At 41.0% G+C, this 142362-nt stretch overlaps 6 protein-coding genes and 1 non-coding gene across 16 annotated transcripts in view; 4 read left to right on the forward strand and 3 right to left on the reverse strand.

Moving 5' to 3' along the window:
- Window positions 1-9072, reverse strand: part of ZDBF2 (zinc finger DBF-type containing 2) — a 15329-nt gene extending 6257 nt beyond the window's left edge. For 3 of the 4 annotated variants that reach the window (XM_068138339.1, XM_068138341.1, XM_068138342.1), the window contains exons 1-7: window positions 8994-9072; window positions 7710-7821; window positions 7148-7205; window positions 6561-6612; window positions 5916-6021; window positions 4938-5065; window positions 1-843 (exon numbers count right to left, since the gene is read on the reverse strand). The exon at window positions 1-843 is cut by the window's left edge. In XM_068138339.1, coding sequence (XP_067994440.1) covers window positions 1-843; window positions 4938-5065; window positions 5916-6021; window positions 6561-6612; window positions 7148-7205; window positions 7710-7733 — 1211 coding nt within the window. In that variant the 5' untranslated portion in view covers window positions 7734-7821; window positions 8994-9072. The remainder of the gene's footprint in view (window positions 844-4937; window positions 5066-5915; window positions 6022-6560; window positions 6613-7147; window positions 7206-7709; window positions 7822-8993) is intronic. The other variant, XM_068138340.1, reaches the window with a different exon arrangement.
- Window positions 9073-10758: 1686 nt separating this feature from the next.
- CMKLR2 (chemerin chemokine-like receptor 2) lies at window positions 10759-35777 on the forward strand. 2 transcript variants are annotated; one of them, XM_068138354.1, is made up of 4 exons: window positions 10759-11077; window positions 13541-13694; window positions 23757-23890; window positions 34630-35777. In XM_068138354.1, the coding sequence occupies exon 4, from the start codon at window positions 34646-34648 to the stop codon at window positions 35696-35698; it is 1053 nt and encodes a 350-aa protein (XP_067994455.1). In that variant the 5' UTR covers window positions 10759-11077; window positions 13541-13694; window positions 23757-23890; window positions 34630-34645; the 3' UTR covers window positions 35699-35777. The 2 variants fall into 2 exon arrangements, with proteins under 2 accessions (XP_067994455.1, XP_067994456.1); XM_068138355.1 differs by lacking the exon at window positions 23757-23890.
- LOC137441539 (probable serine/threonine-protein kinase samkC) lies at window positions 16617-17306 on the forward strand. The gene has a single exon (XM_068139205.1). It carries the CDS (start codon window positions 16617-16619, stop codon window positions 17304-17306), a length of 690 nt encoding a protein of 229 aa, XP_067995306.1.
- Window positions 35778-39982: 4205 nt separating the features above from the next.
- On the reverse strand, window positions 39983-43981 carry EEF1B2 (eukaryotic translation elongation factor 1 beta 2). The gene is made up of 6 exons (XM_068138364.1): window positions 43825-43981; window positions 43324-43446; window positions 41867-41990; window positions 41421-41487; window positions 40705-40830; window positions 39983-40173 (listed from the first exon to the last, which is right to left on the reverse strand). The coding sequence occupies exons 1-6, from the start codon at window positions 43902-43904 to the stop codon at window positions 40019-40021; spliced, it is 675 nt and encodes a 224-aa protein (XP_067994465.1). The 5' UTR covers window positions 43905-43981; the 3' UTR covers window positions 39983-40018.
- On the reverse strand, window positions 41556-41639 carry LOC137441553 (small nucleolar RNA SNORD51). Its single transcript, XR_010987432.1, has one exon. It is a non-coding gene; the product is annotated as a small nucleolar RNA SNORD51 (small nucleolar RNA).
- A 443-nt stretch (window positions 43982-44424) lies between the features above and the next one.
- On the forward strand, window positions 44425-57933 carry NDUFS1 (NADH:ubiquinone oxidoreductase core subunit S1). Its single transcript, XM_068138363.1, has 19 exons — window positions 44425-44569; window positions 45364-45431; window positions 45656-45747; window positions 46414-46521; window positions 47604-47680; window positions 47773-47854; window positions 47948-48078; window positions 48948-49133; window positions 49565-49699; window positions 50106-50220; window positions 51173-51318; window positions 51859-51987; window positions 52818-52947; window positions 53430-53590; window positions 55125-55279; window positions 55939-56114; window positions 56852-56986; window positions 57176-57248; window positions 57564-57933. Exons 2-19 carry the CDS (start codon window positions 45368-45370, stop codon window positions 57653-57655), a joined length of 2187 nt encoding a protein of 728 aa, XP_067994464.1. The 5' UTR covers window positions 44425-44569; window positions 45364-45367; the 3' UTR covers window positions 57656-57933.
- Window positions 57934-68273: 10340 nt separating this feature from the next.
- INO80D (INO80 complex subunit D) lies at window positions 68274-113268 on the forward strand. Of its 6 annotated transcripts, none has more exons than XM_068138357.1 (13): window positions 68274-68542; window positions 69929-69995; window positions 71062-71158; window positions 77550-77645; window positions 77759-78005; window positions 83861-84609; window positions 87598-87706; window positions 92785-93009; window positions 94941-95050; window positions 96924-97057; window positions 98519-98733; window positions 99142-99299; window positions 100255-113268. In XM_068138357.1, the coding sequence occupies exons 5-13, from the start codon at window positions 77788-77790 to the stop codon at window positions 101421-101423; spliced, it is 3087 nt and encodes a 1028-aa protein (XP_067994458.1). In that variant the 5' UTR covers window positions 68274-68542; window positions 69929-69995; window positions 71062-71158; window positions 77550-77645; window positions 77759-77787; the 3' UTR covers window positions 101424-113268. The 6 variants fall into 6 exon arrangements, with proteins under 6 accessions (XP_067994458.1, XP_067994462.1, XP_067994461.1 ...); XM_068138358.1 differs by lacking the exon at window positions 68274-68542 and adding an exon at window positions 69111-69480; XM_068138361.1 differs by lacking the exon at window positions 71062-71158.
- Window positions 113269-142362: the final 29094 nt, after the last annotated feature.

A 142362-nucleotide genomic window follows, 5' to 3' on the forward strand; every position in this document is an offset into this window, starting at 1 on the left:
TTTTCTTCTTTGAGATAAAGTTCTTGAGATGTAGTTCCATGGCAGTATTTCAAAATAACATTTTCAATAGTTTCATCCACTGAACTTTCACCACCTCTGCTCATCATCACATTTTTGCATCTTGCTAGTTGTGGGGATGTCCCGAGACCTAGGGAGCTGCTGACACCCACAGTATCCCTGAGATGGAAATCAGACACCAAAGTTTCATCCTGAGTTCGCAAACCATCTCGTTTTGAGAGAGATTGACCTGAGGTAATACATAAAGAATTTCTGGGGCTGCCCACAGAATTCTGATAAGAAACTGAAGGAACCAGTGTCAGAGCAGGATTCAAGCTTGGGTTCAATAACGTATCAGTATTGCATATTTCCATTCCTGGTTTATCACATCCACTATGTGGAATCAAATTTGATGTTGTCAAATTGCTATAATTTTTTCCTTTTTTAGGATTAACAGAAGGATTTTGTATTAAATTACTCACAGGAAAATGGTGAGATACATGGCTCAGAGCTGTAAACTTGCCTTCATGGCTAGGACTTACAATCTGAGCATCTTTCAGGGTATTACATTTCTCATTGCTACAAAGGCCTACAGGCTGCTGCGATATTCTTGTAACATGTTCCTGCCTTCTTTCTTGCTTTTTAAAAATTGATTGTGTTACAGTTTTCTTTGTGCCCCCACGAGACAAGCATGGAGCAGAAGAGCATATTTCACCAACAGACTCCTGGTCTTTGCTGCAAATCTGTCTGTCTCTGTTCCTCCTTTTCTCCATCTTTTCTGGGGACAGGTGAGCAATGGTAGCAACCTCTGGAGTGACAAGGAGTGGCATGTCATCATAGGTTGGTCTAAAGCAGAAGGAAAAAAAGCCACCTCACATAAGTACCATAAATATGCCTAACAGTTTTCAAGCACAATAGTGTAGTTGTTCTGGGGTTTTGTTTTGTTGTTTTTCTGTTTGTTTTTTTTAAATAATTTTATAAATACAGGAAAGGGAAAAAATCCTTTGTTTGAAGTTGAGAACTTATAAGGAGGTTATTTCATATTTAGATATGTGAACATAGTATGGCACAGTATAAAAATACTATGGAGTATAAATGCCTTTTTCCCAACAAAATGTGACTGCCTAATAGGAACCCTGCACATATTGCCAAGGAATTACTTGCTTTTGCTTCTCACAGACATACAACAGCTTCTGACTCACTTCTGTGAGAAGATGAATTATGGTTGTTCAGGCCCACTGTAACAGCAGATTTTTTGTATGTTCTGTAACTGGCAGTTCTGTCTTTAGGACTACTTCACATGCAAGTGTTTATGTCTGTCAGAATTAACAGAACAGAGACAGACTATTTCTTTTATGCAATATAGGAACCCAAAAGATTTCAACACTGTTGATCAGCTGGGAAGATCCAATGAAAATAATTTTTAAGAAAGCAAATAACTAAGAAGAATATTGTGCTTCATGTGAAAATTATAACCAGACCTTGAGACCCAAATGGATGCTTACTTTAACACATGGCAGACAGCCATGGACCTCTTATGATGCATTCATCTGCTTACAGAAGTATTATGAATAAATTCCATTGTACAGTATTCTCTTTGGTTATAATCACCCAGCTTCCACGTTTGTTGAAAATTAAGAAAAAACAATCAGGATACAGTAGCATTAACAATGCTTGATAGTCAACATCTGCAGCAAACCTTCTCCCTCCCCCTACCAATAATTGTTATTCCAAAACATCACATTTTCTGCGGCCTCTCAGAAATATTTATTAACAGATCCCAGACTGATCAGTGTATTAAATTTCCCACCGCATCAATCTGGAGAAACTGGCTGCTGATGGCTTGGACAGGTGGATGCTTCACTGGGTTAAAAACTGGATGGATGACCAAGCCCAAATAGTGATGATGAATGGAGTTAAATCCAGTTGGCAATGAGTTACAAGTTGTGTTCCCCAGGGCTCAATACTGGGGCCACTTCTGTTTAACGTCTTTTTCAATGACCTGAATGAGACAGTTGAGTACACCCTCAGTAAGTTTGCAGATGACACTAAATTGGGTGGGAGAATAAATTAACTGGAATCCTGTAAGACCTAGTCACCATAAAATCTTCGGAAAATGCAAAGCTGAATCTCAGTAATCTCTGGACCATGTGTTAGGCACTGAATAAAGAAGTAGGTAAAGAAGAAAAGATTTATTACTTTGACATGCAGAAGACTTCCATTATGGTCCCATGGAGAGTCTTTTTAAAGGCTAAACAATCATTGGGGGGAAAAAAAACCCAAAACACTGACCACAATCAAACACCAAGAACTAATATCAAAGAGTAGAGTTATAATTACTCCCCATTACAAAAGATGAGAAGCAAAATACCCTGCAGTTCAGGCTAAGTTTTATGACTTACTTGCCCCTTTCAAAAATTTTGAAGAGTAAAGTATTAAAATTTTCAGATGACAAGGAAAAGCTAAAAGGATCCTCTGAGTAATTCAAATAAAAGGAATACAATAGAGACTTCAGTCAAAATTTTCATAAACCCTAAGAAGCCAGATCAATTCACCAACAGCACTGTACAATTCCCTGCTCAAGATGTGGGGGCTTTTTAAAAAGAAAATAAAATTTTATGACACAACCTGCAATATTCCTTGTGTACTCCAAAAATACCCCATTTTCCTGTGTATCCAAGAAAAGGGGACAGAATACACTGGAGTAGAGATAAGGGTCATAGGACTGATTAAGCAAAAGGAGAAACCTCTCAATATGAAACACTTTAAAAAGAGGATTATTTCCATTATCATACAAATGCAATGTAATTAAATACATCAAATGATCAAACAATGCCTGTTAGCTGAACTGCTGTGCCCTACTGCTGCATGTATTCTTATACATCTAAGCTTTGAGATAAATCACCTTTGTTTGAAGTTCAAGATCTTATAGATCAGAATTAGACCTAAATGGAAGGCCAAAGGCAGTAGAAATAATCTTCTAACTTCCCCATTTCAGAGTTGTTCCATCTTTGCATTAAGCACCTGACATCTGGATACTGCTGGAAGACCGAATATAGGACTAACTGGATTTTTGTACGGATGAACTACAGCAAATTCCTAGACTTTTAGCTTGCTTAACAGCCTATATCCAATTTTCAAAAATTACTTATAAGCAAATGTCTCCATGGGTTGAAGGAACAGAACTACATTTCCAAACAGTTAGGAACTTCTGACAATCTCAGTACAAATTACCCCCAAAAGCAGAGCGAAGATTTACGCTCTTAAACATACAATATTATTTCTGTACATTAAAAAACAAACAAACAAAATTCAAAAAAACCTTCTAAACCAAGAGTTTGGAGGAAGCAATGATTTGTTGGTTTGTGGTTTATTTTACTGGGGGGAGAGGCAGAACACCAATATCTTTTGAAATTCAGCATAAGGCAAAACTATGATGAATTTTTCCCTTTTTCCACGTCATTACTAGGTATACTGTGCTCTGCAGAACTAATGAAGTCTCACAAGTGTTTGTATAATCCTCAGAAATTACAGACTTAAGATCCATGTACAAATTCAGCTAAATAATAAAAACAGATATTTAAGAAACGAGAGAAACTGTGTATCACTCCAAGTGTTTTTATACAAGGAAGGAGAAAATCCAATTCTTACTTCAGATGTTCATTAAGGAGGTGACTTGTTTTTCCTGTGACTTTTCAGAGCAGAATCACAATACAAATCCATCCACACTTTCTTTTCCATATTTGCTTTTCTTCCCCTAAATTGTGTCAATTTGGGATTACACCTCCCCTTTCTCCCTTCAACTTCACTTACATTTTTATATTAATTTTCTTATTCCATTCCTTCTTCTAAAAATTAGAACAGTACAGGTGGCTTGTTTTACCTAGTTAGTAAGTTCTGTTCAAAGGAATAACCCTGTATTAGCAACACCTCAGGGGAGCTTTTTTCATTTGGGTGTTGCCTTAAAAGTCAACGCTGTATTTTCTCCAGGTAAAAAAATTGTGGTTGTTCTTAAGATAAAAGGATTACATTTATTTAAGACAGAAGGATTCATTAATTTATTTGTAGTCATGTGTACATATCCTAGGCTAATTTCTCATATATAGGCCTGTGAGCTTTTTCTGTCACATCCCTGATAATACCGATATGATTGCCTTCAGACAAGATAGAACACTTCTACTTGTCTGTAAGATCTATAGCAGAGTTGCATATCAAGACACATTGTGTCAGGTTCAGGCTGGGAACTTTGTCTGCCTTAAGGAGCATACTAAACGGGACGTGATTAAATTGACTTCCCTTCAAAGAAAAACTTTCATGCTGACCCTCTTATCACTCTTAAACATGCACATGACAAATAAAGAGAACACTTTTCAAAATCTGAGCATTAATGAATTGGCCATTTAACATAATTCACATAAGTATTAACTGACTATATGAACTGCAAGGATAGCGAAAACAATAAAAATTCACCTGATATTACCCACAAACAAACTAAAATTATGAACTTGCAAAAAATCATCATAAAAGATACTACTAAGTATATACGAAGCCCAAAGTTATAAGAATTGTAATAGTATACATTAAAAAAACTCAAATCCTAAGAATATGTAAAAGTATGTCAGGATGTATAACCTTGCATTATACCTGCTGATGCATATATTCCTTCTTTTGTCAGGTCTTCACATTTAATTGCTATCAATATCAAATCCTTAAGTAGTGGAAGAAAGTTTAAAAGTGCAGAGATAATACAAAAGAAATATACTCATGCAATGTTTATATAAATACTCTAAATTGTCTTCAATGTGAGAATTCCACTGCAAATGAGCAAAACTTACTGCTTAGCAGTGGAACAGAAATAAAAACTCTTTGTACATGCATTCTACCAACATGTTAGGAAAAAAATAAAGAAAAGAAAAGAAAAAGAAGCAGTCAGCTTATACCTGTTGTCATGGTATCTGTGGGGATGATGCTGTAAAACATCTTGCAGGAAACGTTCCATCAAGCTACTGGTACCCGTACGATTCCTACTGTAAGTGGTAAAATGTCTGTGCTGGGAGCTGAAAACATGCTGGTGAAACATAAAACAGATGACTAGTTCACTACTACTGTTAACAGACTGGCCTGCTCCTAAAAATTATTTCCCAGATAATTTTTCCAGTGATGTCCCAGTTAAATATTGCTGCTATGATAACACTTAAATAAAATCTTCAGCCTTTTCTACTTTTAGGCCTTGAGCCAGTGAGACTCTTCGGGAGTCTCAAATACTGCTAAAACATTTTGAAACATCTTTCTGATTTGGAACCTGATTTAGCAGCTCTGCAAGATCCTCACAAATGTTTTGTAACTGGTACAAATGTTGTCACAAATATCACAGCTGCTTGCAAATCTCCTGTAACTGGTATGAATACTCTAAATGTTATCTATAAATGACTATTACAATATTCTTGAACTTCATGAATAAACTTCCTGTAACTTACTTAAGGAGAATTTTCATAAGCATAGAAGATTAAATTGGCTTCTACTTTACAATTTAAAACCAGAAATTTTAATTATTTAATTTAAAGAACAGAAAATAGTTATCAAATGTCTTCAAGCCTTGAAATCTAACATATTAAACCTGATACTTCACAAAATATACAGATCTCAAGGTTAAAGCTACAGAAATATATCTGCAGTGCACTGCAATGTGCCACTTAGAAAAGCACACTGCAGTAGCCATACCTCTTAAAAAGATGCTGGTGGAGTGGCAACAGATAAGGAAGGCATCTTTTTCTCAGTGTGTACATTGTGTGATTCACAAATTTAGGGTTTTTTATTTAGCAGTGGTTATTCAGTGTATAGACTGACACTTCATAAGCTGATAAAGGCATTTGGTACTCCTTCCTATCTGTTGCTGAACTATGCAGGAGCTGTCTCACCTGTTCCAGATTGCTGTAGTGTACATGGCAACAGTTACAGTATCCTTGTTTGTTTTGCCCAGTGGATACTCCAGGTTGAGGATCCTCTTGCCCTCTTGTGTGTAAACTGAAAGAAGCAGGTAATATTGAGTTGTTTAATTCCTGTTCTTAGCATGGAAATGCTGAATATCTACCTTACTAAAGAGCTAGAACAAACATGCAAGATGAAAGTTTCTGTTTCGGAACTGTAAAGGCAAGTAAGACTATGTATTTTAATGTATACTCAAGCAAATTTCATTAAAGTTTTCTTAAATGCAGATCAAAGGACAACAGATTGAAGACACACTTAATACAAATACTCACTTCAGTTGACTGTAGAGAACTGCCTCCTTAGAAGAAGTCAGAGTCATCTTTACATTTTTTTGGGTTTTAGTATTTTTACATTTAAAAAGAATATCAAAGAAATCTTGACACCCACACATTAGTTTTGGGCACTACAATGCAGCTTCCCCAGAGCTATTAATAGTATGTGGGTGCAAGACACAAAGCACACTTGGTCTACATTGCATTATTGTCATCCATTACATAAGGTAACAAATAAGGTTGAATAAAACAATTCCTGTTTCACTTTGTGCAAGCAACAAACCAGATCATGACCCAACTTACCTTCTACTGCTGTCCTGTCTTAGAGAGCCTTCAACATCATGTCTTCCAATTCCTACAGGAAAAATATTTCAAAATTTAAAAACCAGAATATCAAAGGGAAGAAATGCAGTTCTACCTGCAATTAGTTACTTCCCTTATATTGATTGCATCTGCTAAAACTACCATTTTAAAGGGAGATAAAGAGTTTACTAAGTTCAAGAAAGCATATACAGAGATCCTTTTGCCCTCAATTCCTAGAAGAGTGTCATAAAATAAGCTCAAAACCTTTCATGGTTGAGGTTAGCGGGAATTTTTCTACTGATGTCTCTGGGATCAGAACTTGGCGCCTACATTTAAACTGCTACATTGTCAGCCACCAAGATAAAATGCAGAACATCTTAAACAGCTTATTATAGGGCAAGAAAATTACATGTACAAGGAAACACTGTGGATGATTCAAAAGTCACTTCTTCCATTTAAGTTCTACAATGCAATTTAGGAAATCAAAGTATGCAATTGAAACTACAAGGTGAACTGAAAAGTTTCTACTGTTAATTATAATTACATTTTGAAAAAAGCAATAGAAACATCTACTTTAAACTTATCACCTTTTGCTGAAGAAGCAGAAGCTGAAGCTTCCTCAGATGGTTTGATCCTGTCAAACATCTGTCAGTAAAATATAAAATAACTTAAAAAACAAGCAAAACCAAAATCCACCAAAAGCTTGCTGTATTGTAAAAATAAATTTCTGCTGTACTAGGCTACCTTAATGCATGTTAGCTTTGATAGAAGGGGCTAATTTCTGATCTAATAATTAATGAGGTTAAATATTATACATATGAATACTGCTTAGACTGTCAGATTATTGCTTAATAACCTTGACAAATTAATTTAATTTCCTACATTGACTTTACAACAAATAGTAAATATACATGCTAAATAAAAATACAAGACCTAGACCACACAAAGTAACTATCCAGACTGGAAAAGTAATCCTTACTACTCAAAGGACCTGCAAACCAATACTGAATCCCACAATATTTAATTAAAATATGACTGCAGCAACATGTAGTTACAAGCTTTGGGGTTCCCAAGCACAAAGAACTTTTGCGTTTCACACAGTCCTTTCACATTATGAAACAAGCACAAAATCAGCTTCTTGGTACAAACCTTATAGTTGTCTATCTTCTTCATCCACCAAAGCTGACTCCAGATTAGCAAACAACAAATGTTGAACAGAAGGACATTTGCAGTGCAGGACACTTATCTTTTCTCATCCTGTCTGGCAACAATGAGCCTTTTAAAATAGAGTAAATAATGCATATTTCCCCCGCCCCATGTCATGTAAATTTTTCAGCACCACTTTGCAAACATGTCAGTTAAAACCAGAGTGGCTACCCCACTAGCAGGGAGGTCAGACAGCCAGCAGAGGTCACCACAAACCCTCTGCCCGTCCACCGCCCCAAAACTGGACCAAATCACCTCGACAGACAAGTAAATAGTTCACCTCAGAGAAGCAGGCAGCGGCGACTGCTAAATGCTGAAGAGAACAACTTCAAAAGTTCGTTACTTCCTTATTTCAAGGAATAATTTAAATTGTGATGTATTACTGCGAGTTCACTCATCTGGAAGTACAACTGTTTAAGCTACGCTCCTAGGTCAAGACAGACTTGCACACACTTAAACTGAATTTTAAATAGATCAGGATTATGACAGAGGCGGGGACGGGGAGAGAAAGGTACATTCTGGGAAGGGAGGGAACATTCTGAGAGCATATAAAAGCGACCAAAAAAAAAAAAAAAAAAAAAAAACCCCAAACCTCAGAGAAACTCTCCAGGTAGTGTCACCCTCGCACTGCAACAGGTAAAATATAAATAAAATGGGGGGGGTGGAAAGCCAATCAAATCCACTCCTCCACAAACACCTCACGAATATCTTTACTGCCTCTCCTCCTGAGCAAGTCTACGACAGAAGGAAGAGATGAGAAAAACCCTCCCTCAGTTACAGGTCTTTCAACGGCATTAGCACAACACAGGGAGGCGGTAACTTATTTCAGGAGCCGCTTTTACCCTATCGCCGCACCAGCTCGGCCCCCGGTCCTGTCCCTGCCGTGCCACGGCCACCTTTGCCCGTCGTCCCATCGCATCGCCCAGCCGCCGCCCGGGGCGGGCCCCCAGGGCCCACCGCCAGCCGGGAATGGGCACAGGGCCATTCTGTTTTGAGGGAACTCCACCACGCAGAGCCGAGGAGTCTGCCCGTGCTGTAGCGGCTCCCCAGTGCGGAGGGGACCGAGGGGATGCTGCGACACCCACACACGTTAACGACCGCGCAGGGGGCTGGCCAAACAGGGCGCGGACACCGCCTCAACAGCCGCTCCCGCTCCCAAGCATCCCCTTCTCCCGGCACAGCGGAACGCGTTCCCGACGCCCAGCTCCGTCCTGGGGAGTGCCTTACCTCCATTATTTTCTCGTGAGCTCTTCCGTGCTGCACTGAGGTCAAGGGACGCCATTGCCTGCTTCCTGCTCCGGGTCGGGTCTGCGCGGCGGAGGGCGGAGCAGAGGCGAGGGCTAAACTGGGCGAGGGGAGGAGTCTTCTGTTTCCGACCCGGGTGGGCGTGGCTGTGCCGCCGCTCCTTGCCCGCCTTCGGCTCTTCCCTTCAGCGTCTGCTTGACAGGACCTGCTCGGGTTGCCTTGTTTCTGCCGAAGCCTAGACACGCTTGCGCTGCAGAAGGGAGCTCGAACCACCACCCCCATAGAGCCTTCTGCCCCGTGTTGTAGTGTCCCTGCTCCCGGCGCGGCCGGTGGCTGCCACGACCTACCGCCGTGGTGTTTGTTCTGTTTTGGTTTTGCCGTGAGGCTCCAACACAGATTGAACAGAGCCCGAAAAGCCTTGGCTTCACCAGACAAGGCGCTGAAAAGCTGCTCCGACAAGTTTGGGGGTTGCGTCTTTTTGTCGGATTTTTTGTGGTTTGAGATGTGGTGTCTTTGATGAGTTTTGTTTCAACAGCTGTGATAGTTACTTGCTCGAGGTCTGGCTATAGAGTTTATACTTCCTCCTCTCTCCACTCTTACACCCCCACTCCCCCCCCCCCCTTTCAGTCATTAAAAACAACTTGATTTTCATGGTGTACCTTGTTTGTAAAAATGTTATCAGAAAGTCAAGGGTCTTAGTTTGACTTTTTGTTTGAGTTAAGATCTGCTTCTCTTTTTCTCAGAAAAGGGTTTAAGAACACGACCTTAGTTCAGGTCCTCTTTTGTTTTCATTTGTAAAGTTATTAACGTTTATCTAATCTCCCATGGGAAACCAGCTATTGCATAGTTCTCATTATGCTGAAGCAGCAGGATTTTTTTAAAGCAATCTGGGCAGACACAAAATCAACACCCTTAGGTATGAAGACAGGTGCAGATAGAAGCTTGGATTGCGCAATGAAAGCGGGGTGGGGGGGAGGGAGAAGTGCTGCAAAATACATAAAATTTAAACAGAGGCTGCTGTGAAAAAAGCTGTTGTGTGATTATGAAACCATAGCTTAGAAATGTCCACCCACACTGAACAAATCTCAAGTTGGCAGAACGTCAGGTAAAGGCTTTTCTTTAGGAGGGGACTACCACAGTTGCTGAGTTCTTTCAGTACATGCATAGATATATTAATACGGTTCTATTGCAAAAAAAATCAAGTACTTACTACAAAACTAAAAGTTACCTGGTGATATTTTGTTGCCTAGTATAATATAGTACTTGGCAAAACTGAAAAACATTAAAAACGTTTAAATTATTTTTATATATATGTATAAAGTTTCTGCCTTTTATGGCTGACAGGATCCCCTAATCATTCTATACTCATTTTAGCTACATTTATCATGTTGGAAAGAATTGAATCAGATGATGGCTTAGCTGAGGTGTCATGGTAGACATAAGATGTCAATACAAGTACATGTGAGGGACTCAATTACTTTGATAACATGGAGAGGACTTTTAAATTCAGTGTTGGGCAAGTGAAACCTAGTTTTGGATGGAATCTTACAGGTAGAAGTGGAGATTTGTAAGAGTCAATCACAGAATTTTGCAGATGCAGTATTTCTGTGGAGATTTACATGAGTGAAAACTCGGGCATATGCCCAGATTACTGCATGTCAGCAGGACTGCACTGCTTAAATATGTGGTAAGCACACTTTGAAACATGCTCTGAGGCTAAAATAGTCTACCTTTATGACAATTTATAGCAGGCTTAGCAAGTTAGTGTGGCTTAGCTAACTCTTCCTAACTTGTTCAAACAAAGTAAGCTTGGTTACTTCACTGAGCTACTGACATTTCTTTTCCAGAATGACTCAGTCCTGTTTAGCAAAGAGAAGGCTGTAGAGTCTGTCTTAGAATGCCGTATGATATGTCCTTGGAATGTTCCTGAATATTTTTGCAGGGATGGAATGTAATTTTATCTTTTGGGCCGTCATAAAAGATACCAGAACTTAAGCCAAGTATTTATTGATTTTCAACTCCTCCTGTATTTAGGAGCTTGATGTTGCACCTTGATTCAATCTCAGGTAAGGTATTGACACTGCTTTCTCCCAGTCTCTTCTTCCCCACAAGGAAATTACTTCTCATGTATGTGCATGAACACTGAGCAGAGCTGACAAACTTTCTTTGCCTTTTAAAAAATTCTCTCTCCTGCATCAAACTTTTTTCTTTTTGCTTTGTACTCATAGATTTAATTTCCATAAAGTGTCTCTTGTACCTTTCACTGCTTTGCTTTGTACTTGTGTTTTGATTTGCTATGTTTTTGCGCTTCCATTAGCCAAATATATGACAAGGTTATATCTATGAAAAACATTAAGAAAAACTAACAAAGATGCACAGCAGCTATTTTTCTTAAAAGAGTCTCAGATTTCGTCCACAGATAGGTGATGACTGTGAAAGAGACAAAGTCACACACACACCAAAAAAAAAAAACCCAAAAAAAACCAACAAAAAAAATCAAAGTTGGTAAAATTAGCTGGCAGGAAACTCTTGTCTAGATTTTTAGTTTGATGCACGTATGTTTTGTACGTTCCAATCTTAAAATTGCTTATCCTTAAATTGTTGTTTTGGTTAAATTCTTCAAAGGATCTGAGCTAAGCGTTGACTGACTGACAGTAATTGAGGGCTGAGGTTTGAGCCACACAGAGAGCTGTTTTGCTAAATGTCCATAAATATAAATTGCTAGATCTAGTCTGGATTTTAACAAGCACTGGAACTTTCAAGACAATTTGAGTATGTGCATAGATTTTAGAGCATTTCACACTCTGAGTAAGCTTGAAAAGAAGGATCAATTTTATAGCAGAATGGAAGTTCCATAATGCCTGACACCACATGAAAACCTTTAATTACTAAGAAATGTAAGATTCTCCAAAAAGAAAGAGTCCTATCTTAAAGAAGGCCAACTTATAGGCATTCTGCTCACTTCTTTGTTATCTCAATCTGAGCTTTCTTTTTTTGTGTTGCACTCCAAGGTTTTGTAAATTTTGTAATAGCTTTGTCCAAGTTAAGGACAAAAACATCCTCAATATATGGGATATTAGCTTAACTTCAAAAACTTAAGGGGTAGTCTAATGGTTGTTCTTTCTGTTTTTCATTCTCTTACCAGAACTACCTTCTTAAGATTGCAACTTAAATTATCATCTTAATTGTTTAATCATTTAACCAAAAAGCTTAGCAGTTCTGTTGTAATTGAAACACGATTGGATGATGACCGAGGAAGTTTAAAATACCTTTTAAAATTGTGAGGGTTATAAAAGAATTTCCTACTTTTTTTTTTCCCCACCCGCTTACGTGTAATCAGGCCTTTCATTTTTAAAAGATTACATGAAGTACTTCACATTTTTAATTTCTTTGCGTATCTCATTAGAAACAGATCCTCCCTAAGTCTTTTTTGACTACGTGAACACCAGGCCACCACTTTCACAGGCTTGTGTTTTCAAAGTTTGAGGGTTTCACACTTCTTTTGTTTGCAATGAAATTACTCGTAGTGATATATTTCTGTATACATGTACTTTGGAGAATACAGAGATTTTTATTATAATAGTGCTGAGCAAAATTCTGAGTGTTTTATTATTGTTGTTACAGCTGCTGTTGCCGTTTACTGGCAGGTCATCCAGAAAGAACAGCTCATGAGATGATGCTAAATGTTTGCTTTAAACAGTATGGCTACAAAATTTATCCAAATTCAGTGTTTTCAGAAAGCTTCTGCATGATGGGCTGCTAATGTTCATTTCAAATCCATGCTTCCTATTGCTGCAATTGTGTTGAATGTGTCCATTAGCGTAAATTAACATGCTTTTAGGACTTCCTGTTCTAAAAGAAAATGCAGATTAAATCAGCATTTGCAAGGTTTGTATGCCAGGGCTCTAACACTGCATTTCTTTACTTAACCAAGACTAATCACACTGTGTAGTGCCCCTTGCCAGTGCCAAAGGGTCCTTTAACTGGTGTGCAAAGCCAGTTGACACAAAGTCAAGATATTTGCTTTACGTCAGTTCTGCGGATGTGTGGTAGGCAATAAATAGTAAACCCAGCACACTGTTAGTTCAATCAGCAGCAGTTTATATACAGTAAAAATAACAGATTATATACAATTGGTTACATGATTTTACATCACAGTATGTCTGCTCCATCAATTAACTAATTTATTATATTATTATTTCATTTGTTATACTAAGGTGGTTTTGCATTTACATTTTCACACTAGAGTTACGATTTTTAGCATTAAAATCATCATAGGTTAGGGGACACCTCAGTGTTTTCATCTTTGTCCAAATCTGTCTTTAATTTATGTGAAGAGGCTGTAACAAGGTATCACCTACAAAGGCTGATGGGATTTTATTGTCTTGGGATACTGCTCTTCACTACAAAGTCTTGTTTCTGATTGTTTTTAACCTTAGACGTCATTCCATCCTTTAGTATTACCTTGATTTCATGCCAGTTTGTTATATATTTATTCAGCTTAAAAGTTTTTAATTCTGTCCTTCCAGTATCAGCTGTTGATGTCCCAGCAGACCTCCTGTGGAGCACAAGAAAATCTGCTTGAGTTAAAAGCAAAGGGGAAACTTGTCTCCAGATCTTTTTCCCATTTGTAACCTGAAAGTGAATTTTTGCTTCCAGAGAACGCATCTTGATCATTAAATGGTAATTTCTAATTTCTGTTAATCATCATTCAGTCAGTTCATCTCTGTGAAACAGCTAAATCTGTTTTCGTAGGAAAGTGACATTAAGAGAAGTATACAATGGAACAGAACAGAATTTTTCTCTTCTGCATGGCAAAGTGTTTTGATTAGCTTGGTTTAGACCATCCTTTTACTATTATAAAGCACAAAGTGAAGGTTGATTTTTGAATCAGATGCTAATGTGAAAGTCTTGCAGTACTTTAAAAAAGTATAGTAGATGACTTATTACTCCCTCCTAGCCTACCTCACATTATCTCCTAGTAGGAATTCCAAAACATTTTTTCTAAAGTAGATATTAATTCTCATTACTTAAGCAGGGAATAATGTATTTCTGATACAGAGAGGTAAATTTCTCAAAGTTTCTTGAAGGGTTATTAATTCTATTTATTAAGAATTTTCAAGCTTACAGAAGTGGATAACCTGCCTTGATCCCTGAGAATATTCTGAATTAAATGTTTATAGCCATCAGTTTCAATGGAACTGTTCTATTTTTAAATAGGCACAAATGAATGAAAGGTGATCCTGAGTGCTAAATACCTCTGCAACTTCCTTGTCTGTAGTGTAATTTGTAGGAGTCAGGGAATTCCTAATATATGTACTGCTATTTGAGTCCGTGGATATTCTGCAGTCAATTTAAGGTGGAGTCAAAATGCATTCCCGTGGTGGTTAAGTGTTACTTTCCTCAGCACTAGTTGTTCCAAATCCTGTTAATTTTGTTTTAATGTTCCCACAATAAACTGTGGAAGATATTTTCTTCTATCTGAGAGCAAGCAGACTCCCTACCTTGCTTTACTCGGGGCCGTGGCGGGGGGGAAGGCAGACAGTTAAACAAGATAAGTTCTGGATTTTTTTCCAAGGACAGAATGCTGGGAATGCTGATAAGCAAAAACCATCAGCCTTTGAAAATATAGAGACTATTTTAATGGAAAAATTCAAAAGCGATAAAAAGAACTTTTGAGCAAAAACCTTTTGATTTCTGTTTCTTCAGCATTTCACATACTGTTACTGAAACTGTGGTAGTTCTTTGGATCAATGATTAGTCTCTCTCTTTTCTGATACATCAGTAAAACCAGTAGTTTTCCACGTGGTTAGATGTTCTGTGCTTCTAATACTGAAGTATCAAAGCTCAGTTTCTAATTTGCACCCAAGCCACATAAAATTTGTGTAAGTCCCCTTTGCCTAGTTTCTCTTCTTAAGAAGTGCTTGATCCCTTATGGAGATAAGTTCCTTTTTAATCTCTGCTCTTGAAAAGAAGGGATCCTGTACAGAAAATGCTACAATTCTAGTATCTACACTCATGTGAATTCCATAGTCAAATTCATGCTAAATGCTGAATTTGGGATATATAGTTTTGCTAATTTTTTTTTACATTACAAAGTAAGAAAGATTTACAATTAACCTGTATGGCTTGATACAGCTTAAGGAATAGAACTAGAGTGAATAAATAAATATTGTGGGGTTTGGCTGCCTTCTCACTTAGTCTGATTTCCTATGCTTCCTTCAAAGTCACTGTTGATTTATTAGAGATAGGGCTAGATTTTGCTTTTATTGGAGGCAAGGGAAGAGTCAATATTGACTCTATTGACTGAGCCCTTAACTAGCAAAGTGTTTTTCAGAGCCTGTAATAATTTGCTTTGCTTATATAACAAACATCAGGTTTATTGGCATTTATCAACTCCTATCTCATTATAAAGGCAGAGGGCTTAAGAGGTTTTGGAAGCAGAACTACCTTCTCTTCCCCTGAGAATGATCAGAGGTGAAGGCAAATTCAGAGTAGCAGGCAGAAACTTCCATCAGTTCTCCCTGTATCACATTCATTTCTATGGATAAATAACCAAAATCCCTGTGGAGTTCAGGTTGCCTGACACCTTTCACAAATGTTTAGTCACATGGATATTTTGGATGTCTGCCTTTGAAACAAGGTGGGGGAAACATTAACAGCTGGGTGGAAAAGTCCGGCCAAAACCAGAAAGAACTGGCCCAAAACAGGAAAAACCGGCCGAAACCGGAAAAAAAGGCCAAAACCGGGAAAAAACGGCCCGAACCAGAAAAAAACAGCCAGAACCGGCCCAAACTGGAAAAAAAGGGCCAAAACTGGAAAAAAACTGTCAAAACCAGAAAAAAATGGATAAAACTGGAAAAAACAGGAAAAAACCGGAAAAAAAACAGCCCAAACCGGAAAAAAACAGCCCGAACCAGAAAAAAATGGCCAGAACCGGCCCAAACCGGAAAAAAAAGGCCAAAACCGAAAAAAAATGGTCAAAACTGGCCCAAACTGGAAAAAAACGGCCAGAACCAGAAAAAAACTGCCAAAACTGGCCAAGAGCCAACCAAAAGTGGAAAAAAAAACGGCCCAAACTGGAAAAAAAACAGTCAAAACCGTCCAGAACCGGAAAAAAATGGCCAGAACCGGAAAAAAACAGTCAAAACCAGCCAGAACCGGAAAAAAAACAGAAAAAAATGGTCAAAACGGGCCCAAAATGGAAAAAAATGGCCAGAACTGGAAAAAAACGGTCAAAACTGGCCAAAACCGGAAAAAAAACGGCCAGAACCAGAAAAAAAGGGTCAAAACTGGCCAGAACCGGCCAGAACTGGAAAAAACCGACCAGAACCAGCCAAAACCGGAAAAAAACTGAAAAAAACGGTCAAAACCGGTCAAAACCGGTCAAAACCGGTCAGAACCGGAAAAAAACTGGTCAGAACCAGAAAAAAAGGGTCAAAACCAGCCAGAACCGTTTAAAACTGGAAAAAAAACGGCCCAAACCGGAAAGAACCGGCCAAAACCGGAAAAAAACTGTCAAAACGCGTCAGAACCGGGAAAAAACCGACCAGAACTGGCCAAAATCGGAAAAAAACGGTCAAAACCGGCCCAAACCGGAATAAAATGGCCCAAACCGGAAAAAAACATCCAGCACCAGAAAAAAACAGTCAAAACCGGCCCAAACCGGAAAAAAAACGGCCAGAACCGGGAAAAACCGGTCAAAACCAGCCAAAACCAGAAAAAAACCAGCCAGAACCAGAAAAAAAACCGTCAAAACCGGCCAAAACTGGCCAGAACCAGAAAAAACCGACCAGAACCAGCCCAAACTGGTCAAAACCGGCCAGAACCGGAAAAAACAGCCCAAACCAGAAAAAAACGGTCAAAACCGGCCAGAACCGGAAAGAACCGGCCAGAACAGGCCCAAACCGGAAAAAAAGGTCAAAACCTGCCAGAACCGGCCCAAACCAGAAAAAAACGGCCAGAACTGGAAAAAAATGGCCAGAACTGGCCCAAACCGGAAAAAAAACGGCCAGAACCGGCCCAGACCAGATAAAAGCGGCCAGAACTGGAAAAAAACGGCCCAAACCGGAAAAAAATGGCCCAAACCGGAGAAAAGCGGCCCAAACCGGAAAAAGACGGCCCAAACCGGAAAAAAACGGCCAGAACCGGAAGAAAACAGGAAAAAACGGCCAGAACCAGAAAAAATCAGCCCAAACCGGAAAAAACGTCCAAAACCAGAAAAAACGGGAAAAAAAGTCCAAAACCAGAAAAAACGGAAAAAAACGGCCAGAACCGGAAAAAATAAGGCTTTAAACTAGATTTGAAGGGGGAAGGGGTTAATAGTCTCCTGCTGGCCGGTGACAAACAGAGGGGCAGCTCACCAGCAGTGGAGAGAAGGAGAGCTGGTAAGGGCTATCAACTTTCGGCCCTGAGGCAAGCCATGAATGATCCACCAGGACATTCTGTGGAAACCGAGGGGATTTGGCACAAGAGGAGGACAGGGCCAGCCCAGCTGAAGTGCTTCTATGCGAATGCGCGCAGCTTGGGCAACAAACAGGATGAGTTAAGGGCCACTGTGCTGCTGGGATGCCACGACATAGTGGCTGTTACTGAAACTTGGTGGGATGAATCCCATGACTGGGATGTAGGGATAGATGGATATAAACTCTTTAGGAAGGATAGGCAGGGAAGGAGAGGAGGAGATGTTGCCCTCTATGTCAATAGCCAGTTGGAATCAGTGGAGCTCCACCTGGGGAGGGATGATGAGCTGGTTGAGAGTGCATGGGTTAAAAATAAAGGCAGGACAGGGGAAGGAGATATTACTGTGGGGGTCTCCTACAGGCCACCTGACCAGCAGATCCAAGCAGATGAGGCCCTCCACAGGCAAATAGAAGCGGCTTCCAGGTCACAAGCCCTGGTCCTCATGGGTGATTTCAACCACCTGGACATCTGCTGGAGGGACAACACAGCAAGGCACCAGCAATCCAGGATGTTCCTGGACTGCATAGAAGACAACTTACTCCTCCAAATGGTAGAGGAACCAACAAGAAATGGTGCTATGCTGGACCTTGTTCTCACCAGCAGGGAAGGGCTGGTAAGCAATGTATCTGAAGGGGGCCTACAGGAAGGCTGGGGAAGGACTTCTCAGGATCTCGGGTAGTGATAGGACTAGGGGGAATGGAATGAAGTTGGAGGTGGGGAGATTCAGGCTGGATGTGGAGAGGAAGTTCTTCACCATGAGAGTGGTGAAACCCTGGAATGGGTTGTCCAGGGAAGTGGTCGAGGCCCCATCCCTGGAGGTGTTTAAGACCAGGCTGGATGAGGCTCTGGCCAGCCTGATGTAGTGTGGGGTGTCCCTGCCCATGGCAGGGGGGTTGGAACTAGCTGATCCTTGTGGTCCCTTCCAACCCTGAATGATACTATACTATGATACTAAACAGAAAAACAATCTGTCAAATGTAGCTACCTAGAAAAAGCAACTTTAAAAACAACAATACAGATGAGTATGTCTTGAAACCACTGATTACAGCTTCTCAGAAGATGCATAGCTGAATGAGTTTGATTCGGTTTGATTAGCACCAGCTTTGCACTGACGTTCTGGAACCATTCTTCATTTCAAGAAGCCACTGTCCAATTTAAAACCAGTCAGTGGCTGGTCAGTATTACAGAAAGTAAACAGCAGGCTCCATGATCTCATATATGCATGGTGTTTCTCTTAGTTAAGTAATATTTTTGAGTGACAATGCTGCAAAAGCAACAATTTTAATTGCCCATGAGTCACACATATAGACACCCTGCTTATTAACATCTGTTTTAAGGGAGTTGTCCTCAGTTTTGTATCAACCCTCAGTTTTGCTCTTGTCTTCTGCAGTGACTTAGACCTCCTTTTTTGCTTTCCCTGTATGCAATAGTTTAGTGCTTAGGACTGGCTCTGTCACAGTGAGCAAAGTAGCTGAAAGCAATAGCTGAATTAGAATCATATAATCATAGAATTGTTGGGGTTGCAAGGGACCTCAAGGATCGTCTAGTTCCAACCTTTCTGCCATATGATTTGAGGGATTGGACTTGTAGTCATCTCCTCCCTGCAGATCTGCTTGTTTTGCATTATTCATCATGACAGGCTTCAACAATTTAACTGTGAATTGTTAATAGATGAGTGCAGAATACAAAACTTAAATACCTCGAGTCACTGAGTCATGTCCATTATATGTAACACCATAATATAATCCCATTCAAAATGTGGATTTGGGGTTTTAATCAAAGTACTCATTCCATAAAAGATGGATGATGGAATCTCTGGAATTTATACTTTAAACTTGAATTAACATCTAAGTTCTTTGAAAGAATAGGTGTAGGCAGCTGTTGTGGTTATTTGGATCCTGAGTGGATAGAGGCAACCAAAATCCTGAAGAGGTATCACTCAGGTTCATCTTTGTACTTTGGCTTTCTGTGGACCTAGGCAGATTAGACTTTAGTCAATTTTTGAGACATTTGACACTCAATCCATATGTTGTAAGTTAGATGCATGACAGTAATTTCTGGTTTCTGTTTGAGGTCTTCAGAGATTCCTCAAAGCAACTCTTTAGTTCCTGGCAATTTATGTGAGGCAAAGAAATGCAAGTCTGAAAAATCCCTCTAGCATTAGTAAAAAAAAAAGTGTAGTGAAACAACTATAGTTTTTGCATCCTTATTTTCCTTTCTGTAATCTCTGTAGTTCTCTTTGAAATTATTTTTCAAAATGCTGGCATTCCTTTGTGTGGGAGGAGGCAGCACTTTTGCTAAAGTGGAAAAATACTGTTGTCAGGTTGGCTGCTTAGCTAGTTGGTGACTAGGGTCTTTAGCACTCAAAGACATATGGTATGGGAAGTTTCATTATTGAGGCACCCTCTGAGAATTCCATGGACTTCCAAGTGTTATCTAGGTGGCAAATATAATTTTTTAATTTGTTGTGGTATTAATACAGAATTTCAATACCTATGGTCTGAAAGTTATGCACAGAATAATTGCAACTTATTTGTGGAAAATAAGAGGAAAAAAATGTGATTATAAAAGCAAAATCTATGGGGAGGAGAACAAACAAGCAAGCAAATAAACCAAAAAAACAAACCAACAGCTATTCCTAAATTTTTTTTCCAAGTATAATTCTTCATAATAAAAAATACTTTTCTCTTCCTTGTAAATTATTCTGCAATATTCATTTCATAGAATATAACACCCTGCTGACTGCAGGGGTTACATGAAATGGTGCTTGTAAAGTTGCTGCTCAGACTTGTGTGTATATACATATGCATGTGTATATATATATGGCATTTGACCTGACTAAAGTCATAGATAGACGAAGGATTCTGCCTTCTGCAGAATTACCAGATTTCTTCAACATACAATGCATGAAAATTTTCAGATATCTTATATCAGCATAGACAGAGGATGTAGACCTGCAAAATGAGCCAAACCTGCCTTCAGGTGGTTCGGTTTAAATGTGTTGCTAGAGAATTTTGCCATAGTTGCCAACTGTGTGCAATTAAGACACAAGTAAACATTACAGTTTTACCAAAAGGGTAGGCCTGAGTAGTCATTCATTTCACAGGAAGGGAGGAAATTACCCTTTTCCTGATTGTCAGGTAGTTAAACTCTGCTTTTCCAGAGTGGTTTTTAATCCACGAGGTGTTAATTCAGGCAGTGAAGACAAAGGAACAGTGAAGTGTTCTTTTAATTATTTTTTAAAAATAACAGAACTGTGAACAGCTGAATCCTTAAAAGTTAAGTAATTTCTTTCTTGTGTTGAATTAACATGAGAAAAATGAATATTTTTTAACCTAATTTGCAAATTCATGGTTAGCACAACTTAACTGAATTAGTGTGCGCTGAATTTAGTTTGGGGTGTTCATTAGGGCAGCTTGGTAAAATCTGGTGCTCCCAGCAGTGGGAAGCGCAGTGGAAACCACAGACTTACCTGACTGTTGGTGGTTATCTGAATAAATTAAAAATACTTTGGTCTTGTTTATTGCTTTGTAATTCAAGCTTTGCTTAATACTGATAAAATATTTCTGAATGTTTTCCCTTCTATCTTCCCCCCCTGCCCCATACATCGTCTACCTTTGTTTTGTTTGATAGGGCTAAAAAAACCCACAAATGATCACAAGTGCTTTTAAAATACATTTGCTTTCAAGTGAACTTTGTTCACTGCTGGACAATCCATTATCTATTATTTGTGTGTACAAGTTCTTCTTTGTTTTTTTCTCCCCCATCAGGTATATACTAGTATTTCTCTGCTCTGCAAGTTCCACATGCACTGTATTTTCAGGAATGTGTGTGCCTCTTCAGTATAACTCTGGCATACTGCCATACTTAATGTGGAGAAAAAGCTCCAAGATGTCATTAACTTACCTGTTGAAAAAGCATGAATGACATGGCAAAATAAAATAAAACTTCCAAGTAGAAAAAGGACAGGATATGAATGCAAACAAGGTACTTTTTGTTATTGTTAGTAATTTTCTTCAAAGCATATAACTGATAAAATTATCTGAAATGATCACACTCATTGTGTTAGTGATTAATGGATTGCATGAAAGTGCATACTAAAAAGACATGTAATTTGGGACTCACCTTTCCAGTTCTGTTTTATCTGAACATAGAAAAAGCTAATAGAAGGAAAGGTTTAGGGCCCAAGCTTACATTCTTCAAGGATTTAACATTTCCCACTTGCGCTAATCAAAAGTAGAAGATTAAAATGCTGTATTTAGCTCTAAACAGAAAACAAGCAGAACAAAATCCTTTCAGATTAAATGCAATTTTGCCAGTAAAATTCTGTTCTGATTTTTGTCCCAGGAATGTTACGTATCCTGGTTGTACTGTACAAGTTGGATAATCATTGGAGCAAAAGTTCCTTGCAATTGAAAAGGAGCAAATATAGGTAGGACAGATTGGTGGAAAAATTGTTTTAAATGCAGGAATCTGCTGTTTTGTGATTTCATGTTTGGTACAGCAATAAGAAGGGTGAAGAAAATAGCTGTGTGAAGTTTAATCATCCCTTGGTTCTGAAGCATGAAGCCACTAACTATCATGCTTAGTGCACGTTAGAGTAGTCCCAAGTCTGCTTTAGTTTACAGTGAAGGAAATCACCCCCTAATGACAATTCCTTGCTACCCCAAAACTGCTAGCATCCATTGCGCTCTTCAGAATGTTCCCTTCACTGAGAAGGTGAGGCGCATTTGGCAAGCATGACTCTGTTTTGCTCACTGAATTTTTTTCTTTTGCTGTATACCATGTGAGGGTTGTATCTACCCAATCATTTTGTCTTTTGGCCTGCTGAAATAATACTGGGCAAGCCCTTAATTAAACTGTCTTACAATAACTGGATTTGGCAAAGTGCCTAGGGACTCACAGACTCATGTAATGACAAAAACCCTCAGCAGATCTGCTGTTAAACAGTGCCTATATTTACCCTATCCCAATATTTACAAAAGCAGAATACTACTATTGAGACAGCTTTTATCCGTGAAGGTTCACCAATCAGTTACCTAGAGAAAACAGGAATATGCCAAATTGGGAGATCCATGTGTCTTTCAATACTCTTTTCTTGGACAACTCCCCTGTTAAGTCTTTTATGTTACGTTTTCACAGGAAACATGACTCCCTGTCCTTTCCTTGTGGTCCAGAGACTGTGTCCCACCATACCATAATGTCCTTTTTCCTTTCATAGCTTCCCCTCCTCATGTATAAGCTATCAGCATTTTAAGTTATATTGGCAGAACAGGAAGAGCTGTCATAGAGGAAAGACAGAGCAGGGAAGTTTTGGTGGAAGGATTTTTTGGTTTCTGTTAAGAGAATCTGTGATGTGTAGAATGTAAGAGAGGTGCTTAAAACTGATAGCCTTGCTAACCAGATGCTGAAATTTCAGTTTTCTTGCAGAGTACTTCCCACTTCTGTTTTTGTGTGTGTGTTTGTTTTGAATTTTCATTGGTATCAACAGAGTAGATATCTGGGGAATTTGGAATTTACTAGGTTAAATCAGTGTTACACGTTTTGCATTAATGACAAGGAGTACCACTGTAGGCTTATTGCTTCCACTAGAAGATTTGATTTTTGGTAAGGGTAGACTGACAGATGCTGGGCTGATTTAAAATTACATGATGAGTGTGGTACTGTCAGAGTCAGGTGAAGCTGTGGTACATAGATACTAGTGGAATAATATTCCCATTTTACTAAGAAACTGAGCAATATGGAGATCATGAGGCTTGGCCACGAAAACTCAGCAGGCTCTTTGCAGAGCACACAATCAAGCCAAGTCTTCAGATTTCTGCCCAGTATTGCACTGACAGACAGAGGCACTAATTAGTAATGTTTTCAGGAGTTTACTTCACTCTTATACACAAAAGGAGATTAATTTATTAATCATAAATACAACATGAACATACAGTTATGAAATAATGCTTTCAGTGTGACTTTTAAAGCATCCTTCTGCTCATTCAACATTATTTTCTATAAACCAGAGTGCTTACAAAGAAATACTGTTTAACCTCTTCTCTGCATAACAAAAAGCAGCCTAGAAGTGTAAGGTCTCTTTCCATTCATCAGCCACCACATCTGTTGCTTGCTTGGACACTGACCAAAATGATTCATTCACATGTCTAACATTTATTTTTGGTGAAATACTGGGATTATACAGAAAGGCAATATTTCAAAACTGGGTCTAGGAAACCAAGGGAAGTTGGAAACAACTTCCTCAGTTGAAAACAAACACGGCGTTATATCATTCTGCAGCTTTATTAGAACGAAGGCAGTAGCCAAGTGAAGCAGCTGGATTCACACTGAAGTCACTCTGAACTCTGCAGATCATTCTGCTACGGAGCTCAAATCCCTGATCTATTGTGTTTTATTCCAAAGAACTGAACAAGGTAGGTCAATCTGTCATATTTTAAATCTAAATAATGTGTTTCTACAGCTTCAAACCTTTGCATGCAAATCCTGTGGGGTAGTGTAGAATATACTAACTAAAAGAGCTTCTTGGAAGAAAGAATGTGATATTCCTTTATTTAAAATCTTACTATTTTGAACCACCCCTGCAGCAAGAAAAGATATTAAAGTATGCATTAATTTAATTTGTAGACTTTCTCTCTCTTCCCTCTCCCCATGTCCTCTTGTGTAGGGTTTTTTTTATTTATTTACTTAGAGATAGCATGTCTCCTATAGCTATAGCAATTCCTAGTGTTAGTAGACGTAAGTACATCAGTTTTGATCTAGACAGATTTCAGAACTGCAGCTGGAAATAATTTCACTTTATGTATCAGATTAACAAAATCATTCTCATGAGTTGTAGACATGCAGGATTAAAAGGCTTCTATGATTGGAGCCAGATGGTCTGTTTCCCCTAACCATTCTGGAATAAGTAGGATGTGAATTTAGCTGTCACTAAGTGTATGTGAGCTTGTTTCCTAGGAGGTGTCAAGAAGCCTTTTATAGTACTGCACAATGAGACAGGGCAAGATTTCACCTCCTATTCAGACTTAGTGACAGCCCTGTTGTTGTCACCTGTAGCCTTTCTAAATCTAACCTGGCAAAGCCAAACTATGTCCCAAACCTGGTTTTGTAGATTTACAGAAGATGTGTAGATTCTCTATGAATTGAAACACATTTGCTTTCTATCTGAATAAAATTGTATTACTGAATTATTTTAAATATTTATTAATTCACAGCTAAGGCAAAAAGAGTGAGTGAGGGTACTTCAAAGTAATAGCATTTGTCAGGCCAGCTTTGTGGAAACTGATTCAGGATTAACTTGCTTATGATGTCTTACTTTCACGATCATCATATTATTGTTTTGCCTCAGCTGAACTAGAACTATTTTATGTACCATCACTGCAGCTTCTGCCCAAATTTAAAACATCAGCCACTTACACCAGTCAGGCAGGATGGAGGTCCCACCAAGTTTACTTTTATCCTGGGGACTTTATATGTGCTTTATATGTGCCTTTGTAGAAAAGGATCACAAGTCAGGGAAATGATATAAGGATTCCTGGGCAGGGGCAGAGGAAGTCTGTTAATGACAGTAATGCGATTTGTGTGTACTATACATGATAAATTCTTCCTTTTAATTTTAAAAATTCTCTGCTGACAACCTAATGAGCAACTTCTGGAATGCTACTAGATTTGTATGTATCTCTGGCAGATTGATTCAAGGGGAAAATTTATATCTGTTTTTAAATAAAGCTGGTTGCCTTAAAGATTTCTCTTCTCCTTATGTTTCTTGAAAGCTGCTTGAAGTTTGTGATTTGGTTTTAGACATTAATATTTTAATAATTCTGCTGTTCCAAGCCCTAAGCAGCTAGTATTGCAGAGGATTATAGTCTGTTGAATGGTCTTGTTATTTGCTAATTTATTCATTTTGTCAAATAGAATGTGCCAGTGGTTTGGCTAATTTTCACTCATTATTTCTGTTAATGGATTGATTTGTGTTCATCTGGTCTGAAGACAGCAGTTTCATGAGAGTGCAGGGCTCTGTTGTTGCTGGCTTTGAAAAGAGAGCTGAGTGGGAGGAACAGATTCTCATGGTCTGTTACCAGGAGAAGGGGTTTCTGTGACTGGGGTGGGCAGTGTCCAAGAGAAAATTGGTCTTAGAAAGGAAGATGCTGTCATTCACAGATCAACTCCCCCACACTTAGACAGTGCACTTGAGAATCTTGAGAGAAAGCGAAAAAAATGTGTTACTAAGCATATGGTTATTTCAGGGGAGCTCAAATAATTCTGTGCTCTTTGTATCTTTAATATGTTCCAGAGGTTACAGGCTTAGAGACAGGAGCAAAAAGCCCTGTATCAGCCCACGTCTGCTGTTTGCCAGAGATAATTTTTGCTGAATTGTTGCAGCTCTCTTATACCCAGCCCACCATTTTTCTGCAGTACAATTCTTTAGATGAACTGAACAGAGCTGCTACAGGCATAATAGTTATTAGTGGGCTCAAAGGGAAACTGAATTGCTACAAGCCACGTTTGTTCTCAAGGATTATCTGAAAAACCTGCCTCTCCAAAAGTCCCCAGTCCTCATCAGGGATATTAGCTAGCAAAGAATTTGCATCCTTCTCCTACTTCTCTTATGCAGCCCAAGCTCTCTTGTCCCTTTTTATACTTCTTGAAGGATGTATTTGAAAGAATGACAAGGCACAAGTATGAAGAGCCAGCACCTTTTCCCTCTATCCACCTCTTCATTCTTTTGGCATGGTCTAAATTCTGCCTCCAACTTTGAATCTATTGTTTGGCTTTGGGCAAGACACTTCTGTTCCTTTCCCAACTTTAATCTGTGTTTATTCTGTTTAATTATAAACAAGGCAGGAATTATCTCTCATGTGCTTCTAGTGCCTAGATCCAGTGAGGCTTTGATCTTAAAGGCTGAGGCCTTTGGGTACTTTCCCAACATAAATATGTGTTTCTTTCAGCAAGTGTGAGCCTGGTGCAGAAGTTTTATTTTCTTCTGAAGCTTCCTATATGAGAGAAAGTGGAGAGTAGCAAGTCCTGTACAATGTAATACCACTTTCTGCTCTCCTATTTCTTCTTTCTAGTATCCTCTTGTAATCAGCTCAGCCCCACATCATTTTAATGAGATGTTTCAGACCTGTTAAGAACCATCAGCTATTTAAGAATACTGAGTAATTTATTGTTGAAGTCCTAAACTCTTAACTGAGGGTGTTGTACCAGATGTGGTGCCATCAGGTGAGAAGTGATTTGCAAAGGTAAAACCTGTAAAACTAGAATTTCCAAGTTCCTAATTTAACGTCTCAATCAAAGACTCCATCTATTCTTATCAGTGCTAGGGAGTGTTTGCAGTGCCATGTTAGGGAGACAATTATCCAGCCCTCCTGAAACTGTATTAACAATTTGAATTTTCCCCTTTTCAGGAATACAGGCAGTGCTTATTTTAGACTTGATCTTAAAGTAAATAAAAGAGTTATCTTTGTATGAATAGACATATTGGAGTAACAGTAATAGAGAAGTAGATACCCTTAATCTACTGTACATAGTGACTCTAGTATATTGACTGTGATGACAAAATGAAGTGCGTTATCAGCTGGAATATTTTGGTTATATACTAACCATATTTTGGAACTGGATGTTCTTATAGACCCAGGAAAAATTATGGCAAGAGTAAAATACCCATAGCAGTATTACAATCATGCTAGAAGAAACTGCTGATGTAGATTTAGTGAGTAGAAGAAACCTAGAAGAACAGAGACTGATAGAGAGTGCAGTACCTAACCAAGCATACTGTTAGAATCTGTGAAATAGAGTAAGATGTAGGAAAGTGTATTTGAGGAAAAAGTTGTATTGCTGATATTTTCTGGACTTAGCTCTTAATTCTTCTTGTTAAAATGACTTAAGTGTAACAGGTTGTTAACAGGTTGTAACAGGTTATTAACAGAGATTTTATATCTTTTTGGAGAAGGTTATTTCTTTTTTTTCTGCAGTGACTTGTTATGCTGCAGCAACTTTAGTATGATTGTTGTCTTGTATAATTTGCCTTAATCAGTCTGCTGAGACAACAGTTCATAGTGTGAAAGAAATCTCTGTATTCACTCCTCTGTTCTTGCTTGGCTACTTCCTGTTAGGAGGGAGTTGTGCTTAAAGCATGTGTACAGCTGTTCAAAAATCAGCCGGAGCTATGTGATCATGTAATGATCGTGTAATGATCATGTAATGATCGTATGAATGCTAGGCAAAACATATGGAACAGTTACAAAGTAAAAAATCCAAATATCTTTTTTGCAAGAAGAACTTTTATGTTCTAGTAAAGCACGGCTTTACTAGAAATGCAAGCATTCATTATCTTGTCAATCTAGCCATTGGGAAGCTGAGGCACTTAACAATTTTGTATCAGGTATCTCCATTACTCTAAGTAATGTAGTAACTATGGTGGCTTGTAGCCAAAGAAAATACTGATGGTGTTCGTGGAGGAATAGAAAACATATCAAACTTCCTTGGAAAGATACTTCATTGGTGTGCATACCTCACATGCTGAAGACACAGACAGTATGATATACAGTGAACCTGCTGGCCTTTGTCATCTGAGAGGTGTGCTTAATGGTGCTGTGATATGTACTGGGTGGCCTCTAGAAATGGAGTAATAGATATGGCAAGAAAATGATGGAAATCCAGGTTCTTTGTCTCTTCATTGTGGAGAAAACAGACCAGAATCTGCAAGGGCTGCTTGGGTAGGTGATGGCTCCTACAAGGTGGTTCAGGGGAGAACCTTTCTTCAGAAAGTAGAAGGTCTTTCAGAGGTGAAGCTGTGGTTTCTCTGCTCCATCACGAGTGAGGTGATGGTGTTATGTCCAAGAAAGGAGAATAGGATTGTAGTTCAGCCACTAGGCAGGGATTCCAGATTTAGCACTTTGTTTGATCAGAGATTTCCTGTAGGTCATTCTAAGTCTTGTTGTCTGTAAGCTAAACTGATGATACTTCTCACTGGAGCTTGCTTTCATTAATAGTTGTGAATACTGAGGTGTTATGGCTGGTTATGTAAATACTACAGCAATGCTGACACATGAAGTATAAGACCATATTTTAAATTTCAAGGGTCACTGTTTACCTAAACTTCTGGTTTTACCTACTTGTAAGAATGCTAGATTGTCTGGGTTTTTTAACCATCTTATTTATTTTTAATTTTCTTTCTTTTTTTCCTTTTTTTTTTTTTCCACTGAATGGGGCCAATTAAGTGTTTCACAGGTACAATCTGTCATTTTCTTGACTCTGATATATGTTTGTAGTCACATAGTAGACTTTTGGTGGTTACTGCAACTCATTATGTTAAAAAAGAATATAAAAAAGGTATTTTAACCTTTAGCTGTATTAAGGAAACAAGAGCCAGAGTAAGTGCTGACTACACAGTGACTGATTGCCCCTGCCCCAGTGTATATCCCAAGGGCATCTGGGTTTCTTTGTCTTCTTTAGGGGTTGGAAGTCTTGGTGCTTGGAATCAGCATGAAAATAAATCACATTTGATGATACACAGTTGCTGTTTGCAGGCATTTATGAGTTAGCTGATTGTGGAACTGGTATACTGCTCAGTTGTAGTAGTTGTCTGGATGATTTGTTATACTCAGCCTAGACCTACTGTAGATACTTTTCATGTTACACCAGCATTATTTAGATATAAAGTTGAGGTTTTCATTTGTCGTTTAACATTTCTGTGGTGACAACAGTGCTGATCAGGCATCATTGCTTTACCAGTATTAACTGCGTCTGCTCTGTAAAGGTTTGTTAATCCTGCATTGAGAAAAAATGTTCTGAAGCTGTTAGCTGGTCAAATGACTTCAATACCACAGATTAAGTGGTGTGTTATGACTATCAGGGTCATGTTTGGCCTTGCTCACAGAAAGTTGGTTTTGGCATAAATCTGAGATGTGTAGCTAGTACATGGTGTATGCATTTCTAACACTGCTTCACTGAGAGATGTAATAGAGAATGATGGGGGTTTGCATTCTTGTCTTGTCTGCTAGAACAAATATATCTATATTATGTCTTGCAAATATTTCCAGACAGATAAAATATGTATTATGACCCATTCTAGCTGTTGAATTCAGGGAATCTAACAAAGTCAGTTTGTTATCATGTGTCTAATGACCATTAAAATAATAATCAAGACATAGGCATTTGTGTATGTGTCTGAGAAAGAGAAAACTTACATACAAGCCTTGGTTCTGCTTTTGTGTGTAATAGCTCAAAATGCTGCTTCTTAGTAGTTTTGTCTACAGGTCCAGCTTTAGGCTTAAATTATAGCATAGCTATGATTTAATTTTGTAGATGGGTGTATCCTGCTATGGGAATGTTTCTACATGGAGGTATGCGGTCAGCTTAGTTTTGTTCTTTTGAGGGAGACATACAAGTCCATGACAGTTTGTAATCTCATCAGTATTCTTGGTGAATTTTAGGATCTATGTCTTTGTAAAATACTTGCCAGAAATATATGTACCCCTAGCAAAATTGTTCAGCCTTCTGTGTTTTGAACTTCACAGATAAACTAACAGGTGAATTTCATGTTTATGTTTTTGAAGCTAGATAAACTCAAAATTTAGCACTTCACATTATTGGATTTTTTTTTTTTTCCTCTCAGATGAATTCAATATCCAGAAAATCTTGCTGAGATACAGTATGACAAGCAGACTTTAGATGACCTTTTGAGAAACTAATTTGTCTTGGTCTCTCACATTTGACTTTTTCATATTACAAAAGTTGAAGTGAGTCAATTGGTTAAGCTTTCCTTTAGCTGTAGATCATACTCATGGAATGTAATACACTCAGAATTATTCATAAAGGAAGGTTTGTGTTATATATTCCACTATGAAGTTAACTGCTGAGACAGCCAACTCCATAAACTATAGTTTTCCCATTGTCGGACCCCTGTTGTGACCTCTGAAAGCAATTTTGCTGGCCAGAGGCTCTGAGCACTGTTTATCACAATGAACAAATAGATTTTGGGACTACCACTCAAATATTTAACTAACATAGACAGTGAATAAGCTCTTCCCTGGACCTCTCTGTAAATTTCGTAAGTAATGAGGACCAAATGTGAGACAGAGTTTGTGTGGGCTGTAGCCCAAACATGTGGCCTAAACTACCAGTGTAATTAAGTGGGATAGTAATTTGCATGTTGTCCAGAGAACTTTGAAGCCCCAAGAAGAGTGGAGTGAGTGGAAATGACAACTGTTTTGTTTGTTTTCTCCTATTTTAGACTGAAAACCCAATATAATTTAATTCCAAAACCATTCTACTGACCTCAGGGCTGAGGCATGGAGAGGTCAAACAGGATGCATGTGTCACAGCCATGAATAGAGTCCAAAGTACTGGTCCAATGTCATAACTGTAAGGCTATTATTAGCATAACAAAAGCTGTTTTCTTTTAAGCATATCCAATAATTTGTCCAAGTTGTCATTATGGCTCAACTTTATGAAGTATGGTAATTGTGACAGAGAAAAAAAAATTTATATTTGTAGTACAAAACTATGCATGTGTCAACTGACATCTGATTATTTAATTCCCTGCTGAAATTCAGAGAAAGGCAGTTCATGTAGCACATGGTGAAGGCTCTTCCCAATGGTTCTGTGGCTTTGTATTTTAGAAATACTTCCTAATGATCTGTGTTTCTTGGTAATCGTGGGTTTTGTCCCAGGATCTAAAAGGTACTAGCACCAAGTGCCAGCCTGTGATATTCCTAGGAGCTCACTTAGTAATTAACTTCTGTTTTACAGAAGGGTAATGAAACATCCTGGTCAAATATTCTGAAACCTATTTCCTTAAAATTAAGCAGCTATAGTCATAATTATGCAACTGTATCAAGGAGGCTGAGTTTTCAGAGCTGCTTGTGACCTTAAACTGGAACAGGCTCCAGTGAAACAATGATAAGTGTATCCTGTGCACAGTCTCTTTACTATTTAATAAAAACCCAACAGGATGAAGCCTAAACTTGGTTGTATTCATCCACATGCAACACAACTCTGTTCTGTAACCTGTGGCTGCTCCCAAATTCTACCACCAGGCCTCTAACCACACTTTCCTGTTTAATGAAAAATATTTGCCTTCCTCTGGCTCTTTTTTGCAACCCTGGAGCAGCAGGAACTGAGCCTATGAACTGCACCAAACCTTCCTTGCCCTTTCTATCAGCTGTCCTGAAAGCCCTGCAGGAACTTCTGGCAAAAGTCTTGTTTTCTCTGCTGCGTCTCTGCAGACAGGTTCATGGGACCCTGGAAATTAGGGCATCTGTCAAAGATCATACAGGAAACCAGTGACAGAATAATGAATTCTCTTTCAAGAACTGCAAGACAGTTCTAACTCTGAAGGTATGTTAAAAAATAAATCCCAAATTTATGTATTGAAGACCATGTGTGTTTCAAAAACACAAAGAAACATCCGTGCTTGAATGCTGGTTAACAGTTATCCCAGATGAAAAAAAATCCAGATCCTTCCTGATGTAAACCAACATAGCTCCACTGACATCCTGTATTGCTTGTCTCTTTTACGGCAGGGCTTAACACCATGAATCCTGTTGTAGAAGGGCTTCATATATGTGGATGTCACAGGGTAAAGTTTCTGGGCTTTGCAGATGTAACTGTCAGGCTTTGCTAAGCCCTAGCCATAGAATCTAGTTTCAGCATCTCTGCTCTGCAAGCAATAGTGCAGAATATTCCTTCTGCCTTTTTGCCCCCACTGCTAAAGACTTAGCAGTGGAAGAGTAGGAGTCAGAGATCAGGAGAAATACAGGCTTGGAAAAGTAATTGCCTTCAAAAGGTGTGCTAGTGCAGTGATGGAGTTTTAAACCATTGGAGGCTTGATAAATATTTAGTATTTATTTAAGTATGTTTGCTTTCTCTACTATACATAATCTTTGAAATTCTAAATATAAAATTAACATTGTTGGACCGTAGGCAAATGTCTGCTATTGTCATTATGTTTGGGGTTGTTGGTTGGGTTGGGTTTTTTTGTGTGTTGCGTTTTTTTTTCTTTAGCATAATTAGGGAGGAAAAAAGAGTTGAGAGAAAATGTTTGAATCCAAGTATTGTTGTGTTGTGCTAACTCTTCAGAAACCTAAAAGCAAAACTGATGAATGACTGGAATGCAGGATGTTGATTAGCAAGAGCCTGAAAAAATAGGTAGTTTTGGTTTGTACTTTTTTTTTTTTTTAATTGCATACATTTGATTTGTACTATAGGCGAAGACCCTTAAAAATCCAATTATTAATGTGACTGTCCTCTGAAACTGTCTAAATGTAATGTTATTCCAGATGTTAGTGGTACTGCTCCTTGTTTATAATGTTTCTCAGCAGCTGTTAAGCTATCTGAAAAAAAATTACTCAGATGGGTGGTACTGGTATTTGATGCAGTCTGCCCCCACGGGGCATGCAATTATATGAATTCAGCCCAGTAAGTATAATTTTATCAGGACAGCAAACCAAATAACATTCCTTCAGCCTGATGTAAATTATGAAGGGCACATGTTATCATAGCTTCTTGACAGAACAGGCTGTTTTCACTCATTACATATTTTTTTTATCAAGAGATGTAAAATTACATAACTTTTTTTTTTCTTCTTACCCCTACCCCCTTCCTCTTACTTATCCACCTACAAATGAGAAATGTAATCCTGCTAAAGCATGTGCGCTCCCATAGCTTCACTTGTGTGAGTAATCCTAATCATTTCAAAATAAGCAAGCTACTTTTTTTGGAGGAAAGGTCTGTACAGCACCTTTCCTCCACCACCTTTCCTCCAAAAATACAAACTTGCAGATGTGGTTCTGCAGCAGTGGACTATGGAGACCACTCTCCTGTTGTCCTTAGCATTAATGGAATGGCAGGAATGCAGGGCTGAGTTACAAAAGTGAGTGCTGGTTTAGAGTTTCTGAATGGAGCTATTGCTCAGAACTGTACCAGTGAGCTCCTCCATAACACAGCTAATGGGCTCTCAGGGACGGGTTTTCAGGGCAGTTGAGTCCAGCCAAAACAATATAGCTTTAAATGATGACAGAATTTAGCAAAATAATTGTTTTGACCATGGCAGATACTGTTGTCAGTCTGGGGCCATCTGTGCCTTCCTGCAGCTTTGTCCATACTGCAGAACAACCACACAACTTTGCTTTTTCCTGTTCGATCCCTGTTTGCTATCTGTTTTCCATTCATTTCTTTCATTATGGGTTTTTCTTTTTGATTTAGATTTTCCTTTCCTTCCCCCCTTCTCTTACTCCCACACTTTTCCGCTGGAGTTTGGGAAGAAAATTGCTATATGAAAAATCATCATGTAGTTTTAAGTTCCAGAAGCTTTTGCAATGGAAGAAAATGGAGACTGTCATTCTGGCTTAAGAAAAAGGGGACACATATATTCTTCTGTTACTCTTGTAGTGTTTTGTTCTCCTGAGAAACTGGATTATCTTTCATCTATTACCTGTTTCTCAGCTGACTAATGGAAGAATAACCACAATTGTATGTATTATCCCTGTATGTTTCCTTCTCTACATCCTTTGCAGCATTAAGTAAATCTAATGCAATGATTGTGTCTGAAAATCAGCATTCCTAGATACAGAGATAGATACATGATAGAGAGGAATAGACCCATGAATTTTCAGTTGGTGAAGAAATCACTGTCTATGATTTTGTTAACTATAATTAAGAGAGGTGTCTGTGTGTGTATATAGGAATTTTGTAAAAAGTGGCTTCCTTGCATTTTAACTGCACTTTTTTGGCCTATGTAGATGCCTCTTGCTTCTCTGAGTTTGGACATATACAATCCATAAAACTTGATTCAAATAGGAACAGAACAGTAAAATATGAAACCCAACTAGAACAGAAAAATCATGCTTCAGTAAAATTTCAGTAAATTCAGTAAATTTCTCCCAGAAATTTATCAGTGATAACATGCTCAGTGCTCTCTTAAGAAATAATTGCAAATAAAGCAGTTCTGAGGATTTCAAATGTTGCCTTGAGCATTTCTTGAAATGCTCCTGACCGAAATACTACACAAGCTTTGTACTAGCAATTGACAGATAAAGTGACTGGTATGTGAAACTGGTATGTGACCAAGAACTTAAAGGAATTGCAAGTTACTATGTGCAGTGCTGTAAAACATTTCTTCTTTGACTGTTCCATTTCTTTTCTTCCCCAGAAAGCAGCTGTGCAACATGACATTTGAAGATTTTGAGAACTACTCTTATTTCTATGACCTGCCTGAGGAAGACGAATCACCCCAGTCCTCCCTCAGCATTGCCCATATAATTTCCCTGTCCTTTTACAGTGTGGCATTTCTGCTGGGAGTGCCAGGCAATGCCATTGTGATCTGGTTTATGGGTTTTAAGTGGGATAAATCTGTTTCTACACTCTGGTTCCTCAATCTGGCTGTTGCAGATTTCATTTTTGTTCTCTTCCTGCCTCTCTATATTACATATGTTGCCATGGGCTTCCACTGGCCTTTTGGGAAGTGGCTCTGCAAAATGAACTCATTCATTGCACTACTTAATATGTTTGCCAGTGTTTTCTTCCTGACATTTATCAGCCTTGATCGCTATATCCGCCTGGTCCACCCAGTCTTTTCCTACAAGTACCGGACTGTAAGGAACACTCTCATTCTTAGTGGGATCATTTGGATATCAGCTGCAATTATTGGTGGCCCTGCCTTGTACTTCAGAGACACAGCTACAGTTCTCAACAATGTCACCATTTGCTACAACAACTTCCATGTGCATGATAGAGAACTTATTTTGCTGACACATCACATTCTCATTTGGGTGAGGCTTGCGTTTGGTTACCTCTTTCCTCTAGTGACCATGGTCATCTGCTACTCATTGCTGATTGTCAAAGTGAAGAGGAGAACTGTATTGACTTCCAGCAGGCTTTTCTGGACCATCATTGCTGTAGTCGTAGCTTTTTTTGTTTGCTGGACACCATATCACATATTCAGCATTGTGGAGCTGTCTGCTCACCACGATGAAAATCTGCATGACTTACTGCAGGATGGCATTCCCCTCTCTACTGGCCTTGGTTTCATCAACAGTTGTCTCAATCCCATCCTCTATGTTCTGATTAGCAAAAAGTTCCAGGCCCAGGTCAAGACAACAGTCTCTGAGGTGCTAAAATTGGCTCTGTGGGAGGTGAGCTGCTCAGGAACTGTCAGCGAGCAGCTCTGGAGCTCGGACAACACCCATGCACCCATGCACTATTGTGAAACTGCTCAGTGAGGGCTCGTTGATATCCCTCTCCAAAACAGCTGACAGGAGATCTGGAGATGTTCTTGACTTTTTATCTGCCAGTCAGATATGCATTGTTGCATGTACAATTGTATGTAAACAGCTGGCTTACTTGCACTTGCTGCTTTCCTTGAAAGGTTTTTAAAGGACACATCATTTGGGTGTGGTGTATTTGCAGTGTGCACACAGCCTGAACTGAAAGCCATCATTTTAAGTCAGAATTCCTCTAACTGGAGTTTTGATTAGGAATATTATTGTAATGCTGTTGTTCTGTTGTGATTCTGTACTTCACTGATAGTAAAAGAGGACATAAATATATTCCTCCTTGCTATCACTGATAACATTCACGATTGAGGCATTCTCATCCAAGAAGTTATAGCCATACATCAATGGGTTATGAATCTGATTGTCTAGGATTGCCTCAAGAAGGAATCATCTGGCTACATCCCAGCTAAGTGAAGCTATTGGTGGCTCCATTCTGCAGCTGGAGAAGAATCCCAAGAGAGAGCACACTGAATTGCTGATTTCTCTTGTCAAAGAAGAAAATTATGGAAAGCAAATCTGTTTTTTCCAACTGTTCTTTATCTCACACTAAAAGGTAGGACAGAAGTTGCTGTTTTCTGGATGCTTATTCCTGTGCTTTTAGCACCACTTGGGTGCAAAATACTCTGCAGACGTTTCATACAGGTCTTAGGCTCATTAGAAATGTGCAAAGAATGACTGGAAATATTTCATATAGAAGCTGAGATTCAAGGCTCCCTGCCACACTTGTTCTTTTTCTGTGTTTAAATTTTCAAGCTGCAAGAGATTTACAACTATTGGTTGCTCTGTCAAACAATGGTAAACAAAAAAAGGTATAATTTTGTTTGCCTTAATGCTAATTTTCAAAAAAATAAAGAGAGTGAAACCAACAATATTCTGCTACAAGTCTACAGCCAAATTTGAACTTTGCCAAATGAGAGGCAAGACAGTGCATCCAGGAATTAGTGTCCACTCCCAGAAGAAACATTAAGTAGTTCCAGTTGTGCTTTATTCTGTTCCAGCTTGTTGCTTGCTGTAGAATCACATACACAAACTGCAAATATGTTAAGTGGAGTAGACAAATTTCTGATGCAATACCACTCAAGAAGTTGAATGTGGGACAAAACTCCAGTAAAACCATAAAGCTTTGAGTAAATTTGAAACATTTTTCTTTGTTATTAGCACAGGTATATAGAATAAAACTGCCTTTCAGATGATCTAGTTTCCATGGCTTGCTTTTGTATAATATATGCATATACCCAGGCATAAGCACATCCACTATTTGTAGCTGTACAAATAGAAAATCTGTGGTCTGTAACCATTTCCTTGGGCTCTGGTTTCAAGGCCTGGGAGTGTCAAACAGAATCAGTGGAATTTCAGTGTATTTCACTTTGGCAATGTTGGTAAGCAGCACTCATCCAGTCATTTGGTGCCTGCTGCATCATATTTTGGCACTGTGCTGATCAACGTGCCTAAACCAAACATATTGCAGGTTTTCTTCATGTGTTTCTTGGCATCCTTTTAAGTAAGAATGATGTATTAGAACTGCTCTCCTGACAGTAGGCCCAGTGAAGTAGTAAAATTTTGTTGTTTCTAAAGAGTGTGTTCATTTGCTTTTCCCTGTAATAGGCAGCAACTGTCCCTTTTTTAGAACAGCTCTTTCCCAAAGATTTTGGAAAGTGAAAGCAATCCCTGACTCCCCCTACTGCAGGAATGAAGGTTTATGTAGGCCACCTTGCACATGATCTCTGTGAGCAAAGATATTACTGTATATAGTAAAGAGACTGGTGTTTCAAATGGGGGAACATACATATGCTCTCTTGCATGTATTATCAGAAAGCTTCCCCAGAAGCAGACAACAAAATGGAACCCAATAAGGAGAAAGTCGCCCCTGGTTGGATTAAGTATTTTGCAATGTAACTCCTACTTCTTTCACACCAAGATCCCTTACAGAATTACCTCCAAGAGTAATGAAAGTCACCCAAACAAAAGGTAACTCAAGTTTCTTTTCCCCAAGTGTTTAAAACATTTCTAGACTACTTTGAGAAATTTTTGTTCCACTCGCCACCATGGGGAAAAAGGCCAGATAAAGGGGTTTTATCGTGCCATTAAGAACAAAACTAAACACACACCAAAAACCAACCCAAACCAAACACTTCGTGGTAAACAGTTCCATGATCAGCCACCAACTCAAGAGTAGCTATTGACACTTTATTTCTCTTATCTACTTCCTGAACAGTTTGCACTTCTGGAGATGGCAATGTAGATCAGTTTGTAATCAACACTTCCACTGAATCCCTTTCCTATGTATCAACATATTTACAGAACAGCTCTGCTGCTCTTTCACTTATGGGGTAGACTTGTGATGGAAGAGTGTCATTTATACTAACATCTTGGGTTTTTCAGACAATACAGCAGTATGCCAGCAGATACCCAGACACTCCCAGCAAAGTGGATTCTGTGGACTTCTCCTGCCCCCATACCCATCCATTTTTTAACTGGGTAGACTACTCTCCATAGTTCTGTTTCTGTGCAGCAAGTTTCCTTTTAACATTAAGGGGGGACGGGGGGACAACAGAAGAAATCCCAGCCACTCAAGTTTGTACATGCATGCTTAGCATAAATTAAACACACAGAAATCCAGTTTGTCAGGCCAAATGGGTGGGCTCACACCACTGTTAGCCATGTTACAAGTCTATAAATCAGTCTATTACACCATTTAATCCACTCAGAGCCTTAATTTCTACATCAGGAAGAGTTTAAAGGCAAGAAACACATTCAACAGGAAGTCAGAAATAGTGACAGCCAAAGATAATAAAAAAATACATTTTTGTATTTCATTTTTTCTGATGCATTTTAATGCACAAGATCACTAAAACTAACCTATGATTTAGCAGAAGTCACAGCTAGAAAACTGACACAGAAAGGGTATTGTGCATTTACTACACATAGAATGGATCTAGTCCTTTAAAAGTTTATGGAAGATAAGAATGAAGCCTATAAAATTACTTTGAATTCTTTAATCACATTTTAAACTTCTGTCAGGCAAGCGTTTTGTTTTTTCCTTGAGAAAAATTATGAAACAAAAGCTCTTACATAATCTGAAAGCGGCAGTCCTTTGAACAAAAAAAGAGCAGAATCTGCTGTGCCAGGTAACTGCACACATGCTCTGTGACAGAAATTATTTTAGCTGCTGCTGTCAGGCTTCAGGACTACACATTAGTTCCAGTGACCAACACAGCACAAAAAAGGGTTCCATTTCATGGTCACAATTCTCAGTTGAACAGAAGTCCTAGAAACGTTTGCCTAAAAGCTTCACAACTTTTGACAGTTTTTGTATTTCTATCAGTTCTATAGATAGATTTTTAGAGACCAATTTATTTATGATAGGTTCTTCAATCTTTACAGAAATATCTCAAGCAAGAAACGAAACTGGAGCCACATAAACTGCTCAAACTGGTGTTAATTATGCTACTTAATATTTGAATTTTTTTTGGTTTTAGCCTGGAGCCTATTTCAAGTAGATGACCCATATGCAGTAGCTGAAGCCTGCAGTCTCTGCACTAGCCAATGCTCGGTCAGTGCCTTACAGCCCGCGTGGAAGGTGTCTGCTGCCCCCTGGTCGCCTCTGTCTTCATAGCACCTTTCGTAACACCTGCCTGCCCAGGCTAGTAAAGGCACAGGACCCACACACACTTTGGAATAAAAAAGCAGTTTTTATCAACACTATTATTTAGTGTACTAAGCAAGAAGCCCCAGAAAAGGTATGTTTGAAGTAATGTCATTGCAAATGTTTTCATCTCACAGAAAAATCACTCCAAATACACATATGAGAGTACCATGGTAGACTCGGGTCCAATAAAAACTGTTTCACTATCCTGTCACCTCCAGTGCACTGCACTTACCTTCATCTCCACTCCCTCTATGAAGCAAAGTTTTAGCTTTTGACAAAAGCCATAATGTATTTGTGCAGTCACCACCCTTAACTTGTAGTTTGCCTTTCTTTTCCCTTAAAACCATGCCTCCCTTCCAGAGGGATTACAGATTTCCAGAGTAGCAACTTATCCAATAAATGGAGCAAACAACATTTCAGATCAGCCTTCTATTTCCTTTGCTTGTGCTCTTGGATACTATGGTGGGGTGCTAGAGCAAGCCTGACATTCAGGTTTAGCTTCTACTTTACCCATCAACCAAGTTTCACATTTATGAGTCAGAATAAACCCTGGGTTTAAATTGCCCACAGACACAGCCCAATTTTTGCAATTGCATTTATTCTAGATGTATTAAGACTTAAATCTTATTGAAAGCAGCTACATCCATTGATTGTACATAATCTTCAAAAGCTGTTATTCTCTCTTCCAGCATGTCTGTTCCAACTTTATCATCTTCAACAACACACTGGATCTGAAGCTTTTTGATACCATAGCCAACTGGTACTAACTTGGCTGGAGGGGAAAAAAAAAAAAAAAAAAAAGCAAAGCATTTAGTACTGCTTGATTGGTGGAATCTCTTCAAAACACAGATCTAAGACTGAACTGACCAAAATTCATCTGCAGTCTTGTTTTATGAACAAATGTAGTATGTTCCACATCACAGACTGCTTAATCAACATCAGAGCATTCATTACAAGGTGGTCAAAAGGTATGGGGGTTTTTTGTGTGTGGTCCCTCCCCCAACCCATTGCTGTGTGTATATGGGTGTTTGTTTACTGCATCAAGAAATGCTTAGGGATCATGCAGGACAGCAGAGCCCAAGTTCTAAGACCTGTACTTGAATCTTCACCTGGCTGCTGCACCACTACACCTTTCTGAGTATGTCAAGATACTGAAGTCCCATAGTGTTGCAGTTTCTGCACCTGTTTTATCTACCAACATTTTCACAGATCAGCAAACATTGACTGCAAGTCTGCCCATTTATACACTATCTTAAGAGACTGTATTACCTCCTTCTTCCCTGCTTTCAAATGTTTTACTTACATGATCCCCAGACCAAGCCATCTGCTTGAATGCTTCGAACGCATTCCTCCAGCTTGGCCATGTCTGTCTCATCATCCCAAGGCTTTACATCAAGCAAGATTGATGACTTGGCAATAACAGCTGGTTCTGGGGAAAGAAAACCACCATTAAAAGCTAGAAATATTCAAAACCTCATGAACTTCCTCACATAGCTGTGACAGGCCCCTTGTACCTACATGCACTGCATTAAGTATAAGCTATGCATGTACCCAACATTCAAGATTTAGATAGATGTTATTGTGAAAGAGACTCATAAAGGAAACACTAAGATAGAATTGTTTGTTACATAGGAAGTCCTTGTCAGAGGATCCGAGTAGGAGCTTAATGCTGTGTAACAATTTATTTTTCCACAGGGGGAATACTGCAACTGTTAAGTTCTGAACAGTTCCAGACCAGTACCTGTGGAGAGACTTGAAAACTGCAGCCTTTTCTCTAAAGCTTCAACAAAAATCTTAGGGTTATCTTCATTTATATGGAAAACTCAGCTGCAAAAATTTTGTTAAGGTTCCCATCTGCTATGGGAAAGGCTAAGCTCAGAGGGAATTCAAACGAAGCCAATTACTCACGTTTCATTCCAGTCAATTGTATCAATGGCAGTTAATTAGTATTTCTAGATATCCTGTTCAAATGCATGAACATTAACCCAAGCATAAAAGACAAGCTCTTGGTAGACATACTTTTGGACTTCTTTGATTCGTATTGGGCCAGGCGTTCTTCCCTCAGCTTCTTTGCTTCTTCACTTTCCTAAGAGAGAAATCTGAAGTTACGAAAAAGCACCAAATCTCCACATCTTTAAAGCATTACCAAACTGACTGGTGTCTGCTCAGGCAAAAACAAATCATCACAACCATCAGCCGAAAGATGGTGATTTTTTGTTTTATTCATCATGGAACCAGTCAAAATTAAACAAGACAGTTCATTGCAACATGTGCCTTTCTATCTCAGAGTTTTTACATGTCAAGCTTTTCTGCTCTACAAAGACAGCTGAATTGAGAGTTCAAAGCAGGATCTGGTATCAAGATCATCAACTTAAGTAATTGATACCTATTAAGGCAAAAAATTTGCATAGCTGGGTATTTATAAAAAAACCCACCCAACTATAATACAGAAAGGTCACAAGTACCTCCTCATCATCAGATCCAAAAAGATCAATGTCATCATCATTTTTGCTATCTGTGGCTGCATCTGTTGTGTCCTCAACGTCAGCAGGGCCATACTTTGCCAAAGCCTTCTTTACTCCTGGCAAGCTGAAAGGAAACAGCAGATTTTAGGGACCTACCCAAACGTCAATATAAATACTGGCAATTTTCAATGACTCTACAAGTGCACTCAAAGTAAAACTGCTGTGCTAAACAAACAAAAGTATCTAATTCCCACTACTTGAAAACAGAACCTCCCCAAAGACAATCCCCAATGTTCCTGACATACTAGTTGAGACTAGAGCAAATCCCACATTCCAAGATTGTTCACCTAAGCTGACATGATCCTGCCCAACACTGCTGCTCCACCTGAGTATATGGCTAGAAAAAGCTTTCTTGAAAGCATGTATCTGCATTACATTATGTGCAGGAAGAGTCATCAACTTCTTGTTCACATTTCCTTACAAATATTTTCATTTAAAAACTAACAAGTGATAGGAAACAGGTTGTTGCAACATAACTGATCCTGTGACTTTTAAGAGTCAGTGAATGCCCTACTCTGAAAAGCTAGCTTTCAACAGCACACAGAGACCAGAATTCCCTGAGTTAATTCTCCTACAGCTCATACAGTTCTGCAATCTTAGAACAACCCTGTAGCTCTATTGCTACTGTGTACTGCTGTTAGAAGCGTCACAAAACTATCTTCAGTGTTCAGGAACCGTTTTCTGTAGTTTCCAGAGAGTGACTTTGTGTAGCAGCTTTGTCATCTCAGCCCCATTTAGCATTTTAAGAGTTTTGGAAACAGACTGGTGACTGAGCCACCCAACTTTGCAAGAGTTCCTTCCAAATAGGACTGAGGCACATAGAGGTGGCAGCGTAGACACCACCTATGCTCCTATGCTGTACCTTTTTAGAGAGGCCTGCAGTCTCCATGGATGTCAATACAGCACCTTTCATGAACACTAATATCACTAAAAAAGAAAAAAGATAAAGTTCTTTCATATTTCCTCACCTTCATATGTGCTTCTACACTGCAAACCACAGATTTTATCTTCCATGACTAAAAGCCTAAACCAGTAATTTTCCTTATTTAACATCTACATACCGTATAGTTATCTTTAAAGACTCCTGTAGCAATTTCTAATCTACTTTCCTGATGTCTTTATTGGGTTAATTACAAAAAAAACCCAAGCTTTTCCTATAAACATTAGCAGAAATGTTAGCAACTGACAAAACGCAAAATTAAGTTGCTTAAACTCTAAGTGAAAAGCTTGACGTACTGACAGTAGAGGCTGTGCTTCTACAGCTCCTCGTGTTTCAACAACACAAAAAGCAACATAGCATCACTGAAAAACAGTGGTGGTTCAAACTCGAAGGAGCAAATGTAGTACTTCATAAGCCAGTTTGTACACAATATTCCAGCTTCGCAGTTCAACCATACCTTGCCTTTTGCTTTTCGTACGACTTAATATGATTGTACCACCGAAGAGCATGATACAAGTCTGCAGGAGGTGGGGCAGCGATTGCTTCAAAGACTGCTATATCAGCCTGAGAAGGGACGTACCTGCGGAGAACAAGCCGAAGTTAACCCCCTCGGTGCACGAAGGAACAAGTGCTGCTGCCACAGCAGCAACTCAGGTGTGCCCGCCGCAAGGCCTGTTGCAAGGCCTGCCGGCGAGCGCCACGTTAAGCGCGCGAAGGCCGCCAGGCTGGGCACCGCGGGCACGCTGTGGCGGCCCAGGAACTCGGCCAACTCCGTGCTGCGCCGCCTACAGCGGCTCGGTGGCAGCAGCTGCTGGGGACCGAAGCACACGCGCCCCTCAAGCCCCCCGCGACAGCACGGTTCCCGCCCGCGCTGGGTCTCGCCAGGCCAGCGGGCCACACCACGGCCTGGCCAGGCTCGTCTCTCCCGGACACCAGTACTCCCCCAGCCGCATCTCACCCCTCGATATAGCTCTTGTCCGCCAGGAAATCATTGAGGACCCGGAGGCCAGCGGCGGACTTAAGGTCCCCGAAGCCCATGATGGCAGCAGCGCGACACAAACGCTACAGCCTCCAAGCCTGGCCCAAACGCCGCGCAAAGAGACCCGGCAGCTTCTGCGTTCCCCTTATATAGCATTCGGTTTCCTCTCTGACGTGAACGTCCTCGTATCCATCCGCAAAAACCTGCAAAGTAGTTCCCCAGGTTTGCTAGGGTTTAGCGCAAGCCGCGCAGAGGACTGGATATTAGAAGAGTGGGGAAAGCTCAGAGTTATAAATATGAAGTTACCGATAAAGAGCAGGAAGCTTTACAGTGTAAAAGGGTACCGCAACATTCCTTGTCCTTCGTCCCCTCCCCCCCCAACATTCGAATTTGAGAGAAGAAAGAGCGGAGGAAGACGGAAATTGCTGATGGTGACGTGTCTGACGGTGGCCGCAAAGGCGGCAGGAGAACAGCGGAAATTGCCGAATGCTATCGGTCGCCGATAATCTGACGGAAATACCCGAAGCCCTTAGTTCCGAAGGTTACCGAACTCATACGTCAGAAAGCGACAGGCGTCGCTGAGGCTGCTGCCTCCGGAGATTGCCGAAGGAGTCTCTGGGGCTGACGGAAAAGCCCGAGGCTGCCGCCATAGAGGCCAAGGCGGACGGTATCCTGTGCAGCGGTGCAGAAGGTTGTGGTACTTCCACCGCCCGTCTCGCGCCAGGTAACGGTAGCGGCCGCGGCAGGGCCGGCGGCGGTGTCTCGGTAGCCCGGGATCGGAGAGATGTGGGGGAGGCGCCTCCAAGGTGACCCCCCGCGCCGGGTGGCGCTGCCGCGGGCTGTGCCTTCGGCTCCGGCGCTGTGGCGGAGCGCCCCGGGACTCGCCTGGTAGCTCCGCCGGCAGGGACAGGGACGCGGACGCGGGGCTTTACGCCGAGTTGTGCTGTCTGGCAAGACCCCGGCTCCGACCCTAAGGGTGCGGAACTGGGGAGAACGGGCGGGCGGGGCCCCGCGCCTTGGCCCGCTGCAGGTGGACGGCCTGCTTGATACCTGCCCGCAGCCGCCCCTCGCGACGGCAGCGGCGGAGCTCCCGTCGTGTGCTTTTGCCCTGTTTGTAAACACGATCCTATTGCAGTGAAGCTGCCGCCTGTTCTCGATGGCTGTGCGGCCTTCCTACTCCCTACTCCTGGCAGCTCCTGCAGAGTTAGTGGCTGGAGCTGGGCCGCCTGCTGTTCATCATCATGACGTTCAGCGTCTTTTCCCAAGAAGGCTGGACCAGGTGATCCCTGAGGTCCCTTCCAACCTGTTATTCTATGATTTTATGATAATGTAAGGTGACATATATATAAAGAATAGGTAGTTACATGAAGTTATCTTTGTCTTGCAATTTAGGAAAGCAGCACAGCTCGACACACTTTTTTGTAACTGCTGTAGAAACTTTTACTCTGCCTCTTAGAAATCTTATCAGCAAACATTTGAACTGATGAAAACTTAGTGCTGTTTTCTTTCTTGCCAAAGGACCATGCTTCGCCTACCTGCTGTCCGCAGGACCTTAGCTGGGGTTGCCCAGTCCTCCAAAGTGTGTGGTAAGGGTCTCTAGTTTATGCATGTGTGTATTGATAGTGATAAAATTCAGGTGTGTTTGACTTATTGAAGGGTCTGTATGTGTACTTTGCAGTTCTTGAGTTCTATGTTGCACTGTTTCTAGAACTGGAATTGTATCAGTACTGTAAGATAAGGAGCATGGGATCTGATGGTTTGTATTTAGCTGTAACTGAAAACTTTTCCTTTCTTTCTCCATGTCTCTTAGGACGTACAACAGCAACAGAAGCCAGCAACCAAATAGAGGTGTTTGTAGATGGCCATCCTGTGTTGGTGAACCCAGGAACCACAGTACTTCAGGTGTGAGGGCTGGCATGCTGAATTTTATTTGGACTCTGACTCATGTCTTGTCAGCATCTTATCTTCTATATAGCAAACAACCCAAAAGCCTTCATGTTGTTTCTTGCAATTCTCTAAAGGGTATTTTCCCTCACTGTGATGTGATTTCATGTGCCAGAAATTCTTTTGAGGAGTCACTGGAAAAGAAGCATCTGCCATGGTTGGCTGAAAGAAGATGCATGCAACATGAACTTCAGCTGCAAAAATTAATGTGATGCAATAACACACTTGGATAACTTCTGGTTGAATTTCTAGCTCTGAACTGTGTCATCTGGTAGTCTTTCAGAACCTTTTAACTTTGTATCTTACTAAAGTGGTGTCTCAGGTAAATGAGGGATTGCCTCCTTGTGGTTATTAGTTCTTATGATTCAGAGTGCTGGTCCTTTGCTGCCTTTGTTCTTGGTGTGGGAAGAAATGTAATCTGGATCTCCCAGCCCAAGTAGATCTCTTTTCTAATCTTCTTTTAAGAAGTCATTAAGGGGGGATGTGGTATAATGAGTTATAATGTGAAAGTACATGCTGTTTATTTAAAAAACGTATCTCTCATGCTTTGGATATTTAGGAATTAGAGTACTCTCAGTAGGGGTCTAAAGTAATTTTTTTACTTTCATTTCTTATTCCTTCTAGGCTTGTGAAAAGGCTGGAGTTCAGATTCCTCGTTTTTGTTACCATGATCGTCTCTCTGTTGCTGGAAACTGTAGGATGTGTCTTGTGGAAATAGAGAAAGCTCCAAAGGTATTCTGTGTGTTTCACAGGAATTGTGATTCTCTGCTGCACTTAAAGCCTACTTTAAATCTTGCAAGTAATCATACTATCATTGGTACACAAATTGTTTTCACTTAGTGGCTCAGAGCAGTTTTTTTCCCTTTTCCCCACTGGACCACAGCAATTGCCTCTGGATCAAAGTCAGTTCTCAGATTCTTACAGATTACTCGCATTTGATAGCTGTGCATTTTCAGGTAGATAGGTTTTTATGTTCTGTAATGTAGGCTTCAACAGCACATTTTCCACTGATACTACACAAACGAATACCTTATGAATGCAGCTGTAGGTTTAGTGTCTGCAGGTTTGTTCTAGTGAAGTAGACATTGTATTTACTCACTAGTTTATATCAGTGCATTATTGATTTCTGTTGTAAGATAGTAGTTGACTTCAGGACTGATCGCTGTCTTCAGCACTATTAAGAAATATGGGCATATAGCTGAGGCTTTCTTTCGGTATTCAGTCTTGAATTACACATTTATATACACATAAAACTCTAGCTCACCTCAACGTGAATTCCACAGCTTGAGCTTTGCCTCCCTGGAAACTTTGGGTTGTGATCTATCTCACAGTGTGACTGTAAAGTAGGAGGGGATTCACTTTCAAGCAGGAGCTTTTGTTAAATCTTTCAGTAACCTTGTGAACAATTTTATACCAAAACTCTTTACACAGCTTTTGTCCAAATATATGGCTTGTAAATTATGCACTCTCTGAGCTTCAGTTCTAGAAGTTCTACAGACCTCTGCTGAATCTTTTTGCTTTGTCTTGTGTCTATTAAAACTTTCTTCTTGCTACTACTTGAAACAGAATCTAAAACTAAATTTTTCAGCTTTAAAAATTGCAACTAATTTAACCTTTTTATGTAGCAGATATTTATAAATACGGTTTCTAGTTACTGTTATTGGTGAGATTTTCTATTTTTTTTTCCTTGCAGAGACTTTTTTATTTCTACATGTTAAATTAATAACAGAATTTGGAGGGAGGGGAAGATTTGGGTTTGTGCCTATATTGAGAAGAAATATGTTATGTTTGTGCTTGCTTTTTTATGATTGCAGCCAGTTGCTGCTTGTGCCATGCCAGTTATGAAGGGCTGGAACATACTGACAAATTCTGAGAAGTCCAGGAAAGCAAGGTACCTTTCTTTTAGCTTTGTATAGCTGATTACTTATACTGTTTGCTAAATGATACCATGCTGATGTTCACTTTAATTCCTGAACCCAACAGAGAGGGTGTAATGGAGTTCCTGCTGGCAAATCACCCATTGGACTGTCCTATCTGTGATCAGGGTGGAGAATGTGACCTACAGGTACAATATCCAATTAAGTTGTGTAGACTTACATATTAGTACTCTTTTCTTTCCAACAGCCTGAATATGTTTGTTTTCCATTGTCTGTTTTAGGATCAATCAATGATGTTTGGCAGTGATAGGAGTAGATTTAGAGAGGGAAAACGTGCGGTGGAGGACAAGAACATTGGCCCGTTAGTCAAGACAATCATGACTCGGTGTATACAGTGCACTCGATGTATCAGGTAACACCCTTGCTTTTTTAGTAGAGAGTGTACTGGACAGGCATATTTGTATCAGGTGCTACTGTCATACACTTTTAAACTTCTTTTCTAGCTGTAATTAAGAAATTTATTTCTGCTGGGGACTGACAGGCTGGGGACTGTACTGGAGGCGTTCAAGGGGAGATTGGACGTGGCACTTGGTGCCATGGTCTAGGCATGGGGTCTGTGTTGATAGGTTGGACTCGATGATCCTCGAGGTCCTTTCCAACCTAAGTGATACTGTGATACTGTGACAGCAGGTTTCCCAGAGCTATCAGACAGCTGTCATGCAGGAAATAGAGACAGGGAGAGTAAAAACCTGAAAATGAAATCTGAATTCTATAGGGCAGAATTGGTCCCATGGTGTTAGTGACAGAACAGATTTTTAAAACAGTAAGTGACTTTCTCATCTGTGGTTGCAAGATTTATTTATTTACTCTTGACAGCCTCTGGTAGCTATATTTGTGCTGTCCTGTAGTCTTGAGATTCAATACCAGCTAATCTGAGCCAGATGAAAAAACCACAAGGTACCTGCCTAGTTCTAGAAAGAATTTGTTAGTCAGGTCTAACCTTGGACTCAGACTGTGAAATTGAATGAGCACTAAGCAGCTCTGTCTTTTGATTTAACTCCACCTAATTTTTGTAGCCCTGCCTGAATGAAAATTCTGCAGACGTACAGTCCTGCGTATGTTGGCACTGACTGATACATCTAAATTATTATTTTTTTCTTAATGGTATATTTCAAGTGTAAGGTTAATATTTTATCTTAGGAAAATGAGAAGGGTTAAAGCTGTGCTGTGGTGATGGTATACATTCCAGATTTGTTTTTCATTCTTTTTCACCTCAACCAGGTTCGCTAGTGAGGTTGCAGGGGTAGATGACTTGGGAACAACTGGCAGAGGAAATGATATGCAAGTTGGTACTTATGTTGAAAAGATGTTCATGTCTGAGTTATCAGGAAATATTATTGACATCTGCCCAGTTGGTGCTCTTACCTCAAAGCCATATGCCTTTACTGCACGTCCATGGGAGACAAGGTATGTATCTTGACTCATACTGCAGATGCAGCTCTGTTTCTGCCATACACTTTATCTTTGAATACGTTCATCTGTGATACTGAGGGGTTTTATTCTCTGTGGTTTTGTTGTATAGTTTTCCACAGACTGAATCTAACACCAATTCTGTTATTGACTCACAACTCATTCAAGAAAAGGAAGAATGTTACAGTTTGTAGCGTGTGCCCTGATTTTTGCCCTAAATCTTGTAGATTGTGCTGATTGCTCGGTAAAAAAATGTGTATGAAGGAAAATTCAAATTCATTAACTCAGTAATTGTTGGGATATTGTTTAAAATACCTTGTCAAACTAAACTCTTACATGCATATTATGTGAAGCTAAACATCGTTTGTTATGCAGTCAGTTGCTGCTTGTATATAGGAAACTGCAAATGGGTTATTTGTTTTAAACAGGAAGGTAGAGTCAGTTGATGTTCTTGATGCCCTTGGAAGCAACATTGTAGTGAGCACAAGAACTGGAGAAGTGATGAGAATTTTGCCAAGGCTGCATGAAGATATCAACGAGGAATGGATTTCTGACAAAACAAGGTGTGTGAGAGGTGTTTGTAGCTGTATCTGTGTTTATGCATACATTAGAAGCACACTTTGCAGAACCAAAAACGTGCACAGTAGCACTGACTTCTGCATCCCACTGCTAACATTGTGAAATTACAGTGAAGAATAATTGGTAAAATATGTTTTTAATACTATAAGTGAAGTTTCTGAGTTTTCTAATTTCTGTTTGTAGCCTCCCCCCCCAGGGACTTTTTTTATTTGTATCACATATTTTTGCCTTTTTTTTTGAGAAGGAAAAGTTCAGATTTCAGGGGAAATATTTCTTGTGTTTCTCTTCTATGTTCATTAAAGCTGTTAGAAAACTCAATCTTAGAAAATATTTAGTATACCAAATTATCTTTGTCTCTGATCTTTAATAATATTAGTGGTGTTTGCTTAGGTTTGCTTATGATGGTCTGAAGCGCCAGAGGCTTACTCAGCCAATGATGAAAAATGAGAAAGGACTGTTTGTTTATGTCTCATGGGAGGATGTATTAACTCGTGTTGCTGGTGTGGTAAGAACAATTTTCAATATATGTAGCATAAAATTAATTTCTAAAGCTGGACATACTATAGTGGTTAATATGAAAATGGTTACATAGAAAAGGGCTTTTTATTTTAAGGTTAGAAGGGAGCATTTGACTTCAAATCCACTGTATTTCTACTTAAATTTATTTTTTTGAGTATTATTTCTGGTTTCATGGATTAGACTGTCTGAAGAACTTTGCCCTCTTGTGATTTCATCTGGGCATTGCTAGAGGAATTACCTTCATTTAAATAGGAAACTAAACTGTTCCTTCAGAAATTTAGGAGGAAGCAATTTTGATCTATCTGAAGAAGTTTTAAATTTATTTAAACCACGCTATCACCACTTCTGTTTATTCTGTATTACTTGCATTTAAACTGTGCTTGCCTCAATGCTTTCCCTGTGTGGTGATTGCTGCTTAAATGAAGTGCTGCATCACTGCACTGGATGTTGATAAAATTTTTGTGGGATGAAGTAGAATTAAAATAACTGCAATTGAACTTTCCTCACAGAAGTTTTTGTCCATGCTACAGTAGCAGGGTTTGTAACAAAAGCTACTGCCTCTTGGATAATAACTTTGAGTTGAATTTACTACCTGACCTCGTTTTATGGAAGTTTGTGTTCTGCCTGCACTGTAGCTTCTTTAAAGTGAAAGCATTCACCAGTCCTTCTCTCCTCACCCCATTAAGTGGGAATTAGACACATCTAAGCATTAACTCAAATGAGAGAGAAATGCATAGAATACAGAGAGCTATTCATTGCTTACCATGAATTCTGAAGGGCCTAGAGTTGCTGCCTTGCAGAAGGCAGACACTGTTATCAGACCAGTGGTTGCACTTCTAGCTTTGGCACAGCCTAATGTAACAAACGTTTACTTGGGCCAAATGGGAATTCATTGCAGTGGTTTCTTTAGCTCATGTTGTTATACTTTCTCTCTACAGCTACAGGCTGTTGAAGGTAAAGAAGTAGCAGCAATTGTGGGAGGACTGGTGGACGCAGAAGCGCTAATAGCTCTGAAAGACTTATTGAATAGAGTAAATTGTGATACACTCTGCACTGAAGAGGTCTTCCCTACTGCTGGGGCTGGGTAAGAGTTCAAACAAAATTAGTATGTAATTAGTATGTTAATCAACTCTCCAGTCTGCAAATCACCTCGTTGTCAGAGTCTGAAATGACGAAGGATAGCATTTTCCCAAGCATCAGCAGGCTTTGTTTGAATTTGCAGTATTGATTTATAGAGAGCATTTATGGACAGTCTCTATTACAGCAAAGGTTGTACACTTTACTACACGTTGAGGCTGCTGCGGTTTAACAGTAGGCTACTAAAAGCTGGTTGAACTGTTGTACATTGAGTAATTTAGTCTGTTGCTATTTGTTCTGTGACAACTACAGTAGAATTACGATCTTGTAAACTGTGCAACAGCAGATGAAGTTTGTGAAGGCTGACAATTACAGTGAATGTAGGAAATACTTACATTGTAATCCCATTAATATTTTACTGGGGTAGTAATTCAGATCGAGAAATGACTTCTTCCTCTTCCTGAGATGAAAAAACATTTACCATATATTCATTCCTTCCACATAATGAATTCCCATCCGCTTTCTTTCTTTTATCTTTTTGATATAGCACAGATTTACGCTCTAACTACCTGCTTAATACCAAGATTGCTGGAGTGGAGGAGGCAGATGTCCTGCTTCTGGTTGGCACCAATCCACGCTTTGAGGCACCGCTTTTTAATGCTAGAATTCGAAAGAGGTTTGTAGTTGTTGGTAGTGAATAAACATGTGAATCCATCTGGATTTTATACAGAGGCTCTCAAATGGAGCTTCACGCAGTAAGTTGAGAGCTTTCATCTAGATGGACTCACTGGATTTAGTTCACCTTTTAGCAAAGGGACTGGTGATATATGTGTAGAAAAAGGGTGTGTCTTCTCTCCGTAGTGTTTTGTTCATTCTTACTTGAACATTTCACATAAGTTCATATATTCAGACATTTAATCCTTTGTTACAAGTAGTCATTCAATTTTAACATTTTTCTTTGGCAAGTAATGAACATAACTAATGCAACTTCAAGATATGTTAGCAGGAGACAAATGAGATTTATATAAGGCCTGACCTTCATAATGCTGAGATCTTCCAAAATACATAATTTTAAACAATAGTGGCCTTAATGTTTTGAGAGTAAAAAATGCAATTAAACTTATGAATGATTCATGTGTTTTTATAAGTCTGCACTAAGAGAAACTATAAGGGGTTTTTTTTTCCTAACTAGCTACATGTTTCTCTGTTTATCCAAAAATCAGTGGATATCTAAAACTGAATGCTGTAAAATTTAGAATTCTTTCCTCATACAAATGACTTAACATGAATTTTGAAGTAGCTTAGAGTTACGACAGGCTAAATAAACTTAATAGTAGCTGTGTGGTGGTTTATTCTCTTTGGTTTGGTTTTGCCTAACTCTGGAAAATATGTCTTAAATTTGTAGTGTCTCATTTTGTGAAAACTTTTTTTTTGCTGAATTGGCAGAAGTTTGAGTAAAAACACTGTGTTCTAAAATTTGTTATAAAATGTTTGCTCTGTTTTTAGCTGGCTTCACAATGACTTGCAAGTGGCCCTTGTTGGGTCTCCTGTAAATTTAACGTACACATATGATCATCTAGGAGAGTCCCCACAGATACTTGAGGACATTGCTTCTGGGAAACATGCATTCTCTAAGGTACACACAACTTAAGAGCGTGACTGTTAAAATTTCATCTTCATGGAGTAATAATAAGCTCCCCGCAGAGATAGATCTGAAGAGAAGTACCATGTTGCATATGGGGTTATTTGCTTTTAATCAAATGCAGAAATGAGGTAGTGATCAGTGTGCACCAAGTATGTGAACTGTTTAATATACTCAAAAGTGTAAAACTTTGCAGCACAGGAAACTCCTGAAATATTTCCTTACATAAAGCAGGTTGTTCAGCTGCTGCTGAACTGAAATGACTGTTTAGCAAGGGTACAGCTATGTACTGACAGGGTAGTGTACTCCTTGTAATAGTTGCTCTTGCCTTTATCTCTAAATGTGACCATGACCGTTTCAGAACTGTAGCTTTGCATGGGAGAATTGTGTAGTTGTAATGGGATTTATTACGTTATCTGTACCAAGAACTGTTTTCAGAGCTATGGAATGAATTTCTTGATTCTTTACTTGCACAGGTCCTTGACCAGGCCAAAAAGCCAGTGGTGGTGGTGGGTAGTGCAGCGCTGCAGCGCAGTGATGGAGCAGCTATTCATGCTGCCGTTTCCACCATTGCACAAAATGCCAGGACTAAGAGCGGTGTTGGTTCTGATTGGAAAGTCATGAACATCCTCCACAGGTTTGCTTTAGTTCTTTTTGGGAGCCACTTTCCCTCAAGCTGGGCTTACACAAGTTACCAGAATGTGTGCACATTTCTTTGAGTACGCACAAGCAGTTTACACAGTTAGAACCTGCAGGGAATACAAAAAAATGCAGGTACAAACTATCAGAAACTTTTTAATAGAAATGGGTTCCATAAGGGTTCCATAACCTAGCAAACTTTTCTCCATGAGATTTTATTAATCTATTATTTTTAAATGTAGAATTTAAGAGGGACAGAACACAAGAGAGCTTAATAAAATTGCCCTAGTGCTCAGTAGAATGCACAGCAGACCCATGTTACTTACTAAAATGATTGGTTTTTATCTAGTGGAAGAAAACCAAACAAAATGGCAAGTGTATTTCAATAATACGGTTTCTCATAATATTCCTTTTACTGTGCAGTTTCATAACTGAATATTTAATAGAAGAGCTTCAAATCTTTTAATTTCAGGGGTTTTGATCTTAAGTTATTTGATTTATTGGGATATTACTGCTTTTAATAGGCAAGCTTCTCTTTCCTCATTCTAAAGCTCCATCTGTCAAACTGATAACCTCTGTAAGGGAAAAAGTATTTCAGCAAATGTCATAGCATGCAGATTTATAGACTCAAAAGTCCTGCCAAAAGCAGCTTCAAAGACATTAAACTAGTATGGCAAGAGCAGGGCTTAGTCTTCTGAAGGAAATTTCAATAGAAAATCCTGCTGTTGAAACTGAAACATTTAATACCAAAACACTGATGATTTAAAGAACACTGACAATACTTTTTTTACATGTGTCTTTCATATTACTGACTTTCATGTTTTTGGTGCACCATCCTCTCTACCTTAAGTGTAAGAAGCAATGTACTTACTGTAACTTACTGTAATGTACATGTCTGACTATGTCAGGCAAATGTGAGTAACAGTGAAGGATCTATAGAGAGGCTTTTACTTTTTTTTTTAATATAATTGTAAGTCTGGCACCTGATTATGCAGAATTATGCAAAGCTTCCTTTGAAAATGAAAAAGACTGCAAAAAAAATATTACTTCATTCTTTAAAAGTATTTTATGTGTGATTAAATGAAAGGATAAAATGGGGGTCTTAAGTCTTAAATCCTTCAGAGTAGCTGGTATTTCATCTTCTTCATGAGTACCCTAAATTAAAGGCCTGTTGAGTTCAATTCATGCTGAAATGTAAACCTTGCTGTTCCAGATGACAAGTGAGCGGCCTGCCACTAGGCCTTGAGTTGGAACGTCTGCCTTTATTCTTCTATTTCATCTTAAATAGGCAAGATTTCTTCAAATGGCATCGGTTTGTCCAAATGCAAAACCAACATGATATTCTGTCAAATACTCCTGTCAAAATCTTCAGCTGATTATGCTTCCTTCTTGTTCTGTTACTATTGGAGACCTCTTAATCTCCCTCTGTAATATTTAGTTAAAAAAAAAAAAAAAAAAGAACTTAAGTCTGTTCTGATGGAAGAGAGGGCATTCTGAACTAACTTAAAGTCATTATACATTTATTTTTACAGGGTTGCAAGCCAGGTAGCTGCTTTGGATCTGGGCTTCAAACCAGGAGTAGAGACAATTAGGAAGAATCCTCCCAAAGTGTTGTATCTCTTGGGAGCAGATTCAGGTTGTATAACCCGCCAGGATTTGCCAAAGGATTGTTTTATCATCTATCAAGGTAATCAGGAGCTGTAACTTAAGAAATGTTGCTGTGTCATAGCTGGAGAGAAAGCTCAAACACTGGCATATTTTACAAATATATTTGACCCTTCAATGAATGCTAGTCTTTTATTCTGCTCTACTCTATCAAAGTGATGCATCACCCAACTTAGGAGTCTTGTCCATAAAGTTGTGGTGTTTTTTTTTTTTTTTTTTTAATTCAACACATAACTGAGATACTGGTTACATATTTGGTAACCTGTTTCTGTTGTTGATAAGTAGTAAAGCACTGTAAGCTAGTTAGGTCTTCTGGAGCACAGATTCAAAGGTGGCAGACAAAATGGCATTGATTCCCCAACTGTTCTGTTACACCAAAACATGGTTTTAATTCACTAAGCATCCTTGTTTGAGGAGTACGCCCACAGCTGAGTGGCTATAGAAACTGAACAGCCATTTACTACTGCTTCTAGTTCATTTGTTGTCCCTAAAGTATTAGACAAGTGAGACCTCAGAGTAGTCAGCCTAACAGGCTTTATGTTACTGGTTAAGAAGACCTTAGAAACGTTTGGGTTTTTTTTCTGGGGAAACAGGAATTCTTTATTGTGTTAGCAAAGTGTTTATTTTGATTTATTTCCATCTTATAAAATTGTGTGTTGTTTCCTCTTTCCATCTATTTAGGACATCATGGGGATGTGGGAGCTCCGATGGCTGATGTTATTCTCCCAGGAGCAGCATATACAGAGAAGGCAGCCACATATGTGAATACTGAAGGTAGGGCCCAGCAGACAAGAGTAGCAGTAACACCACCTGGGATGGCAAGGGAAGACTGGAGAATTATTAGAGCTGTCTCTGAGGTACTGTTGCTGTTATAAATTGCTTCTAATAAAAGTATACCCAGAGGTTAAATTCCTTTTATATTGAAATGTGTTTTCACAAGGGAGTTCCATTTTCAGGGAAATAGCTGACTGTAGTCCTAAAAAGTAATGTTTTATATTGAATCCTTTGTTAATTCTGTTACGTTAAATCAAATTGTTTCCTTTTTGAGGATTGCACTAATATTGTAGCTGCTGTATGGTACTGGAATATGTAAGGGGTGAAGCTTTGTGTGCAAATTCAGAAAATCTTCATGAAGTGCTGTACAGGAAACTGGTGGGAGGATACAGTTTCTTTTTAGAAAGCAAGCAACATGAACTCTGAAGACAAGATCTAGTATCATTAGATAAGGTCAGATACGTGCTTACGAATCACTGGGAACAGGATGCATTGATAATTGCATCAATTTTGATCTCATTTGATGGTAGACTAAGGAAAAAGTATGATATTTGTATGTAAGGAGAAGAGTACTTCTTGTTTTCCTTTGTATAGCAAACAGGACAGCCTAGTATTTTGATGTTGGGAAGTCTTAACTGTGGGCATGAGAAGTCCATCAGAATTCTGTGGATGCTTGAGTTTGTACATTATTATAATTGCCTGTGTTTTCAGGAGCAGATTTTTCCTGATTGTGCTTTAGGTATGTTGATGCATTGGTCATCTAAAACAGTAAGTATTAAATGCCTAAACTTGATGGCATTTCTTTCTGTCCATCAATTAGATGGCTGGGTTGACCTTGCCTTATGAGAACCTTGATCAAATACGGAAACGTTTAGAGGAAGTATCTCCTAATCTGGTTCGATACGATGATGTGGAAGAAGCTAACTACTTCACCCAGGCAAATGAATTGTCAAAGGTAATCAAAGCTGAAGCATCTAGGCATGATTTAGTGCTCTTACATAGCTTGATGCTCTTTTTAAAAATGGGTCTTCTTCATATGCAGTACTACAAGTATCTTTTGACCTGCATTAAGTGCAGAATTCAATAAACAAATGCTTTATAATGAGTTCCTATTGTAAACCTGACTTCTTTTTTTTTCTGCCAGTTAGTGAAGCAACAGCTTCTTGCTGAACCACTTGTTCCACCTCAGCTCACAATAAAAGACTTCTATATGACAGGTATGTACAGTATGGCCTTTCCACTCAGAAATCAACAATACATTCTATTTAGTTTTACAGTAAGATTCTTATGAGGCATGTAAAGCTTTCCACTAGGAGGATATGCAGGATTTGAGTCTTCTGAAGAAACAAAATTTTTCAGTAAACTGATGTGGAATATACATAAAGCTCAGACTATTTGTCTGTATTTTCAACTAAGCAGTTTTCTTTATCCTTTTTAAACACAGCCCTGTACTAAATCTCTTTGTGCCTGTTTATGATTTTGAAAAGGAACAGTTCTAACACACTGACATGTTTGACTTTTTTTTTTTTCAGATTCAATCAGTAGAGCATCCCAGACAATGGCCAAGTGTGTGAAAGCTGTTGTTGAAGGTGCTCATGCAGTAGACGAGCCAGCCAGCTGCTAGAGACTAACCAGACTGCTCCCACCTCCATCCAAGTATTTGTTGCAGTTAACTGCTGTGACTGTTTGGTCTTTCCCTGTCCCCCACCCCAAATATATTTGCCAGGTCATTGTATTTTTCTTTTCTTCCTTCACATTGTCATCAGTTCAAACAGTCCCATAATATTATAGGATGGTTGCTTTGTCTGAGGGATCATGCAGCACTCAACTCACTGTACCCACAGGCAGAGTACACAATGATTGTATACAAATAAATTATAATACCAAACAATCCATTACCTATGTAATTTGTATAGCTCACACTTCTTCTATGAAAAGAACTCAGTGAGCAACTCAGTAAGTCTTGATTTGATAGGAACAAGTCTACATGGCAAAAATACTAGATTGTAACCCTCTTTCACAGTATCCAGGTATGTGAAATTTCAGGGCTAGTGAGTGTGAACGTGCTATTTTGGTAATGTTTTTTCAGAGCAGCTTGTCCCTCTTTTGATTTGAGTCAAACATACCTGATTTACATCAGTGTTCAGACGTACAGCTGCTCTAGATATCTGTGTATTTTCCCTCCCCTCTTTTTTTTTTTTCCAGTTGAGAAACAACTCATGGAGGAAATAAAAAATAATTTTGATGTTTCCAAAACAACCTCCTCATACCAAACTGCTTAAAAGTTTAAGACAAAGAGGTAAGGCTTTTGGCTACACCAGTTGAAACACAGAAAAGACCTCAGAATAGTTTCTCTCTGCACTAATCTTTTTATAGCAAAGTGGAGAAAGGGGTTGTGTGGGATGGTTTTTAGTTGGTTGGGTTTTTTTAAGCTTTATAATTACTTCAGGGCAGACACTCTCCTCATTTATGCTGGTTAATTTAAGTTTGGAAGAAGTGTATTCTCTTCTTCAACAGGTTACTAGGGTAATAAGGTTTAGAGTAATCCAGGAATAATGTGAATAAAAAAAGTATCATAAAGTCATCACTTCCAACTTTATTAAAAAAATCTTAACTTTGCTTGAGGAACAGATACATGTTTCAATGCAGAACAATAGTGCATGGGATTGCTGCTGTGGAAGCATTAGTTTGATACAATTCCTTTTTTCTTCCATCCTTAAAATGTTTCAGTAACAAAAATTTAGATGTTTTCCTTCTGCCCAGGAAGAAAACTCTTCCTACTTATCCTGTCCTTGCAATAGCTGACTAAGTCTAAGTATTGGACATTGACTCAACTTACCAATCTTCCAGTCACTTACAGGGTCAGTTTTCTTGGTGATATAAAATAAAGACAACTATTTATTTTATTCAGAGATACCGCTATGGCTGGTAAGAAGACATCTAGAAATACCATAGTCTTATTTTTCATGTGGCAGTTCACAAGACCCCATGGTGTGTGATACCCACATGTGTGACCAAGTACAGCATAAAACCATGCTGTCCTTTCTTCTGGAGGAAGAGGGATTTATGGTAGGGAAGTAGCAAGAGAAAATGTATGTGAGAACATACGCCAAAAGCAAGGCAGTTGACTTTTAGCACAGGTGGTCAATTTTAAGAGGAAAGGGTATAACTATGTATCTTGTATTCAGTACAACAGTTGGTTCTCAGGTTCCTAGAATGAAAACTTTTTTCCTGAAAATCCATGTTGTCCAGTCACAGGAATAATTTCAGCTGTGCAAGAACTTAGTTATCACTTCTTCACTTCAAATTTGTAAATATTCAAAAGCTTTAGAGATTCCCCCCCAAATGTCACAGCATTATTCAGTTCTGGGAGCTCTGGCACACTCCTTTAATCCTTCAGTTAGTGTGTAGAGGAAATCCTTATTTCTATTTAAATAAACATCCACCCATTATCTTGAAAGACAAAAAGGAAAAGAAGTACATGTGGTACTGTCTTTCCTGCTTATTTTCCCACCTCAGTAGTCACAGGGTATAAAACTTCTCAACCAAACTTGGTATCAATAAGGTTTTCTAGAAATCTGACTTTTGAAAACTAGATAGTAAAAAGAGAAATCTAAGTTAGAATTCTTACTGAATGAGCTTACATTGCACCCCTTCCCTTGTCTTCTGTTTGCTCTGGTGACAGGACAGCCAGTGCACATGAAGATTTCTGCCCAGCAAGCAATAAAGAGTAGGCACCTGCAAAGTAAGGAAGGTGATGTAGGCTGGGCAAAGTATTTGAACAAAAATTACACAAACGAGGCTGTTCTTGCAACTTAGTTCAAACAATGCTACTACTTGGTGGTTCTGAAGCTGCAACCTCAGATTAAAACAAAACATTATGATAAAGTGCCAGTGAAGAGCTAGGGTGATGGGAGATGAACACACTCAAGTGTTGTTCTTGACTGTTAAAATAAGGGCTTATTAGCTAGATGATAGTGTCTGATGCAGCTAATCTCCAGTGTTGGTGGGTGCATTTATCCAGACACTTCTGGGGGGGTGGACTAGGGGTTTATTGTACTTTACCTTAAAACCCAAGACCAGAACCTAGGGAGATTTATTAATTCCATCAATATAGCCCTAGGTCCACCTGGTGGCCAACTGGCAGAATTTCTCTAGGGTTGCATTACCAGTTACAGTCCAGTGACCTTTGTGTCACTTCCCCCTGTACGCTCCCTCCTACAGAGCATGACAAAGAAAAGGTATGTGTCTGGGAGAGAGATGGATGGGCTTAGTCATTAAGTAACTTCTTCTCTCAAAGCAGCAAAGTCTAAACCTATATATTGTGTGCAAGCAATTAACCCTAAACATGGTTTAGATTAAACCTTGCCTTTATGTAGCCTTGTCTCCAGGAGAAGGTTTGTGAGGAGCAGAGAAGGAAAAGTTTTTCTTAATTTAAGGTAAACCTCTGCTAGGTACTTGTTTCAAATTAAGCTTAGGTCAGGTTACCACTATTGGTCAGATTAAAGAGAAACAAGCTTTGTCAGAATACTGCTTGCAGATTTAAGCATCTACATCTAAAGCTGTGATTTTTAAAACAAAAAAAAACAACCTTGTTCCACCTTCCTGGAAGCACCACCTATAGGTACATCGCTACAGCTCCAGGAGACTGCTTTAAATCAAGGGCAACTCAGTGAACTTTTTCAAGAAAAAGAAAACAATGTGTTCTCAAATGGAATTCAAGTCAACCTGAAGTATGTATTTTGAAGCAGAGTTCAAACCAGAAAAGGAAGCATTTGTAGCATTTCCTCAGGAAGTAAAAGATTTGGAATCAATGCTTCTTCTGAGGCTGACAGATTCTTGCAAGACTGTCTGCTGTCTGCTTAGCTGTGGGGATGTGCTGTTTATTACTGTTGAAGAAAATAGAAAGCAGCTCAGATTCATAGAGCTAAAGAAAAAGCAAAGTAGCAGCCAGACATCAGTCTTAATTTCTGCCCACATGCACCTGCATCTCAAAAAATACATAGAGCAATGGCTAAGCCAAAACATCCTCTCAAAAAATAAGAGTCTTTTAATAATGATTTGTTGTTATTCAAATATGCAGTTAGATGAAGTAATTTTCAGAGATGAAGCACTGAAAGACTGACTGTCAAGGCACTGACAGGACATGAACAGAGAAAGTGCTAACAAGCAAATTCACAGAAGAGGACTTAATACCATCATCGAAAAAAAAATAGCAGAAAGGTAAATGGGGAATTATGGAGAGCAACCTCCAGTACACTGACAACTGAAGTAAGCTGTTTATCAGGATATACAAGAAATTGTCTTAGGGGGTAAGTTCTTCCAGAGTTACCTGAGAAGTTGCTTTGCTCAGTAAGTTTCATAATTTAAAAAAATTCAACTAGCTAGTATAAATTTATTAATAGATATTACCAGATAATAATTATTCATAAAATGTCATATAGGCACAAATATGTTTGGAAATGAAACACTGAAGTGTACAGAGTCATAAGGAAAACTTTGTTCAGAACGAAACACTGAGTCCTTCACTCTGTGTGTGGTCTTATACAAGTCATGGTGCTCTATGACTCTGTTGTTTAAGGTTTTATCAAGAAGACACTTTACAATAACATGTATTAGCTGATGGAATGATGTCAGCAATGTGTCCCAAGTACCTGGCTATCCCCAGCTTCCCACAGCTGACCGCAACAGAGGCCAAAGCGATCTATAGAAATCTTTGCGATGCAAACTGAGTGACTCCGTTATCAGCAAAGGCTGCTACGCTAAACAGTAAATCACAGAATGGCTTGAATTGGAAGGGACCTTAAAGATCATCTAGTTTCCTCCTGCTAGACCACGCTGCTCAAAGCCTCATCCGGCCTGGTCTTAAGCACTTTGAGGGAGGAGGCATCCACAACTCTTCTGGGGAACGCATTCTAGTGTCTCACCATTCTCATAGTAAAGGCCTTTTTTCTAATGTCCAATCTAAATCTACCCTGCTCTAGTTTAAAAACATTGCCCCTTGGTCAGATCACCATATGCCCTTAGAAGAAGTCCATCTCCAGCTTCTTTGTAGGCCCCCTTCAGGTATTCAAGAAGTATTGTCTCCTGCTGTATGCAAACATCTATTCACAGTGGATAATGCTGAGAAGTCTAGTGAGATTTAAATGCCTCTTTGCATAGTAAGATATAACAGCTGATAGCATCAGAGTTAGGAGATGCCTCTAATATTTAACTTAGAATATTCTTAACTAGTATTTTTTATAAACATTTTCTTCTTCTTGTGACCTTCTGTACACAAGTGTCTATGTTTGAAATGGATCAGAGATGAGACCCCTGCATCACAAGAGCAAGACGCTTCATACATAACAAGTAACTTTCAAAATCCACTGGGATCTTACAACCTTAGACACTAATTAAGCCTTATGCTTTGATGTTAGTTCAGCTCCAGCTGTTTTTTTAAGAATCCTGTCCTGCATGCCCTTAATTTCTGATTTTTCCATCACAGCACATTCCACACCTTTCTTTGAAGTATCTCATACTGGCTACTATCAGAAGACTAGGAGATAACTGATTTGGCCCAGGACACTCTAGCATGAATATAAACAAATAACTGAACTAATAGCAGGAAGGACTGGTGATACAAGTGTGTACCTTCTTAACCACTACAATAACAGTTAATGAAATCTCAATAGACAGAAGCAGACAGTAAAACCACAACACTATGCTTTGAATTAACAGGGGGCTTCCCAATGAAATGGGACCACATTAGAGCATTCTGCTGGGACAGTTTGTTTCATTTATTTGTCTTCTGTTTAAAGAAGTCTTCACAGATGCCCATGATGTACTCTGGGCAACCATCCCACAATTAACAGTCTTATTATTTTGCCTTTGCTGAGCTTTAGGAAGATGGTATCATTTATTTAATACAGGTGAAAGCACATTGATAATGAAGAACAGATTAGTTAAGTCTTAGTTAATTACTATTTCCAGTCCAGATCACTATCACTATCACATTAATCATGCAGCTAACCTATGTCTGCTCCCAACTGGCTAAGTATTTCTGCAACCATACCTACTGAAACCCACAGCAAAATTCCTGTTGCTCCAGTAAGCTTTAATGAAGCCCCTTGGAAGCCAGAGCCTGTCATCTGTACTTTGTGTTGCTTTGCTAGGGTTTATGACTTTAAAAATGAAGTAAAGCAAAGTTACTTTAGGTGGTGTTCTGGAGGAGACTTGATAGGGTGCTTGGTTGCATGGGTTAGTATATTAGGTGGGTTGGATGATAGGTTGGATTCAGTAATCTTGAAGGTCTCTTCCAACCTGGTTTATTCTATTCTGTTGTACTTTATTCTACATGTGGTTTGTCCTATACTTTCAGCTGTGCTACTGCCACGTGGGAGTGCACTAAAACATGGGTTTGAAGGAGTTTAGCAGCTGTATTAAGAAGCTGAATTTGTGCCATAACTTGGGTGCATTTCCTAGAGAAAAATCCTCACACCACAGGCAATGTTTTTAGTATAAGGGCTCATGTTTGGAAAAGTGACAAAAAGCATGCTGGTTATCAAATACTTATTACTGCAGCAGACAGGGCAACAAATTCAGGTATGCCAATCACTACAATAAAATTTGAATTTTAAAGAAAAGTTGAAAAACCAGCATTTTACAATCAGACTGATATGCTTTAATGGCTAGCCAGACCCCAGAGCTTACCACAGTTAATAAACCAATACCACGTAAAACTCAAGACTGTTAGAAGAATGTATCTGAACATACTTTCTGGTTTAATGTGTCACTCTTTTTCAGTGTTTAAACACCTAAAGACAAGGTCACAGGATGTTAGAGGTTGGAAGGGACCTCTGGAGATCCTGAAGTCCAACCCTCCTGCCAGAGCAGGACCATAGAATCTAGCACACGTCACACAGGAATGCATCCAGACATGTCTTGAAAGTCTCCAGACAAGGAGACTCTACAACCTCCCTGGGCAGCCTGTTCTAGTGCTCCATGACCCTTACAGTAAAGATCTTCCTCATGTTAAGGTGGAGCTTCCTGTGCTGTAGTTTACATCCATTGCCCTTGTCCTGTCACAGGGTGCAAGTGACAAGAGGCTGTCCCTCCTGACACCTGGCCCTCAGATATTTATAATAGATCCTCTCTCAGTCTTCTCTGCAGACTAAAACGCCCCAGGTTTCTCAGCCTCTCCTGAGGCAGTGCTCCAGGCCCTTAATCATCTTTGTAGCCCTCATTTGGACTCTCTCAAGTAGATTTCTGTCCATCTTGAATGGGGGAGCCCAGAACGGGATGTAATGTTCTAGGTGGGGCCTCACGAGGGCAGAGTAAAGGGGGAAAGAGAACCTCCCTTGATCTGCTAGACACACTCTTCCTAATGCCCCCCAGGATACTAAGATGGTCTTCTATACAAGTGCAACTGTATGTATGAAAGTCTCTAAGGAGTCTTAAGAGTTGTTCCCTTCACAATATTCACCCGCATGTAAAATAAATTGCTAATCTCTTCCACAAGCATTTCAAGACATTGGAACTGTTTCCTCAAAATGTATGCATCATTCAAAGACTAATACAGACACACTATCAGCTGAAAACCCCAGACTCTTCATCAGATGTACAGTCTAAGCTATGCTCCAGACTTTTTTGACATCTGCCCTTGGGGTGCATATGACCTTGGAAGAGAGTCAAGGTTCATTTAGGGAACACTGATGTTCCCTGACCACTCTGTTCTCAAACTTAACAATATGTCTAAGTGGCTGAAGTGGTTGGTTTAGGGATATGGCCATGTTAAAGTCAAGGCAGGCAGATCTTTCTGTTCTGTTCATTTCTGAAGAAATGAAATTTCCCTAAGTCAGTTCTTCATGTTGTACTGGGAATGTTTCTTGCTTTGAGTTTACACACTATCCTTGTACAGGAGTCTGAGAGTCCAGTTTGTTCTCCAACAATTTCACAGCACAGCTCTACTCTGTCATAGAATGGCTTAGGTTAGAAGGGGCCTTAGAGATCATCTACTCCAACCTCCCCCGCCATGGGCAGGGATGCCTTTCCACTAGGCTTGGATGCTCAACGCCTCATCCAACCTGGCCTTGAACACTCCCAGGGAAGAGGTAGCCACAACCTCCCCAGACAACCTATTCCAGAGTCCCACCACCCTGGTACTGAAGAACTTCTTCCAAGATCCAATCTAAACCTACTCTTCTGAATAAAATCATCCCCCTTATTGCTAGACACACTTAGGGAAGTGCCTCTCCAGCCAGCTTCAGGTATTGGAAGGCTTCAATGACTCTTGTCCATAATGATGTATTTTTTTTAATCTTCTTTTACTTCTGCATTACTAAACCTTGCAGACTTTGCTTCTTTAGGGTGTTACTGTATAACATTTTGTCGTCAGCAAAACACTTAGTATTTGCAAATTTTCCTAAGTCACTGAAAAGCAAATGGTTTTAATCCTCTCAAGTAAATGAAGTTTAAATAATTATTCCATCCACATTGTAAAGATGATATAATTATACAATAGGCCGTGTAACTAAGATCTAGTGAATTTTTTTCCTCTTTGTCCTCCTTAAAAGAATTTTCTTTTGAAGACACTCAAAAATATCCTATTTCAGTTTTCCTATTCCAAACTAGATTAAAAATGTTTCTCCTTTCTTTTCTCCAAAGTTTCTGGCTTTGCAATTAACACAGATCAAAGAGATCTCAGGATGTCACCAAAACGTGTAATGCTACTATGATGTATGTTTAAATTTAGGCAAGTAATCTGATTAAAGTTGGTATCTGTAAGTTGAGCACATAAGCCAAATGAAGGGTTTAAGATGGTTTCTGTGTTCAGGTTCTCAAGTGTTTCCATGGCCATTTCTCTAACATGTTTTATCATCTGCATCCGATTAAAAAAAACCCACACAGACACCATTCAGCATTCTGTATGGACATGCTCAAGAGTATCACAGTAAGCCTCAGCATAGAACCATGAACCACTGTTCATGGTACGCCTCTCTTCTGAAACACTAAATATTTCTTAGTAGGGCAATAAAGAGAACTTGGATTACAGTACATTACTGAATTACCATTAAAAACAGCAATTAACTTGTTCATAATCATTGTGCTAGATACAAGACATCACAGCGCAGAAACTTGAATTCACCACTCTAGCAAAACTCTACTGATATGGTAAAAGTTTTACACAAGTAAGTATTGAATGATTCTTCAAACACTTCTGAATTATTAATCAGGCCTGCAGCCACTTGCAAAACTGGGGTCTGAGAATGTAGTCCTTTATTTATTTAAAATAAATGCAGTATGAACTAGTATTTTACTTTTGTTGAATTTCCCATACATGATCAACATAGTAATCCTTGTAATTCCTGTAAGGAATTTCAGATATAGAATATAAAAGTACTTTTTGCTTGAGTATCTTACAAAAAGAATCATTACAGTTCATGTCCCAAGCATGGTAAGATTATTAAGTACCCTAATTATCAAATTAGTTCTATACAAAACAAAAAAAATACAACATAGGAGCAATATATTTGAGTTTTTGCATTTGTAATGTCAGCAGAATAATGCATTTAATGGATTAATAACCTGATATGGAAAAAACACTTCCCATTCCATGACTCCATAGAACACAACACTCTGGATTATTAACATGTGCTAGGCAGACTGTGATTAAAAAAAAAAATAATCTTGCCGAACGAAAAATACACACTTTGACACAATGACTAGATGACTTACAATTGTACTTTAATTAAAACCACTTTATCTAAATGAAAACACCACTATAGATACACAAATTAGGCTCACTATACTAGCTAGGCAAACTGGTATGTCTTGAAAAGGGAATGTATCTAATTATTTTGGTTTTTTTTGAGATTACATTAACAGATAAAACACAATTCAGGTTAGACAGAGGGAGGGGAGAGGTTGATAACATACTAAGTGATTCAATACTTTCATTCTGACTGCAGTTCAATTAGTCTATACTACCTGAATAATTTTTACAATGGAAAAAACTTAAATAAATTTTTTATGTATAGCTCGTTAATTTCTTAATTATTCCTCTTCCTTCAGGACAAATGAAAAGGCATCTTCGTAGTTCATCTCTGAACAGGGCTGTGCATAATCTGTATTGCCAGAAACATTATCATGGGTCTACTGAATACAGTAATCAGTGTCTTCACCTATAGATACACCATAGCATCCCACATTGTTTTGACAGCATTTCATATATTTTTTACAATCTCGTAGAAACAGCTCCATAAGGAAAAACAACTACTATTTTGTATTACAAGATATTGTAGTGTAAATTCTCATCTTTGTAAAGAAGTCAGGAACAACAGCATATTCATAAATATCGGGAATAAACCCCCCAAATCAAAACAGTAACGTAAAAAGAACCAACACAGATTTTAGAAGACTGCAAAGTGCTTTGAAAACAGTAAAACAACAACTCAACTACTGCCTCAAATTTTTTGCTATGAGTTATTTCATCACATCCCATTTTGAAGGGCAGACAATGCTACATTTAGGACATATTAGCAGAATTTCTCAGATTATTTATCACAGATTCCCCTCACATTAAATCCCCCATAGCGTCTCTACATGGCCTACGCCAGAGGAAAAAAAAAAAATTAAAATACAGGTTGGTGGGTTTTTTTTTCTCCTACCTGTACATTGCTTTATTTACAACGCCTTGGTAACGAGAAAGACATAACGCTACTGTTACACCAAGCTAACCCACATCAATCTCAGCTAGTCTACTGAGAGTAGGAGTACCAAAAAAGTTATATTAACTTTCAGAATAGTAGATTATTTTTCAGAGCTATCACACAACAAGAAAGTTAGCAACTTTATAAGCGACAGGAAAAAAATACAGATTTTATTTTAAAGAATTCCCAAAGCTACTAAAAAATATTTTTACCATACCTTTTTTTTTTCCCAGAAAGCTGATCTTTACAGGTTATAAATAAAATTATTTCTTCAGCCACATGCCTCTGTAGTTTATTTAAAATAAGAAGTCAAATAAATTATTTAAAAAATGCTTTTGGCCATTTGGCTGCCTCCCCCAAATTCACACTTTATAAAAACCTTCTGTACTTTTTTCCCCCTCCCTCTATCCCTCTTTACTACCTCCAAGATGGTAGGAAAGTTGTTGTTTTGGAGGGCAGAGGATCCGCTCTCTGATGTTATGTCCTCTCAGTGCCTGTAGTGGTGCTATAGGAAGCTGCTGGCTCTCTTCTCGAGCAGCCCCAGCAGCCCTGCCTTCTTTGCTGGAGAATATATTCAGGGATTCCCCTTAATAATCACCTACCCTCTGAGCACTTTGTAGTTTTAAAATAATAAAGAGCCCCCAAAGCTTCCTCCCCACAAAAAGCAGGATCTTCTCAGAGCCACGGGGGCAGCAGCTCCACAGCACAGCGCCCGAGTCCATTCCCAGTCCCTCTGCTGGGGAGGAAACTCTGATCTGTCAGCCCAACAGAGGGAAAGGGGGGAGAGGAGAGAGAGGAGGAAAAAAAAAGCAGCTGGAAAGGTAAGCCAGGCCCGGCCTGCATCCCCGGGCTCGCATAGCGCGGCAGGCGGTGCGAAGGGTGCAGGGCGGGCGGGGAGGCGGGCTACGCGAGGCCGGGGATCGGCCGGGGCCGTGTAGGCCGCAGCAGGGGGTGAGGGGGTCCGGGGGAGGTTTTGAGGCTTCCGGGCGCCGAGAGAAGCGCCAAAGGGGGGGTGAGACGATCGCCGGGGCCCAGCGGGAGGGTCAGGGTGCGGCACCTCGGCGCCTTTGCCCGGGAGGTGAAGGGCGGCAGGGGAGAACGGGGGCGGGGGGGGCGCTAGGCCGCGGCGCGGCCCGGCAGCTCCTCTCCCCGCCCCGCCGGGCCCCCCGCGCCGGGCCCCGGGCCCAAAGCGGGCCGAGCCCCGCCGCCGCCAGAGCTTGGCGGCTGGGGTTGGGGGGGAGGCGGCAGGGGCGCCTCGGCCGGGGCTGCTCCCCCCACCCCCACCCCCCCCGCGCCAGGCTGTGGGGCGAGGGGGGGCCGCGGGACGGGGTGGGGGATGGGGGCGGCATTAATTTGCCAAAATGACTTTTAATGAGCGGCGGTGGAGGTGCCCAGGGGGGCTGGGGGTGAGGGGGCGGAGGGGGGTGGGGGGGGGTGCGCGCTGCGCCCCCTCCCCCTGCCCGGTCTTGGGCCGCCGCGGCGGAGGCGGTGCCGGTCCCGCGGGGCGTGCGGTGCCGCGCCGGCCGCGGCCTGGAAAGTTTCGCGACGATTTTAGGGTGCTTCCCCATCTCACCACAGTCGCCCACTTTGTGCCCGCAGGAGTGGGGACGGGGCCGGCGGGCGAGTGCGCCTCAGTGGGCGAGTGCGCCTCAGTACGCGGCCGCGGCCCACCCCATCCCGTTCTCCGCTTCCCCCTCCGCCAATGTCCCCCTCGACCGGCCCGGCGGCAAGCTGATTCGCCTCACAACTTTTTGGGAGGGTATGGCGGGCGGTTTTGGGGATGTGGGGAAGCCATTGAAGTCACCCCTGCCCCCCATCACACATTGGCACATAGGCGTCTCGGTCCGGTCCCCGAGGCTGTGAGTCGGGGGCAGACTCGGCGTCGCCTTAGTGCCCCATTACATTCTGGGTCTGGTAGCCACCTCGGTCCCTCCGGGGCCCGGGCCGGGATCCCATAGGTGTCCTTGCTGCCCCACACCAGTTGGCATCAGTGGGAAGTGGCATCAGCTCACTCGTCCCGCAGCCAGGGGACCACCTCTGGGGGCCTTACACAGCAAGGGAGCAAGGGCCGTGTTTGGACTTGGGCTCTGACCCCATGTCATGTCCCTACTGGGGGACCTCATGGGCCAGAGCCCCGCTGGGGCAAGGGGTTTGTGTGAGGTGCCTCTGCCCCCCAGGACCGAAAATGAAAGGATCGTTTTTTTCAGGAAAAAGACCATCTGATAGTTGTGAAGTGAGTCCACTGGAAAAGCCAGCACGCTTCACCCTGCACAGGTGAAACAGCTCTCGCTTCCAATGTGAGAGGTGTCTAGTTTTGGTCAAATGTTCCTTAGGTCAAAATGCTGATAATTTTTGTACAGGTAACCTCAAATGAATTTTGGAAATTAAAGTAGCACTTAGCTTAAAGCCTGTTACGCAGTCTGATGAAAATACGTAGATCTATAGTTAGATCTATAGTTCTAACTTTGTTACTTAACAGCATACGCTGAAGGTTTATTTTAAGACTGTTCTCAATTTTTAAGGATTGGTAGACTTAAAAAGAAAACTGGCAAATTTAGGGCAACACATCTTCCCCTGGAGTTGAGTGCCTTCTCCTATGGGCAGTGTTTCTGTACGGGCAATATTTCACACTAAGGCCATTCTCACCCTGCTGCTGATTGCTGAACCGGAGCACTCACGTTCTGTGTGAACCACCACTTACAACATGGTGACATTTTTGTAGCCATCCTCAGTATTTTGTGTAATTTGTTCGTAATACGTATGTACATCAGACAAATTTTATTAATTGCAAAGCTAAATTATCTACAGGAAGCAACCTGGAATCAATGAAAGTTGCTTTAATGTTTCAGTATTTTTATGATGAATGAATGAATGAATTTATATGTAGGGCCTAGTCCTACAGAGTTGCATGTACTGTGTTCTTGCACTATGGTAAGTCCTCAGAAGGTACAAATTTATAATACCATGATAAAACTTCAGTGGCCTGTAACTGCTAAAAGGCTCTGTGAGCTTTATTTTATTTGTTGAGTATTCCTACTGAAGCAAGAATTACATTCTTGTGTGAAAATAGACTTTTTTTTTCAGTACTGGGACTAAAAATACGGCTATATTATTTTGTTTAACCTCATATGCAAGTGTAGGTTATCTGTTTGAATAAATAAAAGACTTGGACTTGCAGCCGTTCTTGGTTCAAAAAATACATCAAGTGCAGATGCAAGCTACACTGTGCTGTTTTGTCTCTGCTGTCTCCAAATTTGTGGTTTTGATATTTTGAGATGTTATAAAGTGCATTTCTGTGATGTTGCAGTGGCCTAAATGTTCCATTTTGCTCTATCTGTAGGCCACCTTTCTACACCCCCACTTGGCTTGGCAAAACTTGAGTCTGTTTGTAATCACCTTGAAAAAGTGCGCTTCTGTGCAGGCATGAGAATCTACCTGTGAGTATGCTATTGCAGGATTAGGGCCTGGGACCTTCTGTTCAAATAGAGAAATCCTTGTTCAAAAGACCTTCAAAGATACAGAGCCTGTCTTGACCTTTAGGTCAGGAGTAGTTAGTTGTCGGTAATTCTTGTATTGAAGTCTGTAGGAATGTGCTCTTAGTGACAGTTATGAATCTTCCTACCTAACATCTTTTCTCTTTAGAAATCCTTTGAAATGTCTAAAATTTGTAGAATCTTAAATTGTTTGTTGTTTTTTAGGCTTGGGCCGTCCTTGTCATATGTTCTTTAAGGTGCTGTTTGTCAGATGACTGGCTCAGCTGAAATTAAGATCCCTGCTTAAGTTAATTTTGTGTAGGAAAACAAAAAGAAGAACCCATTCAGTTTTGAAACAAAAAGTGTTATTTTCTCTCCTCTTAGTTAATGTTTTTTTCCTCTGTTGACTGAAACTTGTCATAATTCTTTAATTTCTCTAGCCATTATTATTATTTGGAATAATACTTACATTAAATTCTATATTTATTGCATTATATTCTGAAGCATAACCTATATTACCAGTATTGGCCAAAACATTGCTGCTTTTCTGTTAATGTATCGAACATGCTTAGGCAATATGAACTACCTGCCTAAAAAGGCAGATTGAGGACAACTTTGCTGCTTCTATCTTCCTGGGTAGATTTTGACATATGAAAAATATATGGAACATATGAAAGTGTGATTCCAGGTGGTAACCAAAAATGTCTTAATAAGATCTTAATATGATAAGTGCCTTGATCTGTCAGTATACTTGCATGTGTGTGCAGTTCCTTGACTTGCAGGGCTCTTCAGAGGCCCTTTTGAGTAGGGAATTGTACTCTAATAAAACTTCCCTACAGGAACTGTAGTAGTTGATTCTGGTTGCTTCCTCCTGTTTTCTGTCTTGGTTTGGATTCTTTTACTAACAAAAGACTCTTATTTCCAGAATTGCAGCAGTCTTGATTTGGTAGATGAATGTAGTGGAGAATTGAGTTGTTAAGTGACCAGAATTAAGCCAAAGTTATGGTTAGATCACAGAACAGGGGCAGAAGTCACAGCTTTGTGGTGTTCAAGTCAACCACAATTAGATGTGGTGCAGCTTCTCTTGATAGAACAGAGCACTTCACAGAGAGGTAATAGTTGTCTAAAGTTTCTTAGTATGAAATTGAAGAAAAGCATGGTTTTGTTTTCCTCTAATACTATTGTTTTTAGTAGTAGTGAATGAAAGGTTTTACTGGGAGATAGCTTTAAAAGCATGTCCTTTTGTAGTGACTTTTCTGGTCTCTCTACATCTTTCGAGTGTGTGAAATCCCATGTTGCCCAAACATTTTAGGATATATGTATTTGCTGTCAGTCTCAGCAAAAGGGTCAGACAGTGAAAATGCAGGGAATTGTTCTTTCTTGGTAAAGCTGAGGAATCAGCAAAACTACTATTTGTGGGAAAGCTGAGGTTTTTGGAGATCTGTGTTCTACTTCTGACCCCAGGCTGATGGTTTTGAAAGCATACGTATGCTGATTGTACCTTGTCTGTGAGATGTCATGAACAAAAATTTAACATGAGATCTGCCCTAGTATTACCACATGCAAAACAATAAAGACCTCTTTAATCATGGATTTTGTTTGGATTCAATGTGTGAAGCTCTGAGCTCAGTCCTCTTAATTATACATCTTTTAACCACTGATGTGAAATTGCCTTGCAATTTATGTTGCATTTGGGGATTCCATTGCCTAAAAGGGTCTTACATATATTGCATGTCAAGTTATGGCATACAGTTAAGAATGTATCCAACTCGCATGATTTAAAATATTCTAATATTTTCAGCACAGTGTTTTCTCAAAATTACCAATTGATTTTTGAGACTGTAATGGTTTGGGCTTTCTTTTAGTGACTAGGCCATTAACTTCTCTGTAGACTACAGATGATGTCAGGTACCAGACTTCTGCGTGACGTTACGTGGATATTCAGTATGGTCTTATGGAGCTTGCCCCCTAAAGTTTGCTGCTACATTGCTTCCCAGCCTCTCTGCAGAACAGTTTAACTGGTTTGGGAGAGGGTATGTGGAGTGAACAGCTACAGCTTCGCTGTTGCAGAGCTGATGGGTGCTTTGAGGGAACTGTTCACATCTGGTTGCTTGTACTAAAAGGAGATGGGAGCTGGCTTCTTTCTTACAGCGGGCACTGATGGTTGTGCAGGTGTGTACCTGTGTGTATTTAAGTCTTTTCTTTTTCCTTTTTACTGGCACTTTGTAAAGCACTTTCTGATGTCTTATGGACCACTATTGGCAGCACTCAGCAGGACAAATAGCTCAGCTCAAAGTGATGGTGTCACTTTACTCTGCCTCCTGCCAGTCCATGCTATCCCTTATTGGGATGCTAAGTTTGTTCCTCTTTACATATCCAGACAGGGCTTTCACCAGTTAACTGCTCGGGAATAATGATGTTACCATTAACATTTGCAACATGATAACACATTCATTTAAGAACATAAGAAATACTCTTCTGGGTCAGACCAGGGGTCAGTCCAACCTAGTGTTCTGTTTTGAGCAGTAAAGTGCTGCTATCTACAGCAGCATGAAAGCCTTTTAGTGTTTTCTTCTCTTACTCCTCCACCATCCATAACTTAGGTATGCTGGCAGGTACCTCATGTCCCCACCGTTTATGACTTTTTCTGTTACCTTTTTGAATCTGATGATACTGCCTGCTTCCATAGCCCCCCATAACATCAAGTTCCAGCAGTTCACTGTTTGAGCAGTAGCAAAGGAAATTCTTCTTTAATATATTTTGAGTTGATCTCTTACTAGCTTCATTAACTACCCCTAGTTCTAACACTGCGATACAGTATACACCCATTCTATATTCACTTTATCCCTTACCATGATTTTTTTAAACACCCCTCCTGTCTTACATCATGTGACAATGGCACATATTTTTATGTTATCTTCTGTTTTTTTTTTGCCCTGTTACTTCTGAGTAGCTCAAAATCTTTTATTTAGAAGCGGTTTTTAAGGCAAATCTAGGTTCCTCAAGAAGCAGTCTCTGATTTCTCATTTATGGTTGGACGCTAATGATGGTTTGAGCTTATGCAGGGATGAATTATGTTTTTGTTGAACTATTCTATAGCTTCAATGTAAGGTATCAATACAAAACCCAAAACAGCTTCCAGAAAGTTTTGTACCCTGATATTTTTGCAGTGAAGTACAGCTGCTTAAGCATTTTGTTTTTCCAGGGGAAGTCCATGTTTCCGTCATCTCTTACTGAATCCTCTGGGACAAAAATAATTTCTCCCCCACCCACTATTTAGCTAAGTGTAGTTTCAGTTCTTTTCAGTTAAGTGACGTGCCTATTCTGTGCATGTGCTGCTTTTTAAAATAGTATACTCCATCAGATTAAGTCAGAATCAATAGATTGAAAAGTCTTTGTTATTCTATCTGTCTATCCATCTATCTGTCTGGTATGCTATGATTGTGAAAAGAAAAACGCTATTTTTAGTTTGAGTATAACTTCAGTGTCTGATCTTGGCAGTATATCCACATAGTGCCACTGAACTTGGGGAGTCTGTGTAGGAATCTGCCAATAAAGATGTAATTGCTAGTTTGAGAGAGTTACTGTAGTGTTTATTTTATGTAACGTTGGCTGTTATATATAAAAATATATATTAACTTCGGTTTTGGGTTTTTTTTTCATTCTATTGTAGTTGTACTATTTATTCCTATGAGAATTTTTAATATTGTTGTATTTGCATTAGCTTCTCTTAGTGTGTATATATAGACTCAAAAATTCATGTGGTTTCCCCGAGGATTTAATTTCCCTGAGGATTTTTGTTAGTATTTTTGCTTAAATGTTTCATATAGCATTGTACTTGTGCCCTGTTTCTTTCAGACAAGTGAGAAGTAAAATACTTTGCCAGCTTTGACATAGTCAATTTAAATGCAAAAATAAGACTTTATTAATAGTTAAATCAAAACACAGCAATCAAACAAACAAACAAAAGTCTGGGGGCACAAGAATAAATCCAGGATTATAGGGCCTGGAAACTGTGGAGCAGTTTCTTTGCAGAAACTTAATAGAGACACACTGGGTTTTCATTTCTCACTGTTTACTTTGGAACTGTTCTGAGGACCTCTTTTTCTGTTTGTTTGATAACCTTCAGGGGTTGTGCAAAAGAGGTCATTGATTTGTAAAAAATTCTGCAAAACATCATAGTAGTAGCTTAAAAGAAGTTTGTAAATAAACCAGAAAGAAATAGAGTGTAGCGTGTGAGTCATCTCAAATGCAAGATAAAGTTTTTCCATCTGTCCAGTATACTACCAAATAGAAGCTTTGATTAACTGTAGGGACACAAACTTCAGAACAAAAGGCTTTCTGGCAGCTTTGTTGTGTGTATCAGATGCAATTAAGACTTACTGGATTACTTCTTCTGCCATAATAATGGAGGAGGATGTCTCTCAAATGTTTGGGATCCAAACCTAGATCATGACTCCTGTATTGGGAATGTCACCAGGGGATTTATGTTTTTCTTTAACATTCTTGCTGAATAATCATGGAATCATAGGATGGCTCATGTTGGAAGGGATCTTGGAGATCATCTGCTCCACCCCTGGCTGCCATGGGCATGGATGCCTCTCAACTAGAATTGGTTGCCCAAGGCCTCATCCAATCTGGCCTTTAACACCTCCAGGGAAGGGGCATCCACATCCACAGAGCCTGTTTCAGTCTCATCACCCTCATACTGAAGAACTTTTTCCTAAGATCTAGTCTAAATCTGACTAGATACTGAATTATGTGTCAGTATCTGCCCTAACAAAGGTGTCTGAAAAGATTATTTGGTTCTCAACATGCTAAAGAAGGGACAGTACCCTCATTGCATTCTGTGGTTTTTGAGGGCACAGTCAACAATGAACTGTTTTTGTTCTTAAGGCTGATGTGTTGAGAACCAATGATTAGTTTCAAACATACATAAAATGTGCTCCATACTCTCATGTTCTTCCATGCATTGAGAGAAGTTGGGAAAGGTGATTGGAACTGGATTAAATGTCCATACTTGTGTTGTGGCTATCTGGTGTAAACAAAGCACAAGGCCCATGCCTCTGGGGGTGTGTGCTTGCCTGTGTGCATGGAAAGGGGACTGTGTGTAAAGAGGAAATAAAAATTATCCTTATTATTGTCAATGATTATTAAGGTCACTTGTGCTAGTTACATTTTGTTATGCGTCTCTGTTCTGTATGCTACACCTGTGCCTATACAGCTGTTTAAAAATTTCAAGTGTGTTTTAAAAAGTTTAGGTGTCTTCTGTCCTTCTGTTTCTACAGATAGAGATATGCAAATGAAAGGCCTGGTTTATATACTTTATTATTAGAGGGAGGTGTGTGATAGGGTGTTTTGTTTTTCCCTAGTGACTTAAAGTTGCTTTTCTAGGTCCCCTAGTGCCTTAGTGCTTGTCATTTTCTCAAGGTGATTTTGTAGTGTGGAAAGTGAAAACTTTTACCTCTATGAAAGGCAGCTGCATTTTTGTCCAGCAGAGTCTGTATAAGCTTCCTCTTTGCAATCCTTTTCTTGTCGTTTTGGGCCTTGGGAGCAAGTAAGTTGGTTGAGGCTGTAATCTATACATTTGTCACATGCCTCTAATTTAGTACCTATTTCCTGAACACCAGCTCTATGTACATTTTTTTGCTTGGTATGTAACACATAGGAAACTGAACTGAGTGTTGAATATACCGTGTCTCTCCTGGCTTTTATTGGAAGTACTGCTTCTGACGTTAAAGGGCACATTTACCTAAAATTAAGTAGAATAAGGTAGGAAGAGTTCTGAAGAACTGTGGTGACTTCAGGAAGGACTGCATATTCATGCTTGCAAAAGCTGTGGACAGCTACAAGGTCTGAAGGCTGTTTGTCAGTTGCGATAAAGCGTTTTTTATAAAAAGAAATCTGTTTTCTTGCAACGCCTGATGAAACTAAAACTTGGCAGAGCAAGAATAGCCACCAGTGTTTTGTAAGCAAAGATGCTAGCAGTAAAACCTCTGCAATCAGATGAGTTAATCATCATTCAACTTGATTCCTGAAAGCAAGTGATCTAATCTGACACTTTTCAACCTTTTTCAACTTGTAGCTCCTAGTCACTTTCTGGTAGAGGAGTGGAGTTTTGTTTAACAGCTTTAAGTGCGGTGTCAGCAGAATTTACACCCCCCCACACAATGATTTCCTTCCAAAATTTGCAAAGATCTCTGCTTACTTACTGAAAACTAGTGCTAGTGGATTTAGCTTATTAGATGCTAGCTGAACCACAAGTTTAGTGACTACATCTGACCAGTTACTTAGTAAGCAGTTACCATACTTATTTTGTTCTGACTGACTTTGATCTTTTTGATATTTTCCTTAGACAATCTGCTTCATCGTGATTCATCACCATTCCAGGATAGTGGTGTCCTTGGGTCTCTCTCTTGACACTGATATGGTACAGAAGATTTAAAATCAGGTATTGTTTTGGGTCCCTCTTTCCGGCTAAAGTGAAACCCACGATCTGGAACTGAAAGCATTATTTTTTCCCTTTTTTTTACATGATTTGTCTTTATATTTTGGTTCTTTCAGCTGATGTTCACAAGGAATAGAGTCACGTGATGTATGAAGGCAAACACATACACTTCTCTGAGGTTGACAATAAGCCCTTGTGCTCATATAGCCCCAAACTGTGCAAGCAGAGGCGACTTAACGGCTACGCCTTCTGTATCAGACACGTTCTGGAGGATAAGACTGCCCCCTTCAAGCAATGTGAATATGTGGCCAAGTATAACAGCCAACGCTGCACCAACCCCATCCCCAAATCTGAGGACCGTAGGTGAGTTGTGGTTGCCCATCTGCAAAGTGGGAAGTTACGGGGATATAGGCATGAGTTTTCTTTTAAGATGCTGTGTGGTCCCAGGGTGAGGGAGGAACTGGACTGTGTGGATTGAATTCCAGGATGTTCCTTTGAGGGTTTTGTTTTAAGACCAGTAAAATCTATTTCCTATGGGAGTGAAGTACACAGAACGGGGCAGTTTTTGGGAGAGTTCCTTGCTTTTCTCAAATTAACTGTAAACTGTGCATCAAACTTGCTACACAATACCTGCTGTTTTATTTGCTTTGTCAACTCACTGTACATGCTCTTAAAAAGGCCTGCTTGTTTGGACAAAAGCACATTTCTGTCTGATTTTTCAGGACAAACAGTTGAAAATGCTGCCTTCTGGGCTGAGGAAGCAGTGACACATAGGGATGAATCCAGAATTACAATTCAGCATTTCTGATTTGGTACTGATCTGTGGTGTTTTATTACTGGCATAAAATAACGATTAATTGACAACAGATGAACCAGCTGGGAAGGTGCTGTCCACTCCCTTTCTTCTTTGCTTTCCTTCCTTCCTCTTGCCCAAACAAGGTTGCTCAAGGTATCCAGATATTAAATGCCTTACAAGAGCTAGTGCTTGAAGTTGCTGAAGTGCTGGGAATTCCAATCAGGCTTCCTGAATTGCAGTCCATCCTTTAATGAGAAAGACATTTTTCCTTGCTCTTCAAGACTTTGTGAACACCAGTCTCATTGGTGTTGCATTGTTTGTCTAACCTTAGTTGCCAGGTATATATGACTTACATGTTTTAGAAACATTGTTGCAGATTTTGCCTGCACACAGCATTTAATTCATGTGTGTTAACTATCCAAGGCTTGTTCTGTAAGGAAAGACTTTTTTTTTTTTTTACCTAAAATACAAAGAGAATATGCCAAAAAATAATCAAACCACTATTCATTGACCTTTCATGTTATTAGCTACCATTCACTAACCTTTTGCATTATTAGCAATGTTCCCACTGTGCCCTACATATAACTTCTTTCCCAGCTCACAGCTCTTGCTTGTCTGAAACAACAGTTGGACTGTGCTCTAAATTAACTTGCAGTTCACCTGCCATTTCAGTTGAGGAGACTGATGAAGTGAGAAAAAAACACCATGAATGTTTGTCAAAAGCTGTAGGGCAAATGCTCAAATGGCACAAGATGAATAACTATAAGCTGTAATTTGACAGTCAGTGACTGTTTCTTTTCTACTGAACAATCCAGCCTCTTTGGAAATAAGCTTACAGAAATGATCATAGAAATTGCTAGTGCAAGTGGTATGCTGTAATTTCAGATGCAAGAGCTGACTGAGCCAGAGTTGTTGTTTACCAGGGGTCAGACTTAAAAACAATAGAAATAATAGTACTTAATGACACATTTTTAGGTCTCATATGTTCCCATGGAATTTGAGATTTTACTTTACACCTTGAATTGAGTTCACACTTTGTTCTTTTTGATTTTTCTCAAGTCTAAGTGAAGTGTGGTCATGACATCTGGTGTATGTTATATTAGAATAATTCAGTTTCATGTCGGGTGTCATATTACAGTACTTGAAGAGGACAGCAGGTGTCTGAAGGAGAAAATAAACTTTTAATTTCAAATGAGAGGATGTGATAGTTTGAAAGAATATTTTAAAAGGCTTCTCAGGGCAGAGTTTAACAGTAAAATTTAACGAGTGCTAGTGATAAGACTATGCCTGCTCTAAACTTTTGGGGGTTTTGGCAGGCAAACCTGTATCTCTTCGGAGACTTTTTTTCACACTCTGTTCAATATAAAGATGTTTGCTATGTCTGAGTTCTTCACTTGTAGGTTTTAATTTTTTCTGCACAAAATTACTGTCAGATGGTCATTTTGTCACAGCGTTACACATGTAATTATACATGATCAGAAGCAGGCTGTATCATGCTCTGACAGCTATCTTCTTAATATGGTTTTAAGGATCATAAAAAACAAAATGTCTTAACTGAATGCATACAGTATATGCCAAAGGCTTTGTAGTCTGCCTACAGATAATTTATAAAAGATTACCACTTGACCTCAGACAAGCGAGATGCTACCAGCCACAAAGATGTTTAATATGCTGCCACATTATTAGATTTCTTATTAACCATTAGCATTCTACAAATGAAATCTATTAATAGTGCGTGACTTCACTGTTTTATTTGAAGTCTAGTTTCTCTATTCACTGTCTTGTTTTTGCAAACAGTGTAGATGGGATGATACAGACAGGGAACCCCTGTCTATATTTGCTTTGAATGCATCTCCTAATTTTTTCTTATCCAAATATCCATATAGGCAATGAAGCTAAACTTACTTTTTAAGTATAGGGTTATTGCAGTTTAGCTGGGTTAAACACCATTTTATCTAATTCTTCTCTTTCTAAAGAATCTTAAAAAATTTTGTTGATATGTGTGATGCTCTCCAGTTTATTTGCATCTTCCTTTAAATGACAGAGCCTGATACAAGTCTGGGATGTACTGGGAAACAGAATGCAGTTGAAGGTGGAAAACCTCACTATCTGGATTGTTGCCCTACAAATGATATGGGAAACTGTCCACTTGAAGCCTTCATAACTCATCACCTTTTGTGTGCTTCATGTTATGATAGTTTTAATGACTGTCAACCTAGTGCTCTCACATATATGTCCTGACTGCATTCAGCTTTGCTTGCACAAAATAAGTGTCTTTGGCACTAAGGGAGGGGGAGAAAAACCCTATATTAAATACTTAATGTGATACTGTCAGCTGAGAATAACTCAGAGTGATAAACAAAGCCACTAAGACAGGCGCATTAGAATTGGCTCTTCAAGGGCCAGATTGACCCCAAGTGGTTTTCATGCTCAGAGCTATGCGAAAGGGACTGTGCTACTTGCAGGTGCTATTCCCATCTTCCTAGTAATCTGTCTTCCATGGAACGTGAACTATGAATGATTTCTCTGGCATTACATTTGATCCAAAGATTGTAATGCCTTTACTCAAGTAGTTATGAACTTGTTCCAGCAGAGTTAGCCTCTGCACCAGGTGCTGCAGCACCATGTAAAGTCAGAGCCAGCCTGGGCCATGGCCAACTAAAAAGCCATCCTGGTACCTGAAGGCTAGGGAAATGGGTGTGCATGCCTACCTCACCCCACATGGGACTGGCTAGATTATGACAAGGGCAAGGTTGAGTTGATGCTTATATTATAAATTATGCCTAGCCAAAACTGACTGCACGTAGTCGTCTCTATCCAGAGAAGACCTAAGTGTGCTGTTCATTTTATTCCAAAGTGTATCAGCTTCAGTTGTGCTGAAAGACAGAAAATTTATAGAGAAAGCTTACAGTACAGAGCCAAGTCTGCAAGTTCCTGTGATCTTTATTTTCATTATGTTGTAGCCTAGCATCTACAGTTTTGTGTTCAGAGGGGATGCCTGTGTAAGATAGAGTTGGCTTTCAGTGGAGCATTATGGTCAGTTGTAAGAGCTAAACCTTTATTCTCTACCATATGAAAACTATTCTGTTAGAGTTAAATGAACAAGCAAAACCCTTAATAGCCTAAACCTCAAATAATGTTAGCAAGCTTTTATGTTTTTATAGATTTGTTCACCTTTTAAAATTTTTCTTTCTCGTTGTTTTTCCCAATGAAAACAGTCTTACCTCCTCACATTGGCAGAAGCACAAGGTAGCAATATTTAAATTCTGACAATATAAAGGGAGCATTCACATTGAGTAAACCTCTCTTTATATAGAAATAAGAGGGAAGAAATATCCCTTGCTCTTTATTTTAGTTATAGGAATAGTATCCTTTGCTTTAAGGGAAGCCTTACTGAGCATTGTATAATTCTATTTTTAGAATTACATCCCAGTATGAATTTACATTATTCCAGTGAATTCTACTAAGCATTTGCATCGTCTGGATTTATTACTTACAACTTAATGTAATAAATTATTTAGACAATAATGACTAGAAGTACTTTTCAGCCTTTTCTGAGTCGTGAATTGTTATGGATGTGGTTCCCTTGACAAACTACATATATGGAGATCATCAAGGATCATATAATACAAAGTTGCCTTTTTTTTACCTTTTATGGACCCTCTAGAATCAGTTCACAGTGTGTCTTTAGGAGTAGGTCACCAAGTTAAAAGTCAGTGAACTGCAGTGGTAAGCTGGAACGTGCCCAGAGAAGGGCAACAAAAGTTGGTGAGGGGTTTGGAACACAAGCCCTGTGAGGAGAGACTGAGTGAGCTGGGGTTGCTTAGGCTGGAGAAGAGGAGGCTCACGGGAGACCTTCTTTCTCTCTACAACTACCTGAAGGGAGGTTGTAGCCAGGTGGGGGCTGGTCTCTTCTTCCAGGCAACCAGCACCAGAACAAGAGGACACAGACTCAAGCTGCGCCAGGGGACGTTTAGGCTGGAGGTTAGGAAGAAATTCTACAGAGAGAGTGATTGCCCATTGGAATGGGCTGCCTGGGGAGGTGGTGGAGTCACCGTCATTGGAGGTGTTTAGGAGGAGACTTGATAGGGTGCTTGGTTGCATGGTTTAGTTGATTAGGTGGTGTTGGATGATAGGTTGGACACGATGATCTCAAAGGTCTCTTCCAACCTGGTCTGGTCTATTCTATTCTATTCTATTCTATTCTATTCTATTCACCTTTTGGGGGGTTTGGTTTGGGCATTTTTGCCTTTCTGCCCCCGCCACCCCAAAAGACCAGAACTAATTTAATTTTAACCTATTTGTTCAACAAAACTTAGTTTTCTCAGAATATCTTGTCCATAGTTGATGTAGGTGTTGCTATTTCTTTGTATGGTGGCTTTCTTCTATGAATTACAGGTTCTAGACGGATCCTGCAAGGGCTGGTGTCCGGCTGCTAGTGGCGTTCTACAGAGGCAGGAAGGCCTGCCTGTGTGGAACAGGATCAGATCATAGTTCCTACATTTCTATCATCTGCTTGTTTTAATCAAAGAAAAGTTGTTTACTTCATAGTATGTTGTCTGTAAGCATAAATAATAACTCCTCTTTTAATTTTCAAATACTTTTTCCATTTTTTCTTACAAATTTATTATTGTGGCATGACTTTAAAAGCTTTTTTATATTAGTAAAGCTTAAATTCTGTGTTTGTGGATTTTATGTAATGCATATTCCTGGCATTGTGTAAACATTTTCTAGCAGTAGAGAATTTTTTAAACTAGATTTTTGTTTGAAGACCACTCAGCTAATCCTTTGGCTTCAAAATTCATCATCTTAAACTACTAAACCAGATTTTAAATATTTATGCTTATTCTTTAAGTGCAAATAACAACCCTTCTCAGTAGGTGTCTCTAGTGAGTTTGTCCATATAAGAAACTTCCCCCTACTACAGTAAAATTCATAATAGTAATGTGTACGTTGATGAAAATGTTAACTACTTCCTATGAAAGGACAGCCAAATGAAGGGAAGTAATCTTCAGTGTACTTTTTCTTGGGAACTTTTGAAATAATTGGACTTAATGGCTTGAATTCTTACGGTTCATTTATCAGTCCCATTTGTTTTGGTTTGCTTGATTTTGTGAGTATTGACCCTATTAGATAGTAAATATTTTGCATATTTGCATGTGAATCTCCTATGAGTAATGAAGACTATCTTCAAATTACAGATTGTCACATGTAATGGTTTTTGTTTTCTGCTGTAGTTGTGAACACCACAGTTACCTGTTGTATTAGAAGCAGTTGTGCACACTTCTTGTAAAACCTCTTGTGTGTTGATCTATATTCCCATGAGATGGGTGTCTCTGGGTTTCCCTTTAGTGACGTCTGTTTTATTGAGGTTTGACTTAAAGGTGTTAAGTTAGTAACTGGCTGCGTTTACTTTTCAAAGGTACTGCAACAGCCACCTGCAGGTACTTGGCTTTATACCGAAAAAGGAGAGGAAGAAAAAGAATGATCCCATAGAGGATGCAAAGGTCAGGCATCAGATGGATGCTATGGCCTTCAGTCTGACCGTGCCCACCCTGGCCTTGAAGATGCCCAATGGGCTGGATGGGATGTCCCTCTCCCCTCCAGGGGCTAGGCTTCCTCTCCACTACCTGGAGGCAGAATTAGAAGACCCCTTTGCTTTCAACGAGGAGGATGATGATCTAAAAAAAGGGGCAACGGTGAGGAAAAAGTTGCAGAGCAAGTTGGCTCAAAACCGGCAGCGCCAGAGAGAGACAGAGATTTTAAAAGTTCGCCAAGAGCACTTTAGCCCTCTTCCTGCACCTTTGCAGCAGCAGCCTCTGCAGCAGCAGCACTCCCATCTGCCACCTTCATCAGCTTCGTTAAAGCCGACAGGGCTACCGCAAGGCATAGTCTGCAAGTCACCTCAACCTCCAAACACCAGCCTACCAATGCAGGGAGTGGCACCCACCACACACACTATAGCACAAGCCCGGCAGTTGTCTAACAAGAGACCTCTGCCTCTCCTGCCACCCACTAGGGCACCTGTCACGGACCCTCCAAGGACTGATCGGGTCCTCATGAAAGCCACAGCCTTTTATCCACACTCGTCTTGCATGAGCCGGCTACAGAGACTGGTGAAACTGTGCACTCGAAAACAGCAGCTGGACACTGATCTGTTTCCACATTTAGGTGGGTAGAGAATAGATGCACTGCAACCTTACTTTTTTAACCTGAAACCAAAAGTGGAATGTCTTCCTAAGCCTGTCCTCCATTTGTGTGTGGTCCTTGCAAAATAACCTTGAACTAGGTAATCTCTAGCCCTGTTCTCTATGAAGGAAATGCCTGAAGCCATCATATGTATTTTGTGGCATTTTGGTTGTTTGTTCTTGTTAATGTTCCCTTAACCATTTGAGAAATCAAACTGAAGCATAGAAATCATTGCTTGGGTGATGCAGACATCATACAGAAGGTTTGCAACTTGATTATTGAGAGTGGCATCAGCTGTACCTATGTGAGTGGACAGGTTTAGGTTGTATGTTAGATATGTAACAAATGCACATTACAAAATTGGCACAAGCAAAATTGTGGAGATTGGGCCCATTGTTCTCTGCAGGTCCAAATTTCCAGTTGACTTGTCTGGGAAAATTGGAGCACAAGAGAATTTTTGACTGGGTCTGTTTGTGTACAGAATGTACAAGCACAAGTCTACTGCAGTGGGAAGCAACTTGGAGGGGTGGAGGCTTGTCCACATACCAGTGCAGTAATAGTGTCCTTCTTACTTGTTACTAGAAACTGTAATCAATTTCTGCCTGAGGAAATGTAAGGAAATAGAACCCAACTTCCTGCTATGGTAGTAGTAGTGCTTTGTAAAGCTTAAAAAACGTAGCTGACATTGTGGCATGGGTCTGATTATGAATGCAGACCTAGGTAGACCTATCTGCCCTTGTTGCCTCCTTCACCCTCCAAAATTACTTTTCTACTTAGTTTTAGGTTGTACTTTCCTAACAAATAAAATACTAGTAGGGAAAAGTGAAACAGGAATCAGTGTGTGATATTAGAGCAGGAATGTCATTTATGATGTTAAAAAAAAAAAGGACTTCAAATAAATCTGATTGCTCTGATTGCTCTTCATATAACATTTGATTGCAAGCATCTGTATTTTTTGCTATTTCAATTAACCTTTTTTAATTTGCTGTTAAGATCTGCCCTTTGGAGCTCATGGGATAGTTTGCCTATTTGTTCAAAAGATAATTGGCATCCCATAGCATGTCTCCAAGGGATGTTGTTCTTCAGAAAATTGCTTTGATAGTCCTATATATAATGCAAGTCTTTTGAGAAATGCCAGCTCCAGAGGCACTTCTGAGTGTCACAGGCCTCAACAGCTTAGAAAATGACCTGCAGTTGGGAAGACTGTAGAAAGATAACTGTGTTTAATGTTTGCATTCTTAAATGGTGGAGAGAATACATTTTCATAAAAAAAGAGGCATAGTAAAAAACTGATTAGACCTGTAAATGTACAGTTACGCAGATGCATAAATGTGTATGGAATCAGAGCGTTTTGTATTGCCAAAGTAACAGAATTCACACATGAATCATGTGAGAGTAGAACATGTATTTGTTGCTTGTTATTTATTCATAATATGCCTTAATGTTAAAAGCTAGCTGTGCCAGTTCAGAGAATTTCGGGATATCTGATAGGGTAACACTAGAGGTGACTGCAGGGAATCAAAGATGCAACCAGTTTTATGTGTACCTACAGCACAGCCATATAATTGGATCCCATTTTAAGTGGGAGTATAGCTATAATCTGGGTTAGATTTTAATTCCTTTTTTTCTGCAGTAAACAGTAGAAGCAAAAAAAAGGCAACCTCAGATTTTATGTTTAAACTTTGGATAAATAATTGGTTACAGGCTATCAATTGTGGACATCTTTATCCATTGCTGAAATTGTTTTTCCATTCTGTTACGGAAGAGATGACAGTAAAAAAAGAAATTAATTTGAAAGTATAATTCTGGCATCTTATCTAATGTCCTAAGACATCTTAGTGTAGTCCAAACACGTATCTTAAAAATAGGAATGCTGAAAAAATAAGCAGTATGATATTTCTGGTTCATGTTAAAATACTACTTCTAAATGTACTTGGGACAATCATATTCCAAGTGTGTCTGTGTGTCTATAATTGTGGAAGTAGGTGACCAGTTACATTTTCCAAATTAAAAGCATCTAACTTCAGAATCATCTCAGATATAGTTGGTTAGTATATTTTTAGCAAAAAATAAAATGTTCCTTAACTCACTCTCAACTGCTGCTCCATTTTCAAGGAGCACACAAGAAAGTAGAAAAGTAATAATGCTGGCTTGTAAATACAGCTACTGGATTTTATCTGCCTACTGCAAGAAATGGACAAGAATTCCACTGCATGTGGGAGAGAGAGAGTAGGAAAAACTGCAAAAGATGAAGCCCCAGATTAAATGTTCCACTTGAGATTTTACTGGACTGTTTCTGGCTCTCCTGTTTAATAGTTGTGACTAACTGAGGCTTCTGCTTCATACAATAAGTTGATTCTATTGCACCATCATTAAGCAAAAGCTGCTCAATAAAAGTTTGGGAGTATTTACATGTGTCCCTTTAGCTCTCTTTTCATGCTAATATGCATTTGGCAGACAATTACAGAGACTAAGCAGAGGAACATCCTGTGTTAGCTGTGTACCTGTCTCTGTCCGTGCTGCTCTAACTTACAGTTTCTCTATTCTTCCTGTGTTCTGGCACAGAGCAGGGGTCAGAATATAAACAGAAATGAAAGTGGTCTATTTAGATCATATACTATTACAACTTAGCAGGTAGTCAGTTCTTCATGGCAGGGACTTCTTTCTAAAGATTCCATGTGCTTGGTATGAAAGCTGTAATCTTTTTCTGGGTCTAAGAACGATGGTGATGGTGACCCACTGCTTATGGGTCAAGAAGCCAATCGTGTTTTTGAAAAAAAACTTAAATCTAACAAAAATCGGTGCATGCCATTTGCACACTGCACTGGAGCTGCTGTAAGTGATACTACTACATGATTTAATCATGCTTGTGCTATACTACACATTCATCTTTTGTGCCATAGGCTGCTCAGACACTTGTATGAAATGGATGCACTTTTCATTCAGATTTCATGTTTTCTATTCCATTAGGGCTGGATTGGTCTGAAGACAGTGGAGAAGAGTTGGAAGATTCAGAGCAAACCTCCCCCTACCAGGTTGCATGGTCTATCCGAGAAACCCTCGGCTATGAGAGACATGAGTGAGTATGAGTCCTTTAGTATTCGTGCTAGCCTTGAGGGAATAAACAATGTAAATATGAGCTTCACTTCAAGTGGAGTAACTGGAACCTAGGCATTTGTTGGAGTGCTTTGATGAAACAAAGAATTGTTTGAACTCATTTCCTTGTAAGAGCTTTGAAACAGTTTGGCACTTTCTGTCCCAGTTTCTGCCTAACTTAGCAGACTGCATAAAGGTCTCTATCAGAATGATGCATCAGGAAAGAATTTGAGTTTATTTACCTAAATTTAATTGAGTTTAATGTGATTTATTCATGAACTTGTAGGCCTCACTAAGTAGAGTTATTTCCAGAATCAGATCCAGTAGGGAGTTACCATTGGCTTCTTGTTCCTACTATGTGTGAATAACTTTGCTAGTAAATGTGCTACATTCTACTCATTAATCTTTATGTTAGTTGTGTAGGATGTTGTTTTGATGTGGTTTTTTATGTTGTTTCTTTTCATAATTGTGTTGAATAAACCTCTGTCAAGTAACTGGGAGTGTTGAAAGGAAGTGATGTGATTGAAGGGATAAACAGAAGAGGTATTAGCTGCTGATGCAGAAAGCCTTATGGTATTCTCCATATGCTGCTAAGTCATGAATCTGAACTTGCAGCAGGATATGATATTATATGTCTATTAAGGTAAATTTTAAGGTGCAAAGTTGAAGCAAAGCATTCCAAGCATACTATTGTTATGAACCTGAAGCACATTGCTAACAAAAGGAAATTGAGGCCTCAGTAGCACTTGATTGTAGCTTCTTACATGAATCTCTTTTCTTATGCAGCTGCACACTTTGGTGATACTACAACTCTTTCCCATTTGTTTAATTTTTGGATATCACGGTTAGAGTAGTGGTCTTAATGAAATGTTATTTTGTTGTTACAAAACTTACCAGGACTTCTTACTGTCTTGAAAGATTGCCCACAAGGTGAACAACAAAGTTGCGTGTCAGTCATCACGGCAGACACCAGGATACTAAATACCGAGAGCCTTCAGTGAATTAAAGCTCATTGATTTCTGTTATGAATGACAATCATTTTTTTAGGGCATCAGAAGTCCAAGAGAACATGAGCTTTCACAAACAGTAGTTTTAACTTAAAAGGCAGTTTTAAAATAAACTGGTTTGGGAAAATATGAACAGCCTTTCAGTCATCATGTATAGTTCTTGAAGCAGATATGCCCATTAAATAATTTCCCTTACACTTTTCTCTCTTCAACATCTGATCTGGTTCTTCCATAGATCCCTGGGGTTTTTTGTCTTCTATTTGTCCTAACTTTCTTTGGATTCTTCCTCCTCTTTTCATATAGTGAGAGAAAGTAATACCTTGTCTTCACAGTTTCTGTTTCATTCTAGCATTTTATGCACTTCAATTAAACACTGTCTTAACTAACTCATGATGGATAAATTTTAGTATGGTACTGCATGCTTTTGTACTTCCATCATCCTGCCCTGCTAGCTCTTCAACAACTTCCTTAATTTTGTTGATGGATAAACATCGATGCATTCACTTGACGTCAGTCTTTGAAAACATTTAATTCCTATTCTGCAAACTTCTTTAGAGGCTTTTGTTATCTGAACTGTTTCCTACTGATACTTTTGCAACATGGTCTGTGTGCTGATGAAGATTAATCAGTTCAGACTATTTCTTGTGTGATTTGTCAAAAGACTGTTTTGCTAATATGGTTGTGCAGACTGGTAGCTACCTACTTACTTAGTCAGCCAATAACTTGTTGTGACTTTGAATTTTGGAGGCTACTTTTACCAGGAAACCAATGAAGATTATCTGCCCAGACCTTTAGTTTTTGAAATAACTTACCTAAACCTATGGAAATTTACTTACTGTTTTTCCCAGTAAAATTAAAGCTAATGTTTTTCTGATCATTTGTATCTGGGCTTGTGGTCCCTGTGTGAAAGGGGTAACTCCACCAGCTACCTCCATTCTGTCCTTTTTCATGTGACTCTGTGGAAGGCAGTGGGAGGGATGCTTCTTGGAGCACATTAGTAAAAGCAAATAGTTAACTTCTGCATTACTGGACAACTTGTTCTCAGTATTTCTGGTTGTGTGATTGTGGGAGTAATCTGTCTTTCTGATCATGCTCTTCTGTGATGCTCTAGCTGATTCTTAAACTCTGAAAAATTCAGCAGATTGGTTTAGCATTAATGTCTAAACAGTAATACATTTTTGTCTTCAAGCTTTTTAATCTGTAAAATTCATGCTGTTGTAATCACCTATGGAAACACAAGCCAGATGTTTGCTTTTATTCTCTGCTTTAGTTTTGAGTGATTGAGTTCCAGTGCTCACAGCATTTCAGGAAGCAGCGCTTTAAGGCAGGCACAATTGTTTGAGTTCAAGTAATAGGGCAGGAGTTGGCACTGGGCACAGTGCAGGCAGGGCAGCTGGCAGGGAAGGCTGCTAGAAGCAGAAGTTCTGAGGGAAAGCAGGGATTGTTCCCTGCTGTAGATTAGTGAAGCTTCCCCCCTAGATGACTCAGTTACTGGGTCTTGTAGGTTAGAAAGATAAACAAATTACTTTAAAACAAAGCTGGTTTTCTTTTCCTACACTGGAATACAGATAGTGTTTCAGGTTGTTTGAAAAGGGAGGGTAAGGATTGGAGTCCCTCCTCATAGTAGCTCACTCAAGGAGCAGATACCAGTGCTGTATTGTTAGAGTTGAATTTAGTAACACTAAAGAACTAGAAGAACTAAAAGGAAAAAAGGAACATTCTTCAAATCCCTCCTTACTGAAGGTTTTGAAGTACAATTGCTGTGGTGTCCCAGAGTAGAGAGCACGTTCTGCTGTTGCCCTCATGGTGCCTGGCTGCTTGTGCTACCCTTTTGCTTTTCCTTTCTGCTGCTCCGTGCTCCCTTTGTTTTCTTCATGAACACTCAACAAAATTTCCCCTGATATTTACACATGATGATCTTAAAGGGAGGAAGCATTTTGGATTATCAGATGGTTTGTGTGCTTTTCCAAACATCTTACAAAAAATGAAATGCCATGTATTGAGTTAAACTTCAGAAGTTAGTTATGTATGCTGCTTAAGAAAATGAACTAGACAGATACTGGTAAACTTGTCTATGAAGGGAAGACAAAAGTGCCTTTTCAGTTCTCGCCTAGTGGGAAAGAAAAAATGAAGAAAAAGCTAGGATGTGTTACTGTTATTTTTCAGGCATTTTTGGACATAAAAATAGGATTAATCTTACTAGCCTGGAAAAGAACTTCTGAATAGAATTTTAAAAACTCTTTGCCTCAAAATAAGCTCTTGTCCACTGCAGTTATGATTCTTTGTCTTGGATATATGCCTTCCTCTACTTTTAAAAAAAAGTCTCAAACTGCAATTAAAACATTTTACATACCATGACATCCTTCTGTTTATTTCAGTAGGGACGGAAGTTAAAAGTCTCAAATATAAAGACATTTGCATTAGAAAATATTCATTCCACCTAACATGAACACTTGGGGTTTTTTCCCCTAAGAAATACTCTTTATTTGTAACTGTATTTAAAATTAAATCAGTATGTCTGCAGCTTTGTTTAAAAATCGTGGCCCAGAGCAGTAACGAAATACCTAAGACCTTAAACTTACCTGTATTTACCTCATCCCCCATGCATTTCCCTGTTCTATTAATACATCAGAAAAAGAAAAAGCTCTATTAAATAGCACAAAATTAATTTTTTCTAAATGGTTTGCTTTTCCCAGTAGGTATTCTTTCCTAAGAGATCTTTTTAAGATCTTTTCCTTTTCAATATGGCAACATCTATACATTGCATATGTTGACTGTTTTTAACAAGTTATATTTGTTACTAAGCATTTAATTGCAGAGGTTAATTACATCTTAATTACATGCTACTGTTTTAACAAACAAAGTACATATTATGGTTTGTTTTGCATAATACTTTATAAAAAATGGGCATTTGTGTCAAGACAGTGTTTGCTTCTGTGGAATTTTTGTGGACAGCCTTAGTGGGCATGGATGCAATCTTGTAAATTTGGCCTGTGTGTGAATGGAATAAGAGTTTCCAGAAAGAAAAACAGGTCTTAGTTATATTGCCTTTCAGGGACAGCTATTGTGCCAGCATTTCTGGATCTTGCTTTATTTAGTAAATGTCATGGCTCATTTCTTGCATCCCTTCTGTCATGAGCTGTTTCAGCTCTCCTTTGCACAGGTCTGGATATCAACTCATTCCAATCTCACTGGCCAAGCTCTACAGTCTGAATCCTGGGAGCTTTTGTCTTGCTTCATTTATTTAGACAAGCAAACAGAGAATTGAATCAGTCCTTCATCTGGTCTTTGCTTCGCCCTGGTCTGATTTTTCCCTTCATAACTTGAAGTTAAATGTGAATTTCTTCCCCATGGCTGTATAGCAGCTCAACTTTAACTCTGCAAACAAGTGGAAAGCAGTATCAACTGCCCATTGTAAGAGTGCATGTTTTGGTTTAAGAAGAAATACACCGCCTGGCAGAGTGAAAAGAACCGGAAAAAGTCAGCAGTTTTGGTACCTGTTAGAATTTGACCATCTTCTCCAGTGTGACCTGTCTGCAATAAATTTCCACTACATAGTTCCCCACTCTTGTCCTCTCTGTTTATTGCACTTTGGTCTAAGAGTTTATCTCATTTGCTGAGGCATTTACACTAAAGTTTAACGTTAAATAGTTTATTTTCTTCTGAGTAGCAGACTCCAGGCATTTAAATGTGTTAGACTTGATAAATTGATGTAACCTCTAATAATGACATAATAAGGAGGGAAAGTACCTTTAGAATTCAAAAGGTATCCCTCTTCTACCATTTCTCAAAGATCCCTGCTTGATCACAGTCTTTGGACGTTTGTGGGACTAGAAGATGGATGCCAACTTAACAATTCTTTTAAAGTAACAAATTAGCTTCCTTAGAGAAAAAACAAACAAACAAAACTCACAAGAAGACAAGCAAAACCCCCAAAAGACACAAACAACTGAACAAAAACCCAACCCCAGACCAGACAAGTAAACCAAAACAAAGGCAGAAAAACCCCAACCAAAAAAACCAATGTGTGTCTGATTTATTTTCTGTCCTTCAGGTCTGATGATGACAATGAAGATGACAGGAGTTCCAGGGTGACCAGACTTTGCACTTACTTCCGGCAGAAATACAAGCACCTCTGCCGCCTGGAGCGGGCAGAATCTCGTCAGAAGAAATGCCGACACACACTCCGGAAAGCCTTGCTGCAGGCGGCCAGTAGAGAGCCGGAGCGTGCTGGGCAACTGATACAAGAGCTTCGAAGAGCTACTTGTGCTCATACCAGGTTAGACCTTCCTCTCTAACTGCAGTACTAACTTGGGGTCCAGACAGGGTGGAATACTAAGATCTGAAGCTGGTAGGCATGTGCAAGGCAGAAAACTCATGACCTGCAAATGCCTATCAGTAGAATAAAATAAAGATGGCACACACTGTTTTCCATGAAGGTAGGCATTCTCCATCTTGGCTTTTCAAGATGTGAATTGTTTGTTTAATACTATCTGGGCCTAATCCTCAAATGTCACAAAAGAAGTTAGTGGACTACTGCAAGTTTTCCTTAATAGTTTGTCTGTGTATTTTGGCTGCCTTCAAATACCTGATGCTTTACTAAGCCCAGTTCTTTAGAAGGTGTGCAGTCTAGTCTGCAGTTCTCTGCTTCAATTCAGATTTCAGTTTTCAGACAGCTTTTTCTGAAAAGTCCATACTTCCTCTTAATTATCTTCCAAGCAAATAAAACTTAAGCTCATGCTTTTTATTAGATTTAACTCAATCTAACATGAAATGAAACTTGGCAACAAAATAAATATCTTCTAACAACTCTGAAGGTTACCTTCTGTGGGAATTCTTTCTAGATAATGTCAACATCCCTCCAGCTCTTGGCATACTGAGAGTTGGTTGATTCATATTTGTGCAGAAACAGAGTAAGCCTGAATTGTGGCATTGTCTGGGGTATCAGCAGCACCCTTTTGCTCTTGTGGTTTTGCTTTACAGGATGTATGACTGTGGGGGTAAGAGGGGTTAACATGAGAGGCTGGATCAGGACACTGAGTGTATTCTGGTTTGTGGGATGCTTTTGTTCACATACAGTGGGCTGTGGTTGGGGGGTTTGTTGTTGGGGAGGTGGAGAGAAGCTGAACAGCTGCTCAGTGGTGTTATGCAGAGGTACATTACTCATTTATGTGTAATGTGTTAATGTGTCCGTGTTTAAACCACACCAAACCTTGCCTTTTATTAAGCAAAAAATACTATGTTGTTTTGGGTAGACCAGCAAAGCCAGGTGTGCCCATTGTCGGTGCTCTGGTTAATTTAAGTAACTACAGGGTCTTTTCAGTTATGAAGTTTGTCACAAGGGTAATATTGCTAACTAAACCTTTGCTCAGTCAAAGTGCAGTTGATGACAAAAATGGCTGAAGGAAAACAGTCAGGCTACAGACAGCTTATTGTCAACCTAGAAAACAACGTGTACAGAGGTGAAAGCCCTGGAATCACCAGCTTTATCTCCATGAAGGTGACAAATGCCTCAAGAGCAGGCTAACACCAAGCGAGCTGTGTAATGCTTGCAGTACTCATCCACATTGCTGTCTGGTCGCCTGCTTGCAGCTCAGGCTCAAAGCATTGAGGCTGTGCTGAGGGAGCACTCAGCTCTGGGCACCTGCTGGTGGATTGGGCTGTAGCACGTTGATGAAAGAGAGCTTTTACTCATGTTGAGCACGCTCAGGTTCTGCCACTCCAGAGCTCAGTCTAAGTTTGTCTGAACACATGCTTGCATGTAAGCTCTGGGGATGCTCGGCGTGTGTTGATTTATGAACAGGCTTGAACATGCACTTGATTGCCCATGTAGCCATACCCAATACATTGTATTCTAAAGACTGACCTCATTTTAAGGGTCACCTGTGTTGACACTCACATCATGCTGTCCTTGGCTCTGTTGCAGGGCATTTTAATATTTACATGGTAGTATCACACAGCACCTCTCATTACAATTAAGGCCCTGTGAAATAAACGACCTGTTACGGCAGCCACACTTTCACCTGTCATTGACATCTATTCTGTATCCCTGTGTAGAGTCTGGTAGTAGTGTGCACCCATCTGGATCATGACACACACACGTGTGTTATTATTTTTCATACTACTGTGCAATATTCAGTGCAATAATTGTGCTAATAACCACTTGAGACAGGGATTTTGTCTCTTAACCCTTCTATGTTTTTTTTCCAGCTCAAGCCAAGTGAGGCAGAGAAATGCAGAGCCAACAACCTGTAGTGGGACTTCAAAGGGAGAACAGTGCACTAACAAGGCCCTCCCATTCACCAGGCATTGTCTTCAGCGTATCCTCTTAATTCTGTTGCATTCAGGCATAGAAGCTGTTCTGTTGCAGGGTTTTCCACTTGTTTGTTAGGTTTTGCATTGGCAAGTCGGTTTTCAACAAAGAAATACATATTTGTTAGTGTCTCATCAACTACTTGCTTTTAATTCATCTGTGTGATTTGTGTCTATAGACAGTAAAGATACATAGTTTTCCAGTGGCATCTGTCATAGTTACATCATTTTACCCTGTAAGCTGTATTTAGTGGATGCAAGAAGCATTTACAAATGTTATTATCTTTCACTAATGACTTGGTCCAAATCATGTGGCTTTCAGCCTTAAGGCTTTCATAGGGTTCTTGGTAGGTTCCAATAGACCAACTACTATGTGTGGTTTATGGGAACAAGTTTTTACATGTAGTGTGAAAAGATGGCTTACACCAACTAGAAAGATGAAAATCTGATACTTTGCATTCTTTGAAGAAGCAAAATAGAAGTAGTTACAGAATCCATATTCTAGATGAGGAAGAATTCCTAGTGCTTGGGATTTCAAGCAAAGCCTGAAAAGGATGGTAAGAGTCAATGAAGACCACAGAAAGGAGGGAGCATAATATGTGTGAAGTTTGATTCTGAAGACTATGTACAGGCAGAATTATGACCTGGAATACTTAAGAACTCTGCAGATTTTGTCTTTTTGGGTTTTAGCTGAGGAGTTATTGGCATGTTTGTTAGAGTGACTCCTTTTGTTGAAGCTTTTGGTTTAGAAATTTTAAGTGACTAGTACCGATCTATTACAGCTGCTATCAAACTGCAGCCCCTTTCCCAACTTTTTGGTTTGCAGGTGCTTTGTTTTTTGTGGTTGATTTTTGCAGGACCCTTAAAAATAGAATAGAATAAACCAGGTTGGAAGAGACCTTCGAAGTAGCCTGAAAACCTTTCTGAGAGAGCATGGCAGTGTGCAGCTGCGTTTGGATTTGATTCATGATTATGATTTTTTAATTTTTTTATAGAGTTCAAGTAGCATAGCAGAGAAGCCAAGACTAGTGATTTTGCATTTGAGCCCATTTTTAGCCTCTGCACTTTCTCCTCAATGGAAAAAGTCTCTCCTAAGATGAACAGATTCTTGGTTCTGACCTATGTGTCCAGGTCTGCCATCTGGACTATTCTGTAGGTTTTCCATTTTCTTTGACCTTTCTTTTGCATTTTATGAACATACATAGTGATGTTGAGGTCTGCAAACTGTTCAGGATGGAAGGAGTGCTTCTTAATGTTGCTTGAGAAAACACAGTGAAATATCTGTTTGATTTGCTGTAAGTCTGGAAACATTTTCACTCCTGCAGGGAATTTTTCTGAAGGAAATCTCAGCAAGCTTACGTTTGGATTTACTTGACCTTTCTGTCTGATTACACATCTTTTTTTTTTCAGAGAAGCAGGAAGGATCTTGAAAATTCTTTGTGCTCTAAAGATAAATGCCAAGAATGTACCTTAAAAGATTGAATTAAGAAATACTCTCTTTAATGTTTCAGTGTGGATTGTCATTAGTCTGTAAGGAAATAGTCCTGTTGACTACACTGTTCCAACTGCTACTATTGATCTATTGATTAGGACTCCAGGAAAAGGCTTCTTTTTGCTAAGAACTCATTAGTGAAATGGCTGCTTCTATGAAACTATCTCAAAATATAATAAAGTCATTAAAGATTCTGCATGAATGCAGTTTTTCACTTTAAAAGTTGAATTTGAGCCATACCTAGATTTGAACTTGAGTAACAAAGGTGCTCATTAAAAATAGCATCTATGGACAGGTAGAGTTCAAAGCTTTGATCTTAATCAGGTTGATAAATCAAAGGGCCTTCCTCCATCTTTGCCTTGTGTTATTCCTGATGCAGAAATGTGCAGATATCTTATTGAACCGTTCTCAGCAGCTCTTCTCAAGTTGCACAGCCAAGTTTGCAGATGGTCAACAGTGCTCTGTGCCAGTTTTTGACGTTACACATCAGACACCTCTTTGTGAAGAACATGCCAAAAAAATGGTAAGTACAAAGCCGAAACTATAATTATTTGTCTGTTGGGATGATCAGGAGTTTTAACCCCAGTCTTTATAGGAACTCTTGAGTTGACAACTAGCAAGTTTATGAACTTAAAACCTTGTATCTTTTTATTTTTCTTAAGAGGGTAAAACATGCCAAACATTCCCAACTAGTATGTTGTGAAAATCTTCAATATACTTTTGAGTGCATGAGAGTATCCTTCATGGGAAGAAATTTGATTCCTCTCTTGAATCAAGAAACAGGAAATCATAGTGAGAAATTTTGTGGTCATTTTATTTGGGTTCAGTCCTGGCCCTTGAATCTGAATGTAGTGTGAGTGTGGTATGGTAAGAACACTGCATCTCAAGCACCTTCTGTTCATGGACACCAAAATAGTTTCTAGAGGACCTGTACATAGCAATTAAGAGCATAAAAATAATGGGTTTGCCATTTTATTTACCTGTTGGTGACTAGCAGAATTTAAACTCCTTCAGGGATCTGTGGATCCCAGAGGAAAAGCAGTGGTCTGCTACAAATTTAGAGAATACAGAAATTAAGATTATATCCTCTGCTTGTATTCCCCTGATTATATTTCCCCCCTCTTCCAGAACAAAACTGATAGGATAATTTTCAAACCTATTTCTGTCTTGCCTTTCCTTCGAGGGATTAGGCATAAAACTGCCTTAATTTTTGTTATGTTGTTGGATTGTTGTGGGGTTTTTATTACTATTTTTATGCAGCTTCTCCGATGCTTGTGAATTACAGAGTTTTCTGGATTAAAATGTGAGGGTCTGCACTACACAGATTTGTATGGGATTTTCCCCCTGTCCCAGACAATCTTCAGTGTGTCTCTCAAAGTTTACTTCTGTATCACAAAATCCTTTGCTCTTCCCAGTATGATGATAACTGAAAACTGATGATGGTCTGATTCATTTTTTAATTGGTTAATGATTGCTGCTCAAGAGTAATGAGGTCTTAGTTGTTTACCCACATCCTTACCCTAGCCATACAATATTAATTCTGTTTCCTCAATGCTGTCACACTTTTATGGCAGTGGGCACTTGAGGATGCTGGCTTCAGCTGCTGTGTGCTATTCCCATTGTTGCCACCTCACAAAAGTGTTTTATCTTTTATACTTACAGGGATTCTGTCAAAGGTTATAGTTTTAAACTGATTTAATTAGGGTTTGCTATATTAATTTTTAAAGTGACACTGCATGACCTCCTGTTTAGCATACCTCATCATTTGGTCTGTGTGATTTTTGCCATTGGGATCAGTGAGAGATGAAAGAGATTACACTTTGTAATTTAAGTTTTTTACTTTTTTACACTGTTGCCTGGCTCTAAGTTATCAGTCTGTCTTTCATTACATGTCAGTATGTGTGGAATGACCAGCGGGGAAAAAAGCAAGGAAAGTAATTGTCATTGTTAGCATGCTCCCATTGCTATTGTTTTATTCCCAAAGGACAATTTCTTGAGAGGGGACAGCTCCCGTAAAGTTCAGCACCAGCAGAGGAAGCCCAGGAAAAAAACGAAGCCACCTGCACTTACCAAAAAACACAAGAAAAAGAGAAGGCGAGGCCCACGCCGGCCCCAGAAACCCATTCCTCCTGCAGTGCCCCAAGGGAACCTCACCATGCCTGCTAGTGTCTCACTGCCAGTAGAAATGCCTCACATACGGTCAGTGGTAGCCCTGCCTCAGTTTCCCACTGCTAACTTCAATGTTGTCAATGAGCACCATAGAAAGGTCTGATAATTGCTGTGCTGATAAGCACCTAGAGTGGGGCTAGAAGTTGCATCTCCGTATGACTGTTGAAAAAATACCTTAGAATGGGTTGTTTCAGATTTGAGCAGCTACTGGGTTCGATGGGTAAAATGTCTTGCTTCTGATGCCACATCTTATGCATTTAATCAATAAGTTAAGTGTAAGCTTCCTAAAGAAACTTTTGAGATTTTTTTCTCTTTTTTTTCCTGGATGATGGGAAAAAACATGTGGGGAAAGATCCATTATGGATGGATATTCATTTGGAGTTGTCATTTGGAGGATCCAGGGTTATACATCAGTGACTAATGGTACTTTCTGTCCAGGAGCCCCTCCACGCCAGAGCTGAGTGCTGATGAGCTGCCTGATGATATCGCCAATGAAATCACAGACATTCCACATGACTTGGAATTGAATCAGGAGGACTTCTCTGATGTCCTGCCACGGCTGCCCGATGACTTGCAAGATTTTGATTTCTTTGAAGGTACCATTTTATTTTATTTTACGCTGATGTGAACATCGTGAGTGAACTGGAGAAGTGACTGTTTTGAAAATGCTTTTTGAGGGCTTGGCTGCTTTCCTGCAGAGGTAATAAACTCTAGACAAAGAAGCGTGCATTAGCTCTATTGTTTGTTTGTGAGCTCTAAAGTAAAGCAGACTTTAACAAGACTAGTGTATGTAGTTCTCCGCTTGTCTTATAATTACTGCTCTGAAAATCCTAATTGGTTTAGTATTTTAATAATTCATTTTCCTGCCTGTCAGTGTTGAAGCTTAATCAAGAGTATTCTCAGTAATGGCATCTTTCTGCTATTGAGTGGGGCTGGAATCACAGTCAATCTTGGCCTTTGATAAAAGGAGAAGAGCATGAGAATAAAATCTTTAAATATGTTTTTGAAATTAGCTTTTGATCACAACTGTGCTGAATTTCTTGATTCTAAAGCTCAGTAGCTATCACATATAACAAAGAAATGAGAACAGCCTGGAGTTGGGGTATGTGATTTCTTTGGTCATTTTCTGATATGACGTGACATCAGACTGTGTTTGAGTTGAAATTAACCTAAATGATACTGACTGTAGATTTTTAGGTCCAAACTGTAGTGTCATGATAATAAGAGTATTTGTGGTCTATTTATATTATTACAGCATTGAAGAAAATTTATTGAAGCATTTTTACTTTAGGTCTAGCAAGTTTAGGAGGCATTTTGTATTTATTATGTGGAAGAGGGATGGAGAGAGGGAATTCCGTTGAAGAGGAATTGGTTTTCTTACTTTGCTTACCTGGCAAATGCTGGTGAATGATGTTTTCTGTAAGCCAGTCTGGAAGGTTATGATAGAGTGCAGCTCTGTACTGAGCTGTCTGTACATCAGCATCCTTAGAGTGCCAGTGCCAGGCTCTCCTGAGAGGAGTGTGCTAACTTCTGGTGTCCCTTTTTCTGCAGGTAAAAATGGAGATCTCCTCCCGACTACAGAAGAGGCTGAAGAATTGGAACGGGCCCTGCAGGCTGTAACTTCTCTTGAGTGCCTGAGTACCATTGGAGTACTTACACAGACAGATGGTGTGCCAGTTCAGGAGCTGTCAGATAGAGGGATAGGGGTGTTCTCTACAGGTGCTGGAGCTCCAGGAATGCAGTCCTTGAGTCGAGAGGTTAACACGGATCTGGGGGAGCTGTTGAATGGGCGTATAGTACATGATAATTTCTCCGGTCTGGAGCTGGATGAGAACTTGCTCCGTTCTGCTACCTTGTCCAACCCACCCACGCCCCTGGCAGGGCAGATCCAGGGGCAGTTTTCAGCCCCAGCCAACGTCGGCCTTACTTCTGCCACTCTGATAAGCCAGAGTGGTCTTGGGGAGAGAGCCTTCCCAGGACAGTTTCATGGACTTCATGATGGCAGCCATGCCTCCCAGAGGCCCCACCCTGCCCAGCTGCTGAGCAAGGCAGATGACCTGATCACCTCACGACAGCAATACAGCAGTGACCATTCACACTCCTCACCCCATGGAAGCCATTATGATAGTGAGCATGTGCCGTCTCCCTACAGTGACCATATCACATCCCCTCACACCGCATCCTTTTCTGGTGATAACTTGGCAGCTACCTTCTCAGCAGAGATGCCCATGATGGCACAGCACTTGCTCCCAACTCAGCTGGATGTGCCACTTAGTGGGGTGGTCAATCCCAGAACTCACTGGGGAAATCTTCCTGTCAATCTTGGGGACCCCTCTCCGTTTAGCAACCTTCTTGGTGCAGATGGACACCTCCTGTCCACTTCCCTGTCCACACCACCTACCACCTCGCACTCAGAGACCACACAGCCTGCCTTCGCCACTGTGACCCCCAACAGCTCCAGTGTGCTTCCGGGGTTACCGCAGACCAGTTTTAGTGGCATGGGTCCTGCCTCCGCTGAACTCATGGCCTCCAACTCCCCTAAACAACAGCTCCCTCAGTTCAGCGCAGCCTTTGGGCACCAGCTGAGCTCCCACAGTGGCATCCCCAAGGACCTGCAGCCCAGCCACAGCTCCATAGCTCCTCCCACGGGCTTCGCAGTGACTGGTGCCACCGCTACCAGTACCAATAATGCATCTGCGCCCTTCACCACCTCCAACTGAGCTTGTCTGCCTGGCTCTCTGCGGATAGATGGGGGACCTGTGTTTTCTATCTTTCCTTTTTTTTTCCTTTTTCTTTATTTTTTTTCTGTCCTCCTTCCCTTTTTTTTTTTTTTCTTCAGGAAGGGGTTCAGAAAAAAGCCCCGCTTCAGTACTGAGCAGGGTTAGCCCTCTGTGAACCTTGCTGTAGTGTTCACATGTGCTTGTTACGCACCGGTGCTCATTTATTGCAGGCAGGTTCACTGTTCCCCAATAATTTCTTAAGGATACAGCACAGTTACTGGATGTTGTTGATCTTCGCAGTAAGACCTAGAAATGGGAAGATACCTCAGATTACTGATGCATGTTACTGTTTCTTAGGGTTTGGATCAGTGCTTGCCATCCTGTTAGCATCTGCTAGAAAGTTTTCAGTGGGCAGAAATCTCTTGATCTTTTTTTTTTTTTAAATATATATATGTTGGTGTTTTTTTTTCCAAAGGTAGCATCTGGCATGGAAAAATTGACTGCACACATTGATTTGAGAATGGTGCACTGAAGTCCTAAATCAAGATCATGGTTCAAGGATGAGTCTGACAGTTCTTAAAATGGTCTCGACCTCCTCTGTGTGCATTTGTGTGTTCAGGGTGCAGGGAGCAGCAGTTCCTTTTCTTCTTTTGTTGAAGAAGTGGGAGTCATCCCTTTCCAGAACTGGTCGCTGATTTTTGTTTTGCTATTGCTTCTTTTCTCTTTTCTTTCTTTCTTTCTTTCTTTTTTTTTTTTTTAATTATGATGTTTTCTAATTCATTGAGCAGTAAGGGGATCAGTTGACTGGTTGCCTGGAAATCTGAAGGCTGATACAATGTTAGCCCTGGGGAAAAAGAAAGCAAAAAAAAAAAAGATGAACACCTTCCCCCTGCCCTAAATAAATCCAGAAGGATTGCAGTAGATTATGGATTAGTGAAGAACCCCATGCAGAAATTCCCTTCCTTAATGAATTACTGTGGCCTTGTAGCATTGGTGATTTGCCTTTTTGAATGTGGCTTTGTCCAGAACAACTTGCCTGACAGGCTGACAGGTATTTCTGAGCTGAAACCGCAAGAATTTGCTTGATATTCTGCCCATCCACACATGTCTAGGTCAGCCCCTTTGGTAAGTTTCAAATGGATGCTTTCCTTAAATTAGCTAGTGAGACTTTCTTGGATATTTTTCCCCCCGATGGGAGCCATATAGCCTTTTCGATGTTGCTTGGGGTTTGACGCTCTGTATGGGAAGCTGAATGTGTGTCAGACAGGTACCTATCAGCAGTCATGGCTAAACAAAAGAGAAATCGCTAAAGCAAACTACATAAGAATTCTTTCCATCTGCAGGACATTTTTACATTTACTGCCCACCTGTGAAATACAGTATTCAGATTCTTTGGCAGTAATTTCAGTTCTTAAAGAAATTACTCTGCTAGCTTTCATTTTAAAAACTAATTTTGGGGTTTTTGTTTTAAATCCAGCAGCAGAAATTGTGATGTGTTTACTTGCATCTCTTTATCAGGAAGGGAAGAAAGGAATTTGCTCATGACTTCATAGGGCTCAAACTTGCTACTGTACTCTGTCTGTAAAAGTAGCTCCTAATTAATTAAGTCTCTGCTCTTCTTGATTTGTTTCTGAGGGAGAATAGAAAATCCCACATTTCAGTCTCTTACTGTACAAGACAGATTTCATTCTATCTTATGGTAAAATGTCCTACCTGCATGTATTCTAGTCTAATTCAGGAAATTAAGAGATACCAAGCACATATAATAGAGAGGCCTAATGAATTGTTTGAGCAAGGGATCATTGAACAAAGTTTAGTTGTTACAGAAACTCATTTTCTTAGTAATCAGGCCCACTCTAACCCAAACCTCTCCTTCATCTTGCTAAGGAACAGAACTTAAACAGGATAGGTCTTTTGTCTTTTTTACTATCATAGCAATCATACTATCCCTCTTTTCTTGAATGATTTGTCCTCCTTCAATAAAAAGGAGTATGGATGATGTGTATGTCCTTTTCCGAAATAGCAAATGTATGTGGGTGGAGGAAACAAAAATTATTTTCATGCTTCTGTTGTTATGAAGTCCTTATTTCATACTTGGTAAAATAGATCTTGATAATATAAACCGAATATTTTTAAGTGGTGATTTAAATATGTTTGTAACATTTAAGTGTTTTTAAATCATGTAAAAAGTTGAACTGAAACCTATGAAATCCTGCTTGTGATTGTCCTGCTGATTGAAGAATGCCCAGTGGTATTTTGAAATGAGGCAAATCTGACAAGGCATTTATTTATTTTTGTATTACGTTCCCCATACTTTGTTGAGGAGACAACTGTTTGATTTGCAAATTATTTTCTTTGTGTCCACATACCTCCTTCAATGTGTTTGGATGACTGACTGAAAAAAAGTGGAGAACTAGTATACCAAATGGTTAATTCTTCAATCTACTTGTGTGTTCATGTCATTTTAGAGGATGTTAATTTCTATAAATTGGCTTCAGGAGTTTGGTCTTGGAATTATTCTTGTGCCCATCAGACTTTTTAATGAAGCTGCAGCTAGTGGCGAGTCTATTTGCCCCATATTACAATTTCTCTTTCTTAGCAAATGCCAGAGAGGAAGGGAGGAGAGGACCTGAGAGCGAAGTTCTGCTTGGTTGCATTGACATACATTGTGAAGAAGCTTTTTGTTCTTGTGGTCACTGTGAGCTTGTACTGATCTAACTCGAACATAATTTAGCTCCTAATCTGAACACTGATTTAGACAGGGAATTTCAAAAGCTGTCAAAGCTATGCAGGTCCATAATTCCTGTTTGAAATCAATGACCTTTATGTATCTGCATTCCTTTAAGGCAGCCTAGAATATCAACTCTCTTCCCCTGCTTAGACTTCAATTTTTCTGTGTCCCTTGGTGACTCTTCCCTGAAAAGTGACTACATAACATTTTTCAGTGAAGAAACTAAGTCTGCAATAAAGCTGCACTTTTAAAAATAAGATTTGCATACGTTTGAAACAGGAATCCCCATGTCCTGTCTGACACAAAGTTCTGAAACAGGCCACTACTCTTGCCTTTTGCTGGTTCACCTCCTGTTTTTCACTGCCACTGATTTTGTGATAGCAGCCTACCAAGCAGTTACGGGTCTTGATCTTAGCTTTACAAGGTGGATCATTCCAGGTGGGCTTGTACAGCCACAGAACTTGTTGACTTCAGTGAATCAGTGTCTTACTCTTGGATGTGAGAGATCCAGTCTGAGAAGCATGTACAGCCAGAGATGTTTCATGCCTCTTCCTCTGGGAAATACTGCAGATCTTCCTTAGGTACCCCTTGAGGCTGTTATTTATGTGGTTCCTAAGTAGAATCCATGCTCTCTCACAAAGGTTTTTGAGTATCATCTCTTAATATACCAATTAGCACTCTAATCACCCTTTCACCAAAGAGCCACTGTAGCAATTTCGGTCCATTGATTTTAGACGATCGATACCTGTTGTGCCCTTTATGTGTTAACAAATGGAATAAAGCTAGTTGAACCTAAAAGTTAATTTCTTTACATAAGGTCTGATTTTTAAAGAATTGATAAAAAAAAAAATATAAAATACCAGTACCATAATTTTTGGTAATGATAGCACCTCTTTTAGTCTTTGTATGAAAGTACTTAAGATGAACTTTGGCAGTGTGCAGAGGCTCATCAGAAGCAGCCTCGTGCTGATCTGGTGCATAAGGCATTCTGTGAGACTCACTTCAGTAGTTCCTTTTGCTTAGGAAAACTTTATGCTAGCTTTGAGGAGAGCCATATGCACTTATACCTCAAAGTTGATTTGTTCTTTGGCCTCATAGTTGCATACAAGAAGATGTATGCATGATGCAAAAGTTGCATCATTTTGTCTCTTCCTGCCTTGCAGTTCCTCCAGGTTCTTAGTTTCCTTCTTATTTGAAGCATGCTTCGCTCTTTGATTTGGCATAAAGGCTTTAGATTCATAATCCTGAGGTACCAGTTGTAGGTCTGCTTCAGACACACTGGAGAAGATGGCAAGAGCTAGATTCCCCTCTTCGTTCAGCAGATTAGTGAAACAGAGATGCCAAGGGAAGTTGCAATTTGTTTATTTTAGAGGCAGATGGGTATTGAAAATTAGGGCATTTTGAGTGTGAGATTTGAGGCACAGTGGGATTCTACTGGCATCAGGGGTGCAGCCAAGGTGAAGAACCTAGGACTGAAACTGCAAGTCAGTAGCCAAATTCAATTTGAAGATTCATCTTGTTATAACCACATCTAAATACAGCCTGGGATTAAATCTGCTTGCCAGGAAAGAAAAGTCTCGTGAAGAAGTACAATAACCAGTGGACAGATCTCTTCCCTGCCAAGCCTGGCTATTGTGATTACATACTTATGTTCTTAGTTTGCTAAACTCCACTTCCTTCCTCAGCTCCTGCAAATATATGCCACTTTACTTTGCAGGCATTGGTAAGGCTTCAGGGGTATTTCTCCCTGTCTCTGCCTTAGCAAGCTCAATCTGTTGGTGATTTCTCCAACAGTATGAGCTTTTGGTCAGGGAGGAAGAGAAAGTTTTTAGAGGAGCCAACTACCTGCAGTTAAATCTTGCAACACTTGTAGGATGTGGGGACAGTGGCAGGAGGTGCTTTCACCAGCTGAAATTACCTGCAGTGATCATCTGGAGTGAGGCAAATGGTGTCTGGGCAGCTTCCCTAGTGGGATGTTTATTTTTGCCTTTGCATTTTTAGAATTACATTTAAAGGAGTCTCCTGTGCAGTCCTGTAGCAAAGTCTAGTGGTGGTGGAAATTGTTTTGGGCTAATGTGCTGCTTAGATCTTCAGGGCTTTTTGATCTTTTGGGTAACATTTAATGATAAGCTGTTGTTGGTTGCCATTTATTTCCTTCCTTTATTCCCTTCCTCTCTGTATTCTTTATCATTGTTTCTTTCTTTCTCCCATTCTAAGATCTTCAATTTAATGCCAACTGGGAAGTCTTCCATGGTCCTGAGTGAATCTGACTGTAAAATGAAAATGAAAATATATACCTGCAGACCATAACATACATTTTGGATGCTAGAACAGTGAGTAAGATGCTCAGATCAAGTGAGTAAGATGAGGTTTCACAGCATGCTAATACGTCATGACTAGATGCTGAGGGTACAACATCATGGGAGTGCACACATTAGTGGTGAATGTGCAGGCAACTCTTAGAAGGAGTTTACCCTCTCACAAGTTCATTTTCTTTCGAGAAGTGCATCAGTAGAAAGTCAAAAAAAGAAAAATTTCTTCTTAATACCCACAGGCCCGAGTCAAAAAAGTCTACATTTGTGTTTGCTAAACTTAAATATGGACTTTAGCAGAGGTCTGGTCATGTGAGACCTTAGCTCTATCAGGTAAAGTTTTTATTTTATCTTTAAAACTTTGCAAGAACACTGTTGCTGGGAAAGAAAAGCTTGGTGTAGGAGGAGAAGTTACAATAGATGTATTAGAACAATTTTCTCACTCATGTCTTTAGTCTTTTCAAATAAAAAAACCCACCAAAACCACAACAATAGTGACTGTTTTGGAAGCTTTTTCCTTTGCAACTCTGCTGCTTCTCATGGTTACTGGGTTCTTTGCTTTCCCCTGTTGTATTCAGCTTTCATGTACTCCTCCTCTGGCTACTATGGAATAAGGTAGTGGAGCATGAAAGGAGAAAGTGGGCTTGGCCGTAGATTGACAGCAACAGTTGTAGAAGGCTTTCTTTTCCTGTTTCCTTGAAGTGAGTGTTGGCACCTTTTCTGTCTATTCTGGCTCATAGAATTTGATTTGGAAGTGAACAGGATGAAACTTGGCCTTTTTGACCTCAAAACTGTACTTAACTCAGTGTAAAAAAATGCATTCTTCTCACTCCTCCATGCTATTCCCCCAAACACACACAGCGTGAGGTGTCCAGAGTAGCCATGTATTGACCGCCTGCACGTATTGAACTTGGTCCAGTAACGCTAATGTTTTACCTGCTTTCTGTCATTGTCTGCTGGTGCCCATGGAGGTGAACTCTGGATAGGTAACGTTCCCAGATATCCTCTGGAAAACTTTAACTACAGTGCAGAGTGCTCTGATGTAGCTAACTATAATGGCTTCTACCTTGGAGTGGACTGATTTACCCTGAATAACCTGCATCTTAAACAGTGTAGTTGGCTTTGGTGCAAACAAATTCATTCTGAAGTGAAGGACAGTTTGATTCTCATACAAAATAGCTACATCCTACCAGGAGGATTTGAATCAGTTTCTCTGAACAGTGGTGACCTTCACTGTACAGTTTTGGGTATGTCTCAGGGATTCCTTGTGGAAATAAGGGCAGTTAACACACACACACACACAAACACACACACACACAAAGTAAATAATAATTAAAGGTAGAGCATCACCTAAATGAGAGCTCCACCAAAATGAGAGCGCAAGAAGGAGAAATCTTTGTTCAGTTTTATAGTCTATGGTGTCTGGATTAAGGACTCTTTCTCTTCTCGGGGCTCTCAACTTCAAAATACCGAACCTTTTTCATCACGCTCAGCTTTAAACTTTTTATTTAAAGATACCCTTCCCCAATGAGCTTTCAGAATACTTAGTGTAGATTTTAAGAGAAATGGTATATTAATTTATGCTATTAACATCACCTCATAAATTATGTTTTATACTAAAGCTGTATTGAGTGTAATGAATTATGTTGCATATGTGTTTTTAATAGCTATAAAATTATATACAAGCTTTTTTTGAAAAACAAACTAGTGAAGCACCTTTTTACACTGGATCTTTGCCGTGTCAAGGTGTACAGCTATTCTTTGCTACCTTGCAGATATCTATATCAATATATAGATATATATATATATAAATAAAATGATAACCTGTATCAACAAGCATAGAACTCTTTTTAACCCTTGTATTACTGTTCCTATAACTCTTTTTAAATTTTATTTTTGAGTGTTACATTCTGCAATAATTTATCCATGGTTTGTACTTATGATTAGAAATTTAGTTACAGGGTAAATAGATCAAATTAAAATAACCCAACTACTGTAGCTGGAAGTTGTGAACCAAGTTGGTAAGACCTTTTTTTTGTTGTTGTTGGTTTTTTTTTTTTAAAGTATTTATTTCCACTTAGCTCTGTGAGTTGGAATTTGAGAAGTCAGAACATTAGGAATCTACAGTGTCTTATTCAGGAATTTTCCCCCTCCTTCCCTCACAAAGGAATTCCCACTGTGACTTATAAATAGAATTAGACTGCTTGTGTGCATGTATGTATTATATATACACACAAAAAAATATGCATTGGGGGGGACGTATGTGTGATACGGATGTGTATATTGTATGTAGGTCATAGTTTTGTAAGGAGAAAAGTAGTTGAGAGGTGATGGAATGTATTGTAGAAATGTGATTATTTAGTAGGGGGTTGTTATGTCCTCACTGTTCTATAAATAACTGAAACTCTCTACTACATAATCTTCTGTTATGAGGCTAACTCTGATATCATGTCAGTTTTACTGTTTTTCAAATGAGTCACATAGGGCCCTGTTTAAAATGCCATGAAAATACCAAGCTCCCAAAGACAGCCTTTAAATAAAACAAATGGGGGAGGAGGAGAGATGGGAGAAATGAGTGATGTTTTTCAGGTGAAATTGAAGGTTTGCATTCAGTGGGATGGGAAGACATGGGAATTGCTGTATCTTTGCAAATTAATACCCAAATCTCCAGCGGTCTGACTTGGAAAATGTTGTCAATCAGTGGACTTGTGTTTTCAAATTAGGTTGTAAAGGGCACTGTTTGCAGAGTGATCTCCGATCTGTAAAAGCATCCTGTCTTGAAAGTAGATTCTTTTCTTTCCTGAGGGTCTTTGTGTGTATCTGTGTTGCCTCAAAATTGGTGTCGTGGGATTGCAGAACAAAATATGCTTTTGGTCAATGGAGTTTCACTTGTGCTGTGAAATTCTAAATTTAATTATGGCCACTTAACTCTTTGTACCACCATCCCCCACCACCCCCCATAGTTGGAGAAGGAAGATTTATCACTTGAAATTGTGAGAAGTCAGAAACATTCTTACATACTGGCTTACTCTTCATACTGTTCTATTTAGGCTGGTGAAAGTAACCTACTTGTTATTTATTCATGCAGTATCACTTTTGATGGTGATGATCCTAGTGACTTTAAAAATCTGTTTAGAAAAACAGAGCTTCCAGTGTTGCTCAGACATTTGAAATTTTGAGGGCTTTTTAAGGCAGTTGCAAATCAAGTTTTAATTTTCAAAGCAATTTTTTTTTTTTTGTATCCCACTCTGTCAATGTTGATAGCCCCCCAGGCATCCCTCGCCCTTTCCCCCTCCCTCCAATTAATTTCTGGCACATACGCATACAAGTGAAAGGGCAGGGAGGTGGAAGTTGTCAGAGGCCTTTCCTTCTGCTTATTTGGTGATAATGGGAGTTAGCAGCATAAATCTTTATGCCATTTTTGTGTATACTACCTGTACAGAGAGATATATCTGTATATGAGATGTTGGTAGCACTTTGCTGAATGTGGACTTGCCCTGATGATGTACAATAAATACGTATGAATGCAATCAATCTAAATCTATATATACCTGCGTACAGATGGAATATGCATTGCAACACACACATGTACATTAGTTGTAACATGAGTAAGTGTGTGAGCTAAAGAGAAAGACTGTCCATGTAACATATGGGTAACAGGTAAGCACTTGTGCCAAACCAGGTTGTTTTAATTCTGCTGGTGGATTTCGATGAGATCAGTCAGTGATCTGAGCTTGGTCACTATTAATTTGTGTTATGTCAGCCCTCAGAGTGGAGTTTCCTTGGTACATTTCTGCTTCTGTTTATTATATATTAGTACTCCTTGAGGCCTCTTGCAATGCCAACCTCTTCTGCTTCTCTGCTCCATTGCCTCCATTCCAGCTCCTCCTTCTCCTGCATCTCTACAGTTTCTCTTGCTAGCAGCAATCAGCTTTAATGACCCAATCCAGCTCTGCTTAAGCATTAGGGAAATTCTCTTAGTGACTGTACCGGCAGCTAAATTGGGCCCTGAGCACTTGCTTGAACTTGTAGATTTTCTCAACTATTCAATTGTGCTTAAGAACGACTGTGATAGGTTTGCAGATGAGCACGAACTTTTCTTAGAACCTGACCCAAAACTTCCTAGCGTATTAAAAGATGAACCCATCGTTGTATTTTAGAGTAAATGTTCAAATGAGAAAAATGCACCCGTTGAAAATATCTTACATTTTCAGACCCAGGGAGAAAAAGAGTTTGGTTTGCTTTTTCCATAATGCAGGCAGGAAGCAGAAGGCAGCCCTGTGCTGTGTTCTGAGCAGCAGGCTTGTCATCAAACATAGCAAGAGAAACAGCTCATTACGTTTTACCGTTAAACAGATTTTAAAACAAGCTGCAGAGTGGACAAGTAACACTTTGCACCTAATTGTCTATTGAATAATCTTACTTAAGCAAGTAAATTGTGTTTTTATTTTCTGTTTTCCGGCTAAGCGGTGTTTCTGTATCCTTTTAGCAGAAAGCAGCCATCAGAAACCTGCTCAGTCACACTTAAGCACTGTTGGAACTCCTGGCTAACTTAAGCTTCAGTTTGAATGGAGAATACTGTTCCCATTCTGTCATCGAGTCATACTGCATTCCACGTTTTCAGTATGGATATGGCACGATTTTTCTTGGCCACGAGTCAGCCATGGAATTTTGTCTTCCTTGCATTTCTATTAGAAAAGGGTAGCTGGTGCACTGTTCCATCTGAGCTCTCATGCAATCATACATGACAGTTTCTATAATACATATATTTGGGCGTGTGTATGGGTATGTCTGTGTACAGTGTGCGTATAACAGGGATTTATACACGCACATATATTACGCTATTTCAGTTTATGTATGTGGAGAACGTACCTGCTGGTTCTCTCCTGATATATACTCATGCATACGTATATTAAATATGTATATAGAGTGTAGATGTCCTGCATATACATGTGTATATGTTATGAACCTTGGTTGGCAATTTCCCCCCCCCACTTCTTGCAAATTGCTGTCCGTTTATGACATTTTCACTGAAGCTGCATTATATAGAAGAAATGGAGAAATGTGTTATCAGAGTTTTATTTTAAAAAGGAGACTCTTGATTGTCTAAAGCCATTTGTAATTGTCTTTTGAATTGTTACTAGAAAGGTTGTTAAAAAAATAAAAAAAGGTAAAAAAAAAGAAAAGGAGAAAAAAAAAAGGCAAGCAGACAAGCCCTTACTCCCACTGTTGCTTAGAGGGACATAAGAAAAGAAATGGAAACACAAGTTCCTAGGTATTTATTTCCTTCAGAGGGTTCTGAGGCATACTGTAATTACATTCTGCCCCACTCCTGCTGTTGTCCAATTGTAATTAATGGTTCATGGTTTCTTTTACACCGCTTTTTCCTTCATTGCTTTCGTAAATCATTGTTCATCTCCTACATTCGGTAGTACTGATATCACTGAGGAGATTTTGTATCCTGCTGTCTCCTTTCCAGCAGAAATACCAGTGCATCACTGTTGTGTTACATTTTAACATGCTTTGTGGAGGATGGGCGTTTTTATCCAAGATGTCTGTAGCAAGTATTTAACTTAGCGTGAGAAGCTTTCAGTGGAATCTATCGTTTATTGTTTCCCACGAGTTTCTGCAGCTGGTTTTTCACCAACATATTAAGTAGTTACTTTTGTATTTGATGCCCGAGGTTACAGGGTTAGATTTATTGTTGTGGGTTTGGGTTTTGTTTTGTTTTCCCTCCAGTCCCCCAAAATGTTTATTTGCAAGTGAAGAAAACAGATGTCAGAATCTGAACCAATATCCCTTTTTTTAGTTAAGGGCAAATATCTTTATCCTAGATTTAATAAAAGAAAAGGTGGCAAATGGACAATCCAAAATGCTTAGAGGGAATGCCTACTCTTTTTAAGGATGTCTCAGAGAAATTTGTGTTTGGCATCATTTTAAAGGTATCTTGATCACACTTTGATATCAGAAACAGCCTTGTAATAAAGAGCCTCGAATAGTTGTTTGGCCACTAGAGTTTAAAATGTCAAGAAGTTGCAGTGGGAAAGCAAAGGTGAGGCAGTGTATTTTGAACCAGTAAATTGTAGCTTGCAAATGTACCTGATTTTGAAGTAACTGCATGGTAGCAAGGATTAGCAGTCTCTTACACCCCTTCCTTTTTCCCTCTCATACCTGACACGTGTTCAGCATACTGTACATTTGGAAAAATAACTTAGTCCAGCAAAGCTAAATCCACTTAATGACTGCTTAAAGGGAACATACAAACTTGTATTGCCACATCCTGTCTCATGATATTAGCTGGAAGACGAGCTAATGCGCACAAAAAGCCCAGTCCAGGTGGCTTCTGCAGATCTGTCATTTTCAGAGGGTGTGGTGCATGGGGATGCCTGAGAAGAAGGGTCCCTGGCAGCAATAGTAACTCACACTACTGCTTCTGGTGCTGGAGGCTCATGGACAGCATTCCAAAGGCGGGTAGGAAAACTCATTTTTGTACTTTCCCTTTAAATAGGAAAGGTTGGCTCACATGCTCCTCATACTTCTCAATGAATGTACTGTACTACCATTGAAAAAAAGAAAGAAAAAAAAATCAAATGATAATAGGTTGGTCTCCTTTTGTTATCTGGTCCTTGTTTAATTTGTTTAAGGGTTTTTGTATACAAAAGTTTACATTTTTATGTATATTTTTCTTGTGTAAAAACTGATGTAATATGTGTATAAAACACTGTATGTATTATCTGTATATAGTGTGACAAAATGATTTTCTTTCTTTCTTTTGGATGTATTAATAAATCTTGCTGTGAAATAGCTGTGTTTACTAGGATGAAAGTCTTCTCCAAGCCATTTTGCTATCTCTGAGGTGTTTGAATATTACCCAGGCTGAAATCTCTTCCATCAAAGTGATTTCTTTCTTTTAAAGCATATTCGAAGTGCAGTTATTAAACTGTACTTTGTTTAGATAGCTGCAGAGTCTGATTCTGCTCTTGCTTATTCTCTATTAGTTTCTAATGACACTAGCTAATCAGTTTTGCAAACAAACTGGAGTCTTTAAATCATGATTCTAATTATAGTGATTTCTAGCTCTGAATCAGTGGCCTCTTCATCTTGTTTTCTGGTTTGAGTTTGCAGCACTGTACTTGAAATATAATTAAAGGGGTATAGAATAGAATGTTGTCTTATATGGCAGTGGTGAGGGGTGAGATTAAAAAAACATATACCAGTTTTATCACTGGAACTGGTAAGCTGGGAGTTGTTTTGAGGTTTAGCATGTGCATCAAAAGTGATGGTTGCTTTCAGTTGGTTCAGGCAGAATTGTGAGGCAAAGGCATATATGTAGTGACTACCTGGATTGGTCAGACCCTGGGAATCACCACTGCCGTGATGGGACCCAAAGCTGTGCACCTGGGAAAATCTGCTATTCCTGCCACCTTGCTGCATGCAGCTGGTGTGAACTAGACTGCCATGGCTGGCACCACAGCCTTATGGTGCTGGGTTTTCTCTCTGAGAGCAGCATGTCCACTGCAGCTGGAAGGATGTCCTCTTGTTATATAGAGGTATGCCTTGGAGACTTTGCAGTAAGTAGATGGCTGACGCATGTTCCTCTCACCGTTTGTTTTGTGAAGTCCTTCCTTTTACTTTCCAACATGAGGGTACATGCTTCAACTGATGTTTGCTTTGCTAGTCTCCATCTCCGATGTATTTGAGGCTGAGACTTGCAAGGGAAAAGTACGTGTCCTAGGTGAGACCATCTTCCAGGTTGTTTTTCATAAGCAGGCTCGCTTAATGCTGCCCTGATCATGAGAATATCAGCAGACATCAATGAGAAGGGGACTCAGTAATCTGACTTTTCATTTTAATGAACAGTGGCCCATCCATTCTAGGCAGTAATTGGAGCAGCATTTTGCAGTGCCTGGGGGTAATTCAGGCTGAGAGGTAAGCAGTGTCAGTGAATGATGTAGGCTTCCACATGCTGCAAAGGTTTTATGGCAAAGGATGAAACTCATTTGTACTGCAATACCTTACCTTCTTGAGAGATGGGAGTACACTGATAAGTGCTGCATCCAGACATTAGTCAAGACAGGGTGAGGACAGAAAAGATCAGACACTTAAAAGGATGGTTTACGGGCCTAACGCATTTGGACACTAGGATAATCGTAACGAGGCAGTTATGGGCTGTTATTGATGCAATTCTGGTTGTGCATATGGTGGTTGCAGAGCTGATCTTTCTTACTAGCACTGAAAGTCAAAATGGCAAAAGATTTATTTATTCGCATGGAGAAGAGTTGTTAAAAATCTGGTTTTAACAAAACAGAAAAGGTAAGCTGCTGTTTGGTGTAAGATTTGTGACCACAATGAGGAGTAAGAAGGTGGAAGCTGGGAAAATAGGAGCTCTTCCCTGGTGATGAATCCCTGGAAGAAGCAGAATTGCCTGCACTGGTCCTGAGCTAGGTGGTCTCCAGCATGGCCCTGAGGAGAGATGGGCTGAGACTCCTCTGCCGAATAAGGCAGAAACTGATTGATTTTTCCAGAATTTCCAGGAACAATGAAGAAATGCTGCTCTTAGAAAATCATTGCATGGCTCTGGATCTGAATTGTTACAAAAACAAACAGTCATTTTTCTAGTGCTACATTTCAAAAAACAAATAGGCTTTGTTTGTAGTATCAGTTCAGGAAAAAGGTGGCACATCTTCCCTTGTATTTTTACAGTCCTCTCTAGCTCCTAACAATAGCTTTTTAATAGCTGGCAATTATTTTCTCAGGAAAGTTCATTTAGTTTGTACTGTAAAAGCAAGTAACATTGTGGTACAAGAGCAAGTGTTGCTCTCATATATGGAGAAGGAGAAACCTTTATTAAATTTGTGAGCTGGTTTCTTGTGAAGACAACCTTTCTCATTCCCTTCATAGTCACAGGCAATTGTCCCATCTGCAGGAAATACTGGTAGCCATCTTCCATATTCCTCCCTGAACCCTACACCCCAAGTACAAGGCTGGTATGCTGCAGCTGGCAGGTCTGAATTTGAAATGCAAGATGCTTGTTTTAAGTGGCTAAGAGGTGAGTGTTGTGTTTACTGACCTGATGTTCAGCCCAGGAATGACTGCCTTGTTTTACTGCTATAGCTAGTTCATGACTTGTGGAAGGTGCTGGCGAAGAGTCTTGGTGCCACTACATCTAGTAAGAAAACTGAAGTGTTGTGCTAAAATTGGCCCTGAAAGCAAAGTAGCTTTGATGTTCAGACACGTTCTTATGCTTCTGTAGGGGAGTGGCAAAGCAGCTTTCTATGCTTGCATCCAGTAACTCCCTTGACAGATGTCCTTAGGACCGAGAGGTTTGCATGTCCTTTCATGTGTAACATGAACTCAATCTGACTCTGATGCCTATTTCTACTCAGCTCAGGCACAGCTTTAGTTTCTTACATATTTAAATTTTAAAATTAAAGCCTTTACTTTCATACTGTTCAACTTTTGATGGAAGAACACACCTGTAACCAGCCAGCAACTGTCCCAGGGGCTTTTCCAAATCTGATCTGCAGGGCCCTCTGGGCCACCAGGTAGTTGATGCTGGTTAGGCTGCTGATACTGATGTAAATGCTGTCATGCTGACCAATATTTTCTCACAGCTCCCTTGTGTTCTGCAAGCTCACATTTCCTGGGAGGGTGTCAAGAGCTTCATCCACTTCCAGCTTCCCCATTGCAGCCATGTTGGATGCAGTGGTGGCCCTTTGCAGCAGGAAAGTCCTGTGGTGAGAGGTAGTGGGGAGGGTCTTCTCAGCCACAGACTAGTACTGTGAGCCTGTACTGTGACCCCAGAGAGGGCAGCAAGACTTGCAGAAAGCACAGCTGACATCTGATGTGGCATCCTTTCTAGTTCGCATAGCCCTTCATCAGAACATCTGTCTGGTACCTGGTACAAAGTATGGCTCATGCTAAAAATATCTTCACAAATGCAAAGATAATTAAAAAAATATAATCTTAATTTCTCTTGAGTTTAAATATGTTGGAGAATTTATCTTCAAGATGTGGCTTTCTTGCACCAAAGCTTTGCATGTGCTGGGAGTGGGCAGTGCTCATGAAAAATATATATCAGGCCAAAACTCCATCTGAAGGGGTAGCAGCAACCTTACCTCAGCCAGCTGGTGCCAAAGCAGCAGCAAGAGTAGAAGCTGATTTATGTCCAATTTGGGCTAGTACTCTGCCAAAGTTTGACTTTGAGCTGTGAGTCTTGGTTACAATACTGTCACACTGGCAGAGCCGATCCATGTTTGTCCAGTGCAGATGTGTACCCTGGAGGTATTGCCACCATTTCTATGTGGGGCACATGGTATCCGGTTGCCGTGTCTCTTCAAGGTGGTGCTGATCATTTTCAGTACTGGGAGAGATGCCTGAATCCAGAGGCCTTGAAGTTCTTACAACCATTTTTGGGCAGGTTTTCTAAATAGTGCCTTAATTGGAGTTAATTTTCCATTCACTAATGAAAAATGTTCATTGCCATCACCCCACTAGGATGAAACTAATTGGGACTGGGAGAGAGGTTTGAAGGGTGATTCGCTAAATGCCTAGAAGGATACAGATGGGTTACACTTGACATATATGAGAGCACTTGTTTGGTTTTTTTTTGTTGTTGCTGTTCTGTTGTTTTTTTATTATTTGGTTTGGGGGTTTTCCTAACTAGGTTAATGCCTTGTTTAATGCTGTGGAATTTAATTTTTCTGTTAACCAGCATTTGCTCAGTGGAACCAGACAGTTTCCCCTTCTACTAATCTCATTTTTCTTCTGCACTGCCTTGGGTCCTATTGTTTGCGGTTTTCTTCCTCCTCTCCCCGCCCCCCCCCCCCGCCTTCCATATGATGTTTTTGTCTTCTCCATCTATTTTCCCCTTAGACTGCAACTAAAGTCATCACTGAAGAGATTCTGGTAAGCAAAATTAAATTCCTAGAACTCAGAACTGTTCCTTGTCAGACCTTGAACTCTTCTCTCAGTTCCTCTGTCTCTACCCAGGTGTCTGCCCAGGTATCTCTGCCCAGGTACAAAGCTTTGCTTGGCAGAACTACACCTAATACCTCTAATTAAGAAATTCAAATGAGTCAAGGTCTGAAGTAGTCCTTTTCAAAGATGATGGAGATAAGGATCTTGACAAATAATTTGTCTTAGAAAAATTCAGCAAAGCTGTTGTAATATTTTGCATGCCCTGTAGCAAATATTTCACTGCCTGTAGCAAATTTCCTGTGCTGATACACCAGAAAGATGATGCCTTTATCAGACACCATTTTGCATTAAAAATGCTAGCAGTGATGCTCCTGTCAGTTCCCCAGTTGTTGTGATGTCAGGGGCCTGCACACAGCCCTGTGCTATGGGGAGCAAAGTGTTTCACAACACCCAAGCTATGTCTCTGAGAATGTCCCTTCTTTTGGGCAGATTTTGCCCACAACAGCACTGCTGCCAGCTGCTTTTGCCAGGTGACAGAGAGCAGAGCTGGTAGGTGGCACTTTGACTCTTAATTAATTGAATACTTGCAGACACTCTTTTTCCTTACTTCCCCCCACTCCTCCCCCTCCCCATAATATGGGACACATATCTGCAAGCTTTCCACCTGTCTCTTCCTGCTTTTTCCTGGATTTTATGACTGGCACTCTTAAGCAATGCCAAAATCTGTATTTGGCTGCTCTAAGCTCAGTCTAAAGGTAATCTAAAGTACACAGAAAATGATGGAGGATACCAGCAGAAAAGTGCAAGTGATATTATGTGATTGAATGTGCTCAGCATCAGTGGGTCACACCAAAAGACACTGTCCTTGTCTTTCAGTTCTGGTGCCTATATGCATTTTGGAAGCCCATCTCACAGGCTCTCCATTGTTCCATGCAGCTCACTTTCCCTGTGCCACTTGGCATCATAGGTGGCTTTACCTTCACTTTATATACTCATCCTCCACATCCTCCTCCTTGTCGGCATGCTGCTCAGTGGCTGTCTGCGGGTAGGTACCCTGCAAATGCTCTTGCTAGTAGTTCTCTCTGGTCTGCTTTCATCTCTTATCCAAACTTCAGTCTACAGTCTGTGGAGCTATGACAGACAGTTTTTTTAATATTTCCTTTCATGGCATGCAAGTGGTCAGCAGAGACCCAGTTTCTTAAAGGGAATGAGCTGCCATTTATGCTGCAAAAGTCTGTTTGTCCCGGCTGTAGAGCAGGAAATAGGTGGATGTCGGCTGAGTGGCTCTGAAGGTGGAAGAAACCTGCTTGTGCATACACATGTGCAGAGGTTGGAAGAGCATTACCATTGCATCTGCAAGTATGGCTAAGGAGGACTGCAGTATATGCTTGCTTGAGATTCACGCTATTTTCTGCAAAGCAAGACTGGGACCTGAAAGCCATGGGTTTTAATAATTTTTACTTTACAGCTGTAAGTGTCAGACAGCTTTGAGTCTCAGACAGCACCAGAATACAACAGCTGCCTATCAAAATCACTTCCTGTTGGATCAGAAAGCTTCAAATCAGAAGGTTTGCATTTTCTCTTTTCTTCACTAAAGAACACTTGCTGTCAGTGCAACATAGCTCTCCGGTTCAGTCCCCACCATGTCTGAGCTATGCCAGTATTGGTGTTGACACTATCCCAAATCTGTGCCAGGCTGACAGGGCTGTTTGAAGGGACCTCTGTCAGAAATGTAGTTCCCAGTAAGCATGTGGGAACTGCTTGAACATGGTGTCAGGCCCTGGGAAGAATCAAGCAGTGAGAATCCAGGCAGTGGCCAAGGGCAGGGCAAAGGTGTTACAGCTTGCCACATGGGATGATTTGACCTATTTGGTCTACCAGCTTTAGTTTTGCATTCCTGGCTTTATTTCATTGCCTAAAATCTGCAAGGAGCAGCAGGCCATTGAAAAAGGTTTTTATAATGTAAGTATTGCCTGAATTTTTAATAGTCAGCTCAAAGTTGTTCCTGCCTTGCACAAGGTGGTCATAGCAATGCTACCAGCAAGCACTCACAAGAAATGACATTGACAGCTTATGAGCTGCAGGCTGGGACTGTGCAGGGAAAGCTGAGAAGCAGGATAGGACCCTCAGTTCCAGTTGTTCTATTCAAACCCAGAAATTACATCCTGCAATATGTGGTATAGTCCATGCAGCAGCTCACGTGTGCAGAACTGATGCTTCCCAAGCGAGCGTGAGATAAGGGAAAGCTTGGGGAAGCTGAATATCTTTATTACTTTTTTCAGGGGGAGATTCTCTTTCACTTTTCATTTCCTCTTGTGTTTCCTTTCTGTATTTGTGTTTTAACATTAGGTTTGATTCTGGCTTGATACCATTCAAGTGAAGGCTTACATATTTCATCAGGATTGTCCCTTTTGTTTTCAGAGCTGAAAGCCCCAAAAATATGAAGCAGTCACAGCTGTGTACACATCTGGAGTCCTTTCATCTGCTCCAAACAGGCACTTTCCTTTATTCCTATTCACCCTCATTACTTAATTTCCTAAAAAGGCTGCAGCTTTTTAATGTCTGAATGACGTATGTCAAGATGTCTCACTAGGTTCTTCCACTATGTGATAATTCAGTATATTGCCTTTCCAGAGCTGAGGAAATACATTTCCTTCACTTTACCTCATTACTCTTTAGGAAATTGCTTTTCTTCAATTATCCTGACAACCTGGATTTTGACAGCTCCAGACTCACTGGGTGAAGATCCTGCAGTTTCTGCAAACAATGTTTTTTTTCCTTGAGACTTCTCTGTCATCTATCATGTCCTGCCTAGAGAGGACCTTTAATCTGGGACTTTTCTTACCTCTGCCAATGGAGGCTGGGTGTCAGGATATAATTTACAATGCTGATCCGGAAGATTTACAAAAAATACTGTCCCTCTCTGACAAGGTAATGTGTTGCTTTGCAGGCTCACAGAGATCTCCACAGGTGACTTTGTATTACCCATTCCTGTGCTAATAGAATTTCTATGGCCAAGTGTTATAAAAAGAGCCATTGCTTGCATTGTCTGGAACAGGATCATAAGGAAAAAGTTAGCAAAAATAAACTACAGGGAGGACTCCTCAGTGCTTTCTAATCTAAGAGCCACTTAACCTATCTGGAGGAAAAGATACAGATTATCTTGCAGAGAGCTGTCACAAGAGCTTTCAGTTATGACCAAACACAGATGAACCCAAACTTTGATGGTCTGAACATTGCTGTTGCTTGTGCATGTAGGAAGAGGAGTGTCCCCTTTCTGACACCTCGTGGTCCCTGAGCTCCCTTCCTGGTGGCATCTAGGAGAGCTGGCACAGTTCTCACTGTGCTGGTTTACTCAGTAACTCCCGCAACTTCTGGCTGTGTTTTTTTCCCAGTGCTTTGTGGTGTCCACTAATGTTGTCTCAGGAGACTTGGGTGCAGAATGGGAGGTGTCTCCCATGCTGAGATGCCTGATTATATCATGTGGCTAAACCAGAAATGTTCTGTGCTTTTGCACGTGCTTCTTGATGCTGTAGGCTGCTAATAGCAACCTTCCTACCTCTCAGGGACATAATGCAGAGAAAATATGTGACTGTGAGGAGTTCCCATGCCATGTGAGGTAGGGAGTTAGCACAGATGGAAATCTGGACCAGTTCACAAGAAGAAAACACTACACCAACACATGGGACTATTTATACTTAATGACAATCTTGCATTTGAATTCTAGACCTTAGTGAGCCTATTTTTTTCTTCAGAATTGCTTCACTTCATCCACATGAGGGTCATGACTGCAAACCACCCTACCTATCCTAGGGGCTGTCCTGACCAGGTCAGTCATCTGTCTGCTTCAGAAATCCCATTTACAAGAAGAATGATTTTCCTTGGGTTTGTTTGCCATCAAGCTGGAGAATGGCAGTCTGTGGCTCTCTCCAGCCCCTCTTGGGAAGTGAAAGGCTCCTAGCTCTTCCTTTTCATTATACCCCACTGAGAATGGGGTATGGCGGAGTTATCCCTCCTTCAACCAGTACTTTGCTGGTGACACTGGGTAAGAGATGTTTGTTTGCTGGGAATCTGCAGACACATGTTGACATTGCTCCCTTCCTAACTGTAGCTCTGATTGTGTATCTTATTTTCAGGTGTAATGAACCTCTAAGCTTCTCCTTGTCTCATCTTTAACTCCACATTTTCTGGCAATTTCCTCTGACAGTCTGATGGGGAAAAAAGCTTTATTCAATGAGTGCACTGCTTGCTGATTGTTTTTTTCCTCTTTTGTGATGAAAAAGCTCCTGTTGGGTACTAATCACCTGGGATGTCCTTCAAGAGAGAAGACAGACTGGTTGGCAGCAGCTTCAGCATTAACAAGCTGTCAGGTAAGTGGATCTCATGGCCCTTTTAAGGACATAGCAACTATGCCTGTCCAGCTCCACGAGCAGCACCAGCTGCTCTGTCCTGCTAGCATGGCTCTTCTGCAGGCTTCATCAGCTTGCCTTGGTTTGGTCCTGGCCTTCATAGCTGCTATGTCACTGCTTTTAAGACAACCTAAACCTGCAGGTGTGCTCTCCTGTTGACAACTTTTTCATCTGCAATTAAAACCAGACACCAAATTGTGGAGAAAATTAATGGCACCTGCAAATGGTGTTTGTTAAAATACTGAGCTGCTTCATTTGCAAGTACAATCAGGTATTTTGGTATCTGAGGCTTGAGCCTCACACATCTGCATATCTTAAACATGTAAACATCTGGAATTTGCTCAGAAGACTTGCTTGTGTTGGCAGGCAGGCACATTGGTGTAGCTGTGAATGGTTGTGGTGACAGCTGTGTTGGTGGTAAGAGTTCCTATGTGTGTCCAGCACTGTGCATGTGATGTTTGTGATCCCTGCCAAAAAAGCATCTCCTGCTCTTCCGCTGTCCTTGAGTGGCTTTGGGAATGGTCTGATTGTTGCTGAGAACCAGAGGCTCACCTTGGATGTCACACCAGGGTACCCTAGCCTACCTGAGATCCTGCACCAGAGCCAGAAGGTGAGGTTTAGGCCCAAGAGACCTGCCTCACCCTTGCTGAGCCCAGCACAGCCTTGACTGCTTATGAAGAGGACCCACACGCCCTTGGTCTTTGGTGCAGTATCCTGGAGCTTGTCAGGCCCTCTACATTACCTCAGCTGTGCAGAAGGGAGCATGTGCATGATGTGCAAGCAGTTAAATTGAGCAGAGGTATGCTGCTTGTCCTTTCTCTGTTGTTTCCCTCCAGCTAATCTCAAGCCATTTTGAAAACTTGCATTTTTGATCTCTCTCTATACAGAGAACATAACAGCTCCAAACCCTCATCCCAGCAGCACAGAAGAACACCATTGCTGCATTAGTCGTCAGCACATATGGCTTTCTGTCATGTCATGGGGCTTGGAGCAGTGGGCAGATCTCTTCCATGATGTTCCCAGGGTGGTGGGGGCTCAAGGCAGCTCCCACACCCTCACAGCATGTCCAACAGGACCTCATGCTGGAGAATATGGATGGAGGTTACTTTCTGGCTCCATGTGCCCCTTGGAGATGGACAGAAACACCAGCTGCTTCCTCAAGAAGTAGGGAGAGAGGAGCTTCAGCAGTGGGGCAAGGAAGGAGTTTAAATCACCAACTGAGGCAGCAGCTTGGTGCAGCCATGCCTGTGGCAGCCTTGAGCCTTCACACGTGGAGCTGCTGGGGTGAGAGCATAGAGGGACTTTCTGGCAAAAGGAAGATGGTGTTCTTTGAATTCAATATGAGATTTTAGGCATCTCATCTGCCAGGCTGCTTTGTGGGTGTCACGAAAGTCAAAGGCTTCTGGCACTGTTTGGTCCCTCAGGCTCTCTGCTGCCCTGCTGGGAGCTGGCAGCCCCAGAGATAGAGCTATCTCCAAAGTTCAGAGCAGGGACTGGCAGGGCATGGGACCTACATTTCCTGTTCAATGTTATGAACACATGGAGCACAACAAACAGCAAATCCTAATTTTATTGTTTCCTGGAGCAGCTGTCTGATCCTCAAGCTCCTCTGCCCTACATCCCATAGGGATACATATGGCTGAAGTACTGCTTGCAGTTCCTCATGCAGGTAGGACTGAGGATGTTTCCAGAGCAAAGCAGACCTATTCTTGGTCACAGAATGCCAGCTACCCTCCTTCTCCCCCAGCTCCTTCACCCTCAGCTGAGGCTGCCATCTCCTCTGTGGTCTGCCTGTGGGAAGAGCTGGGCAAGGCTGGTTTTCACAGCCTCAAGCCAGCCTTTGGAAGGAAAGACATTTCTGAAGCTGGATTGCTAAGAAAGCACCAGGTAAAGTGTGCAGGTGGGATGGACAAAGTGAGCTGCCACAGAGGCCACTGCCCTGCAGAACAAATAGATGTTGTGACAATAGACAGGAGAGAGAGAGCTGTCATCAAATGGAGCAGAACCACCTGTAGATAAAAAAAATAAAGTGTGAGGAAAGCAGGAACACAGAAGGGATAAAGAGCTCAGCAGTAGTCTCCTTTTGGGAAGAGTGTCAGGACAATAACAAGTTGCCAGGGCTTTGATTTCTGGTGAATGCTTACAATGTGAGTGATTTGTCCGCTGCTGGCAGAAGATCTTTTTTGGGGTGAGGTGACCAGGGGGAGCAGCCCATGCTCATTAACATTTTCCAGGTAAGGAATCTTTTGGTGCTGCAGCACCTCTGCCATTGGAGGAGGGAGGGCTGGCGGGCTGCTCTGCGCAGGCGCATTGGTCCAGCCAGCAGTACAGAAGGTCCTTTATTACAGTCTATTAATAATTTGTATTATATGCAATTATTATTATTACTATTATTTGTAATTATGGACACCTGCCAAGGCACAGGCCATTTTTTTCTGCCTTCTTGAATGTTGCCACCTATTTTGTTAGCCACAAATCCATGGGCATATAGCTGGGCAAGTCACAGCCCACCTTGCCTGCCTGCTGTTTCAGGGGCATTCACAGAGGTTCCTTGGCATGAACTGGGCTTGGTGTGTGTGCACATCTGTAAGACTGACTGTCATTTCTTGTCTTGCTCTTTCCTCCATACTGCAGTGCCCAGACCAGGTAAAACTGAGCTCCAGTACATGAAGAAATGCATTTCTCTGTACCCTTTTGGCTGCCTAAGCCTTGGCAACTCACAGGGCTGCAGGCTGGGTGTGTTTGTGTCAAGTTCCTGATGCATCTGTGGAAAGTCAAGGCTAAGACTTTAAAGTGTTTTCAGGTGCAGAAAAATTAAGACTATTTTGCATCCTCTGAATGAGATTCCTGCTCTGAAGCATAACAGGAATTTGTGCATCAGGTACCCAACGTTATTCACAGGGCAGCTCAATGTACATTTACATTCAACCCCAGACCACAGTCAGTGGTAACTGGGATTAGGCTCCCTTAAAAGCAAAGCAAGACATTGCAGTGACTTAGCTGGTGTGGGGTTAAACTGCAGGCCAGGAGATGCATGTAGGTGGAGAAATCCATGATGCAGCCTCCATAAAGCAATGTCAGAACCAATGCTGCTGTGGCAACTGGGCAGCCAAGGTGCAGGCAGGAGCACCGTTAGTGAAGCTCTTGCAGACTGATTTACACTTGTCTTTCCTGGCATGAAGGTGCACAGAGGAGGTAGGTGATGTCTAGATTCAACTGATTCACAAGGTGGAAGCAGCCAGTCATGGTCTCCACACAGCCTGATGTCTGTGCTAGCACAGCACCCTGCTAGCTCAGCCATCAGCTCTTCCTGGGCCCTTTCCAGGTGCAGCTACAGCCCGTAACATCAGCTCTGAAACACACTGCAAAGTACAGCAGGAGCACTGTGAGACCACAGGAATGGCCTGGTCACTGATGAGGCTGTTAGCGCTCTTTCAGTCATCTAATGTACAAGTCCTTACGAGAAGACTCTGGCTTAATCGCAGCTCAACTGGAAAAATGCCGATTGCTGGAAATGTCATCAGCTGCCTGTGGGCCAAGCTGGCCCACAGCTGATAAAGAACAGTGCAGAATAAAAATGTCAACACTGAACCAGGGAAACACAGAAGATGGTTGCATCTCTTCTCCATCCTGCAGGAAGCAGGGCCCCTCTGCTGCCAGCCCTTCCAGCAGCTGGACTTTCCCTAAAGTCTCAGCAAGAAACTGTGCTCTCTTTCAGAAAGTAGAAAAGTGGCTGGTCTTAGTGCTGCAGAGATAAACAGAAACTCTTGCCCTATAGACTCAAAGAGGATAAGTAAACCGAACTTCTCTTGCTTCCTTTAACTTTTTAAGGCAAATCTTGTGATTTTTCTAGGTTGGAACTTTGTTTTCTTGAAGCTCTGGTAGATGGTCGGGGAAGGAGACCCAAACCAAAAGACAGCTAACTCACCTCTCTCATTGGCCACCTGGAGCATGGGCTTGGAGCACCACCCTGGGCACTAGGTTTGGGAAGCAGCTTCTCTCACCCCATGCAAATTGTGCACTCAGGACCCCACAGGAACTCCAAATACTGCAGACCTTGGGCAAGAAGTAATGTCAGAAGTAACTATCTAACCTTCCCTCTCTTGTGGTAGAGATATATTAATTCTCCATGGGGAATGGGGTGCGAAGTTCAAACCTTGTGATTTCTGGAGCAGAACAGTGTCTGAAATTGTCTTGAATCTGTCTATGTTTTTTCTTCAGGTTTACAGAGAAAACAGAATCTAAGGAAGTTCAGGGACCTATAGTTACAGAGCTAGCAAATAAGTAACACGTGAACTCATGAAAGCAACCTGTGAACGTTTCCATCTTTGTTTAAATGAGGAATCTGTGAAAGAAAGATAGGAGCTGGAGAGAAGAGAGGCAACGTGTGCAAAGCTGGTGTCAGTGCCTGCTTTATGTTACTGATGCACTGGGGTTTAGGAAGGAGGGAAGACACGTGTTCCTCAACCTGCTGGATTCCTTTGATGAACTCTGAACCTGGGAATTTCTGTCTCAGCCCAAGGCACAGGATCCACCTGGGTTGGTATCTTCATGCTTTACTACACCAGTCTTAATGCCAGCTTTGCCCTGAAAGGCCCTGTGGGGTGCCTGTGCATTTTGCATGTGTACCCAGAGGTTAGTGTGATGTTTGTGGATGGTCTTTTGTAGGCTATCGGGATGTTTGTGGGCGTGCATGCAGGGATAGCATGTTATCATCTCAAACAAACCTCCTTCACCATTTTCCCCCATCTCCCCTTTTGACAGCATAGGCTCTCATGCCTGTAATTATGAGATCACTTTAGAGATTAACCCCCCCAAACTCTCTGCCTGGTTCTGGTCTCATCTTCCAGACATGGGCTAGGTGGGCGGCTCCTGCTTTACATCGGTGTCGTAGAGGTCTGGATGAGGGCTGAAAACTTCTGCCAGCAGCACCAATATCCTGTTGCTACCTGCTCGGCCCCCAATGCCGCTCTGCAGAGCCCAGCCCGGCCCTGCTCAGGGAGTCGCGCCGCTAGGTGGTGCTCTGGGCTCACTTAGCGGCCGCATATCCCGCGCCTCGCCCGCCGCTCCCTCCCTGTGCGGCTGCTCCATCCTCCTGAACACGAGGATGAAACACGGGTGAGTGCGAACCCGGTGCTGCCAGGCCGGCATTCACCCTGGCATGGGCTGCTGGCATCCTGGCAGGCTCGCTGGCTGTGCCACACCTGCTGCTGGCACTGGAACCTGCAGGAGGCTGGGGATGGTGATGGCCAGGCTGACCCCAAGTCCAGACTCAGTCACGGTAGACAGGCACCTGCGAGGGTTGGGCAGCGACCTGAACTCTCCAGCTGAACGGATGATCTCTGCTCTGAGGAGCCAAAAATGGGTTGGGGTGGGAGCCACTAAGGAGCAGGCAGAAAACGGGTGTTGGGACAGCAGAGGGAAATGATATGGTGGTGAAGGTTAGCGTGGAAAAACGTCATCCTCGCTGTCAGCCACTGCCACATGTCTTTTGAAGTGCTCTTGCAGAGATAAGTTTTAGGAAGAGATGTGAAGGCAGACAGAGAGGTGACCTGGCAGGCACCAAGCTCCTGATGTGTGGATGTAGGAGAAAAGAGAAAAGCTGTGCTAGAGCTCTTGTTCTTTAAATGGATAATTTAATCACTAACATTGTCCTCCTTAATTGTTTCGTCATTGATACTGTCTGTTTCTTAATTTACGTCATGTACATCCATCAAGAATTTATCATACAGCAAGTAAACAAAAGCACCCCAGAGTTTTGATGGGACCAAAAAAAGTAATAGAAGGTTAATTGTCACTGTTAATTATTGCTTTGCAGACTCATTTGTGCACTCATTGCTTGGAAAGCCAAGGTGATGAGGCTGGGAGAGTAGGGAAACCCACTCACAGAGGGACCAACTGGTGTTGTTGCTGAGTCCAGGCTGAGACAAGGAAGATTTGTGGAGGACTCTACACACCAGCAGTGTGACCAGGAGCATGTTTTCTTACCTTCCAGAGTGAATTGCTTAATTAGCCCTGACTTCCTGTTCAATCTGCCAGTGGGCCAGAGGGGCTGGTGAGGGGCTGCCTGCCAGGGTAAAGAAGAAGGTTCAGAGGCTGGAAAACTTTCCCTGAAGGAAACTGTGAAAGAATTTTAAACTAATTTAGCATAACAAAGGAAAGGTTAAGAGGTGACTGGGTCATCATCTCTAAGTACTTATTTAGGAATGAGACTTCTGGAAGCAGAGAACTGTTTAATTTGGAGGACAAAAGCATAGCAACATACAGTGCCTAAAATATGCGGATGGGCAAAAGAAGGGGTGCTTAAAAGTCATCAACTAATGTACTTGGGGATGGTAGAGTTTCCATCCTTCAGTAACTTTAAATCCAGATTAAACATCTTTCTGAAAGACATGGCTGCAGTCAGACAGAAATGATGGACTTGTGATTCCATGACCTGTGTCTTGCAGGAGTTCATATTAAACTATTTTATCTAATCCTTTACCCTTAAGATCTCCTTGCAATAGCTCATGGCTGCTGCAAACCTGCTAAATCCATCTGGTGGTTGGTAGATGACCATGATGTGATGCACTTTGTGTCTGCCCCACCCCAAAACACAGTCTTGATGTGCAGCTGGGACAGTTGTGCCATTGCACACATCAGTGAGTCCCCTGGATCCTCCTTTTTCACTAGGTGGATTTCCATGGTGCAGCATTTTTCCCATGGTAGTTGTTTTTTTGTCAAGGGATGGCTGAAGATGTGCTGCTGTGCAATTGGGTGCCAATGGTTTTTTGGTTTGGGGTCTGCTTTTTGCCGGGGACTACTAAGGTATACGGCATCATCTGCAGAGTTTGTATGACTGCACTTCTGCTAAGCTCTGGCTACTCTGTAAAGTGCCTGTCACTGAAATGTTGGGAAACAACACCTGATTCTACAGAAAACTTTCCTGCTTGCCCTCAAGAAATGTTCAGATTCCTATTGGTGAAGTCCAAATTTGCCTGATGGAGGCATGAACTGAAATCTCTTGCCTGCCAAATCCTGATTTAAGAATGCTGCACAGTTGGAATTTCTTTTCCTTGGAGTCCTTAAGTTGCTCAGCTGAGTACTGTGTTAATGATGGACTTTGAATTTTCCATTCCTCCCTTGAATCACTATGCTATTGTGCAACCATGTGGTAGTTCCTCAGCAGATGTGAATTGGTTTAGCTCTGTTGCTTTTGCTTCTCCGTCACATACCCCGGCTCATGCTATTCCCCCACAGCCTGGCATCCTAAGGCAGAAACCTTGCTTTTCTGCTTGGGCCCTGCATAGGAAGGTGAGGTTTAGCTGGAGATGCCAATTAAAGCCCAGTCAGATGGGGCAGAGCTTTGGTGGAGCGGTGCTCTCATCATTTCAACCCTGGAGATGGGACTGGGCTCTCATATCTCCCACCCTTTGGAACAGGCAGGTGAAATGTCGCTGTCTGTCAGCCACCTTACTGCTGGCAGCATGGAGGATTTGCCCCAGTGAACATCGCCACAAGCAATGTGTAAGATGGCACCATCCCTGTGCTAGGTCCTTGACTTCAGCAGGCATTCTGGTGGATTCAGACTTCCAGCATGACTCAGGGTATTGCAGTATATCCTTAAGATAACATCTTTTGCTTGCCAACATGTAGGCTGGCTGCCAAAGGTGGAGGAGGAGATCTGTTGTGAGTCTTTTGTATGTGCTCATAGTAAATAGATACATGCCAAACTGATTGCAAATGCCTTTCTATTTCTCTGCTAGGAATTGAAGCAAGAGAAGAATTAGTCCCCTGCAGTCTGCTTCAAACTACTGCCCCACACCACTTGGCTCCTGAGGTGCCTGCAGCCACCTGCTGCTGCAGCCAGCACAAACCCAGAGAAACAGCGGTGTTGGGATCCAGTTTTTGCAGTGTGGCTCAAGATCACTGACAAACCAGCTGCATACCCATACCCTCCCATTCTGAATATACTGCAGGATAGCAGAGGTGGTGGTGTGCCTGATTATGTGTGAAGGGAACAGGGTCAGCAGCACCCTGCTTAGATCAACCCTTGTCCTGCAGAGCTGAGCAGCATCCTGGGCCATCTCAATCCCACCTTATGCCCTTGGGCCCTGTCTACTTGCAAAATCTCAGGATAGCACCAGTTTTTAATCTACTGTCTTGTTGCCAAACAATTAACTTTTCCTGTTTAAATGCTTAATACAAGTGCCTTATTTTGAAGACTGCCAGCTGAGCTGCCTGTTTCGGGATATCATTTCCAACTGTTCCCTGGCAAGGTGCTTCCTCAAGTGATTAAAAAAAATAAATATCAAAGTTGTAACCACATCTGTGGCTGTCTCTATCTCTGGTAGCAGGGAAAATTACCTTGGAGGCTGTGAGGTGAAATGGAATTCTTCTCCTGTAGATGGCACAGCTCCTGGTGCTGGAAAGACCAGCCACTAATGTGGCTTAGTGAAATTTTTGGCACTGGTGTTCTGTGCCTGAGTGAAAAGAGCAGCCAGAAAACCACCTGATTTAGGCTGTTATCCTAAATCAGCTGTGAGCTCTTTTTATGCACACCATCCAGATGTGCTGATGCATTGGCAGGCTGACCCAGTCAGGAGATCTATGGTGTTAGTGAGTGGTTTTACTTAAATTCTTCTTTTTGCTATTAGTTCTTCCTAGACTGCAATATCAGTCCTCCACCCTTTCCTAGCACAGCTGGCAGAGAAGAAAGCAACACAAATTTTTGTGTCAGTGAAACAGAATAGGAAAGATAAAGAGCACATCTGGAGCTGCCTCTTGTGCATTGCTCCTGAATTAGCACACCAAATTGTCTGCTGATGTAAAAAAACCCACAACCCACCTCAACAGCATATCAATGAGGTTACACCAGTTCACTGAAGCTGGGGCTCTGTCCTCGTCATCTCTAGGAAACTTGATTAGGTCCAGAGGATTTGCCAACTTCTTTTATGAAGAAGCTGTAAGAAGTTATTTTTTTTTCTACTAGTGCTTCTCTCTGGGAAATTGCTAGCAAAAAGAGGTGAGTCTCTCAGCAATAATACATTTCAGAGGTATTATGCCAGCAGAAAAGAAACACAAGGATTTGAACTGAATAATATATATATATGTATTTTTTAATGACAGGCCAGAACATTGAAGGGATCTTCCCAGCTTGCTGCCTGGACCTCTCTGGGTCTGCAGGGCACCTGGCTTGCTGCACCGTGGGATGGCAAGCAGCTGTGACTGAGAACCCACTTTGGGGCTTATCCCAGGCAGATGTCGTAAATGCAACTTTTTGTTTCAGTGGCTTTCCCTTGCTGGCTGGGGAGGTATGGAGATTTGGGTAGAAGTTGCTCAGCCTCTGAGCATATCCCTTCTTCTGGATGTGGACAAATGGGGTCACCTTCTCCCTCCACCCCACTGCTGTAATGAATCTCATGGTTGTGGTGATGCATTTCAGTAGGAGAATGTGCAGCTGAGCCCGAATCTTAGTGCTGCTGTGGCAATAACAGTGCTTCACATAGGCAATGAATGAATTGTTAGCCAAGGCCTCTTCTTTTTGGTAATGATTAACCCTCCACTAATGATTTTATACAATACTGGGTGACATCGAGTGCTGAGATATTGATGTTTAATGTAGTCCAAATCAAGGGCTCAGGAAGCAATAAAGATTTACTCCAGCTAATGTGTGATGGCTGGGTTGTCCCTGGGCCCCTTGCTAGCTGGTGGCCTGACGAATTGGCCGTGGTGTGGCAGCCTCGCCTAACAGAAGCTGAATTTCTGCCTAATAATTTAATGAAGGCATTGTTGTGTTTCCAATTACTGGAAAAAAACATGATTCTTTTTGCTATCTGTTATAAAATCAGCTCTTCTTACTCTACAGAGCCAGGGAAGAGCATCTTGTCCCTCTCTTTGAGCTTCCAATCAAGTCCTGAAGCAAAGCCTGCCTGCCTTGCAGCAGTGTGCCAAAGCTGTATGGAGATACTGCCCACAGGGCCAGGAGCTGCCACCAAAATGGAGGAGGGGAGCAGAGGCAGAGCACTGCACCAGGGCACGTACCCTCGGACCCTTCTTGCCCTGCACATGGCTGAGGCAGATGCAGCTGGTGCAGAGTGGTGCCACAAATAAGGTGATGTGGGAGGAAAATTTGGGAGGACAAATTATGGTGAGTATTAATTCCCCTGGCTGCTTGCAGAGGGATTTCATTTAGCAGCACTGCCAATGACATTATGTGCAGGATCTTGTCCATGGCTGATTTGGTGGCATTAAGAGAATTACTTTGGCCTAATGAATAGAAATAAGAATATTTCAGCCTCCTCCCTGGAAAGTAATGGTGTATCATTGAGTGTGCAGCCAAGTGCAGGTCTAGTCACTTGCCAAGTGAATGCAAATGATAGGTTGTTTTATTTAATGGAGACCATGATGTGTTGGCCAAAACTGTTGTCTCTTTTCTCTGTGGATTGGTTGTGTCCCCCCTGCCTGCCTTCTAAATCAGACCTTGTCTGACTGGCTTTGCTTCTGACTGCTCTTTTTTTTTTTTTTAAGAAGAAAAAAAAAATGTTATGCTAACTCTTGCACTGAAATTTGCCTGTAGATTGCATCAAAACTCCTCAATCAGTTGTGTTTTTTGCTGCACTATGGGAAGAGGCAGGAGCTGGTGGTGGACAGTGCCAGCCGGCAGTGGAGCTGGAGCTCCCTGTCTTCTTCCAGCTTGGAGCCAATTAGACTCTCCATTGATGTCAATGCTGCCCCATCCCACTGAGACCGAGGGGGCATTATGGAGCCCTGCACCCTGGCATGGGGCCCTTTTCTGGCACAGTGGCATGGGGACACCTGGGCTGCAATGCACTTGGGGTTTGGACAAATCACTCCTTCCTGCAGCCCACCAACAACTGCTCTTCAGCTGCCATCCAGCTGGGCACACACCAGCTTCTCCCCTTCCAAACTCATCCCTTGTCCTCTGGCACAGCCCAGGAAAGTGCTACTTCCCTGAGCTGCTGCTGCCAACCAGAGGCTTGCAGGGGTAAAAGCCCCTGTGAAGGGCCAGCCCCTCAGCTGCTGTACTTGCACACAGCTCGAATACCAGACGGGTGCACTGGGAGCAGGATGTGGGTAGTGTAAAAGCAGGGCTGAACCCCCATCCCATCCCGGTGCCCAGCCAGAGGTGTGGGGGACAGGGATGTTCCATTTGAACAGGGCCTTAATTTAGAGCTACACTTGCAGTACCTCATTAAACTCTTCTAACCCAGGCTGTGCCTCACCATGGCTCACAAATTAGATCCACATGAGACAAAATCCTTACCACCACCAAACATTTTCAGATGGGATGTGGTATTTTGCTTCGTACAACCATGATGATGTGTAAAAGTAAAGGCTAAGGGTGGGTTCCCCCCCCGCCCCCCGTTCTTTTGTAAAAAAAAACAAACACACCACCAAAAAACAAACAGAAAGTGTTTGCAAAGTAAACTCTGACATTTCAGCTACAGACTAGACACCTTTTAAATGAAGTAACTGTGACTGATCACCATCAGTTAATCCTTGCATGGAGGTTTTTGCTTGAATTGCTGGAGGGAGGTGGGGGTTGTTGTTTGTTCAAGTTCAGTATTCTGTCCTAATTCATGTTTTAGCTGACAAGGAGAACAGGTTTCCGCTTTGTTTTGCCAAGTGTTTCGATGTAAAAGCAGAGATGGCACATGGGATGTGTGTTTGCAAAAGAGGCCAGTGGGAAAAAGCAAAACCTTTTTTTATTATTATTATAGAGAAAGAGGCTTCATATCTGCAAAACAGAGCAGGGAGTGACTGAAGGCCCCAGACACCAGCATTTTGGAGCTGAAGCTGTGGCTGTAAGATGGTGACCAAAGTCCTGTTGATCTTGCAGAACCTGTGTTTTCATGCCGAGTATGTAATATCACAGTCCCCCCCACTCAGTCCCAGCCTCTGAGCTGCTATAGACAATGTAACTCAGCACAGTAGCTCTGAGCCCTTCTCCTGCTGGATGAACCCAAGAACTTCTCCTGCTCCAAGGCTGAGCAGAGCAGCAGTTGCTGGGTGATTTGGGAATGAGCTAGGCTGGGAGAGATGCTAGACAGGTCTCAAATCATTTACAAACAAGCTGCAAAGTCATGCTGACAACAGACCTACAAAGCTGCCTTTTATCTGGAGCCTTGCCTGGAAAATGTATTTCCCAAGTGAGGACTTCAGCAGTTGTGAATCCCTGACTGATGTGGTTGAAGGACATAGCAAACACATGACCCAGTACCACGACCCAAGAGGCTGGATTTTGCTAGTGTGCTCGTTTAACCCTCTCTGACGCCACACAGAAGCTGCTGCCTCTGAGTACCACCAGTGGCAGCTCTTCCTGGTGCAAAACTCTCACATCCCTGCAGGCATGGACAGATGGGAGCTCCCAGCAGCAGTGAAGAGCATGGGAATGGGTGAGGAGCTTGCTGCACTGCTCTCACAGAGAGCCCAAGAGCAACTGCTTGGTGCAAATGCTCACCATGGAAGTGGCACTACTTGGGGTCACCTTTTTTCCTGATATATGACCACTTCTGAGGGCTGTCAGTCCCTCTTGCTTTTTTTCTGCTGCCTAATCCTTCACTAGCAGTCTTCATTCTTTGTAGCAATCCACTACCAGTGTGGGTGGGCTGTGGTGTCATGTAGAATGCATGGAGGTCCTGTTTGGGCTGCACAACCAAAACCTGTGCTTTCTGGGCATGGCAGAATGGCTTTGGGAATACTCAAGGGCATGGGCACCATGTTTGGAGCTCCTTGTCCTACTCCATTGTTCATTAAGGACATTCACGGGCAGGCAGGTTCTGCCATAGTCCTTCATGAGCCATTCTAACCTGTCTCTAATGAGTCTCTAACAGCACAGCCCTCCTGGACTGATTGTTACCCACACCATGGCTGGACCCGAAATTGATGCCAGCTGAGATGCTTTGCTTGAGATGCACAGATGTGGAGATGGGTGCTCTAGTCTCTCCAAAGAGCCATGGTACTGTGTCCTGATGTTGGTGTGAGCTGGCACTGTACTTGGTTAGTACAGAAGATGTTTTCACACAATTGGGCTGTGAAGTATTGTAGAAGTTATTTTTTTTTCTTCCTCTTTTTAAACAATAAATAATGTCAAAATCCATCTCCTTCCTCTTTTTAGAAACAGCTCCTTTTCCTGATGGGTAGATAGAGATAATGAGCTTCTCAAAGTCGTAAATCTGCTGTGGCTTTATTCCCTGCATCTGTTGGAGATGATGTGAAGAGAACTTCATACAGAGGGGACTCTTGAAAGGTTACAAAGGGAACCAGCAGTCTTCAGAAAATCTTAATCTAGAGAAAACAGCCAAGAAAACTTGTGTAGAAAAAAGCACTTGAGCTGGATGAATTGGTGTCAGGACTGAATGTGAGTGACACCAGCAGCAGGATGCCTTGCTGTGACAACGAGCTGAAGCCTCTCTTCTGTGTAAGTAGTCGTGGTGCAGAGCTGGCCTATAGCTGCAATGCACAGCCCTCACCCCCCAGCTCTAAGTGTGCCAGGGGCTGGCCAGCATCCCTGTCCTCTCATGCTCAAAGCTCCTGTGCTGGTGAGGAGGGGGCCACTAACAGGGGCAGTGTTAAAGCAAAAAGCAGAGCTCAAATGCACTACTGTTTTTTAATGTGTGGTGAATGTGCTGCTATCTCAGCCTCTGCTCTAGAGCAGGGAGACCCTGCTCTGACCTGTTTGATCTGACACAGTGGACAGCCCCGTGGATGGGGTGATGGCATGTCACAGCCTCACCATAACCCCATGCTCACCTTCCCTCTGGGCCCTCATAGTAATTATCTTTAAATCTGGACAGTAGATGAGTGAGGATCTGACTGGCTCCCAGGTGAGCTGGTGGCAGCTCTGCACTCGGTGTGGAGCCCTGGCCCAGGGACTGGGAAAGTGCCTGTGGCCAAGAAAAAGCAGCAGGTAAATGAGAATGTCTCAGCCTGCGCCTCACCCCAGAGCCAGCCCCATACTTTTAGGGGGCTGTGATTGCCAACTGTGATAAAAAGGGGCTGGAGATAGTGCTGGAAAGTCCAGCTGCTCCTGGAGCACAATGAGTTGTCTTGCAAGGTCATGTCTGCAGTGTGACACAATGATGTCTTCATGATGTCATAATGCAAACTGGCAGTTATTTTAGCGTCAGAAAGTGAGTCTAAGCCTTTCTATCCATGTCATAAGGGGGAAGATAAAAGGAGGAACTTTGCTTGCTGTCTCTCCTGTCCAAAGTAGCCTCTGCTCTCACTGGCACCTCACCCTGCTGAGCCAAAGAGGCAAACGAGAAAGCAGAGCTACAAGCAGGGAGAGAGCAGATGACATCTTTGAGCTGTGATTGTTGAAGAATATTAACTGATCTCAGCCTTTGTGGCTGCCAGAAAGTGATGCTTGAGCAACGTGGCGCCAGGAATTCTGAAGTCACTTTTGTAGCCTTGGAAAATGCAGCTGCTTTGGGATTTCAGCCCAAGACTACTGTTATTATCCACTGTGCAGAATGAAGCTTCTGTTGGGAGGTTTTACAAAGGCCATCAGTCTTCCCAAACAGTGGTTGTTTTTATCACCTGGCAGTAATGACACTCGCTGGTCCCTTTAATATCTGAGTGTGTTCCCAAAGTGAAACCAGGAAACTCATTTAGGGCTTGCCCTCTCCAAGGGAAAGAGCTTACAATTTTCTGCCAGATAGCCCTTACTGTTGTGAGAACAGACACGGCTCACCTCATAAAATCTTTGCTGATGGACACAACCTCCTGGAGGTCTAAGTCATTTGTTGCAGAGCAGAGCAACATATATCATGGCTGAAATCCGCACCAAGCAGCAATCCTAATGCATGCAGTGTCTGCTGTAATTGATTCACAGGCAGGACAGATACCCGGCGGAGAGTACAAGGGGCTTTGCACACTCTCTCAGCTAAACCAGTATAATGGGGTGTGAAATGGTATTGCTGAAGCCCGTGGCTACAATCCAGCTTGTGGGCTGGCTGGCTACAAAACCGTGTCACCCAAATTACGCCCATTGCTGCGTGCGCTGGCCAGGGCACTCAGGCTCCAGTTTGGAAGGAAATGTCTTGAAAATTGGATCAAAAGTCATGACTCTTGTCAATAATGTATGCAGCATGTCATGTGCTTTGACTTCCATTTTTTTGGTCAATGCTGAAATTTATTGTTTCTCCAGGTAAATTTTGAATGAGAAAAGGTCTTGTCCCTTTGCTTGTTTCGGTCAGTAAATGCAGTGAGTGCCCTGGGTGGGAGGCACTGTTACCTGCCATCTGGGACCTAGGTGTCCTGAGACACCTTTTAGAGGTGAGTGAAGTGGCTCATGGCACTTAAAACCACTGGCAGTTGTGAATTTTGTGGATGGCTAAAGTCAATAGGTATGACTTGATGTGGCACTTTGGTTCCTCTCCCATTGTGGCTGAGAAGCAACAGGGTAGCTCTGGGCACACCCAAGTCCCCACACTAGGAAGTAGTCCTCAACTTCATCGTTCATTGAGCATCTTGTATGCACAGGTGGGGACAGCTGCAGTATTGCCTCCCCATCACTCTGTGGTTTGGGATGTGGGACACAGGAGGTGGCTGGTGATGTGTGAAACCTCACCAGACACCCCAAAACAACCTTGTAAAAAATATGGGCTGGCTGAGGGAGTAGGTGAGGGGGAAAGGCATTTGTCTCCCAGCAAGCTGCTTTATTTCATCTTCTGCACAGGTCTGCTTTGTCACATATCCCCCCTGACGGAATCAGGCAGCATTAGAGACTTGATCCTTGGGAGATGCTAGAGGAAATGTCTTACAGTGCAAAACCGAAGGAGCTCAGCCTATTTAGCTTATTAAAAAGAAGATCAAGAGGTGACTTAATTGTGCTGTGTGAGGTACCTTCACGGGGAGAGAAATGCAGGTATTAAAGGGCTGTTTAATCTAGAGGAGAAAGGCATCACACATGCCCATGCCTGGAAGCTGAAGCCAGACAAATTCAAATTGGAAATCAAACAGACGTTTTAAAAACTGAGTGTTAATAAAGATTAAACTACCCAGGAGAGCAGCACATTCCCTTGCCTTTGATATATTTAGACCCAGACCGGATGCATTTCTGCACTGTTCTCTTTAGCCAAGCAGGAGTTACCAGGCTCAGTACAGGAGTAATTGGATGCCAGACTCAGCCCTGTGTCAGGGAGAGGTCAAGCAAGATGATCTAATGGTCTCTGCTGGCCACCAGTCCTCCTGCACCTGGTGGCTGTGATTTGTGTGCCTGCAGTCAGATGGATGATGGGAATGCAACTCTACCAAGAAAAACTGGTGGGGGGACACAAGGAACATGGCATTGTGTCAGAGGAGACAAGAATATGACAGGTAAAGCCTTGACAGGCATGTGAGAAGAGTTGGTATATTAGAAAGGAAAGACTTTAGGCCAGAAAAAGGCTTTTTATACAAAAAACCCAACAGATTAACTCTGTGGACACCGGCAGACATGTACATTTTTGGTGGATAGACACTGCTAATTATTCTCACAATTCCTTAAAAATAAAGCCACCTCTCAAGATTTACAGTGACCAGAAAATAAAGGTTTCAACAGGAAAACCTTATTTGGGGAAAGAAAAAGATACACCACATCCCAATTTCATGTAAGAAGGGTACAGTGAAACAATACCTGAAAACCTCAGTTAGACCTAGAAGTATGTTCTGAACTTAAACACCTGTATTTTTATGAGGCACTGCAGAGGCTTGGCCGGTGAGTGTGGCTGCAGGGAAGAGCTGCCTTGCATTGCCCCTTGTTTGTAATAACTCTGTGATTTGGCAGCACCCATCTCCCACATAGTGCCCAGAGTCACTGCCCTGTCCTTGCAAGACTGAGATGCAGAACAGAAGTGTGGGGAGATGCACCAAGCTTCAGACACCCTTGGGCAGAGTGATGGGTTCACTCAGCAAAGGATGGAGCTCGTGGAGGACTCTTGCTGAGAAGTTGTTGTTCAAGGTGCTTTTCATAATGTTTAAAAAATGTGTTTGCTTCCTCTCGCAAATGTTCAAACATCTTTAAAGTGTCTGTGGTGCCAAACTGCTTCTCACCCTAAGAGAAAATAATCTTTCTTTAAGGAAAAGGAGCCACAAAAAGCACAGTGAGCAGACCGAAAGTAAATTAACACCGGCAAGATTTCGGCTGCCCCTCCAAAATATTGTGTCTCACAGCAAAGGGTCCGAGAAAAGACGGGAGAACAGATTGTTTGAGTGCATCTTTGCAGTGTCTCTGCGGCACAGATGAAGCTCAGCCTGGGTCCCTTTTCCCCTTGCCAAGCCTGCAGTAGAGACTCCCAGCCCTTAAAAGTGGACAGTCAGAGGTACAGGCTCAGCAGTGCCATGAGCACCTGTGGGTCCAGGGATACAACTTGATATGTTGCAGATGGCCATTTTGGAGAAGCCTCACTTGCAAAACTGGAGCATATGCCTGGGAAAGGAGCTTGGCAGTGAGAAGAAGGAAAGGGACAGGAAAGGAGAGCCTGGCCCTTCTCCACTGCCATAATGGCAGAGGTGGGAGAGCAGGAGCGTTAACCATCAGCTGTGGTGTCACAGTTCCGTGTGGATTACATTGGCCAGCTTCAGTGATGGAAGTAGGCAGCTAAGAGTGAGTTCCTCTTTGTAAAGGATAATAGTCAAAACAGCTTGAAAACTGTTCATAACCAGAGCTCTGAAAACAGCCAATGCTCCACACACACACAGAGTGAATACTGTCATTAAGCACTTTTTGGATGACAGTCCCAGCAGTTCATTATTCCTCATCACTGCTTGGGGAGGGTGGAGGAGGAGAGAGAGGGGTTAGAGTTCTTTTTAAATAATGCTCTTTATTTCTAAATTAATCTCCACTGTAAAGCAGAGCAACAAAGGAGCAGTACAAAGACAGTATCGTGTTTCTCCAGTGCCCTCTGAGGCTGGAGCATGGGGCATTTGCAAGAACTGGTGAGGCAAATTTGGCACATGCAGGTAGGGGAAGGGGATGGTCTTATGACAAGCTGAGCTGCAGACTGCCTCAGCAAAGCTGAGGGCCCTTTGCAGAAGGAGGTTACATGGGATTACACTCAGCACAGAGATTTGTTGCTGTGGGTGTAAAATAAAGGTGGGGCTGCAGTGGTGGCAAGGGCTTGTTCTGGGTTAAACATGCATGTGTGTCTGGCACAGCTAACAGCCTGTGTGGCAGTTTCTCACATATGTTCTGTGTGGCTGCCACAGAATAGCATGGCGTGGCATACAGGATGCCTCTGGGCAGGCAGCCTGTTCTGCTCCTGTACCCCATGTCTGCATCCCAAGGATTTCACCTTGCACTGGGCCAGCTGTGCAGGACTGCCAGCAGCACATCAAAAACCCACACAGAGGAGCCACAATATTTCTGATGTTGCCTTGTGTCCCCTTGAGGCATGGACCCAGCTGTGAACATCTGTCTGACCCATATGCCACACCTACAGTCCATTGCAGGGTGCCCACAGAGCCTTGCTGGCAAAGGCTTTGCTGCTTAGTGCCACAAAACACAATCCCAGCCTTTAATAAACCCAAATAAGTAACATTTATTTGTTAATGAGTTGTATTTACTTTTATGCTTTCCTTCTATTTTTTTTAGTGGTATGGTTTCTAGGTGCATTTTTTCCCTCTGGAAGGTTGGACAAAAATTTAAGACTTTAGCTAATGTTTCTGAGATGTCAGTTCCAGCCCCACCACCTGTTTGCAGCTAATGATGCACCAAGTGCCAGGAGCCTCCTTCTCCACGCGAGGATGCTCAGGAGCAGGTTGTAACTTTCTCATGTGGATGCAGGCAAGTGTGCCAGGCTGCGCCTCTGAAACCTCTGCACATGTGCAGGAACCACTCCACATGGGCACTGTGGGGCAGGGGGACAGCTGGGGGCAGTGGGTCTCCCAGCTCTTGTCCTGCAGTGGAACAAATCCTGTATTTACTTCTGCTTGGGGTGTGGTGCAGGTTGCTGAGCCCAGTGCAGGCATTGGTTTGCCAGCACCATCAGCACTTGCAGACTGAGCTAAAGCATATCCTGCCTAGGCAAGATGGGGGCATCAGGAGACTGTTTTGTAATTATCCTCCTCATTTGAAAAAGGAGCAAATTTTTATGTCAGGGACAGCATTACAGTGCAGCTTGGGTCACCTGACCAGAGGTTTTTAGGACAGGAATATCCCCATATTCTGAGAAGAGACCTCTGCACCCTGCTTGCCAGGTTGGAGAAGCCCAGCATGCTGCTGTTGCCTTCCAAATTCATCTGGGCATCCCTCAGGCAGCAAAAGGAATGTGGACAGGGCTTATTAAATCTTATGCAAATATTTTCCTTGCCTGCCAAGTCTCCTGGGCAGCTGTGATGAGTCATCATGGCAATGCCGTTACTCCATCCCTGCTCTTCATCAGCATTATCTCCCCTTCATCTTCATTATCTGGGGGAAATCATCTCTTATTCCTGAATGAAGATAGTGAATCTCTTCAATTCCAGAAACATTGCTGTGTTCACAACCTTGTCATTATCTGGAGGCTGATAACCTCAGGCAGAGGTGTGCATTTTTTAAGTCATTGAGCAATGTCCTGTTTGTGACACTGTGGATATCCAGAAATACAAGACACAGCAGCCCTTTCCTTCCTCCCAAATCAGCTGCTGAACCTCCGCTCTTCGATGCAGCCTCGCTGTCCTGCTTAGCCCTCAAAATACATCCTGGGTTAGAGCAGCTCAGCTGCCTGGAATGTTACAGCCCCCTCCTCACAGGCGAGGGTTTGGCATTGGTGCATGGCAGGACCTGCCAGGGCCTGTGGATGCCTACTGTAATGGTTTTATCATTGTGATGTCTAAAGCATCACACCAGCTGGTTCTCAGGTGTGGCACTGCTCTGTTTTAATGAGCTTGGGAAATTGTGTTGGCAGTGCTGGCCTGGCTGCCTGGAGATGGTCAGCAGGGATCATTAATCTGTTCTGTGCCCACAGCCCCACACCGGCCTATGCCCCATCGAGGGCAATGACGAGCATGACTGAGCTGCAGTCTGGCAAGCTGCCTTATAAAGACTGTTCTTACCCATCTCTCCCTGTCCATGTGGGATTCTGTGTCTTGCTCCGTAATGATGTGGGCCTAGATAAGGGTGCTCATGACTGGTACCTGCATCTCCATCTAGCCTCCATGAAGCTGGTGGGGGTGAGGATGGAGATCCCCATTCCAAATTCCCACCCCAAGTTCCAGAGGCACACAACCCCCTGGGGGTCCTCATGTGAAGAGTTAAGAGTGCTGCTGCCTTTGCCTTTGGCTGCTTCAGCAAATTTCCCTCTGTGTTTCCCCCAGCCCTTCGGCATGTGTTACAGCTGAAATTGGAAGGAGCTGCTTGGACGGCACTGAGGTGTTTGTGTGTTTGAAGCTCATAAAAGTGAGAGTTGCTGAGATGGCTTTTTCTTTCCAGGAGGAAAGCCAGAACCAGGGTTGGGCTTTCTTTTTTCTTTCCCCTAAACCCCAAGTTTTTAGCTGCTGCAGCAGGTAATTTCAGCCTGTGTGTCAGGAAGAGCCATGGAAACTCCACTTTGCTCTGTGAAACAGAGCAGACACATCTGTCACCCTCCTTGGCACAGCTG

The sequence above is a fragment of the Melanerpes formicivorus genome, unplaced genomic scaffold (assembly GCF_026170545.1).
Source record: "Melanerpes formicivorus ecotype bairdi unplaced genomic scaffold, bMelFor1.0.p_v2 SCAF_5, whole genome shotgun sequence".
NCBI classification, from domain to species: Eukaryota; Metazoa; Chordata; class Aves; order Piciformes; family Picidae; genus Melanerpes; species Melanerpes formicivorus.

Bases quoted from the DNA above. Each gene is read 5' to 3' on its own strand.
- LOC137441539 (XM_068139205.1), top strand. From the start codon at position 16,617: ATGGCCCAAACCGGAAAAAAACATCCAGCACCAGAAAAAAACAGTCAA.
- CMKLR2 (XM_068138354.1), top strand. From the start codon at position 34,646: ATGACATTTGAAGATTTTGAGAACTACTCTTATTTCTATGACCTGCCT.
- EEF1B2 (XM_068138364.1), bottom strand. From the start codon at position 43,904: ATGGGCTTCGGGGACCTTAAGTCCGCCGCTGGCCTCCGGGTCCTCAAT. The intron at 43,447-43,824 runs GTGAGATGCGGC...TGTTCTCCGCAG, and splicing joins GACAAGAGCTATATCGAGGG to GTACGTCCCTTCTCAGGCTG. The intron at 41,991-43,323 runs GTATGGTTGAAC...GTTTCCTTTCAG, and splicing joins TACGAAAAGCAAAAGGCAAG to CTTGCCAGGAGTAAAGAAGG.
- NDUFS1 (XM_068138363.1), top strand. From the start codon at position 45,368: ATGCTTCGCCTACCTGCTGTCCGCAGGACCTTAGCTGGGGTTGCCCAG. The intron at 46,522-47,603 runs GTATTCTGTGTG...TTATGATTGCAG, and splicing joins AAATAGAGAAAGCTCCAAAG to CCAGTTGCTGCTTGTGCCAT. The intron at 52,948-53,429 runs GTACACACAACT...TTACTTGCACAG, and splicing joins GGAAACATGCATTCTCTAAG to GTCCTTGACCAGGCCAAAAA.
- INO80D (XM_068138357.1), top strand. From the start codon at position 77,788: ATGTATGAAGGCAAACACATACACTTCTCTGAGGTTGACAATAAGCCC. The intron at 93,010-94,940 runs GTTAGACCTTCC...TTTTTTTTCCAG, and splicing joins GCTACTTGTGCTCATACCAG to CTCAAGCCAAGTGAGGCAGA. The intron at 95,051-96,923 runs GTATCCTCTTAA...AGAAATGTGCAG, and splicing joins CACCAGGCATTGTCTTCAGC to ATATCTTATTGAACCGTTCT.